Genomic DNA, 137,740 nt, shown 5'->3' on the forward strand with positions numbered 1-137,740 from the left:
TTTGTGGGTGCATTTCTGTTGTACTATGTTCCTGTTTGAGTTATTTAATTTGTGTAGTGTTCCTCTTTGTGTAATTTAAGTTGTTGTTAGTGCCCTTTGGAGTCTTTTGAATAGTTTCATGTGTTCCTCTTTTAGTCATTGAAGGAGATTTTAATTCTTCATCTTTTATTCATTTAAGTTGTTTTAATGTGTTCCTCTTTCAATCATTTAAGTTTTTTATATGTGTACTTCTTTCGATTATTTCAGTTGTTTTATCAGTTTCTCTTTCGGTAAGTTAAGTTATTTTTATGTGTTTCACTTCAGGCTATTTGAGCTGAGTTTATGCAGTCCTCTTTGAGTCATTTAAGTTGTTTATATGTATTTCTCTTTTGGTCATTTAAGTTGTTTTTATGTGTACCTCTTTGAATTATTTAGGTTGTTTAATGTGTTCTTTAAGTCATTGAAGTTGTTTTGTATATTCCTCTTTGGGTACTTTGTGTTGTTTTGTGTGTTCCTCTTTAGATAATTGAAGTTGTTTTATGTTTTCCTCATTGGGTGATTGACTATGTGATCCTCTTTAGACCATTTAAGTTGTTTTGTGTGTTTCTCTTTTGGTTATTTCAGTTGTCTTTATGTCTTCCTCATTGAGTCATTAAAGTAAGTTTGATGTGTTTCTCTTTTAGCCATTTCAGTTTGGTTTTTCTTTTTTAAATCGTTGAAGGTGTTTCTGCGTGCTTTCCTCTTTGGCATTGAATTTTTTTTTAATGTTCCTTCAGGGACTTTCTATATACTAAAGGGGCTAGTCACTTATAACGATGTCTATACAAATTATCAAACTGATCTCGGCCGTAGCTGATGGCACGTGACTTTATAGCAAATCAAGTTATGTTAATGTCTTCCTCTTAGTGATTCCTTTAAGTTGTTTTATGTGTGCCTCTTTTAGTCATGTAATATGACTTTCTGTGTTCCTCATAGAGTCCTTTAAGTTGGTTTTACGTGTTCTGTTTTCTTATTGTGGATATGGAATTAATTTATTGTGAATGATTTAATCATTTATAGACAGGTCACTTTCAAGGTACGACCGTTCATCAAACACACAGCGTTCAAAAATACCATTAAGATTATAATCTGTTTGAAGGTCAATATGTTATATTGTTCACGTGACCATTTTTTTAATGAGTTTCATTATCTATTTTAATATATGCTACAAGTGAAATCAAATTCGATAGATTTTCAGAAGACAATGTATGGTAACTGGAAATTTCAATGTCATATTGGAATGAGTGATGAAAAGTACTATCACACGCTGCAAAAACCAATGGAATATACTTGCATGTAATTGTTTAACGCATTATAAGACAAAATTTATAACATTCGATATTCTGATTTAAAAAATCCTGTAGCACAAAGTCAATGATCGGGCATATATACATTAATCTGTTTTATACACTTATATGAAATTTCTATGATAAATTCTGTCTACAGTGTAGGTGTTTATTTATTTCTTGTGTGCCCCATTCTAATATTTATTGAAGGCTAGAACTTATGTCCATAATCTTAATAATTGTAAACGAATGCATAGTTTCGTTTGCAACTTGCTTTTGGTAAACGTTTTGAAACAGACGAAGACGCATTTCAGACGAAAAAAAAAACGAAAAACGAAAAACAAATGACAGACAGCAAACCGACGACTACAACCGAGTTACAAGCTCCTGACTGGACAGGCACTTACATACATTCAGTTTTTTCGTTTCAGTAAAGTTTTACATGTCATTTCGGGGCCTAACCATGCGATATGTATGGGCTTTGCTCCGGCATTATTGAAGTCCGTACGGTGACCTCTAGTTGTTAATTTCTGTGTCATTTGGTATCTTGTGGAGAGTTTTCATATTGGCAACCATAGCACTTTTTCTTATTTTCATATAAATACAAACTGTAAAGATCACTAGGGATGTCGCGATTCATAAGAAGTAAAAAAACAAAATATACAAAAAAACATATTCCAGAGTACTCGAATTTACAGAAAGCTAGTTCATAGCCAGTCACAACTAAACACTAAATTCTCCCAAACAAAAATATCAAACAGAACGCATCCAACAGATTTAGTATAAATACTTTTATCATAGAAATGTACGACCTGTATAACAGGCCAGTTTCTTCTTCATTCACCATCATCCTATTCGTACTTTAACTGACAAAATAGTTGGCAATGATTTATTCAGGCTCATGGGAGGCATTTTGAATGTTTTAACAGTACAGATTTATATATTTTATACTCATTTAATGATGACAATTAGAATTAACTTAAGAAATTAGAAACTTTGCGTTGTATGTGATGAGCCGGAACGTTTTCTTTGATCGTCAAATACAAGAGATGTCTTTATCTGTACTTTATCACGCAAAACATGTACTGGTGGTTTATTCAAGGTTCAAGACGTATCATTTTCTTTAATTGTTAAGTTTGTTATCAAAGGTGCAATCGCACAGAAACATAGAGAACATAAAACCTAAGATTACAGCGTTCATCGTCTGACCCTTTACCAGGTATCACTTACCCTTGGGCGTACGCACCATAGATTACTAACAATACGAAACGAATCATCGTGAATGACGGCATTCTTTACAACGATAGTTTAACGGTCAGCTATTATCTTACAACTGTAATTAATCACGGCAGGTGTTTGTGTTTTCTTTAAATCTCCACTTGACCTGAAGTGTACCTACGGATTAAAGAATAACAGTTAGAACAAACTTTTACCAGGTTTTCTTATCGTTTCAATAGAACGAACAAAACATGTAGACAATCAATGTATCATCGCATTACCATGGAAGCGCCTGTAACGCTCGAGCTGTAACGAAATGTTGAAAGAGAATGAAAGGATATATGGGGTATAACCAAAGAGTTTGCAACCATGGGTATTACATCTAATGTTAAACACGACATTTAGAGATGTGCATACAGTTCCGAGTAAACATAGCGTCCGGGTCATCTACCAAAGCTCTACATCGCTCAAAGTCCCAATAAGTACATTCCATAGGAGGTATAAAAGATCTGCTATCTACACAAAATTATTGTATAAAGACCAAAAATACCAATGTTAAACTAAAACAAATAACCGAAGAGATTGTGGTACCGTATATGGTAAATATTGGTGTGTGGTAAATAAGAAATAAATGGGTAATGTGTCCATGGGACATATAAAAGTTACAAAGGTACATAACTCAAGGATGGTAATTTAAAGTTAATGCTATCCAAATGTGTATTTGATCTGAATTTTGTTGTAATAAGTATTGTGCATAAGTTTCAGGACATTTGGTTGAGGCAAATTTAATCAAGAGAACGAAACCGAAAAACTCAGCAACTTTTTTCATTTGTAAAGGGGCATAACTTTAAGACAGTAAACGTGACTGCACCACAAAAATTCAAACTTGATCTGTATTATGTTGTTATAAGAATTGTGCATAAGTTTCATAACATTTGGTTGAGTCAAACTAAAGTTAAAGAACAAAAACGAAAAATTCAGCAATTTGTTTCCATTTTAAAGGGGCATAACTCAAGAACAGTAAGTGACGCCACCAAATCTCAAACTTTATCTGTGTTTAGAGGCAATAAGCATTTTGTATAAGTTTCATAACATTTGATTTGATTGAGGCATACTAAAGTTAAAGACATAAGAAACCTCAAATAAAAAAAAAATACGCATATGTTTTTTTTATAACTCAATGGATAGTTTTCATTATAAAACTTATGTACATAGAATCATATTCAAAACAGTGTGGTCCTGGCCATTGATTGACGACCTAAATTATCCCATTGACTGGGACAGATTAGGTGAACGTTTGTCTGTAACGACCATTGCTCACTTCTTACTTATTATAGAATTTAAACTGTGGGGTCACCAAAGGTTCTTAACGCCTTTAATAATAAAATAATTCGAAAAATTATTCAGGAATAACCTTTATGTTTTGAGTTATATTATTGATATAAATCAACACATCGTATTATTCCGGATTCGTTTTTCGAATTGCTTTTTTTAGGTGTTGAGATTCTCTGGTGACCCCACAGATTCAGTGTCTTTAACAAGTACATAGTGAGAAATGATTGTTATCGACAAACGTTTACCTAATCTGTCCCAGTCAATGGGATAATTTAGGTCGCCAATCAATGGCCAGGACCACACTGTTTTGAATATGATTCTATACCTTTTTCTGCTCAGTGTGACCCATCTCGTAAAAATCCGGTGATCACAATTCGCATGGATGTCCTTAAAATAAACTATTATTTGAATTCACATGTTAAACACGTGCTCAATTTCCATGCTTTTTTGTTGATTTTTTGTCGATTGTTGACAAACAGGTGACAATCGTTAAACTTCGGCTTCGAAACACGAGCTTTAATTACCTGCCATATTTTCCACAACACCACTGACCGATTGAAAAAAATTTGACGATTATACGAAATTAACACACGAAAAAAATGACAAATTCGTGCACAGAAGACTAAGTTTATGATGTGTGTATGCATTGGTTCAAGAATTGGAAGAACATTATTTTTCACCGGTCACTCGTTTCTTATGACTTTAAAGAACGAAACCCAACTTTGGGACGTACGGACGGACGGACAAACGTCCAGACGGACAAGGGTAAAACTTGACGCCCCATCCGCTACGACTGGGGCATAAAAAGCAACATCTAAACTGTGAAGAAATCAAAATGTTGTCAAATGTTAAAATGAAGATTGTAGTGCATTTAAACCGAATAAAGATCCTGGTGCACTGCATATATAAACTGAAATGTGTAAATAAATATGCCCTGAAGAGTTAAGATCATCGCATGAAGAGTTTTCCTCAAAGAATACCTGTAGGGCAACGCTGATGTCCTAGGTAAATCTATTCACCTCTACATAAGATTAACTTCTTGGTTCCTTGAACCGACCATACATTTTTAATTATAACTTAGTTTTTATAGTATGTTCTCAGGTTGAGGTAAACTTAAAAAGCCAGTGGTATATTATCCAAACCGCCACTTTATTCCTATAAACTACAGGTATTCACACTTAAGGCTCTGAACACCAGTGGTTAATAGCATTTTTTATTATTTTCTTTCTCATTTTTTTTCTCTTAGTATACTCGTTACAAGAAAGAAGGTTGAACCGAAGTACAAAAACAACAAAAAATGGTCAAACAATTACAACCGTAATTATAAATGGTGAACTATTAAACTCAACAGTTCCTTAACTTCTACATGGATGATAAGTTTAGTATAATTTGGCCCAACTATATGACGGACGTAAGTGTAAAATGATGTCACGTGTCAAATATAACATGCTGTAATTAATATTCAAGTCATAAAACATTCTCTTTTACATATATTTGTTTTATTCTTTTGAATCATTGAACACATAATTAACATTTTGGAGATCTCATACATATATAAATCATTACCAAATAACATTTGTCAAGTCTGACATTAACTAGGTTAACAAAATTATTATTAAAATATAATAGTATTTCAAGTTATGCAAAGAATGTCTTGTTTAACCATAAGGATATTTCAGGAGTATACTGGATTTCTTTATATCCAACAGTTAATTTGCAAGACCTTACTATGAAATATTTTGTAAATCATTTGGTGCTGAATGTCATGAAACACGACTTGAAGCCACAGGTACTTGTCTCAGAAAAATAAAATCCTATATACCTTAATATAACATAATTGTTATATCAAGGTATATGGGATTTTTTTCTGAGACGAGTACCTGTGCTTCAAAGCATAAAGCAAACCATAGACTGCATAACAGACAACTATGGATTCAGGAACCAGATTATTGTGAAACACGACAGTCTGCTATCGTTACCACAACATGAACAGGGTCTGTCTACCATTTTTAGCCCCAAGATATTATTGAAGTTTGTAACATAATTGTTTAAATCATCAGACTTTTGGGTAAAGTTTATTTTTTTATTTTTTTTATTTTGTAACTTTTTGGACATTGTAATGTCTGTCAATCTATGGTTTACTCTATTAATGGCATACATGTTATTACAAAAGTTTTAAGTGATTATTTTAACTTACTCAAATGCACCAAAAGTTTTATACTTTTTAACACATTGCTTACAGCTATTTACATGTGTATGCTGAAATTGTAATGTTCGGTAATGAAAGTGAATGTGCATTTACATAAGTGCATGTTCAAATGATACATATGGGTGAACTCATTCATAATGTTCACATTCTTGCTTATTTTCTGTAAATACGATATACAGGTGAAAGAAAAAAATCACTCTCCCTCTAATGGGTCATATGAAACTTCATGGTCAATGCAACTTGTCCCTATAAGCAACGGTGCGGGTTATCTACATGATGAATGCATTGGTATGTTTTACTGCAAATTTATGTTTACCTAAAGTATAGGATGACAGGTGCCCGTGTATCATAAAACATATTTCAGTAGGTATGTGATGAAGTTAACAGGTACTAAAATTTAAGTTATAATCAGTACACCCTGTTATCTGATATTTCATTGTCCCCACCCAACAAAATGTGGACAATAAATTTATCAAAACGTGTAGAAATGAAATATATACAGTGTCAATGTGAAACATGATAACTGAGATCTTACTGTAATACAATAAACTTTGAAATAAAATAACAACTTGAAGCATATTTACAAATTCATTGCACGTTTAACAATATCACAGTTCTGTTCAAAAAGTCGACTTCAATAATTACTAGCTGACAACAGGACAATCCATTGAGCCTTCTAATACTGCTCGTTTTGATACTAAGCTCCAGTCATTGTAGTATGGAGAACATGTCATTTTGAGCTGCCCTAATCGCCATTTTCCAGTAAATAAAAATAATCCTGGTCCATGTTCGACACCACACTGTCTATGTCTTGTCATTGTTTCTGTTATATAAGGTCCATTTCTTTTCTTTGGTCCCTCTATTAAAAGTTCCCTGTTTCTGATCACTTTTGATATCTTAATGTTAATATCAGTTTGGTCCTGTATATGTTTAACGTCATCCATTGACCCTACAATCACTGTAAAAAAAAAATGTGCGAAACAGAGTTAAAAAATGTCGATTGTATTGATAAAAATATGGCTATAGTTTTTTCAAATTCAAATTCAAATATTTTATTGGACAAAGCACATATGATACAATGCGTATTCCAAGATATAAACACATTAAACATGACAATTTATGCAAATACAACATAAAGAAAACATTTGAAGTACCAATTATATATATAATATCACAGTATTACATAGTATTATACTTATGGTAGACCAACTGACATTTAGATTATTATTACGAGCTTCAAAAGCTTGACTTAAATAACTACATATTTGTCTGGTGTTAACTAGATTTACTGGATTAAGTAAATAGATCGTTGATTTAATATCATCATCATTATTAAGGTTTTTGAAAATATCAAACTTCTCTCGAAGGTCTTTATATAGAGGACAATGTAAAAGAAAATGAACTTCATCTTCCACTTTATGATCTTTACAAAGTTTGCAGTTAATTATAAAGTTTATTTATAGGAACCTTACTTGAAGTTACACTATTATTATTGAATTTTAAAGTTTTACTCATGGTGTTGATATCGCGACGAAATGGCTCAGCCCTCTATACTGACAAACAAAACAGGAGTAGAGATCATTGGAATCATACATGGTAATGGTAGATAAATGTTGTTAATACGCATAACGTTCAGCGGCAAATATCAGTCAATAGATGCTGATATTTAATCTAATTTATGACAAAAGATGATATTTAGAAATGGTAAAAGAAGTTATACTATATTGTCTTGTTTTAAATTATGCCGACTGTATACATTGGAGGCGGACATGTACCAATATTCGCCACGCTTCTGTAAACCATTGCATACGGAGTATTTTTCTATAAGCGTTCACAATTTCAAAATTTTATATAACCATTTTTCAGCCTCAGGATAAAACATATTTCGGTGTATTCACAACTTATTTATGACATAAAACATGATGTAAAATATTATTTACATTTATATTATAAAATTCGATGTTCTTTTTATTTGTTTATGCTTCAGTAAACTTAAAAAGACTGAATCTGCATAGATATTACAAAAACATACGTCTTATATAACATATACAGTGAAATGAACCCTGAGTTATGTCAGTTATGTATATATACAGACTTTATAGTCTGGTAGGTTTAAGGAAAAGATGACATTTTGTTTACACACGACATTCTACTATTAAATGAAAGATCTGATTTAAAGTCCTTTACGTAGAGGATCCCCTGATGATAAAAATCTCATTTCTTATGTTACTTCAAAGCATTATGACGATTGAGGGAAAAAAATAACCCATTAAGAGAAGCAAAATATAAAATACTCGGGTTCCCTGGAGACAGTTGTGTTTTTACTATTCTGTACTCTTACTTACCGACATCTGAGTGGGAACAGTATGCTTTTATAAGCTCTATGTCTGTACATGGTCTACATTCTGAAACAAAAAATAAAATGTATTTATATATGATATTCTGACTACGGACTTATTTGTTTTCAATTAGTTCTGAAGATTAGTATTGATATATAAAATTATTAAATTTCAACCATAACACCCACTTCTGATTCAAAATTTGTAACAGAGGCAACAATACTAACAACGCCCCCTAAACAAACTACAAAATTTGACTAAGTTTTATTGTAAGTCATGTTATACTGTATGATTGTAATGCAGTCAAGTTAAATTGTATCACGATGGCGCATAAGAAACAGGTCAATTATCCTATGACCATTTACGTGAGGCGGATGAAGCATATATTTTTAACAAGTTCAACTCCTAACGTTGCTTTGGTGGGTTCCCCTTGGGGAATTACAAATTTTAAATTTAATTGAATTCTATCAATTCCTTGTAAGAATTAGTCGTTAATCTATCTTTAGTTACATCTCTCTAAGATGACAGACTCGGGTGATGAGGTAAATAGATACCAGCTTTACCTGTATCTGGTCTTTTGTTCATTTTGTTTAATATTCGCTATCACCTAGGTCATCTTGTAACTCAAACTTAACAGAAAAGAATATCGCATGCCTGATGCATTTAAAATGGGAAAATCTTCTACTTTATTACTTTGTATCCTTTCTATACTGTTACAGTATAATAATACTGTTGACTCTCAATGTCTAGTAAACATTTTATGATGTGATATTTATGACATCAAGGACGACCATGACGAATTATTTAAATTTTTCATATTTAAATTTACATAGAAAAATAATAATGATAGAGATAAAAGTGCCCATTTCAATTCTTTCTGTATGACATAAAATTAATGTAGAGGAAAACTGAAATGGATGGCCAGTAATAATCTTCTTTTATATTTTACAAATCTTTAAAAACCAGTTATAATTCAAGTTTGACAATTTAACTGCTTAATGAGAAATCTGGGATCGAATTCAAAGTGCCAGGGTCAAACGCTAAATTACATAGCTAGCTAAAAATGCCTAATGAATTGTAAAACTGAATTATCTTTTTAAACCCTTATGAATAAATCATTTCATTTTTTTTATAGATTTGTCCTGTTTATTTTCGTTTAATAAGAATGGATTCTATTGTTTCCAATAGAAATTTCGACAAGATTGAACACAGTAAAATCTGTAGCCTCTTTCAATTTCAGACTTTGATAAATAATGCAATTTTCTAATTAAACAAGCAATACTAACTCACTAGTCAAAACGAAAGAACTGAAACCGGTAAAACTCATATGTTCATAAACATGTAACAAATCCAAGTGCAGAATATTTTCAACATGTTAATTTCTGGAATAAACACCTATTGAATCAGCAAACTTAAAGATCATCTGGAAATGATGTGGCCATATGATAAATATCACCTCCAAACGAACCCGGGCGTACATTGATATTTTGTTACGGAGGAAAAAGTATGAAGTACAGCTTTTCGAAACAGGCAAGACATTAATACAGATCTATATGCATTCTTTGACGATCGGCGTTAATTAAACGGGTATAAAATGAAAAACCTCCCTAGTTGCGGATCAAAGGGACAGGGTGGTCCAATTCCCTACAGATGGTTTAAAACAGGTTGCTTATTTAGTCTACAGAAAGCTGAAGACAGAAAGTACGAATTAGATTTAGAATATGAAGATTTATTTAATTTATTTCTTTGCATAAGCATCTAAAGATGTTGTTACTTTTTTCAATCAGATCTTCCACGGGTCATTGTACTTGTATTCATGGACTAAAACTTTATTTCTATATTCCAGCATGACATCGCAAATAACCATGCTACATTAAGTCTCAATAAAAATGCTCAAAATAAGCCAACACTATAAAAGACATTCTGACCCACAAGAAATTAATGGTTATCATAAAGAATCCATTTCAATTGCATTAAAAATTTATTTGAAATGGAAATATTCACGGAGATTGATTTTCCATAGGGGACAACGATCATCTATTTACTGTCACCTGAAAATTAAATACACTTTTTCTTATGAGGGAGATTTAAAACCAATTGGTTGTTCTTAAGTTGTTTCTTGTCAAACATAAGGTTAGAATTGTGATAGTCAAACTAACAATTGTACAGGTTAAAATCCCATTGAGCACCATCATACCATTGTTCTGTCAACATGTTTCGACACATCGTTATAGCGTCAATAGGAGATTACCACTTCTAATTTAAATAGTTTCACAATTTAATTAAAAACCTTAATGTTGACCCGAACCGATTTTATTAGCACACCTGCATCAAACACTGGACCGTTATATCAATGTTTGAGGGGTATATTGACTTAAAAGATGCATGTTCTGTCGCATACTGGAATTATATAAAAGACTCGCGAGGTATTAATGTAACTTTGTCGAATTACTTTTGTATGCATAACAAGAAATTATTGTAAGCGAAATTTAAATGACTAGCCATTAAAACTGATCAACACTAAACTTCAAATATTAAACAGAACACGTTCTCCAAAAATTGATATGACGTTTCTTTTAGAATTAGAAGTATACAGTCTTGATTTATGTAAATATGGGTTTATTTGATTAAAGTGCTATGAAGTTTTTGTAAAATGTCAAAAACTAAACTACTAACAAGAGGTAGTTCGAACGTCTTTCAGTCTTTCATACAAATCGGAACAAATTAGAAAATCTTAAATAAGTTTTTGCTTACCTTCTTTTGTGTTGTACACAAGTTCTTCGTTATTTTTTTCCATTATAAATTTCATGTCAACAAAACTAAAGCCAGTAGATTCTACAGTTCTTTCTGGTTCTAGAAACAAATGTATGTGATCACCAGACGACGTTATACATGTCTCGTTAGTCCTACCGTCTGCTGCTACAAGTTTTTTTAAGCCAGCAGGTCGTTTATAGTTCACACTGTATGTAGATTCATTTGGAAGTTCTTGTGAAATCTGAACTCTTGCATTTTCTGCATGTAACACGAAGCACAGTCTAAATTCACCACGGAATATTGGTTTAAAGTTAATTCTGAGGGCGCCGCCGTATACATTATACCATTTGAAGCTACCTTCATTACACACTGGCTGTACTTTGCGCACTGCTCGGACATCTGAATACTCCTCGCTGGAAAAAAGTTTAATAGTTATGATACTTATATTTACACCATCAACTGTTTACACTAAATACATTGCAATTTATTCAACGACATTGTTATTTTAAACCGTATTTATTATTAAAAAGTTATAACAATAAAATAGTACAATTTTTAACCTAGCAGTCAAATAGGCGATCCGGAAACAAGTTTGGAAAATCTATTATAAACCCGCCTCCCTCAATGCATTGTTAAGGGGGCAAAGCACAGTGACCTTTCATAAAAACATATTACTCCATGAAATGGCGCATCTGCTTAATTGGTGATGATATGATGTCCAGTTGCAAAGCTTCCATCAAGCCAAATTTTTGCCTTTAAACAAGGATTCTTGATAATATCATGAATTGCAAGCCTTTTGATACATATATATCAGTGGCGGATCTAGAAATTTTTATAAGTGGGGGCCCACTGACCGGCCTAAGAGGGGCCCCGCTCCAGTCACGTTTCAATGATTCCCTTTATAAGCAACCAAATTTTTTTCCCAAAAAGGGGGAGCCCGGGTCCCCTGCCCCCCCCCCCCCCTAAATCTGCCTCTGTATACAGTTAATCTCACTAAAAATAAGGGTCAAGTATGCCTCTCATGTCCCACTACAGTTATCTCATAAACCATAAATATGAGGTTTATAGCCTTTCTGTCATTCCTCAGATCGCAAAATGGGCAAGACTTACTGTTGTGTTTTGGACCCCTTCACGCATATTTATGCATATTTTGCATGTCAGACGATGGGGTTCAATTGAACGTCTTTCCAACTTTTGTTGGCTTATTACTTTTAGTATATATCTAGAGGAATTGACAATATATTGAAAGTCAGTACAAATACGTTGTATGCTTGTACAAAATAACTTACTTGTTTTCAATCTTTACTTTTTTTTTATATCAAATTAGTACAATAAACTTTGAGTGGTTAAACGTTGCTACATTTCCATAGCCTCAAAGTTTTATATAAGTGACAACTTGCAAAAATAAAGCTGTACAGATTAAATACGAGAATTTCTGGGGTAGTATTTGTTACATTATAAACTTGGATCGACTTTGCTTTTATCTACGAACAAAGTTATACGATAATACAGTTATATAGACTTTAACAAATGTGCATGCACTGTATAAACTGCAGAAAGAAAGATTAATGAAAACGGCTTAACAGTGGAATTTAAATTGTACTATTTTTTCGTCATTATACAGATACAAATGAATAAATGTCTCTGACAACCAGTTCCATCGGTAGCCGTGTATCTACGGAAATGTCAGTATACGGAGAGTGGCTACTGATAACATTGTTACTGTAAATAAAGACAAAGTTTACACCGATAACAAAATCCTGTACTCGTGCTTACATACCCTGCTGTGAAAAATAAATTAGATATAGCTTAAGTACAGAAGAACGTTTTAATTCTCTTATTCCTCCGTTGTCGAGGAGTTTTAAATAAATCTTTACAATTCACTATCTCTTTCGTTTTGCTACAAATCCTTGATAACGATGGATTTTAACAAATTGCCACAATATCCTGGGCTTTTTTCAGTCATCCCTGCTTAAAATTTATTCTTTTAACAAAATTCGGATTACATTTTAAAGACCCATAACAATTTAATAGAAGATAGCCAGGAGCATGGGGTAATCATGGCCATCGAATAGATTTACTTTGCTTGCTTATTTGGAGTGTTATAACCCTATTCAAGTATGTTTTTATCCACAAGTATACCCTGGGTGGTCAGATCTGCTCTTTAGCTTAGTCATATTTATGGCAAGAATAAATAAGAAAAGACGCGTTTCGTGTTTTCTTATTATTATGTCTTATTTGGAGACAATAAAAGAAGTGTTTGAAACTTTTCTTTAAATGTCCGGCTCAATTTCACTACAGATATCATTTACTTTTGTTTAGCTGTTTCTAAAGATTTTTCCTTTTTTTCATATTGTTTGATGTGCGTGCTTTTGTAGACGAGTGATTCACAAAAAACTTCCCTTTTAATCATTATCACTTCTCTTTACCTTGAATATCCATTTTTGTATAAAACTTATTAAGCATGTGTCAAACTTAAAATACGTCTTTATCAGTTTAATTAAGCAAAAAAGTAATTATCTTCGAAAAAGTATACAAATTGTATACCAGTCTCGACCTTCTTCGCAACTACGTTGTTTGAGGAATGTTTAAATGAATTCGAAATGAACGACTAAGTATTCCAATTTTTAAAATACTAAATATCAAGAGCAAGTTCTAAATTTCACAATAAAGCATATTAAAGACCTCCAAATTACGTTTACATAGATACATACAAAGACTTGCAGGGTCAAGATTTGGTGCCAATACTATTGACCTCGAACTCTGAACTCGTTGCACGTTTTTCTTCGTGTACCATTAATTTGAATTACTTCAGTAAGATTTAAAGGAGATGTAAGATATATGTCAATTTGACAGCACCCAACGACATAAACATGTTTTTTTTCGGGGATGTGTCTTGCGTTGTTCGGACACATTTTCAAACCAATCTGATTAAAATGCAGATCTATCGAAACTCTCTTACTTCGACTTTTAATCAGATTGGGTTGAGCAATGAAATGTATACGTCCCTGTGTTTCACAGTAACTAGCGAAAAAAATCCTAAACGTATCTTTTTAATTCGTGAAAAAATGCCTGGGTCCGATAAAAAAACATAGATTTATTTTTCATCGCTCTCCTGTCCGATAGTGTGTGTAGTCGGATTGGGTGTTTTTTTTGTCCAGCAAAAAACTACGTACACTAATAATAGAGACCTAGTAACAATGTTGTCATGTATAAGACAGTGCTATGACTCCACTGTGATTATAGAGAGCAAATAATCAGATCTTAAGGACAAAGACACCGTAAAAATATCTCATCATTAACGAAACTGTTCCTCATCTTTATCTATATTTTTGTACAAATTGCTTCATAATTTCACCTTATCGTTGACTAAGATAAACCTTATTTGCATCTTTCTTAAGCTTGTTATTACTTATCTAAAATTAATGTAGCAGAAAGAAACGTACGCTGTGATGAAAGTGTTTCTCCATTTAATTTCATGCTTTCTAAATTTTATTACAGCATTATGCAAGGTAGATTCTTAAGTGAAACTTGTGGTTACTTGTTCCGTACTCCTTTATAACAGGTGCGTTCACTAGATAAAAAGTTCGACGACATAAAACTAAACACAACACCCATACTTTACATATTTCAATCAGAACAAAACACTAAAAAGTACCGAAAAGTTGTGCTCCACGCACTTTTCTGTCACAAATATTAAGCAATCTCTAATAAAAGATGTATTCAGACTCCTTCCCCTTCCCCCGAAGCAGGGGTGAATGCATAGAAGGGAAGAGACTTCTTAGTTGAAAATCTAAAAGTACGACGGTGTCAATACCAACTATATTGATTTGAAAACAATTTGTGTAAAATTAATTTGTTATAGTAGACACATTGCACTTTTCCAACGCGATCCGATTTATATTTGCAATATTGTCCGATTTATATTCGAATATAGACTATAGACTGTTATTTATTTTTTTTTAAATTTTATACGTATAAACACATCCTTCTTCTTTAATAGAAAGTATGTTGAAAGTTAAGTGAAACGTTTTATTCACCGTGTTGGAATAAAGGGTGGTCATGTCTAGTGGCTTGGTTGATATTTCGGAGATTTGTTGGACGGGACGGTATAAAACTTGATATCAATGAAAAACGCTAATACCATAATTTGAAAGTCAGGTATAAATACTTGAATACGTGGAGATATGTTACACAGTGATATTGTTGGCTTTTTTCAAAACTACCTCTACCCTTTTTTATGGGAAAATATGGTAATTTTCATCAAATTGGGCAATTTAGAAAAAACATGAATTTGACTGAAACTTCAATTTATAGCCCCCTTTTCAGGGGTCAACCCTGCTTCTTTTTTGTCAGAAACGATACATAAATAGACCTTCAAATCTACCCCTTTAGTCATTTTAGGCATGAAAATGTGTAAATGAGTGTTTTTATACGACCGCAAATTTTGAAAAAAGGGCCCAGATAAGCATTTTCTTGGTTTTCGCACTATAACTTTAGTTTAAGTTAATAGAAATCTATGAAATTTTGACACAAGGTTTATGACCACAAAAGAAAGGTTGGGATTGATTTTGGGAGTTTTGGTTTCAACAGTTTAGGAATTAGGGGCCAAAAAAGGGCCCAAATAAGCATTATTCTTGGTTTTCGCACAATAACTTTAGTTAAAGTAAATAGAAATCAATGAAATTTAAACACAATGTTTATGACCACAAAAGGAAGGTTGGTATTGATTTTGGGAGTTTCGGTCCCATCAGTTTAGGAATTAGGGGCCAAAAAGGGACCCAAATAAGCATTTTTCTTGGTTTTCGCACCATAGCGTTAATATAAGTAAATAGACATCTATGAAATTTAAACACAAGGTTTATGACTATAAAAGGAAGGTTGATATTGATTTTGGGAGTTTTGGTCCCAACAGTTAAGGAAAAAGGGGCCCAAAGGGTCCAAAATTAAACTTTGTTTGATTTCATCAAAATTGAATAATTGGGGTTCTTAAATATGCCAAATCTAACTGTGTATGTAGATTTTTATTTTTTGGTCCCGTTTTCAAATTGGTCTACATTAAGGTCCAAAGGGTCCAAAATTAAACTTAGTTTGATTTTAACAAAAATTGAAACCTTGGGGTTCTTTGATATGCTGAATCTAAAAATGTACTTAGATTTTTTATTATTGGCCCAGTTTTCAAGTTGGCCCAAATCGAGGTCCAAAATTAAACATTTTTGATTTCATCAAAAATTGAATAATTGGGGTTCTTTGATATGCCAAATCTAACTGTGTATGTAGATTCTTAATTTTTGGTCCAGTTTTAAAATTGGTCTAAATTAAAGTGCAAAGGGTCCAAAATTAAACTAAGTTTGATTTTAACAAAAATTAAATTCTTGGGCCTCTTTGATATGCTGAATCTAAACATGTACTTAGATTTTTGATTATGGGCCCAATTTTCAAGTTGGTCCAAATCAGGATCTAAAATTATTATATTAAGTATTGTGCAATAGCAAGTCTTTTCAATTGCACAGTATTGTGCAATGGCAAGAAATATCTAATTTCACAATATTGTGAAATAGGAATTTTTTTTTTAATTAAGAGTTATCTTTCTTTGTCCAGTATAGTAAGCAAGAAATATCTGCAAGAATTTTTTTTAATTGGAGTTATCTTTCTTTGTCCAGAATCAACTTAAATCTTTGTTATATACAATATACAATGTATATTCACTTTTTACTACCAACTGATAAATTTAAATAATCTTTACCATTCAGTGATAACAAGCAGTTTTTTTACATCTTAATATTTTATGATGTATTTAAATGAGTAGTAATTGTTGCAAACTCCATTAGAATATTTTAATTGAAATTAGTTTTGGAATAAGGGAAAGGGGGATGTGAATAAAAAATTGGGTTAAATTTTTCTCATTTGAAATTTCATAAATAAAAAGAAAATTTCTTCAAACATTTTTTGGAGAGGATTAATATTCAACAGCATAGTGAATTGCTCTAAGAGAAAACAAAAAATTTAAGTTCATTTGAATACATTCATTCTGTGTCAGAAACCTATGCTGTGTCAACTATTTAATCACAATCCAAATTTAGAGCGGAATCCAGCTTGAATGTTGTGTCCATACTTGCCCCAACCGTTCAGGGTTCAACCTCTGCGGTCGTATAAAGCTACGCCCTGCGGAGCATCTGGTTCAGTTTGTATTCTTGCACAATTACTACTGAGACTGAACTGTTTAGGAAAAAAGTTGTCCTTTTGGGAATAATTTTAAGCCAATTTTTTTCAAATTGGGATTCTTCCCCAGGGGAAAACGCCTTTATTCTCCATTAATTTAAGGCAAACAATATCACTGATGTATAACATAAAGGAACATAAGAAAGAATAGCAAAATCCATCAGAGGCCATCAATAAGTTGCCTGAAGGAGTTGGATTTTTAAAATATATTTACTGGTTCGTAAATACTGACAGTTCCTACGTCAATTTGACAAAATATAATTTGTCACTCTAGTTTGTCAGTATCTCAATATGCTGAGTTTACTAACACTAGCAGCAAGTAATATCTAGTAGATGACTTCTTAAATGAATTGAGAAGGGTTCTTATTTTTCTATAAAAAAAAAAACGTAATCTCTGGTTTGTTATTTCCATTGACTGGAAATATTATCTCTTGATTCTTGTATCCTAGAAATTGATAGTGTTACTTTGTACTCGTCCTAATTATTGCCGGGTTAGCTACAGGTTTTATGTAGTCAACAAATAGACGGCCAATTTGAGGAGGTTCAAGTAGCGGGACATCTATTACTTAAATCTGTCCAACATTAAGTAAGAGTCAAAATGAGGGGGAAGGGAGTGGTATTGTTCGACTTAAGTTTTAAGCATTTGATTATTTTTTTAACTGCATATTAATACTGTTTTATTTTAAATAAAATTAGACTGTTCTCAATATTTTTTCAGATCATGAGTTGAATACAACACACAGCTTTTATTCTTATTAATAAAAACAGAAACAACTAGACTTCTATAATTTTTAGTCAAATATTTGGACACGTAAAACGACTTTGTAAAAACTCGGATGTGATTTTACACACATTAAGTTGCGATTATTGTTTTAAAACTTATTTGCAGGAATTAAAAAATATAAACAATATTTTACTCCACTTAGTTAAAATACGCAATGTAACGATAAGAAAAAGTCAGTAAAAAAGAAGTTGAGTTGCAATAAAATTAATTGATTCTGTCAAAAAATAAAAATAATTCGAGTTCTATGCACTCATACACATATAGTTTGTTTGCACTAAGTTTACAGGTCGGTTATGACTGCAGACATCTTAAGGTGAAATTTTAATATCATATATGTAGGTAGACAATATTTACTTACCTGATAGTACAATCACATTTGTAGCATATATTCTGAGCTTCAACTATAAATATAATAAGATACAGAAAAATAAATGTCCAGTAGATAGCCATGTAGGCCATCATCACTTCTAGTAATGTTTTACATAGTCCTACATTTTTTAATCCGTACTATACTAATGATATCGTAGTAGAAAGTGTTTACTCTGTTCGAGTGACAAGTGGTTGAACACCAAGCCGTGAACCAATAGTTGTTGAGAGTGACACGCGTAATCACGCAAGTGTAAACACCATGGTCCAACGACGTCTTCCACGTGACTTTTAAAATAGTCGTCTGCCAAGGAAATGTCAAGACGTTGAAAGTATTTTAATATTTATGTACAAGTTGTGGTATATTAACGAGCCCAAGGATATCACGGTGATTAGAAATCTTGTCATGACATAAATAATAAATTTTAATGGTTTTTCCAACAGATCTTTAAAAAGTGGCGATCAACAAGTGATATACGATTTGTTTAAACATTCTTCCAAGTGTAACATTATGTTCAGATCCTATCCACTTAAGTAGAAATAAACCAACTGCCTTTATGTAATCTTAGCTGATTAAATATAAAGAGAAAAACTAAAGTTCTGATTACCTTAATCTACAAGTTTCGTGTAAATGATTTGCACGTAAGAATGTCATGTACTCCTTTTATGCAAATACTCTTTTGAGATAGATAAGATATTAGCCTATATAAAAATAAGAAGATATGGTAAGATAGTGAAGTGAGACAAATCTCCAACAGAAAAAAAGACACAGAAGTTAAAACAACTTTAGGCTATCGTACGGCCTTTAACAATGAGCAAAACCATATGGATGTTTAAAATTATGAGCAAAGTTATATTTACATATAAATTAGCTATCTATGAATATGTTGAAGGGTCACAATATCTTATAGATGTTACACCAACTGAAGAATACATGGACAATGTTTAATTATATTGAGAGATACCCAAAAGTAAGCATTAACTGAAAACCCATCGGACATGATACACATTTGGCTTAAAATGACTACCTGAATCAAAACGCATATCTGTGAAATGCAAAAAAATCTATATGTTCTATTTTTGAATAACGAACTAGTATCTAAAATGTATATTCTTATACCTTCTTAAAACATTGTATGGATTAAAACTTAACCATCGACGCATAGGATCGGGTATTCCAAGTGTGCTTGGAGAACATACTACGGTAAGCTGGACTTTTCTACTGATACCCATATGTGGTGGCGTCCCATTAGCTGCGTGCAATTAAGGATGTTAAGGGCATACGATACAGTTTTGATCCTGTATTTACAAGTTCATGAAAATTTGCATATAGGCTATTTTTTACCTGATTAAATCAAATATGTCATAAAAAATATACCTTCATGTGCTACTTTTTGAGTAAAATGAGGTCGAAATTTTGTATATTTGCTCAAAATTCAAATTTGTGGCCGTAATTTCTTTTTCGAAAGAAAGACATAACTTTTTTGTTATAAAAGATAAACACAAATTGTTTTTTGTTAAATAATCGGTAATTTCTGTATTTTATAAATATCCTAAAATAATATGCAATTTTTTATTCAGAAATAACTCAAATTTATCAAATGTTCATGAATGGAACACTCAGAACGTTTACTGAAACAATCCATTTAAGCTAGGGAAAAGAAGCTAACCTTCAGCAAGGGAAAGTTGCTGCTTGTATGAAACAAAAAAGCTTATTTCCCCGTTACACTCTAGATTTACCATGGTTCATCCTAGTCGACTCACTTTGCAGAATCTACCAATTTTTCAGTTTGTTCTCGTACTGAATATGTATGGAAAATTTGTCATTACACTTAAACCAGACAGAAATCAATCAATTTGGGGTCTGTAGTTTGTTAATAAAATTAACGGTACCAATTTCTTGCACCAGATGCGCATTTCGACAATACATGTCTCTTCAGTGATGCTCGTGGCCAAAATATTTGAAATCCAAAGCTTATATAAAAGATGAAGAGCTATTATAATCCAAAAGGTCCAAAAAGTATAGCCAAATACATGAAAGGAATCAGAGCTTTGCATGAGGGAGATACATTCCTTATTTTTTTGTTAATTGATAAGCTGCTTCTCAGCGTCTAGTGGAAAATATAACATGCATAATTATGTCATTCATATATTTTTCATGACTCTGCTTTGTCCCGACTTTGTACAGAAATCAATCGCATTCGTCCCATTTTTATTTTAACCAATTTGAACTACAAAGGTAAACAGACGAAGAAAATAAGTTCATGAGTATAAGCACTTAGAACTTAGTTATGTTGGTATTAGGGGAGACCGAACGTTTTCCGACTAAAACATAAAATAGCCACAATTTATGTAGATTCGTTCAGAAAATGCACTATTTCAGAGTTACCTCTCCTGAAAACCCAAATTAAACAAAAACTATCTACAATTGTAAATATATATATATTAAATCTGACAAATTTGTTCTTTTAAATGAAAATCCACATCAGTTATCTGCATTCCTGCATCAAAGTTTGCTTACTTGATTGCAAACGAGGTTCTCTGTTATTTACAATTCAAAATTACAAAAGACACCCTAGCCGTAGCACCTTATCTGTATTTGAAATAATATTATTAAAAAACTCAAGGGATAAATTTATTTCACTTATTCCTGTAGGAGTGGCTTGACTTAAAATTAAGATAAATTAAGGAACTGGATATGACTCAGTCTATCATGGGACTTAGACTTTTTTTTTAATGTATTGAGTATAACAGTCCCATCCGGGTCCACTCAGGCACCAGAACATGTGGAACATCATCATCAGAGAAAGTTAGTTTCCTTTTTATTTAAATAAAGATTACCATGAAAAAACATGGCCTGAATGTTTTCAACTTTTGAAAAACTATTTCTTCTAACCGGCAAAATGGAGTTATCTCCAGTTATAAAGAATTATATGTCCTCAAGGATTTGTATACGGTAAGATTTGTATATGATCCTTGATGTCCTTATGGGCCCTGTAATGTGAGAAATACAAAAATTATATTGTATTCTATATACTTAGACTATCGGGTTTTACTAACGCGCTATATGTATGTTCCTAGACACCATTATACTGAATAATATACGTATTTTTGTTTTTAAAGCTATTCATTTTACGTATATCTTTCCTCGACCGTCCGAGAACGAGTAGGTTTTTATTGTGTTGCGACTGGTTCCAATAAATTGCAAGGTTTGGTAATCAAGGGCAATAAGATAAAGAACCAGATATAGAGCTGAGAAAAAAGCAAATCTAAAAATCATGCACACATTTGATATTTCTGCCACAATATGACAGTGGTGGTAAGAACTACAATGTAGCTCACTTAATTCCAATGGGTTAAGGACATTGAAGTTATTGAATTACTCAAGCTATATACATTGTTTTGTTCGAAACAGGTCACATAATTTGCATGTTACCTACAGTAGTCCGAGATAAATTATTTAGTCTGACGTCTGACGGCTTTTTTGCTAGACAAGCTGGGGCCGAAGGACGTCAGAGCTCGTCCCATATCAAAAAGTGTATATTTGCCCTCCAAAATAGATGCATATACATATCAGTCGACTGGCAAAAATCTCAAATGCTGTTTATCAGTAACTTCGACATATATTCCCAGTGAAAACAATTTAAATAAACGTTTAATGAAAAATAAATCAAAATTAAACTACATGGGGGGTCATTCGGGATACTCCCACTCAGGGGCACCCAAAGGATATCCTGTCCACAAGTACCTGTGGACTGAGGGCCTTGGAATCATATAAATCGGGCTTCAATCTCTTCATTTTTAAAGGCAGTGCTTTAAGGCCTGACTTTTAAGTCATGAGGTTCATCTTTTCATACGCAATCTTTGCAGGGGGTCTTTTGGCCAGAAATAGATCCGGAAATGTTTGAATTTCTCCTCTTCTTTTTATGGTATAATATGTTTTTTGTTTCTTTCATTTACATTGGGGACTAAAGAAACGATCAGTGTGTATTGTTCGTTTTATAGAACTTGTTATTAGTGTGTATTTTGCATTATAAGCAGTCAACCTGACTACAAACTATCATTATGTGTATTCCGTGTGGAAAGAGGTCAGGTCAATTTCGAGTGTTATCTGACATCTAAAGATTCTTTAATTAGTTCAGACATTGATATAACAATGAAAAGTCGACTGAACATGATTAATATTGCATCTTCTATAATTCAAAGCGGAATTCGGTTTATGAACGAGAAACCGTAAAGCGTTTTCAATTTCGGTTCTAGTTATGTATGTTGTCTACGTATTATCCTGGTTCCCGGTACTACGTTCCGGGTATTAGCTATTTGATATATGTGATGGGTAACATTACGATCGGGTACCAGCCAATCTACGTGTGTATGTGTACATGATTTCCCGCCAAAATGACCGATTTACAGCTATGGAAAATAGTCCATAAACGTTCCGTATAATGATATGCAAATTCATAATTAATCGTATTTTTTTTTATCTTTGTATAATAAATATAACAAAATGGATTCCACAAAATTGAAAATAGCATTATTTTACGAGGATTTCTCATATTTTTCTCACTTCCGGGCGCAGTAATACGTATGTTTTGAAGAAGCTCGAAGAATTTGACAAAGTAAATTGAGAAGGAAACGGATAGATATACGTCCTTGCTATCAGGTAAAACAATTTAAATGTACAGAACAAACACATTTACTTCACACAAATAGTACGGGCTTAAGCTTTTTTTTGTCTTACACGACTGTAGTCTAGCGTTTAAACGACGGCGGTGACCTACAAGGTACGGGTCATACTGGGTCAAGTCTAAATATGTAAACATATCCACGTGCTATTAGGTAGAAAGCATCGTAATGCAATATCTACAATTTTTCCTCCTTTATACATCATTTAACCAGATATATTTCTCTTTCAAATACACTTAAACACGGGTTGTATGTAGGTATCTTTTCTAGTGTTTTCTTGTCCTTATTAAAGTTCATTTGTTGATGTTTAAATATTTTTGAACGACTGAACACAGGAGTGAATGAATGCAACAATTATATATACTGAAGACTTGGGCTGTACAATGATAGTGTATGTATATCATACTGATAATTATTCTAGCAGTAATTATGTTAATTTAGGATGTAATGACAGGAATTCATGAGTTATGCCTCAGGCTTTTTGAAAAAATATCAATGACAATGTAAACAGGAACAAAACATTGACACGAATGATGCTCTCTTCTATGTTATAGTTATTTGGGTATGTGTGTTACACAAGTTTCAAAAAAACTTAAGTTAGAAACTTTTTTTCAGGGCACAAACCCACTTTAAAGAGACTTGTCTACTGCCATACCCATCCTATTTTCATGCACCATTTGCAAGCAAGAGACTGAATGGTTTGCAAAATTAAAAAGCAGGACTGTGTCCAATTAAAACTAAAGAACTAAACTGGATGAATATTGTAGGAGAAATCTAGAGGGAAGTTTTGATTTGTGAAATTGGTTTTCCATAAAAGTCATTCATCCTAGCCTGCAGAAAGGAACTATAACTGTCCACCACCAACTGACGAGCTAATGTTGAGCTTCCCATATGGAATTACTCAAATACCATCAATGTCTATGTTTTCAGCACAGATTTCACAAGTTATGCTACAGCTGTGCTTTTTTTTATACCTGTTAAAGAGTTGTATACTAAATTTTATTTTTTTATCAATAAATATATATTGTGTCATTTAAGAACTTGTATTTTGCCAAAAGATGCATACTAGTGAATGAAAGTGGTGCAGTTCATTTTGCTTTGGTATATAGAATTGAATTACAATTGTTCATGTTATTGGAATGCTTATAAAAATAAGGAGATGTGGTACAATGTATTTGATATTTAGTGAGTTTATCAAGCAAAAGTGAATAAGAAATAGGTATAAGCAGTTACAGGTACCACTGTACAATCTCAAACAATGAGAAAAACTCATACCGTAAAGAGAATTTCATATTTACAAGCAATTTTTGTTTTTGCATTGAATAATTTTCTTCTTTTGTTTTAATTGCAAATATGGGAAGTGGTTAAAATGCTAATGAGACAGCTGTTATGGCCACAGAGCCTTAATTGAAAACTTCTTTTTCATTCATACCGGTAGATTTTGCCTCGAGTTAGAACCATATCTGCCAATTTTTCAAAATGCACATGGGGGTTTTACATGAAAGATGGTTCATATAGTCATACAAAACCTTCAAGGGGGCCTTCAAATGGAAGCAGGACAAGTTGCCCCACTGGCTAATTGCCCCACTTTTTAAAAAAACGCCACAAACTGATTTATCAAATCGCCCCACATGTGAAATTGGTTAAATCATGTTTAATATAACTCCTGCCAACTCGGCCTACTTATAAAACAACGGTAATATTTAGATTAATATATATACAATTAAAAATAAAAACTGGCACCTCTTTAATGAAAACTAATCTACACAGAATACAAACAAACCGAAAATTAATTTAATTACTATTATTGATATATACATAATAGTACTGAGATTATAATTCTAAAAAAAAACTGATTGTTGAAGAATAACTGTAAGTTTTGAAGCTTAGTTATTTGCATAACAATTGAAAAGAAACCAGTTAAATGTATCAAAATGCAATATAAGGAATTTAACTTATATTCAATGGAATAACATCTTTTTCCATAAGTGGGGCGAGTTGGCATTACTAAATTCATCCTGGTTAATAATATATTTATCTAGATTTCACCCATTTTAATTTTGAAATTATCAATTTCCCCCACCTTAGTAGTAATATACCAACTTCACCTGCATATGGAATATACATTTCCCAACTTATTAGGTATTCAAGAGCTTGCAGCTCCTATTCAGACTTTGTAAAACGTCACCAGTGTCTGAGCAGAAAGTTGATGAACCAGGGGTATGTCAAAGAACGTCTCGTCCTTTTTCTAAAAAAGTTCATCGGAAGATACCCAGAACTTGTTGATAAATATTCCGTATCAACTTCACAAATAATACAAGATGGTCTTGAAGGATAGATTTTGCGTACTGACGTTTGTTATCATCTTAATTACGTATTATATAATTCTTTTATAAGTCTTTTTTAGATAATCATTTGAAGTGACTCAGTGGTTATGTAAAACCACATACTTTGAACGGCAAAATTATTTCATTGATTGATATTACTTTTACTTAAGGATCTTGAATACTATGAATGACAAAACTATTTTATTCAATAATACTACTTTTTCTGTTTAGTCTGTTTTTCATGATATACATTTGACGTGAAACTGTACTTATGTATCCCGTCATACTTTGAACCACACCATTATTTTATTTATTATTATTACTTTTACTGTTAAGTCTGGTTTTTGGTATATCTACTTTACGTGAGTCTGTATTTATGTATGCCGACATACGACAAAATTATTTTTTATGTCTACCTGTGCGAATTTCAAACGCGCTATTTTACACCAGTAATTAAAACCTTCTATCATTTATGGGTAGACTTTACATAGATATATTCAGCCGTATTTGACGTGAAACTGTTCTTATGTATCCCGTCATACTTTGAACCACACCATTATTTTATTTATTATTATTACTTTTACTGTTAAGTCTGTTTTTGTTATATCAACTTTACGTAAGTCTTCATTTATGTATGCCGTCATACGACAAAATTATTTTTATGTCTACCTGTGCGAATTTCAAACGCGCATTTTTAAACCAGTAATGAAACCTTCTATCATTATGGGTAGACTTTACATAGATAAATTCAGCCGTATAAGAAAAGCAAAATGAGAATGTTAAATTAATGTATGCCTTTTTGTGCTTCTTTGTTACATTTGTTGTTTATGTAGAGATATTAAGATGATAACACAATATTGACTGTTGTACCCCTATTTTTGACATTTTTACTCTTTGAGTATGTTTGTTTTGTTCATGCATCGTTGACATTTTAATGGAATTTGTTGCGACTGTCATATAAGTGAGAGGTTTAGCTAGCTATAAAACCAGGTTCAATCCACCATTTTCTACATTAGAAAATGCCTGTACCAAGTCAGGAATATGACAGTTGTTACCCATTCGTTTGATGTATTTGGACTTTTGATTTTGCCTTTTGATTTTTGATTTTCCATTTTGAATTTTCCTCGGAGTTCGGTATTTTTGTGTTTTTACTTTTTACTACAACCAAGTCGATGTCAAGTTTCTTCCTAGAAGAAACTTTACTGCTGGTGGATTTTTCCCCGAGGGCATCATTAACTTGGTAGCTTTATGCATGATGAATACAAATAATACTAAGAACAAACCGGCTGGGACGTCGCCCGGGTTACCAAGGTCCCCTTTTGCTACACGGAACACTGTAGCATTTGATTTGTGTGTTCCACGGAATATCCTCCGGGATACCCCTGATTTGACGTACGTTCAGCCAGAAGGTAATTACTACTTTAAAAATTCAGATACTTTTCATAAATTAAAGCCATGTTCCGTTAATATTTTCGACTGTTTGAAAACACCTGCTACAAGTGAATCAACACCTATCATTTCGTCTTGTAAACACAAAAAAGGAAAAAGGAGTACGTGTAAGACATGTGATATGTTAATCACGACTCCTGATTTCACCAGTAACTTAACAGGAAAAACGTATTATACAAAATCTTTCGAACCTCTGGACTGTTCCACGGACAATGTAGTGTACGGAATCGAATGTACTTTGTGTGGACTACTTTATGTTGGTGAAACTCGACAAACTTTACGTAAAAGGATGAATCAACACCGGTCTGATAATAAAGATCCGCAATTCAGGGTTCTTTATAACCACTTTAATCAATCGGACCATGACCCTTCGTTATCTATGAAAGTACGGATCATCGAGAAAATTTATCACCACACAAATAGTCCAGTACTTAGTACTCCTTTCCGAAAAGATAGAGAAAATTTCTGGATAAGGGAACTAGGTACTGCAATGCCATATGGGTGCAATGATAATGTCAAAGGAGTAGGAAATTTGTCAAGTCCAGCCTGCAGTGATGTTAATGTAATGAGTTTATTTAATACTACCTTACGAAACCAACGTAGTCATGGACAAAAACGTTACCATCGACCTAATGTAAAAAAGTCTTCCAAATCTAGATCGGCCTCTGGAAGCTTTGATGACCTTCTTTCTCATCTGCATCATCCGTTAGGGTTACATTACATTAGAACTATTCTTTTTTCACTGCCGGTTAATTTTCTAAAATGTTTGAGAGATTATGCACTTGACAAAGGAGGTACTAATACATTTTCTCCAATATACAGACTTGTCAGTATAATTTGTGATGTAGCTCTTTTCCGTCTCTTTAAACCAGTAAGATCGGAACCTTTACATGAGGAAAAGAGAAAATTCCTTCCTGTTCACTTTAACAATAGAGGAATTGATGCAATCAACATCAGCAACGTTCTACACAACAAGGAGGTAACATCTAAAATTCCTATTTATTTTCAAAATCAGTCTGTTCCTATTGTATCCTACAGTTACACCAAAACCATTGCACCCAAAATATTTAACTATAAACAAGCATTACATGACCTTGATTTAGAACAATACCTAAAAAAAACTCTGACATGTGATTGTTCCAACTCGCCTTACAATTACAGCCCCTCTGGCCATGTTATTACTGGGGATCTAAATATAATTCAACATGATAATCTCCGAAAGGTGATTTCTCGTGGTCCTAGGTTTAGAGAACCCCAACACATCAATTGGAACCATAACTTCAAAATAATTATGGATTCCATTGAGAACTACGCCAGAGCATGGGCTAAGCGAGAAGAAGTTCAACTGGACACTTTGTCAGAATGGGTCAAAACAATCAGGTCTCTGATAAAACGTCGCATTCATAAGTTGAAAAACTGTGTGAATGATCGACCTAAGTCCATTTTCAGTGACAAAGAGGCTGTGAAATGTCTATCATCTCTTCAAGATAAGTATGTTGTTGTTCCTGCGGACAAAGCTTCAAATAATATTGTCTTTGTATGTAAATCGTATTACTACGAGTGTCTTATAAAAGAATTAGGAATTAATGAACACTCAGGTAATCCCACATACAAAAACATATCATTTGACAAGGATGAGATTTTGGCGAATCATAAGTCCTTCATGGCTTCTATGAACATTGCATTGAACGACAAATCGGAGGACTTACCTTGTTTGTATTGGATACCTAAACTTCACAAAATTCCGTACAAACAACGGTACATTGCCGGCTCATCTGCTTGTTCTACTAAAGAATTGTCCATTAGACTGACTAAAATTCTGTCCGCAGTTAAAGAGGGTCTTCAGATATACTGTGAAACTGTTTACTCTCGTAGTGGTATTAACCATATGTGGATTCTGAAAAACTCTAAAGAACTTCTTGATAATTTTAAATCTCGGTCTTTTTCTGAAATTAGTTCTATTAAAACTTTTGATTTTTCAACCTTGTATACAACCATTCCCCATGTGAAATTGAAAAACCGTCTAAAAGAAATAATCCACAATGCTTTTCATCATAAAAATGGTAGCATACGCTATAAATTTATCACTTTGGGATACCATAAGGCATATTTTGTTAATAAGGAACAAAAGGGTAAAACATACTACACAGAGGAACAAGTGATCAGTATGCTGGAGTTTCTTATTGACAACATATTTGTTGAATTTGGAGGTAGACGTTTTCAACAAATTGTCGGCATTCCTATGGGAACGAACTGTGCGCCTCTCCTTGCTGACCTCTTCTTATTTTCATATGAATCGGAGTTCCTTCAGACACTTGTCAAAAACAAGAAGATCAAAGAAGCCAGGTTATTTAATTTCACTTTCAGATATATTGATGATGTTCTTTCCATTAACAATCCGAACTTTTCTGATTGGATTCCATTAATATACCCACCAGAACTAGAAATTAAAGAGACCACAGACACGGCTTCCTCCGCCTCATTTTTAGACTTATACCTCGAATTTGACATACACAGTCATCTCAGTACCAGAATCTATGACAAACGAGACGATTTTAATTTTGAAATTATCAATTTCCCCCACCTTAGTAGTAATATACCAACTTCACCTGCATATGGAATATACATTTCCCAACTTATTAGGTATTCAAGAGCTTGCAGCTCCTATTCAGACTTTGTAAAACGTCACCAGTGTCTGAGCAGAAAGTTGATGAACCAGGGGTATGTCAAAGAACGTCTCGTCCTTTTTCTAAAAAAGTTCATCGGAAGATACCCAGAACTTGTTGATAAATATTCCGTATCAACTTCACAAATAATACAAGATGGTCTTGAAGGATAGATTTTGCGTACTGACGTTTGTTATCATCTTAATTACGTATTATATAATTCTTTTATAAGTCTTTTTTAGATAATCATTTGAAGTGACTCAGTGGTTATGTAAAACCACATACTTTGAACGGCAAAATTATTTCATTGATTGATATTACTTTTACTTAAGGATCTTGAATACTATGAATGACAAAACTATTTTATTCAATAATACTACTTTTTCTGTTTAGTCTGTTTTTCATGATATACATTTGACGTGAAACTGTACTTATGTATCCCGTCATACTTTGAACCACACCATTATTTTATTTATTATTATTACTTTTACTGTTAAGTCTGGTTTTTGGTATATCTACTTTACGTGAGTCTGTATTTATGTATGCCGACATACGACAAAATTATTTTTTATGTCTACCTGTGCGAATTTCAAACGCGCTATTTTACACCAGTAATTAAAACCTTCTATCATTTATGGGTAGACTTTACATAGATATATTCAGCCGTATTTGACGTGAAACTGTTCTTATGTATCCCGTCATACTTTGAACCACACCATTATTTTATTTATTATTATTACTTTTACTGTTAAGTCTGTTTTTGTTATATCAACTTTACGTAAGTCTTCATTTATGTATGCCGTCATACGACAAAATTATTTTTATGTCTACCTGTGCGAATTTCAAACGCGCATTTTTAAACCAGTAATGAAACCTTCTATCATTATGGGTAGACTTTACATAGATAAATTCAGCCGTATAAGAAAAGCAAAATGAGAATGTTAAATTAATGTATGCCTTTTTGTGCTTCTTTGTTACATTTGTTGTTTATGTAGAGATATTAAGATGATAACACAATATTGACTGTTGTACCCCTATTTTTGACATTTTTACTCTTTGAGTATGTTTGTTTTGTTCATGCATCGTTGACATTTTAATGGAATTTGTTGCGACTGTCATATAAGTGAGAGGTTTAGCTAGCTATAAAACCAGGTTCAATCCACCATTTTCTACATTAGAAAATGCCTGTACCAAGTCAGGAATATGACAGTTGTTACCCATTCGTTTGATGTATTTGGACTTTTGATTTTGCCTTTTGATTTTTGATTTTCCATTTTGAATTTTCCTCGGAGTTCGGTATTTTTGTGTTTTTACTTTTTTTTTTCCATTAGATGGGACCAGTTAGCAGGAGTAATATTAACGGGATTTAACACAGTTCACAAGTGGGGTGATTTGGTAATCCAGGTTGGGGCAGTTTTTTGTTGAGCCTGCGACTTTTGTCGCAGAAAGCTCGACATAGGGATAGTGATACGGCGGCAGCCATGTTAGCTCAGTTCTTAAAAGCTTTATATTTTAGAAGGTGGGAGACCTGGATGCTTCATACTTTGTATATGGTTGCCTCATGTTACGAAGATTCCGTCAGTCACATGTCCAATGTCCTTGACCTCATTTTCATGGTTCAGTGACTACTTGAAAAAAAAGTTTAAATTTTTTGTAATGTTAAATTCTCTCTTATTATACATGTAAGTAATTGGATAACTATATTTGGTATGAGCGTACCTTGCAAGGTCCTCTTGCCCGTCAGACAGTTTTCACTTGACCTTGACCTCATTTCATGGATCAGCGAACAAGGTTAAGTTTTGGTGGTCAAGTCCATATCTGAGATACTATAAGAAATAGGTCTAGTATATTCGGTGTATGGAAGCACTGTAAGGTGTACATGTCCAACTGGCAGGTGTCATCTGACCTTGAACTCATTTTCATGGTTTAGTGGTTATAGTTAAGTTTCGTGTTTTGGTCCGTTTTTCTTATACTGTAAAGTGAGTGTTTGCAATAGGTCTTCTATATATTGTGTATGGCATGGTTGTAAGGTGTACAGGTCTACCTGGTAGGTGTCATATGACCTTGACCTCATTTTCATGGTTCAGTGGTTAAAGTTAAGTTTTTGAGTTTTGGCCTTTTTTTCTAATACTATATGCAATAGGTCAACTATATTTGGTGTATGGAAATATTTCATGATCTACATGTCAGTCGCACAGGTTTTAGTTGACCTTGATCTCATTTTTTCATTGCTCAGTGTTAAGCTTTTGTGTTTTGGTCTGTTTTTCTTAAACTATAAGCAATAAGTCAATTTTATTTGTTGTATGGAAGAATTGTAAGCTGTACATGCCTACCTGGCATGGTTTATCTGACCTTGACCTCATTTTCATGGTTCAAAGGTCAATGTTTAGTTTTCTTGGTTTTTGTTAAGATTATGTGACAGTTGTAATAACGCTTTATTATTAGGACTATCAACATAATATCAATGATTAGTAAAGAAGGCGAGACATTTCAGTGTGTGCACTCTTGTTTTTAAAGTGGGGCGAGTTAGTGAAAAAGTGGGGCGATTTGTCATGGATTCCCTTCAAATATATTCTAATGTGGTTTTTGGCTTCTTCGTGCATTAACAAGCTCATAGCCATTGTTGAATTAATTGTTTTCTTTAAAATAGTCGACAAAATTGCTCTTACAAAATTTCCATTTGGGAGCCTCGAGCTCGACAGGGGAAAACTCTGCAAATACTGACAGTTGACAGGTATGGTCATCAAAAAAGTTGACATGTTACTATGTACATTTACGATTATGTTACTTGATGTCCTTGCTATACACACAGTACAGAGACTAGTCAATCTTTGTGAACTATTTTTTATGAGAGTCATGTGTATACAATCAATAATTAAAAATAGTCTATTTATATTGAAAAGGAAAAGTCTTTTATGTCTAAAGAAGAGGGATGAAAGACACCAAAGGGATTGTCAAACTCATAAATTTAAAGCAAACTGACAAGGCCATGGCTAAAAATGCATTTCATGGGAGGCACAGAAAATATACTGTAAACAGTAGACTAGATATAGGTGAACTAGGTACAAAAGAACTCTAAATCTTAAATTCTACAAACCACCTCTGTTCTATGGAAGATAATGATATAACTGGACTAGAAATACACACAACCTGTAATTAACTGCCTTTACAGCGCTTTCACGCTTTGATTCATTTATCTCTTCATTTATGTAAGTTTCACCTACCTGCCAAACCTTTATTTTTCAATATTTTAAATTTTTTCACAGAAACCGATGATTTCTGCATAAGTAAAAAATGCAGAAATCATGGGTCTCTGTGAAAAATGTTAAAATATAGTAGTATTTGTAGTTTTTTCACTGACCCCACCCCCACCCCCTCTCTTAACTTAATTTGGGAAAAATTGATTTACCAATAGGAATGTATGTAAAAATTGATTTTAAATATACAAAACTTGTAGAATTTAAACCCCCCTCCAAACTATCCTACATTGATCTTTTGATGTCGTCCCTTACATGTATATAAACAAAAATTCTGAACTCTATTCGTCTGGCACAGGCACTTGTCACAGACCCCCCCCCCCCTAATACACATGTATCTTAACATCAAACAAAAGTAGAACATAACACAAAAAATACACGTAACACATAACAAGTGATTTTAATTTCATATTGACCATTTCATTATTGGGCATTTTTTCCTATCCCTTCAGAAGGTGTTGGGAAATATTTAGATGCTCTCTCTCTCTTTCTCAGAAAGCAACTGCATTGCATTGTATTGATTGGCATGGACAATGGATATTAATCTACACAATAAATCATGTACAAAATGGTGTTACCGAGTAGAGAAAATCAAATGTAATTTATGTGTTTAATTTTGCACTAGCAGCAGGAACAAGAAAAATAGCCCATTAAAATTTAAAAAAAAATGTTATCCTTCTGAACACAAACTGTATTTAATATATGAAGTTGATGCCATGCCTTAAAACTCTTCGAACTGCACAGGTAAGTCTGTAAAAGAGTAGTTTTTTTGGGTATAGATACAACCAGTTTGTCCATTTGTAAGAAGAACCATCTCCGTTTTAAGCTACATGTAATTATAGGCACCAACTAGCATACTAGATATATCAACACTCTGGATAAACAACATTTTCAAAATTTTATCCAATAGCAGGTATGGTAAATAAACCAATGAAATAAATTACTGACTTATTTGTTTTAAAAGATATGTCTTTAGCACAAATTTTAAGGTCAGAAACTGCTACTTTGGCCTAAAATTAAATCTTTTGTTTAAGACTAGACATTAAAAAAGTTTCTTGCAACAAAAAAAGAACAGATAGTTGTTTCCCTCTTCAATTTTACCAACATATCAGATTTATCATATAAGCTTACTTGTGATATACCAGTTGTTTCCCACTTCAATTTTACCAACATATCAGATTTATCATATAAGCTTACTTGTGATATACCTTTAGCATCTAGTTAATACATGTAGTATACAAATAAGATGTGGTATGATTTCCAAAGAGACAACACTCCACTTTTCTTACACAAGAGATGCAATGATATGTAATGTTTTGTTTCAGACAATAATTATTCCTGTATACAATGGTTCAAGATGGGTAGATGAATGTTTCCAGTCAATAGTTAATCAAACATACAAAACTAAATTTCAAGTCTCTGTGTACAATGATGGAAGTAAGGTGTGTACATGTAGTAGTATTCTATTATCTTATATATATCAAAAAGTAGTGCTTTAAAAAGCATGCATACATTTGATAACGGATGGAACCCAAATTTTGCCGAACCTTCACTTTCATGGATAATTGTCATTTTAATGTATTTTTCCCTGCTTACTGATGTTTGAAGAGATAAAGGACTTAACAATAAAACAAAACACAGCCTAACACCCAAACTTTAATAGTATTAAAAGGGCTCGCAGGTATAAATCAATTTTTTTTTAATATTGGATTTCGCTATATTTTTCTATAAATTAATTTTATCATATACATTTTGTAATACAAATACTAAAACAATTAGAAACTAAAGTTGATATAAGTATGAATATATTTTATTTAAAGAACATGATAAGCTCGAGAATACTTAAAAAAAAAGAATTTAATAAACTGTTTATGATTGTAAAGATTTTTTTCCCAGGACAATTCACTTGAACTAATTGAAAAATGGAGAACAGCTTTTTTAGAGAGAGACATAGATCTGTGTATCACAGGACATGATGATCAGTCACCAAGGGGAGGTAAATCTAAAAAATAATAGTTGATAATATTATCGATTATAGGTTTTAAGTTATGACATTTACAACTAAATAAGAAAATTAGTATTTAAAGCAAAGGACAGAATGTATGTTTTAGTCCATTTTCCTCTTTATTATTGTTTTTTTTCAAAAAAGGCCATGATAAAAAATATAGTACAACTAAAAGACCTGGATGGGATAATACACACACCGTTCAAACATTGTATACTAATTTGAGACTAAGAGGCTATTTCAGAACTGAACATGGTTCATCAGCTTAATATTATAAAGTTATTATAATATTATTCAACTTTTCATGAACACAAATTTTAACCAAAGTTCTGTTTCTGATTTTTTTTTCCATAGTTGGATGGTCTAAGAACAAAGCAGTTGAAAACAGTGCTGGGCAGTTCCTTTGTTTTCTGGATATTGTAAGTTAAATGTTTTTTTTTTTTTATACATCTATAGATCTGTGTCATTTGGTTGCTGTCTTATTGACACATACCTTCATCTCATTTTACATGTATTTTAGAACCATGTAAACAAACTCATACACCTTACACAATACTAAACCATGCTTATACACAAAATGTGTGTGAGCAACATGAACAGTGATAAAGAAAAGGAACTAAACACACCAGCTGTTAATGAAATGTTGGTATTAATTCAAATACTGCAAATTGCTTTTCTGAAATGTATATTGTTTTGTAGGATGATGTGATGGATAAAGACAGGTTACTAAAACAATATCAAGCAGCTAAGTCACAAGATAATGTGGTAGGTTTTTTTTCAATTCAAAGATTTTATTGTTAAATATTCAAACAAAGGAATTGGATAAAGGTTCAGCCTATATAAATCCTATCCCATACAAGATGGATAGAATAATAATTGACTTTTACATATAATGTTAATTCATACATCATATAGTCTCACAGTGAGTAAGGGGAGGGAACCCTCTCTCATCTTACAATACATAGATTATACTTCAAAAACATTTAGTTAATGTGGTATGTGTGATGAGGATCTTATAACCAGTTGAAATATTGAAATATTACACTTTTTTTCTGTCTGTTACTTTGAAAATACTTTTATTCCTGGGAAACCAAGAAATAAGTTTTTCATTATTTTCATGGTTGTCACAAAAATCATGTTTTTCTTTTTTTACCTTCATTTAACTGACTACATAAATCATTGAACTTCAAAGTTCCTGAAAGTGTAGGAATTACAGGTTGAAAAACATCCAAAAGTCAAACAATCCTAAACTACTCAAAGACTGAAAGCTAGCTCGTAATATATGCTTTTGCAATAAGTATTCTTAACTCTTCAATAAACATAATTATAAATTGAATAATATAACCAGAAAAAAACTTGGTTTGACATGCAATTTTTTCATATTTTATTTCTTGATCTTTCATGACAGCTTTAGTGGGGATATTATTTGTCAAGTCCTCATTCTCTATTACGGTTAAACGTTATATAAATATTTGAAGGACATATCTATTTCCTTCAAAAAACCTTTTCTTCAGATTGTGGGATGTAGATTCCACAGAGAACCAGTTGGGTCTACAGAAAGATACACAAGATGGGCTAATAATTTACTTCAGGGGAAATTAACAACACAGGTAATTAAATTAAATTATTATCTATGCCATTTCCAAAGGATTTTGTGTGCTTATTTCTTTAAACTTGATTGTACTTCAGACAGTATAGAATATAATTTTCAACCACATCTTATATCATTCTCTCTTATTAAAAATTTATAAAAAGAAAAATTCCTTAAGATATAGTTTATTTGATGTCTTTAGCTGGTTGAAAAATTAGAATTAAACTTTTACTTTTAAAAGTTGTTTTTTAGCTCAACTGTCCTAAAATGTGATATGAGCTTTTGCTTGGAAAATTTGGTACAAAAGATCAGCAAATCAAGGTTTTCCACCAATGAAATTTTAAGAAAATTGTATAGCAAATTTTGGAGTTATTGACTATGAAATGTCAATTTTTGGTTAAGTTTGCAGTTTTTGGTTATAATCTTGAAAACTATAACAGAGGGAAAACAGTAAGATATACAAATAATTCAACTGTTATCTTATGTACATATATCTTTATTTTTACAGATTTATACATCCCATGGCCCAACAGTAATTATGCCTACATGGTTCTGCTCTAGAAATGTGTTTGATAAAATTTGTGGATTTGATGAAGGAGGAAAGGTAAATAGATACCAAATAGATATGAGATGTAGGTATACATTGTCAATAAACCATTAAGATATGAGATGTAGGTATACGTTGTCAATAAAACATTAACCCAAATACACAAAAACAAAAGACATTTTGAGGTCAACTCATATTTATATAGTCCTCATCAATTTACAAGACTTAGTGTCTAGGTGTAATACCACCAAATCATAGTACGTCACATCCGGTTGCATATGAAAGTAGGCCTATAAAAATATTCCCTTGAATTTGACAGTTGTAGAAAATTAACCCTGCATTTCAATGCACTTAAATTTTTCTGAGTCGTAAATATGTATGTTGGATGTCTGAAAGCATCATTCTTTTTTTATTTGATGGTCTTATAAAATATTTTGGAACGTAAAGGTTACATAGTTACCAAAGCAGGTAACCAGTGAATAACAGTGTAAAAATTGGGTTGTTTACTTCCAGTGATGATTATTTTCTTATATGCAATGAAATGTCGTGTGAAATTTTCACTGTATCACTGGAAAGGATTAAACTTTACACATGCAAAGTATTTCTTTGGTTGAAATGGGCCATTCTAGTTAATTTCTGACAGGTGGGGATGGATGGGGAGGTTTTTGTTCATACCTATCAGAAAAAAACATCATGAAAAACTACCTATCAGATCTATAAATTAAGACCTATCAGATGTTGAGTTTCTGTTCAAATTGGGTGGATGGGCTTTCATGGGACAAGTTGACCTATCAGAATTATTTACTGCAAGGATTGTACCCATCAGAATTTTAAATCCAATACCCGGTAATGTATAATAGGAAACTGTCTACATTCCAAAGCACCCCTAAGATCTGGCAAAGGTATTTTTTGTAACCCCGAAGATGTAATTATTTTTAATTATTTAAAGTCGCAAGACCCCCAGAAATTGTTGCGAAAAAGTGTACCTGTCAGATGAAAAAACCCAAAATTTCACCCCTAAGATGTATAAATTTTACACCCCTCAGAAAGGACCATCCATCCCCCATTATCAGATATTAACTAGAATGGCCCAATAAAGGTAAATACTGTACAATTTTTTTTAAAGTGCCAATTTAACAAAGACTAATAGGGAAAAATCAATGGTGGTATTACACCTGTCTAGACAGTATGTGAAAGTACAAATGGCCTCTCAGTTTGTTGACTCTTTCTTGTTAAAAATCCTATGATATTGTCTTCTGAATACTATTCTGAAGAACAAACTATATGATTTTATATGCATTATTCAGTGGTGAAACAAATATCATGAATATTTTGGGCACTGACTGCATTCATAAAACTATTTTATTTGACTGTGATTTCATTTATTTTCATGGGTACCAATTTTCGTGGATTGATCAAAATTTTCATTGATATGGATATTTGATTTCGTGGTTTTGCCAAAGTTTGCATAGAAAATTTATGATTCATTGGACATTTGAATTAGTGGTCCCAGAAAACTATGAAATCCACGAAATTTGGTATCTAACGAATAAAATGAATCCACATATGAATGTTTCTTGTTGTTACACATTTATTTATTTCAGATTATTATTTCATGGTAAGCAATGGACATGTTTTGTAAGCACTATGAAATAAGATAAATGTATTTTAGGGTGTTCCAGAAGATCTGATATTTTTTTACAAGCACCTAGACCTTGGTGGAACAGTACTGAGAATAGATGAAGATCTATTAATGTATCGCTATCATCAGACATCAGCTACATTCTCTGTGAAAGAGTAAGTATTGTAAATTCTGAAATTATCACATGCATCTATAACTGTGTTTTTTAAATCCTGTATAAGGATTCTTACAATTTGTTTATAGCAGACAACAATGATTGAATTGTTTCTGCAAATTAGAGTGCAATTATGCTTTTCATGGCACACTTTTGAGATTGCAGACAACAATTGCTCTACCAAACTAACATGATATGAATAAGAAGATGTTGTATGAGTGCCATTGAAACAGATCTAAAACCTTTTCACAATGTATAAAAAGTTAATAATTATAGGTAAAAGTACGGCCTTCAACACAGAGACTTGAATCACACTGAACAGCAAGTATAAAGGGCCCCAAAATGACTAGTGGATAACATATCAAACAGGAAATCCAAAGGTCTAATCTATATATGCAAAACAAGAAACAAGCAACACCTATGAACCACACCAACAAGCAACAATCATTGAACAACAGCTTCCTGAATTAGAATAGGTGCATAAAATACAGCAGGTTTAACATTATAAGGTTTAGATCTGTATATCTGTTTAAAACAAATGGTTCGAGATGATAAACTTCATATGGCTTTAATTTGTATCTTTTTTTATTTCTTGCCCACTATTAATCAAGAATATATTTCTACTTTTTCAAGCCTTCTATTAACAAAGTATTTGTTCTATAATGTAATGTAATTTTTCACAGAGAGACGATATGGAACATTAGACTTGAACATCTACAGAAGCAAGTGCTATCTGTGTTATCCGAGTATACAATCTGGAATGCTGGAAAGCAAGGGAGAAAGTTTTTCCGTTCTCTCTCAACTGATAATCAGAACAAGGTGAGAAAACTTAACTAAAATTTGCCAATAATACTTCTTAATTGAGCATGATATATATATGAGAACCAATTTCAAGGTCAGTCACATGCCAAGGGAAAGGTCGAGAGAAAAGTGAATAATGGTAGGTCAGATGGGAGAAGGTCTTGGTGGAAGATTCTGTTCAATGCTTTTACAACTCTATAAAATTACAAAAAGAAGAATTATATTTATATGCTTCAGCTGTGAAATAAGCTTTTTATTTGATTTCCTATGCATTGTTGTGACTTTGTCGTTGGAAACATGGGAGTTATGAATATTGCATTGATTGTGGAAAGCCTTGTATTTGTTGTTTTCCAATCATTAGCATGGATTCTTATGAAACATACAACTACTGTGGTTATCATTCATTTGATATGTTGCATCTAATTTTAATTATTTACTTTCAGGTAAAATCTTTCTGTGATGTTGATGAAAAGAAAATTCAGAAAGGGTATTACACTTTTGAAGAATCAAAGGTAAGGATTCACATTTTTCTTGACTATTACTAGTGTGCTTCAAATTTATTTTCTTGTAAGTTGTATATTCTGCTATTGCAAATCAAGGAAAGCTATTTAGGATCATAGCTTGCTTACTGAAAAGTGTCCTGTGTATTAAATTGTATTTCCAAATAAAAGGTAACATATTAAAAAGAAATTATTGCTGAACAGCATGTTGATACTGTAAATTCAGAAATTATTGCATGCATTTATAATAGTGATTTATCAAGAATTAACAGAAACGTGAAATTAATTATTAAGAATTTGGAAAAATCTGCATACAAATTCATATATGAGATACTAGAATTTGAGTTCTTATTATTGCAATACTCACCCCGTCGCATTATTTGCATTATTCTCATTAATTAAAACCTTGCAATAATTTCTGATTTTACAGTACATGTATATCTATATAAGTTAAGGAGATCAAGTATGATTTCCATTGAGAAAACTATCCAACAGAGCCCAAATGATGGGGTTTTAAGCAATTATATGTTAACAAATGGGCGTCAACAATCATCAAAAACCCATTCCATGTTGACAGCCATATGACACCCTGACATAGTAAAAAAAAAATGGTATGATTTTTTACAAGGCAATAAACAAACAAATCCTGCTGAAACAGTCTCCTGACTAGGAACAAGAACAGTCAAAATATGTCAGGGTTAAACATATTTGTTAGTGCTAAACCTTCTCCCTAACCGTGGAAAATAGTGTAACAACACAATATAAGAATAAGATCAGTTGGAAATGTCTAGACTCTTTGGTCTTTAAAAAGCACAAATAATAAACAGAAGGTTAAAAGACACTAGTCTGTTTTAAAACGACATTATTATTTATTAAGATGTGTATGTTTTATTACAGATAAAACCAAAACCAAAGATTCCAATAGTTCATTATACAAAGGCCACACCTCCATTCATTATCTGTCTGAAACTGGTGAGTGTTAAAAGATTTGATTATTGTACATTGTTCAAACTCCTACAAATAACACATCAACCCTGAACACAATTTAAAGTTGGTATAAATCTCTCAAGAACTTATGTTTGTACTATTATAGGGAACCAAATCAATATAAAACTTGTATTCATATGATCATGATATAAACATATAAATCAGTTTCCCACAGATGGGGTGACTGGTTGTTTGGACTGTTATATACATATGCAGTTTATGAGTCTCAATCCCCTGAATATGCTTCACTAACATCTCTTACAATTAAAAAAACCAATTGCACAGTTTATCATTCTTTCACTTATATTTTTGAATTTACAGGATATGACAGATGGAGAATTTGAGAAGAATTTGGCATCCATGAATCTTACTGAAGGTACTGACTATTTCTTGTTCTCCTGATGAATGAACATGTCACCAGTGGATAATACTGTGAATTATTCCTCAATCACCAAGGAATCCAAGATCAATTATCAATCCTTCAAATAAGGAAGTGGAAAGGGAGATAATCCAAAGAGTATACAGGTAGCAGTTGCAGAAGCTTAGATCGTTGTTCAACTGAAAACTCATTATGGGATTAACATTGATGAAATTTTTTTGATTACAAGAAGAAATGATGGAGAGGATACTCAATAAAAAAATATCTTTTTTGATAATCTTATATTGTACATGTTCACACTTTAACAATAAGAGTGGATGAGATTTCAAATCAAGTCAAACCTTAAAAAAAAATCCACAAATATTTGTCAATTATCTGACTTTTTAACTAAATAACTAAAACCTATGATATCAGATGAATATGTAAATCTTGCACTGATTTAGTAAACCTTATATGTTTAACCTTTGATTAAAGGACTTTGAAAACTTGCTCTTCCAAGTCTTAACTATAAGTGGGTGTATTTTATGTTCTGCATAGTGGAAATGTAAAAGAAATTTTGATTTGCTTCTATAGGTGATTACCCCATTTTTAATGTGTCTTCCCTGGTAACCATGTATGTTATAATGGAATAGACCTAGAAATAAAGATAAAAAGTATCACAAACTTAAAATTTTTGAAGATTTATGACAATGGCATTATCTAGATCAATAAAAACTAGGTCACGGTCTAATTAACCAAGCCAGACAATCATGAACATCTAACAATCATTCCATGCACCAAATATAGTTGACAACTGCTTATTATAGTATACAAGAATCAAACCTTACCATAACAATGTTATACTGACCAATGAACTAGGTGAACAATTCGCCTTTTCAGAATCTAAAGGACTATGAGTATTCTCATTGTTCGTACACCAAAATAAAAATAACATTACATCATTGGTTGAATTTCCATTGTTTAGAATGTTTCAAACCAATCACAATGTTTTGATGTACGCTTTGGAAAATATTACCCAGAGTGCATTAGACTATAAAATGGCGTAATACTTATAGATTACTCATGGATTATATTGAACGATACTACAGTACTCGCTCAGGAACATATCTATACAACATGTGCACTGAAACATAAATAAAAGACGTATTTTACATTCTGTGGTTGTTCAACAGACAGAAAACCATCTTCATTAGTACTGTAAATTCAGAAATTATTGCGTGCATTTTTTATTGCGATTTTGTCATTTTACACTTGAATGCGATTTTAATTTTTACGATTTTGAGAAAAGTCATGCTTAATTCAGTTAAAATATTACAAAATGCGAGTTTTAATTATTGCGTTTACAACACAGTCGCATTATTCGCAATAATAAAAACCTCGCAATAATTTCTGAATTTACAGTATATGGAACAAGGAATTACACACCATATTCAGTATATTCAGTAGCTGATTACCTACAAGTACTGATTAAGTAAAAAAATATCAATAGTTGAATTAACATCTATTTAAAAACTATAACTAAGGAAACCATATCAAACAATAGTAGTTGGTTATTGTTAAGAAAACAAATGTAATGCTAACAAAAGATGTTAGTAAGGATAAGATGTTTTAACAATTCACTGAGGGTCACCAAAGGGTGCAACAATTTCATTTTATTTTGAAACATTTTCTTGTCAACTGTTATTGGCGACAGTCGGTTTTGAAACTTAAAAACTTAGTCTTCACTGTCTTGCAGACGAAAACATTTGCTCTAAGGGAACTGACATGAAGGAATGGCTAAGACATGTTTTAAAAGTATTCGCCTAGGTATAGCCCACATATTTTGGAGGCATTTTGAATAACAATTTAGCACAAACATTTGAAACACAAATTCTGAATCTAAACCTGTATTTAAATTTGGGATTTTTTGGGCCCAGCTTTCAAGTTGGTCCAAATATATTTTTTCGTGAATTGATGGATTTTTTTTAAATGCTGTATCAAACCATGTATTTAGTAATTTTCAATTGTTGTAACCTTTATGGAATCGGTCCACATTGAGGTCAAAAGTGTCCTAAATTAAACTTTTGATTTCATCAAAAATAGAATTATTGGGTTTCTTTGCTATATTTATTTTAACAATGTTCTTACATTTTGAAAATAGTAGCATAAAAGATAAATGTCCAATTTCAATATTTTCAGTTCACAAACCTTGTTCTTGTCAAATATTGAATCAATCCTAATTCAGAGTGGTTTTATTGAAGCTTTAATGTTGTGTCCATACTTTCTCAACTGTTCAGGTTTGACCTCTGCAGTACAGTCTGAGTCAGTATATATAAAAAAGATGTGGTTTGATTGCCAATTAAACAACTGTCCACAAGAGACCAAAATGACAAGGACAATAACATCAATAGGTCAACATAAGGCCTTCAACAAAGCCCATACCACATAGTCAGCTATAAAAGGCCATGATAAGACAATGTAAAACAATTCAAAGGAGAAAACTAACGGCCTTATTAATTTAAAAAATGAATGAAAAACAAATATATAACACATAAACAAACGACAACCACTGAATTACAGGCTCCTGACTTGGGACAGGCACATAGAAAAATAATGTTGCGGGGTTAAACATGTTAGCGGGATTCCAATCCTCCCCTAACCTGAGACAGTGGTACAAAAGTACAACCATAAAAAATCAGTAGAAAAAGGCTTATAATGGTTTACTTTTTTTTTTTAAATTGTTACTTGGATGGAGAGTTGTCTCATTGGCACTCACACCACATCTTACTATATCTATTAACTTATTATTGGACAAAATACAAGTGGACATGGCCGGGTACTTGTACATCCCAACAACAAAAAGACACTAGGTTTGCTGTCACTCTGACAGCCTCTTGCATTTACTAGTATGATTAATTATTGATGCCTATTAATTTTTTTTGAAGAGAGGTTCTCAAATACAAGTTTATATAAAGCAGGAAGCAATATTCTAACAGGAAACCTATCAGTCCAGCATGGTTTTGGTATTTGATACTCAGTATACTGGTAGTTGAATAACAGACTAACAAGCAAAAACTTAAAATTGACCGATTAACTGAAAATAAGTTCAAGGTCAGATGAAACCTGACAAACTGAATTGTCCACCTTGCAACCATTCCATACACTAAATACAGTTTACCTACTGCTTACTGTATCTGAGAAACCGACCAAATCATGCAATTCTAATCTTGATTACCAATCCATAAAATGAAGTCAAGATGAAATTTAAGCTGTCTGCAGACAAGAAGACATTGCAAGAAACCCATAAACCAAATAAAGTTAAACCCAAATACTAAATATAGTTATCATGTTACTCATATTGAATGAGAAATAGACATGACAAAAAAACTTTTCTTTAGCAGTTGCTCAATTATGAAAATGAGGTTAAGGACAAAGAACACATGACAGACAGAATTCAAAAACATCACTACTAAATATGTATACAAAAAATGATTCTTTCATGTCTTCTTTCTGAAAAATAAAAGCTTATATAAATAGTTTTTACTGCAGGATTGTAATCCCTATTTCTCCCATACTGTGACTTATGTCAAAGACAAGACAAGAGTGCACAAACTGAAATGTCTCCCCTTCTTCACTAACCCTTGATATTATGTTGTTAAGCTTACAACCATCACATAAACTTGACAAACCAAGAAAATTAGGTCAAAGGTAAGCTTGCAACCATCACAAACTTGACAAACCAAGAAAAGTAGGTCAAAGGTCAGAAAAACTAAACTGGAAAGCGGAAATACATGTACACCTTACAATCATTTCATACACCAAATATGTAGTCAACATATTGCATATCTAAGAAACAAACTAACAACGGAAACTTGACATTGATCAATGAATCATGAAAATGAGGTCAAGGTTGGATGAATCCTGCAAGAGACCAATTGCTTAAAGTATAAGAAAAATAGAAAAAAAATATAACAAAAACTCAACTTTAACCATTGAATCATTAAAATGAGGTCAAGGTCAGATTACACCTGTCAGTGTGACATGTGCACCGCACCTTACAATCATTCCATACACCAAACATAGTAGACTCATTGCATAAAGTATTAAAAAAAAACACAAAAATTTAACTATAACCACTGAACCATGAGTGAAGTCAGATGACATCTATCAGTTGGACATGTACACCTTACAATCATTCCATACACCAATTATAGAAGACCTATTGCTTAAAGTATCCAAGATATGGACTTGACCACCATGAAATCAGGTCACAGTCTAATGAAAACTGTCCGACGACATGAGAACCTTGCAAGGTACACACATACCAAATAGTTATAAAAATTAACAATACAAAAAAACTTCAATTTTTTTAATGTAGTTGCTCAACCATAAAAATGAGGTCAAGGTCAAATGATACCTACCAGAGAATAACGACTGACCAATAACTCTGGAAAATGAGGTCAAGGTCAGATAAAACCTGTCAGACTGACAATTACCCCTTACAATCATTTCATACACATGAAGTTATCTACTGTTTTTAGTATCTGAGAAACAGAACTTTTCACATAACTTGAAATGAGGTGGAGGAAAGATTAATCAAGCCAGACAGACATAAAAAAGAGAAGATAAGTAAATATTGTAAGGGACACATATACCAAATATAGTTGAGCAGTTGCTGAACCTGGAAATGAGGTCAAGGACAATGGAAATGTGACAACCAAAAACTCTGGCAATAGGTGTCTGCATAGAAGGAATGAAGCATCCAGGTCTCCTTCTAAAATACAAAGTTTTATTTGCCACTGGATAGCTATTTCTATGTCTTTATTTTTTATCTTTCAGCGTAATTTTGTTACAGTAGTATGGCTAGCATTAAACAAATCATATTTTTAGTTCTTTTTATTGTCAGAAGCAGCACTATAATACAGTATTTCATTGAAGCCAGCAAACAATTTATCAAAATTTGACACCTTAATTTCATTCAATATTTTAAATACATGTTTAAGATAAGCTTGAGGGAATCATAAGCACATTAAAAACACCTTCTCAGCAGGGTATGTTGTTGAAGAATCAAGCATTAGTACAGACATTATTTTTATGTATCTCCTATTAGGATTCTAAAAATTAAAAATTTGCAATAAAATCTTCCAGTAAGTGGGCATTGACACACCTTTAAAAATAAGATCTTTTAAGGCCTTGAGAAGTTTTCCTAATGGTTGATTTATAGTTATTATGTTTACCATAAGTTGTGTATGAACTATCTGAAGAAAAAAAATCATAACTGCACATCATTGATAAAAAAATATAGCAAATAATCAGAGAATACATGGAAAATTTGACTAAAGTTTTCTTTCTTATAAAATGGTATGGTATACTCAACCATACTACAGCTTTGAACTGTGTCAGCATGGTTGAGAATGAATACATGAACCCAAAATATTGACAACTCTAATATGATCTATTATAATGCAATATCCAAACCGGTATCTGATACAATTCACATATAAATCATAACTTAAGTTAAATATCATTTCATTTATTGAAGATATAACTGTAATATTTTTATTTATGTATATGAAGAAATAACATAAAAAATGTGGTGCACACTGAATATCTCGCAGAGTGTTATTTTAAAGTGTGCACCACATTTTTTTATTGATATTCCGAAAAGACAGAAGAAATATTAGTTATTTCTTATAATTTAATTCTTAATTCCATTTTTAACCAGAGTAAACCATGAAAAAAAGTTGAAGACATCATGGTAACGTGACTGAAGACAATGACTGAATTATGTTTGAGCTTATAAACGAATCAATGTCAGCCAATCAAAAGATGTGTTACACCCAAAATTAAATTATTAATAGATGTCCAAGGGATTCAACATCTAAAAATGTCAATGACAAAAACTTACTTAACTGTCCATGAAATTTTTATAATCTCCCTTTACATTAACAAAATGATGCAATGTAGCATTTTCATGACCACAAAATAAGCTTGATTGCCCCTTATGTAACAAAAAATATCAACAAAGACAAGGTACAGAAAATACAAATAATGGTTTGAAAAAATAATGTTTCAGTAAAGTCCTCTCCATTTGCTTAATATACAACTTTAGCTCTTTCACCTATATGTAAAGATAAGGCAATTTGTGTTTACTAAACACGTCTGCCTTGACATCTTATTCAATTGCTTCGAACAATTTTTTTCTAGAAAATAAACCCCTACTTGGACAAACCATCATGTACAACCACACTACAGTTTTGATCTGTGTCAGCATGGTTATGCATATGAACCTTCCTTCAAGACCTTACTATATCTAAATACTGAATGCAGAAAACTCTTCTAATCCTACATGTACAGATTTCAAATTACCCCCAGAATGCATTTCAACATTACAAGTGCTTATTCTTAAATCAAATTTTTCTTTCGTTGTTTTTAAGTTCTGTACATCAACTACTTCATAAATTGTAATGTAAACAAAACTAGGCTAGAAGTTATCTTTTATACAAGATATTTTTTTTTCGATTTTCAGACTTTATCTATTTTAGGCCAATACAAGACATTTATTTGATTTTCAGACATAACTTTTTATGAAAATAACATGAATAATGCTAATGGCATATATCACATAAGAATTAAAATATATCTAAATAATTATCTGTGAACATCAAGTTAATTTCTTTTAGAAAAGACAGACCATTATTCAAGTGTAACTGTTGTCAATCCATAAGCTTGAATAAGTTTCACAAATCAGTAAGGCTTCTGAACCTCCAAGTTGTAATTGGTTTCTTAAATGGTTTTTTTTTAAACTGTTGCCTAGAGTTGTTTCTACATAGTAGAAAAGATGAACAATATGTATCAATCTTTCACATGATGTAGCTGTATATACTGACATTTCCTTTGACAAATCAATTGATGCATAGTTAAAATTCCCATACATCAAAATGTACAAACTAAACATACACAATGACAATAACGAAAGACAATAAACACAAAACATACAAAGAACACTACCTTCATAAATATCACATCAACATAAAACACAATATTCTCAGAATAATATCCCATTGGTATTTCACTTTGAAGTTAGGAAAATTTCAGAAATATTTGTATGAATTTTAGTCCTTTTCCAGAAATATCTTTATGGATTTTAAGTGGTGTGCATCAAAATTTTCTTGCATAAACTTTGTCCAGAAAGGATATTTGAAAATTGACATGTTTTAAATATGATTCCAACTGAAATCCTTCTAACATGATATTAAAAGTTATAGCACATCATCTCACATTGATTGAAGTTTTCTGTGAGTTTTCTAATACATTAAACACAGAAATTTTCCAACTTTATTTAAAAGTAAAACAACCAATGGGATAATACAGTGATTTTTTTTTGTATCATAAAATATCCATAAATAATAATTGTTTAACTCTATTCAAAAATAATATGAATCTTTTTGAGTATATGAAAATAAACATTACTGGTGATAGAGTAATTCTTCCAAGTAGCAATCTATTTACCGTATCCAAGAAAGAAGTGCCATAAGTAAATGCCGTACAGCGGGTTATTTTTCGTATGTGTCAAAGTTCGCTATTTTCATTGAGTAAAGTATACAAAATATTTTGGCTGATTCAAAACTTTTACCAATACTTTTCCACGTCTACTTTTAAATTTGCTGAATTCATTTTTGCGATTCTGTTCTATCCGCGAAAATTTACACCCCTATACGATAATTGAAATGTTAGATGACAAGTCAAGCTACAGTCTGAATACTGAATGAAGGCAGTTTAAGGATAAAACTTATGTTAGTGAGAATTGCTACTTGATGAGAACTACTTTGTTACCAGTATAAGTCATACATTTACTCAATTCATTATGATAAAATATACACTACTCTTAAACATTACTTTAATGTAATAATTTCTGAACAAGCAAACTTAAATAATTAATCACTAACATCTCTTGTATTACTTTAAGAATACACTTGTATTAATGAGTGCCATCTATAGGTATATCAAATTTTGCAGCAAGTCTTGGTTTCCGTGGAGATTTCTTTGGAGAATCTTGTGAAACATCACTAAGTGTACTAGTATCAGATTTAATGGAGCTGGTTTCTATAGGAAAGTCTCTTCTAAACATAGTTTCGTATGATATAGAGTCTTTACTAACACATTCTTTCTTTGTCTGAGATTCCATGTCTATACCTGCTTGTTTTAATTTTGTTAGAGCTAACTCGTCATGTGACAGCAGTGGACTATGGACCATCATTTTCCTTCTATAGTCTAAGGACCTTGTAGCCTCTTCCTTGGCAGCATCTTTCTGAAAATCAGTTGTGCTTCTGTTGAAAATTTGTTCGAATAAACTCTTGCCAATAGAATCATTAGCTTTTATGGAGGTTTCTTGTTTTGATGTTTCAGTTTCTGAGGAAATATCTTGGGTCTCTTGTGATTTTACAATCTTCCACCATCCATTTTTGATAATATCTGTGATACTTTCAGACTTCTGAGGGTCATTTTTGACATCAGGAGGCCGACTGACTAGACATTTGGCTGCTAACTGCAACAGTTCTGACGTTGGAGTCATACAAAGTGGGGTCTTCTGTCCAGTTTTCTCCTCCTCGCTCAAACGCCATAACTGATCAGCAAGATCTACAAAAACAATAATTTTTGCTATCTGAGATAATCACATTTTGCTTAAAAATTAAAAAAGCAGAGTATAATCAACCTGTTGATAATAGCTGGGGATTAATGACATTGTTTTTTAGCTTTTGTATCTACTGGCTGGTACAGTGAAAGTGAGAAAAGCAATGGAGTTGAGATGACCAATGATAATCTGTTTATCGCTATTTTACCTATGACGATGTCAATTTCATGTCAATTTTGTTAGCAACGCCACGTGGCCTCCTTAGTTTCTAGCGATAATTTTTCCATCTAAAGCAAGAAGCATGATATGAAAATTATCACAAATAAAAGATTAAATGAAAAATGCACAAAATAGCGATAATATTATATACAATATGGTAAGACTCACTCTGACAGATGATAGTATGGAAATGGTATGTATAAATTAAGTGATCAGAGTGATTTTATCTGTCAAAGCTGACCTTAAATGAATATGGTTATCCTTTTAGTCACTTTTTGTGAAACATCTAATGTATTGGTATATCTTGGGTATCTCTGGCTTTCAAATTTCTGATTTTGAGCTTTCCTGATAAAATTTAATCAAGAAAAGAGCTTTGAATGCTCCAAATTCATAAATATTCTTTTTATTTAAAATAATAACAATTTAGGCTTGGTTTATCTATCAGAAAAAAACAAAATTCTTACCTGAATATGTACTGAGATCAAAAGAGATAAGATCCCTAGGAGATTGTTCTTTAGGATGAAGATCTGGTGATGGTACTGAAGAAGGAACTGGTTCATTTAATAAATCTCGTCTGGAAGGCAGAAGTTTCTTGATTCTTTCTGATTCTGAAAATATCAATTACATTCGATTTCATTGAGTGTGTAATATCTTTTGTTAACTTGCTTGTCAACTGAACCGTGAAGTCATTATTAGGTAAGGTAAAGTACCCTTCTTTAAGAGTAGACTAGTCCAACAGGTAACCAATTTATCTATTTGTAGGACTTGGCTACTTCGAAAGGAGGGTAGTTTACAAGCTAACAGCTAACAAGCAAGCTAACCAAAGATATTCCCTTTAGCTACACAATCATTGGCTGTAAAATAAATTATAAGACTGTTGCATTAAATTCAAAATGCCAATGATACATGGAAGATTTTGTTTCCACTAAATAGATATTTTAAAAATGGCAAGAGTTTATGAATTTTAAGTAATAAATATCAACCTTACTACATGCCTAGATTTCACAAACCTTTAGAATTGTTTTTAAAGTTCATCTTTCTATCTTTTGCTAAGAGTTCACGAAAATCCAATTCCTGAAAATGGGTTTCGTTAATATGTGGAAAGAACTTTTTCAAAATAAAAACTTTCTACCAATTGGACTTGTTGATAAACAATATACCCCATTAGCAGAAAAGAGGACAGACTAATGGAGTTTAACGATGTACCTCTTACTTTATGCAATAGGGAACACAAAGCATGTTTAAACTACTGACAAATAACTTACCACTAGTTGGACTATTGCTCAGCAGTAGGAGAGGACTGATAGCCTTTGGGTCTGGTGATGACAAAGTATTTCCTAAAAGTGACAGAAAAAGTTCAGTCTCTATAAGTTAACAAGCCATTATAAATGAATGCTTTATGGCAATTTTAAGGCAACAATTCTATAAATATACTGAGTAAGAAAAAAAGTTTAGCAACACAAATTGTGAAATATTATTTTATTACAAAATCATAATATTAAACATTTAATTTTATTAATAACAAAATGGAATTATGACATGTCAGAGGCAACATGAATGTTTATCACTCACATTCATTAGGATTTTCTTTGTATGGAGTGCAAGAGGGTCAAAATGCGAAAATGAGTATAGTTTTATTCAAAATCAATTTCTCAGCCATGACCTAAGTGCACCGATGAAGGAGTGGCAGGCACACCAGAAGCTGCCCTTAGTCAATGCACTACTCTTGTGGCCAGAAAAAAAAAAATTGTCAGGTGTTGACGTAAAGCGAAGGTCGTGTTCCTCCCTTGACGATAGTTTTTTTTGGTGTCCAAGATATCGACCTATCTTGTGCAGCTGCAATTTGTTGATGTCTGTTTGTTAGTCTCTAAACTGTTGCCTTATGCACATTAAATCAAGCCATGATGTCAGCAACACTCATTCTGGCATCATCCATTTCAAGAGCTTTCTGACGGTCATTTTCGGGAGGCCTGGTTGACACACCTTTGAAAAATTTGCTTGGGGCATGTGTTTTTCTTACCAATGATGTGTTTCTGAATGTTAGTGAAAAAGAAATTTTTAATATTGTTTTAAAATTACAGCTATAGAAGGTAAAAATTCAATTACATGTGAAAAGCTGAAATGGCGCGAAAGCAATCACCAGGAAAAAAGTATGACTGTTTTAAATTACAGGTAAAACTAAGGATTATATCAATGATGATAAAAGGGGCACTAGCTGTCAAATTCATATTCACCGATTTGACTCAAATTTTCATATTTGATTTATAACAATGTAAAACATTTATCCAAACTACCAAAAGTCTAAAATAAACAGTATACAGAGTATGGTGTAGATAATATGTAGGTTCGTTTCGTGTGTATGTTAGCCAAGACACCATCTAATTAACTATTGATTTGACCTCAGATGATCATATAAGAAGATGTAAACATAAATAATGATATGAATAGATTAAACCAACACGTGCATTGGATTTTTATAGGTCTGTTTGATTTTATCTTATAGATTAAAAATTTGTGTTTATCATTGTTTTAACTGTATAAGAATGATTTTATATAGATTGAATCAGTAATCAAATGATTTACCGTAGTTACACTTTCATTGTTGACATTCTTTTTCTTTAAATAACCTATACAAGTATAATGCATGCGTTATCAATCTCTAGCTAGAGGTTAAATTGAAGTTCACATGAATACAGATTTAATGAGGTCGACTAATTCACTTGCAAGTGAATGAGTAATTATCAATGTTTCTTTGCTTAATTTGACAAAATTGAACCATTTTGGCTGCTAAAAGCAAATTATTATTTCACTATTTCACTTTCATTATTGATTGAACAACAAATATTTTATATATCTCGTAGCTAGTGCCCCTTTAAATAATTTTTTTCCAGAAACAACAAAAAATAAAAATTAAAACAAAGTGTTGCTTAACTTTTTTGGCTCAGTATAGTATTGGCAACATTTGTTCAAATATAAAGTGAGACTGCATTTGCTTCTCAAACCTTTAATTGTAATGTCTCAAAACTAGCAATAATGAAAGTACTGCATTTTATCAATTTGCAACTGTTAATCTGTTAGAACTTCCTTTTGGTTTTTGTGTTATTAGTTTGCTGTGTTGAAGACATACAACCCACTTCTCCTTGTATTCATAGCAATTATGCAAAATGATAAATGAAATTCCACTTACCATCTAGATCATGAGACAGTTCTACATATCTTCTGGGAGTTTTACCCTGGAACTGGACCACATGTGGGATAGCTTCTAGTAGAGTCTCCACTGAGGTATAACCAAACAAGGCAGGCTTTAAGTCTACACCAAACTGATCCTTGTAGACCCTCTCGAAATCAGACACATAAACCTGTAGACCATTCTGTAGTAGAACTCTCACATCTCTAGCAAACACCTGGAGTGAAGTTAGACTGATGATACCAGACTCGTCATCACCTTTAATCTGTAATTCAATAAAGGTTTATTAAAATCATAGAAAAAGATATAAACAATGTATTTGTGCTGCATATCATAGGAAATATTATTTTCTACAGACTTTTGTAAATTCCAGTTTGACTGTACACTTCAACATTTCTTTTTCTTTCAATATATTGTTTTCAATAATTTTGGCAGACATCAATTATTGTGAAATTGAGGAAAACTTGGTTATTTGATATCTTGAATTTGCATTTATGTAAATGAAGATTGTTAAACATTTAAATTTGTGGTTAACTATTCCAGAGAAATTTTTAAAACATTTACACTAATCCTTTAAAACCTCAATCCAAACTCATTTTTGTAAAACTCAACATCACATTTGCAAAAAATACACATAATATCCCATACTTCATACCTGAACATAATCTAAAAGTTCATCTTTAAGTTGTCTGATGTCACATTCTTTACCAAAAATAGATTTATATCTACTCAAAAGTTCCATTAAGGGGAGAGAACCACTGCTTTGATCCATCAATAGCTGTAACACTTGTCTAGCCAATTCAGGTGTCCCCTGTCGATCTAACAACCTTATGTATTTACATCTATTTATCATATCAATCTATTAAAATATAAAGATTTCATACTATGTAAATCAGCTAAAGCTTTGTTTTTTAAGTCTTAATGATAGAAGTATTTTATTAAGCCGTTTTCTTGTGGTGTTTTATTGAGTAGGAGTTTGCATGTGTAGATCTAAGGTGTTACAGTTTTAGTTCATGGATATAAAAAATTATGGTGTATTTTTCTCTGTATCAATTGGTCAAAATAACAAGGCCAATACCAGGTCTGTACCTGCCTGGCTGAATGTAATTAATTGAGGTTGCAGGTATACTGAAGCATAACTAATCATCCCCTTTTAATTGAAGGCAAGAAAACTTTGAGAAAAATTTTCCTTTTGCAACGAGTGTTGTAAAATTTCAAGCTATTGGAAAAAAGGAAAGTAGCTGCACAGAAGATTTAAACCTGCTTAAAAACTTAATTATTATCAAGTTGCAGACCAAATATAACAGATTTAAAAAGATTGAAACAAAATTAAAAAATTAAATACTTACTCTTACTACATGTTTAAGCTTCTGGACAAGTTCTTCCTCAGAGTTTACATAGTAATCATGTAGTGGAATATTAAAACCGAAATGGCAAGTAAAGGCTGACATAAGATGATGTAATGCTAGACAATGATTCTTCTGGGCTCTCAATAATTCCACTATCTGATCTGCTAAGACTTTTCTCAGCTCTGATTCTGTTAAATGTATAAGTCTCTCTTCCCCATCTTCTTCAATCTGTTTCATAAAAGGAGAGAATAAAAGATCATTTTAAAACATAATTGAAACAAAGCAGATTTAATCTACTATATTCCTAAACTGATTTATAATCCTATCAGCTTGACTTTCCACAAAATGCGAACTAGTTGAGTGAAAATACCTTAAATCTGGAGCCTGTAATTCAGTGGTTGTCGTTAGTTTATGTGTTACATATTTGTTTTTCGTTCATTTTTTTACATAAATAAGGCCGTTAGTTTTCTCGTTTGAATTGTTTTTATTGTCTTATCGGGGCCTTTTATAGCTGACTATGCGGTATGGGCTTTCCTCATTGTTGAAGGCCGTATGGTGACCTATAGTTGTTAATGTTTGTGTCATTTTGGTCTTTTGTGGATAGTTGTCTCATTGGCAATCATACCACATCTTCTTTTTTATACTTCATTCCTTTATAAGAAAATCTACACATTTAAATTGAAATTTGTCATAAAAAAGTTATAAAGGCCAATAAAATTAAGAAGAAAACCCCTTAAAACCAGTAAAAAGGATGACAAACATCACAATGATGTAATTCAATCCTGAATTCGCACAAAAATCAAGGTCCAATAAAGAGCATTTCTTTAGTCTGTGAATATACTTACATCCACAATATGTGGAATGGCTTCAAACAAGTCCAGTAACTTGGTAAATCCATAATCTGAGACTCGACACTGTCGACTAAAATGGTGGTGGAATGATGGTATAAACTTATTGAAAGGCATTCTACACTGTGGATTGTGTTTCAATAAATCCACTACCTCCAAAGAAAACTCTTTAGTTCTTTCTATTTCTTCTGGTGTCTGATCTATAATAAACATAAAAATAAAGAATATAAACCAATTGGACATAAACTTGCATTCATTATAATTTTCTAGTAATTAGTGTCATGTAAGACAAAAACATGAATCAATAACTTCTTTGGCATTCCTGTTTACAGGTTCAAAAATTAAATTTCTCTGTAACTAATCAGACATTACAGACATCATGATCTTTGACAAAAGTATTTGTTATATGGTTCTCCTTTTTTTTGTTCAATGTTTAAAGGACTGAAACCTGCAACCAAGATGCCATCTTCATTACAGCTTTTACATTAATGCTAGCAAGACAAATCTTTGTTTGGCTTGCTTGCCTTGCTTGTATCAATGTTTGCTCAAGCATGACAATTAAGATAGGCAGGGCTTCAGCTTGAATATATCAATACTTAAATTTTATTGCGCCGGTTATGTTTGAGGTTAAGGACAATAAATTTTAAAACTCCACAGGATGAAGCGTAATCCTAAAAATGGAAGGCAAAAAATTGTATTTTTTTTCTTGAAGATATGCATTTTCATCATCCAACTTGAAAGACTGTCGTCAAATACTTTTAGTAAAACAAAATAGCTGTTCGAACACACTACTCTGATTTTTTTATTCATTACATAGGTATTTCATTTGACCCATATATTTCATTTTTTAGTACTGTGATTTGTATGTTATAAAGTCAACCTATAGCTTTGCTATATAAAAATTATAGAATCTGAAGCGAGATGATGTATCAAATGTTCTTGCTTTGTACGTTTTCAAGACAAAATAATCATCTCAAACACACCCTAACATAGAAGGTGCACTCGATTTTCTCTTTTTGATACAATTGTTACCAATTTTTTAAAAATTTTTTTAGTCACATAATGGAAGGGCAGACACGGGAATAACTGAACTTATAGATTGATATGTTCTCTGTACATGGTAATTAAAAAAAAAACTCGGGGGTTATGCATTTTCTTCATCCAACTTGTTATATAACCATGTCGTCGACTTGATATCTAATTGTTCTGCTTAACTATATGTAATAGATAAATTGAAAACTTATGCAAATGTTTGGGTTTTTTTTACAATAAAACACTTCGTATTTGAGAAGAAAATTTTATTTTATTTGTTTCTATTAACTGTAAAAAAAAATTGTTACTATAGTAAACATCACAGAAACACGGGCACTTGTCTCAGAAAAAAAATCCTATTTACCTTAATATAACACATATTAAGGTATATAGGAGGGAAAATTCTGAGACAAGTGCCTGTGCACAGAAAGCATTTATAGCCTTCTCTATAAACAAAGAATAATCAGTTTGAAGGTTTACGTGCAAAAATTAATCCAAAGTGTGCAATATTCAATTACAATGGACATAATAAATATAAGGATTGAATTAAGTAATTTCCCCCCTTCTTAATTTATCCCTTTTATTAGAAAATCGAGTGCACCTTCTTATGTTAGGGTGTGTTTGAGATGAATATTTTGTCTTGAAAACGTACAAAGCAAGAATATTTGATACATCATCTCGCTTCAGATTCTATCATTTTTATGTAGCAAAGCTACAGGTTGACTTTATAACAAAAAAAAAATCACAGTACGAGAAGATGAAATATATGGGTCAAACTTTGAAATACCTATGTAATGAACCACAAAATCAGAGTAGTGTGTTCGAATGGCTATTTTGATTTACTAAAAGTACTTGACGACAGTCTTTTAAGTTGGATGAAGAAAATGCATATCTTCCGAAAAAAAATTAGAATTTTTTGACTTTTATTTCTACGATTGCGCTTAATATTTGTCATCCTGTGATATTTTAAAATTTAGTGTCCTTAACTTCAAACATAACGTCCAAAAGAATTTAAGAATTATGTACAGAAGCTGAAGCTCGGCCTATCTTAATTGCCATGCTTGAGCAAACATTGATACAAGCAAAGCAAGCAAGCCAAACAAAGATTTGTCTTGCTAGCATTAATGTAAAAGCTGTAATGTAATATTGCATTCATCAAAGGCCAGACAATAAATTGACTGCAAAAGGACCAAATTTTACCTTTTCTTGGAATAGCAATGATAGTATCTGTATCCTCTTGCAAAACCTGAAACAGATAAGTCAGGGGGGTAATTTCTATAAAGAGTGTCCATTAATAAACTTAAAAGTAATACAATTAAATAACAGATTATCACCGATATTTGCTACAAAGTTGAAAGTGATATAGTGACGTTTCAACAAATCTTTATTGAAAGATAACTTCTGGGATTGAAAGTTTTTAGAGTAATACAAAATTGAATCTTATTAAATGACTTGAAAATCTTTAAGGTTACACCCATTACACACAGATACATTTGCACTTTCAGCTAGCTCTCTGTTGTCAACATAAAATTATGTGCCTCTTAAGGGAGACAATAAAAAAGGGATCTCTAATTACAGGGTCAATTGTCAAACAGACTAGTGTACTGAGTTAGTTGATAGTAAATAAAATGTCATACTATAACTGAGATTGGAGAAACATCATTCAGTAAATCTTCTACACATGCCATACCATACTCCAGGGCATCAAAATCTTTGTTCATAACCAAAGCTGAAATAAAAACATCATCATTAAATATTATAAGTTGTATTTCTACTATGGGGTAATAAATGTTATGGCCAAAAAGCTAACAATGAAGTAAAGCAAGGTATATTGCACCAGAAAGTGACCTACATAGCTGTTCAATAATAAAAACCTCACAAATATTTTGGAACATCAAAGACCAACTTACTATAGTTATCTGAAAAGGAACTGAGCTTCAACTGTTTACCATACTGAGCTTTCACTATTTTCTGTAAGTCTGCAGTAAATCTTTTAATCTGGGCACGATGACTCAATGTCAGTACTTTTCTCTCACCAGTTCCAAGAACCTGTATATATGTGTTAAAATATAATATCAAATTTGCATGAAATAAGTAAAATAGACTAACACACTCAAGTGCTGTGAACTTCCAATTAAGTTAAATCTCACTAAATACTGTGTTTTGTCTTTTTGCATATGTATTCAAGTTTAGTTATCTGGGTTCCCAGAAGGCCCTTGCTGGTAAATTTTCTTTGAGCTTTTTAGTTTTAAACATGAATTACACAATGGTTTTTCTAGTATTTTCAAATATCATATTTATAGCACTTCATTAGTAATGCTAAATTTCTAAAAATGCATTCAAAGACCTGTTTAGCTTCAGTTTCAGGCAAAAGGTTGTTTCTCTGTCAAATTTAAATGTCATTTATTGCATATTACCTGGAGAACATGAGGAACAGCATCAAACAAATCTTTAAGTCTAGTATAACCATAATCAGCCACTCTACACTGTTTGTTGAAGAAATGATGGTAGGACGGTATAAACTTGCTAAAAGGCATTCTACATTTGGGACAGGACTTTAACAGTTCTATCATCTCTTTACTAAACTGGTTCAATTGTTGGCTTAATAATGGATTACTGCCACCTGTTGGAGAATCTGAAAGGAAATGTTAAAGTAGCAATAACAAAACATCAAAGCTTTATAACAACTATACTTCTAAAGGAAGACACAAATTTAATTGAGCTGCAACTCCTCTGAAATTATACAAAGTCGAAAATATTTGTGATATGATGCATACATGTAGTGTTTTGTACTTCCTAAATTTGTCTATGAAAACGCCAATTAATGAGAAAATATCCAAATTGTGAGATCCTTATCAATCAGTGTTTTATACGCGTTCCTGCATGCTCAGTCGATATACTGCCTGTCGGGTGGTTTCCTGATTTAAATGTTTTACCTTTTATTTTTCATCCTATTAAAATTGGATTGTTCCCATTTTGATCCCTTTTTCATTTTTATTCATTTTAATAACAATAACATTTGGTATTTTCTAGTGGATACATACAGTTACTGATACACAAATACATAATTTAAAATGAAACAAAGCTATGGATATCTTACCTGGAGGAGATAAGGGTTTGTTTTCTGCCCATTGGACCTTCTTTACACCTGATAGTGATACCTGTATTTGTATACCCTGTACACAGCTAATCAAATGTTCTAATGGTATACCATTATCACCAACAATAGGCAGACATCCAAATTCAGCACTAAAGCATATTGCAAAACTAAAAGTAAAAAAAAAGAACTGACAAAAAGATGAACACATCATATATCTCTCAACCATGACTGAGGTTTCCACTGACAGATAGGAATGTAATTTGTATGTAAAAAATATTGACCTTTTATTTAAAACTATAAAGAGGAACTAATAAAATCTAAATAAATGATGCACAATATATGGGACCTTATAATCTTGCCATCAGATCCTGAGAAAAGATCTGCAGCTAAAAATTTTTGGTCCTGTATTCAACTTTCTGATAAGGAAACATTTTAAAGTTTGTGAATATCTCCAAGTTATCAACAAATTTCGACAGTTACTTCAATTAAACAAGAATATGTGCATATTGGACACTATGCCAAGTCAAAACCTTAGTTTAGCATACATTTCAGAAAGTTCACATCTTTATGAACATGTTTACTAAGTTTCAAGTTAATTTTTCATATAAATGCTGAAATATAATATTTAAATTAGTTTCTGTCCTGTATTGAAATAAAGTCCATGTAGACAATATTACAAGTTAAGTTTTTAATTCTTACCTCATTAATGGCATATTTCCATCATGTGATTGCAGTAGAGAATGGACTTGAGGACCAAACATTTTAATGGTCATCATCACATTAGGTAACATACAGTTGTTGACAGCTTCAGCATACATAATACTACCCTCAGGACAATGGATAGGACAAGCTGGCTGTTCTAATACTTCAGGAATCTGGTTAATGCTTAACTGAAATTTAACAACAATTTCAACTTCAGATATAAGCTAAAACACATAAATAATAAAAACTATAGGTTGTCAGTTTTCTCAATTGAATGATTTACATTCTCTTTTTATGACCAAGTCTTTTATAGCCGACTACTGTAAAATCAGAAATTATTGAGTGGAATTGATATTGCGATTATTTAAGAATGGACAAAAAAGTGAGTTTAACTAGATATCATTGAGATGGAAGCCATCTCTGTGGGCCCCGCTGTCAATAACGTGGGGTAATAGTGATAGTACTATTTCATAGTATAATAGTGATATGACTGCATGATGTGAACTAATTGTTGACTACTCTAAGGTGACTTCTGGATGTATGGATTGATGTTTGAACAATATGTTTAAAGGTGCTGCCCAATTGATATTTGTCACATATTTTTAGAATTATGCCTTCAATATATTATGACCCACCAAGTATAAAGTATGAAATATTAACGGTTCTCGAGAGGTAGAGCGGACACAATTTGTTAAGAACAACAAACGGATGGACAGACTGACCTTAGACCTAGGATGCATACATTATGACACATTCTCTGGTGTTGGTTTATATATATGTTAAGTTGAAAATGTTTGTCAGGTATAAAGTATGAAATAATAACAGCTGTCCTCTCAAAATATAGTGTGGATCAAATTTGTTAGCGATGGACAGACCAACAGACAGACAGACAGACCTTTGACCTAGGAAGTGGTACATACATCATGACACACCCTCTGGTGTTGGTTAAAATGGATGTCAAGTATAATATTTGAAATCATAATGGTTCTCAAGATATAGAGCAGACACAATCTTCACCACAGGACACAGGATTGTCAACTGAAACCAAAGTTTTTTTGACGTTGACCTTTGACCTAGGAAGTTGTACATACATCATGACACGCCCTCTGGTGGTGGTTAAAATGGATGTCAAGTATAAACTTTGAAATCATAACGGTTATCTAGATTTGGAGCGGACACAATCCCACAGGACACGGGGTTGTCAACTCTAAACCAAAGTTTTTTACCTTGACCTTTGACCTAGGAAGTTGAACATACATCATGACACGCCCTCTGGTGGTTGTTAAAATGGATGTCAAGTATAAACTTTGAAATCATAACCGTTATCTAGATTTGGAGCGGACACAATCCCACAAGACATGGGGTTGTCAACTCTAAACCAAAGTTTTTGACCTTGACCTTTGACCTAGGAAGTTGTACATACATCATGACACGCCCTCTGGTGGTTGTTGAAATGGATGTCAAGTATAAACTTTGAAATCATAACGGTTATCTAGATATGGAGCGGACACGATCTTCACCACAGGACAGGGGGTTGTCAACTAAAACCAAATTTTTTTACCTTGACCTTTGACCTAGAAAGTTGTACATACAACATGACACACCCTCTGGTGTTGGTTGATAATCATGTTAAGTATTAAGTATGAAATCATAATGGTTCTCTAGATATGGAGCGGACACGAAAGTGTTACGGACGGACGGACGGACGGACGGACAAACTGATCACTATAGGGCGACCCGCCTTAGTCGGCAGGGCCCTAATTATTGCAATTTTTACAATTTTGAAATGTACAGTACTTTTAAATGGTGTTAACCTAAGTGTTATGTAGTTGTTACATTGATGGGTGGATGAAGCAGGCTACCACCAAAGTGATTTTATTTTTTTCAATTTTGTTTTCATGAACTTATTGATACATGTATAATAATGCTGAAGCCCTTAAAGCACATGGTATTTTTTTTTATTATATAATATAACTTAAAAAAACCCAGCCTTATCTGCAATTTGAATCAAAGCTGATAGACCATAGTCAAACTTCTACAAGACATCTTGATCATACTGCAAATGAGCATTTAAAGTTCTAGCACTCACCATATTTTGTTGATAATACATTTCCTGTTCAGGATTAGTTATGATAGTTGGTTCAGACTGGTATGGTGAATTACATACAAGATGTCTAACACTCACCATATTTTGTTGATAATACATTTCCTGTTCAGGATTAGTTATGATAGTAGGTTCAGACTGGTATGGTGAGTTACATACAAGATGTTTAACACTCACCATATTTTGTTGATAATACATTTCCTGTTCAGGATTGGCTATGAAAGTTGGTTCAGACTGGTATGGTGAGTTACATTCAAGATGTCTAACACTCACCATATTTTGTTGATAATACATTTCCTGTTCAGGATTGGTTATGATAGTTGGTTCAGACTGGTATGGTGAGTTACATACAAGGTGTCTAACACTCACCATATTTTGTTGATAATACATTTCCTGTTCAGGATTGGTTATGATAGTTGGTTCAGACTGGTAGGGTGAATTACATACAAGATGTACCATCCTAGTTCCATTCATCTCTCTTATTTCTAGTGTATCCCTCATCTTATACAGCTCAGAAACACTTATAGTTCTGTGATACCTGCAAAATGAAAGTTCTTTCAGTTACCAATTATATTTCATTCCAAACCTTTGAAATTATATTTTATCCTGTATTTGAAAGCTTTCAGAAATGTTGGAATCATATCAGCAGATATGACTTAAAACTAACATTAAACTTTTAAAAACAGAATCATGAATTGTGTAATCAGATTATTATAGTTCTTATGTATACTGTTTCAGCCCTGTCCCATGTAAGTGGTAAGGTTTGGCACCAGAAAACTAGTTCAACCCGTCCACATTCTATATGTACCTGTCCTAAGTTAGGAGCCTGTACTTCAGTGGTTGTTGTTGGTTCATATCTGTCATATTGTTTTTTTTTATTTTGTTTCGTTCTAAATTGAGCCGTTTTCTCAATTGAACTGTTTTTCATGTCAGGGCCTTTTATAGCCTCTTTACATAATGTGTTTTTCTCATTGTTGAAGGGTGAATGAATGGTTGCCAATAATTGCTTTCATCCACTTCATTTGAACAGTGGAGGATAGTTGTTTCATTGGCAATCATTTCATATTTTTCTATATAGCTTACCTTTTATCAAACAGTTCAATGAATTTAAACAATGGAAGAACATTGTCTTTAGCCTCTGATAGCAAGGCAATTGCTTCTGCTCTGTAAAAGTAAAACATAATTACATGTAAAGTAATATTCAATGTATACTTATAATTTAATCAAATTATTTGTTGAAATCAATAGGAAGTAAGTTCATCAACACCTAATACTCTTACAGAAATATCACAGTAAAAAAATAAAGTTTTTGGCAAACTTTTCTTATTTTTATTTTAGCATCTTTTACATTGTAAAAAAATCATCTTGTGGTTTAAATTGTAACAATTTTAAACGGTTATCTGAATATATAAGTTATTTATTTATTTTCTAAATTGAAAATTTATATTAACCTTGTACTGCTGGCTGGTCTCTGAGTTTCCTCTTGTTTCAGAGTAACATGAATCCTTTTATATCCAATTTTCTTTCTGTGGAACTGTGATATAGCAAATCTAGCCTCCTCTATATTTGGTACTTTAACCATACCAATACTGGTGTTGTCTGGTTGAGTCTTTACATGTACATTTAAAACCTGAAATAAGAAAGTTTATTCTTGTAGTCAAGTATAAATGTTTTGCAAGTTTCTTTAACCTATAAGTGTGAAAGAGTTTATTCTTGTAGCCAAGTAAAAATGTTTTGCAAGTTTCTTTAACCTATAAATATAGTTTGTGTCCAATATTTTGGTTTGAAATTAGATTGTAATACATTGTTATAATTTAAAATAATTCACTGAAATTCTATTCTAGAATATTCTCTGCTTTTTAATTTTAACTTTCTTAATAATTGATAACCAACTGATTTTGCTAGTCTTTAAAAATTTTACCCAGAATGATTTTTTTTAAACTTCCATTTAAAATACACATGCAATTCAACAGAGGATTACTTCAAACTTGGGTTTCAAAATTGACAACAAATGAGATGTGGAGACCTTTATTTTTGTGGGTACACAAATGTATCAATTTAGTGGTTTGAGGAAAATTTGCATATTCATGGATATTTAAGTTCCTGGTTTTGCAAAAGTCTGCACACATTCCTTCAGGAAATTTGTAATTCATTGAATATTTGAATTCGTGGTTCTCCTGTACCCACAAATCCACAAAAATTAGTATCCAACGAATATAAATGAATTCACAGTAGGTTGAAAAAATTAAATTCAAATAATATATTGTAAATATCTCAACATGTGTAATAAGTAAATTTGAATGAGAATGTGTAAAGCTGACCCCTTAGCCATAAAAACAAGGCCATTTCCCTTTTTTTTTTTTATGAAATTGAAAGTTTAGGCTTTTGCAAGTGATAACATTACCGCAACAGCTGCCAGAAAAAAATAATACCTAACTCACATCAAGCAGAGGTACCTAAATATAGCATAAATAAAATACATACCCTCACATGAGGATGAAATGTTGTGAAGAGAATCTTTCTCCATTCCTTAGCACTGATGTTATAATCAAGATTGGAAACAAGCAATTCAACTGGACCAACAAAACCTTCCCATTCAAGGTCTTCATCTTCCATTGCTGGACTACTACAGGCACCAGGGACTGGTGATGGTGTAATGGGTCTAAACATGTTCATTGGTGACTGTCTTTGCATGGCTGGTCCTTCGTCTACCATATCATAAGGGCTACATCTATGACTATGGGACCATTTCTGTTGAACTACGGTAGAACACATTGTTTGACAGTTAGGGTTTGGTGGACTGGTACCAGGTCTCTGGTTTCTATATGGGTTACTATTATACTGGTTCCACGAATTATTACGATAACATCCGTATGGATTATTATTATAACTATTATTCTGACTATATGAAAATGGGCGATAGTCATAATTGTTTCCACCGAAATGTTGATACGTAGGATAGGAAGAATCAAATGTCATATCATGCTGAGGTTCATGATAATCATATGTACTCCAAGGTGTAGAATATGGTGGAGGACTGAATGAACGACCATGGTAGTTATATTGTTTTCTGCCGTGATAGTCCTGTTGTTGTTGATCCTCCTGATAAAGCTGTTGTTGTAACATTAAGACATGACGACTAGATCCTTTACCATCTTTGTTAAACTTATTAACTGTATCATGAAGATGAGATCTGTTATCATCATCATTTTGAGGCTGATCATTTTGATATCCTGAATTTGGTGGTATATAATTATCTTGATTCCCAAATTTATTTGGAATATTTCGACTCATGCCATTATCAACTGTTTTCCTTTCATTGTATAAATGACTGGTTGCCTGTCTGTTGTCATTAATTGTATTCTGCACTGATCCCCTCATAGCATTTGGACTAGTATTTTTCTGTAAAGTTGGACTGTTACTTCCATGAGAAGTAGGACTTGTATATTTTTTCTTGACTGTAGGACTGTTATTTTTCTGAGCTATAGGGCTTATATTTTTCTGAGCTACAGGGCTTATATTTTTCTGAGCTATAGGACTGATATATTTTTGAGCTACTGGACTAATACTTTTTTTAGCTACAGGACTGATATTTTTCTCCAACTTTGGACTGGTACCATAACTATTTTCTTTCTCACTTGTTTTCCTTTGTCTGTTATTATTAGTAAGAATCTGAATGGCTGGAGTAGTGCTTTTCTGCTGGTCTATGTTTTTATTTTCAATGTTGTTTCTATTTGATGAAAATGGTTTTGAACTAAAACTTTCCAATGTCTTGGCATACATGCTGGCAGGATTATTATAAAATGACTGGTAGTATGGGTTCCTTGAATAACTTCCAGGAGGAGTTGGGGTTCTATTACTATTTGATTTACCATTACCGGAAGTAGTTGGTGTTAAATTTCTCGTTAACAGTGATTTCTCAGGAGGACTCTTGTTTTGAGGTACGGAAGATTTTTTACTTTCTTGCTTTGAATCAATTGGTACATCTGAACCAGTTTTTGCATTATTTTGTTGGTTAGTGTCTGTCCATGTCTGTGACTGTACAGTTGTATCTTTTGGTCTTTTAAAACTTTTATTTCCTAAAGAATAATAAAATTATCAATTACCAACAGATTTTATAAAATATAAGAGTCACACAAATATTATTTCTGTTTGTATTCTATGTATATGTGACAAATGATTTAACCATATTTGACATCCAATAATAATGAGGAAGATTTGCATGTGTTATTTAGATATCAATTTCAAAATTTCCACATCAAATTTTCTCATTGAAACTAATGACTTATTTCTAAATATTTTGACTTTTTAATTACATGCAAGGCACACACACAATGAAAAGAACATTTTTTTTTTAATAACTTAACCCTTTCCCCCATAATGACGCCTGTGTAGTACCTCAGTTGAAAAGCTTTGACTACGAAATGTCTGCAATCTTAATAAAATTTGTATCCAATATGAAAAGGATATTCATAAGAATATCTGACTTACAATTTATTTGATGAAATATTTGTTTTTTGCAATGCATTAATACTTTAAAGCATATTTTCAGCATTTTATTGAAAAATCCTATGCGAATCAAGAATACAAAATAAAAATTTCCATTGAGGAAAGGGTTAAGGTCTAAAATGTCAATAATTTTCAACCCCTCATTTATTTGAAGTACTTATAAGGACTCATTTATTAACCAACTAGTAAACTATTGTTAAAAGGTAAAGTTATTAATTATTATCAAAACTAGATAAAAAAAAATAAACACAAGAATATGTTGTATGATTACCAATTACAGACCTCTGTACCAGAGACCAAATGACATACAAATTTACTATTAAAAGGTCACTGTGGGGGCTTCAGCAATGAGTAAAACCAATATGGCATAGTCAGCTATAAATGGCTCCAAAAATAACATATTCAAATGAGAAAACTAAAGGCCGTTTCTATGTTCCAAATAATGAAATAAAAATAATATGATATACAGCAACATATGACAACCACTTAATTACAGGGTCCTGACTTGGGACAGGCACATGCAGAATGTGGCATGGATGAACTAAACCATTCCCCTAACCTCAGACAGTGGTGTAAAGAACAACATAAGAACAAACTATAATATCAGTTGTACTTTTGCATCCCAACAATAAACTAGAGGCTCTAAAGAGCCTGTGTCGCTCACCTTGGTCTATGTGCATATTAAACAAAGGACACAAATGGATTCATGACAAAATTGTATTTTGGTGATGGTGATGTGTTTGAAGTTCTTCCTTTACTGAACGATTTTGCTTCTTACAATTATATCTATCATGAACTTTGCCCATTAGTAACAGAGAACTATATTTGGTAAAAATTTACATAAATTTACCAAATTAATGAAAATTGTTAAAAATTGACTACATGTATAAAGGGCAATAACTCCTTAAGGGGTCAATTGACCATTTTGGTCATGTTGACTTATTTGTAGATCTTACTTTGCTGAACATTATTGCTGTTTACAGTTTATCGCTATCTATAATAGTATTCAAGATAACCAAAATCGGCAAAATTTCTTTAAAAATTACCAATTGGAGGGCAGCAACCCAACAACCAGTTGTCCAATTTATCTGAAAAATTCAGGGCAGATAGATATTGACTTGATTAACAATTTAACTTCTTGTCAGATTTGCTCTAGATGCTTTGGTTTCATAGTTATAAGCAAAAAACTGCATTTTACCCCTATGTTCTATTTTTAGCCGTGGCGGCCATCTTGGTTGAATGGCCAGGTCATCGGACACATTTTTCAAACTAGATACCCCAAAGATGATTGTGGCCTAGTAGTTTCAGTGGAGATTTTGTAAAAGATTACTTAGATTTATGAAAAATGGTTAAAGATTGACTATAAAGGGCAATAACTCCTAAAGGGGTCAACTGACCATTTTGGTCATGTTGACTTATTTGTAGATCTTACTTTGCTGAACATTATTGCAGTTTACAATTTATCTCTATCTATAATAATATTCAAGATAATAACCAAAAACAGCAAAATTTCCTCAAAATTACCAATTCAGGGGCAGCAACCCAACAACCGATTGACCGATTCATCTGAAAATTTTAGGGCAGATAGATCTTGACCTGATAAACATTTTTATCCATGTCAGATTTCCTCAAAATGCTTTGGTTTTTGAGTTATAAGCCAAAAACTGCATTTTATCCCATGATCTATTTTTAGCCGTGGCGGCCATCTTGGTTGGTTGACCAGGTCACGCCACACATTTTTTAAACTAGATACCCCAAAGATGATTGTGGCCAAGTTTGGATTAATTTGGCCAAGTAGTTTCAGAGGAGAAGATTTTTGTAAAAGATTACTTTAATTTACGAAAAATGGTAAAAATTGACTATAAAGGGCAATAACTCCTAAACGGGTCAACTGACCATTTTGGTCATGTTGACTTATTTGTAGATCTTACTTTGCTGAACATTATTGCTGTTTACAGTTTATCTCTATCTATAATAATATTCAAGATAATAACCAAAAACAGCAAAATTTCCTCAAAATTACCAATTCAGGGGCAGCAACCCAACAATTGATTGACCGATTCATCTGAAAATTTTAGGGCAGATAGATCTTGACCTGATAAACATTTTTATCCCATGTCAGATTTCCTCAAAATGCTTTGGTTTTTGAGTTATAAGCCAAAAACTGCATTTTACCCCTATGTTCTATTTTTAGCGGTGGCGGCCATCTTGGTTGGTTGACCAGGTCACGCCACACATTTTTTAAACTAGATACCCCAAAGATGATTGTGGCCAAGTTTGGATTAATTTGGCCAAGTAGTTTCAGAGGAGAAGATTTTTGTAAAAGATTACTTTAATTTACGAAAAATGGTTAAAAATTGACTATAAAGGGCAATAACTCCTAAACGGGTCAACTGACCATTTTGGTCATGTTGACTTATTTGTAGATCTTACTTTGCTGAACATTATTGCTGTTTACAGTTTATCTCTAACTATAATAATATTCAAGATAATAACCAAAAACAGCAAAATTTCTTCAAAATTACCAATTCAGGGGCAGCAACCCAACAACCGATTGACCGATTCATCTGAAAATTTCAGGGCAGATAGATCTTGACCTGATAAACATTTTTACCCCATGTCAGATTTGCTCTAAATGCTTTGTTTTTTGAGTTATAAGCCAAAAACTGCATTTTACCCCTATGTTCTATTTTTAGCCATGGCGGCCATCTTGGTTGGTTGACCGGGTCACGCCACACATTTTTTAAACTAGATACCCCAATGATGATTGTGGCCAAGTTTGGTTTGATTTGACCCAGTAGTTTCAGAGGAGAAGATTTTTGTAAAAGTTAACGACGACGGACGACGCCGGACGCCGGACGCCAAGTGATGAGAAAAGCTCACTTGGCCCTTCGGGCCAGGTGAGCTAAAAAAAGAGAAAAACTATCAAGCTGGCATGCATTTAGCAGACATTCAACATAATAATTCCCAAATGATGTGCACAAATGGTAAGTTGCTTAAACATAGCTTAAGTGTTCAGGAAAAAATGTTTTGAACACATAGAAATTTTCTTCCATTCTTTCTTATATACACTCCTGTGTGACAGTTTTATCTTTGAAAACCAATGTTTTTTTTTCTTTGAGATGGATAACAAAGGTTATCTCCTAATTTCAGGACCACATAGTTATTATAAGTAAATTTGAGTTATCTAACCTTTAAGAGCAGTTTGTGTCATGATCTTAATAATGTGTAATCTACTTTTTTAATCTGATAAAAATTCAACAATTGAAGAAACACATACAATGTAATTGCATTTGTATTTGGTGAAAAAAAAGTTCATGTCGCCACACTGACTACAATACTGAATTGAATATAGGTGATAAGGCTATTATTAGTAAACACCATACATATAGGAAAGGATTTAATATGTTTTGGGCCACTCTCCTAAAAAGGATTGTAATATAATATTTCTAATAACGTATAGATTTTTCTTTTTTACATTAAATTTTGTGGAAAAAAATTGCCAGTGCAAATATTTGTCACAGTTATTGTGAACCTGGACTTTCCTGGAAACCTGCACACACTAATGTCTCACCTTCTTTGCTTGTCATCGATATTATGTTGATTGTCCAAATATATAGCTTTTACTACAACTATCACCCAAACATTTTTTTACATAAAAAAGGCAGTTAGTTTTCTCGTTTGAATTGTTTTACATTGTCTTATCGGGGCCTTTTTTAGCTGATTATGCAGTATGGGCTTTGCTCATTGTTGAAGGCCGTACAGTGACCTTTAGTTGTTAATGTCTGTCATTTTGGTCTTTCGTGGATAGTTGTCTAATTGGCAATCATACCACATCTTCTTTTTTTATATTAACACAATCCAAGAAAATGAAGAAAAGGTCATTTGAACCAAACAAGAAATACATGTACACACTACAATTAATCAACATGTTCAATACATTAAATAAAGTTGATCTAATGCTTTATAGTTTCTAAGAAACAGACTTAACCATGAAAACTTAACATTAGACCAATGAAACAGGAAAATCAGGTCAAGGTCAGATGAACCATGCCAGGCAGATGTGTACAGCTTACAATCCTTCTGCATACAACAAATATAGATGACCTATTGGTTATAATTAAAAAAAAAAACAACACCAAAACACGAAGCAATGTACCATGAAAATGAGGTCAAGGTAATAAAATACCTGTGAGACTGACATGTACATCATAATGTATTTCCATCCACCAAATATAGTTGACCTATTGGTGCATATAGTATTGGGAAAAAAGACCAAATTCAAAAACTTAAATTTAACCACTGAACCATGAAAATGAGGTCAAGGTCAGATGGCACCTGCTAGTTTGACATGTACACCTTACATGATCCATGAAATGAGGTAGATGTCAAGTGAAAACTGTCTGTCTGGCATGAGGACCTTGCATTACCAAAAAATCTTAGTCACTGAACCATGAAAATGAGATCAAGGATAATGAACATGTGACAGACTAAAACTTTGAAACATAAGGCATCTATATACAAAGTATGAAGCAGGTAGGTCTTCCACCTTCTAGAATATAATTTCAAGCTGTTAAGAAGCTAACTTACTCCATTGCCGCTGCCTATTCACAACCCCATACGCGGAGCTTTATGCGACAAAAGTCGCAGGCTTGACAAAAAAAGGCTTTTGGAGGGATCAATTTAGAAAATTATTAAGTTTCTTAAATCAAACAAAATTTTTTATAGGAGCTAAAGAAATCAGCTTTTGAATAATTTATATAAAATCATAAATTAATATTTTTTCAACCATAAAATTATATCCAAATAGGGATCCTGGAATGGACAAGTGGACAGATGCACCAACAGGAACATAAAATTCCCCTTTCATTATACAGGTTATCTTTTGAGCTTTCAATACATAACTCAATTGAGTTGTATCATCTAGACCGCTCTTTACAAATTATCTCCCTTAGATAGTCCTTTTTTTTTATTTTAGTTTCTTCATTTTTATTGGAAAATACAGTCTAAAACTTTACAGACATAACAAAGAAACATAATCTAATATTCAAGATTATTTTCAACTTTAATCATAATTGTTTGGCTACATTTCTTTCATAGTATCAGTAAAATTTTGTCACAAAATTAAATTTGATAGACATTCTATTATTTGGGGATCAGTCACTAAAAAAGTTATAATAGCCTGTTTGGGATATCATAGACCAGGTTGTATATAAATTTTAAATAAGCCAAAAATCTCATCTTTCATAAAGCAAAAATATTTAAAGTACATTTGTTTTGATCAATCAATATAGGCAACATTTGCACAAAATGCAACTCTTTCAATGAGATCAATGTCATTAACAATCAGGTATTCAAAAAAGTTTTCGCCTTTTATGTAAACATTTATTTTTTTCCCCTAAAATCTAAAATACTTATCTTAGCACAGTAAATATATATCAAAATTGGAAATGTTAGCACATGCCAAAAAAAAATCAGGGTGCACTTGACTAGTAATATGACTTTTTTATGTTTATAATGGTGAACAAATAACTTATTTTATAATAAAAATTCTTACCCTGTTGTCTATCTGTCTTTTGTGGAGATCTAGATGAGATTTCAACTTTTATCTTACTTCCAAAAACATTTTCACCTTCCATTCTGTTTCTTGCTCTGAAAACACATGCACACTTTTCATGATGTCAGGTAATAAAGAATAAGGTTCCACTTCATTGCCTCAGGGGCAAATCAATTTTCATTGGACAATATTTCAACACAGTGACTGGTGACAGTTGCTTATTTACATAACAATTATCATTTCATTATTTTAAAACATCTCACTATGAAATCTAATCAGTTTCATTAAATCAAAATTGATATTTTTGTGTATCTCAATAAATAACAAAAATTTACAAAAAAAACCCAGATAATTTAAAAGCTATAATTTTTAATCAATCTAAAAAAAAGAAGTTTTTCTTGATTTTTTTTTGCATCACATTTTTATCAACTTTGCCATTTCAACAATTCTACATGTAAATATTCATTGCTAATAATTTCACAAACTTTCATTCTGTACAGACTCAATTACAGGAGCTACCTATTATATCTATTGATAATTTGTTCTCGATCCTGAACATGCCTGAAATATTTGCTGCTGAATGTTTTGCAAACAACAATCAATTAATGTTATATTGAAGTGACAAAATTTTGTAAACTAGTAGCTTATATTCTAACCCATCTCAATGAGATTTTTACAGAAAAGAAACTTTTTATAAAAAGCATTTGAAATATACTGTAGGTGTGTTCAACAGCAAACCATAACAATGTAAGTTTCCTAACAAACTTAAAAATACCCTTATGATAAAAAGAATGTGCATTGTATCTAGCTTTCGTTAATAGAGTTTGAATATATAAGGTCTCTAAAAACAAAAGCCACCCTATTAAAATTTGATGTTTGATGTTGTCTACCCATACCTTTGGATGTATGTAGGTGGGGATTGTTTTGGCCAATTTTTTTTTTATAAAGAGCAGGTAATAATGTATGAAAGAAAAATTGAAACAATTTGTGTCATAGGTTTTGTTGGCAGGATTTATAGCTGCTTTTTTAAGTGGATAATTATCATGAGGAAGGCAACATTAAACAATTTAATAATTTTCATTTAAAGCCCAAGAATCATATTTTATTCTATTCTATTGCAGTATTCTTCTAAAAAGTCACAACAAAAAAAGTTCTTGATTGATTAAAAAACTTCTCTGATAACCAAAAACAAAAATGTTTTAAAGGGGAGACAATTCAGATAAGAGATACTTGTTACAAAAGAATAAAGAGTGGATGTTTAATTATCTACTTTAGCAAGTATTCAAAGTCAGAGAATTTTATTTCATTTTTATTTTCTGTACAAGAAAAAAAATCATCAGAAAACAGTGGTACTCTTTTTCATCCAAAATGCACAGATTATATATTAGATTTACTTTTTTTTTGTTCTGATCTGACTGAGTATCAGGATATCCTACCACAAAGAAGGTAACTTGTTGAAAAGATAATAATGCAGTGAAAAATTCTGTAATATGATAAGGTCTATTTGATGCATATATTATTCTATGGGAGATAACTCAAGAAAATTTTCAGAACATTTAAAGTCATAAGAAACCTCAAATTAAAAATTAATATGCATATATTTTTTATTTATATATAACTAAATGGATAGTTTTCATTATACAACTTATACTATATATATGTACATATACTTTTTTCTGAGGAAAATTCTTTAATTTGTCCACATTTAGATGAAGTTTACTTATTTTTAATTGCTTGCTTCCAGGAAGTAATTCACCGACATATTTTCCATATGCATAGTCAGTGCAGACACTGTTCTGTACACTATCCGGAAGTCGTGATTTTCGAAGCGAGAACTTTTTGGATCAAATTTTAAATTTGTTGGATATACTATATTAAACGGTAAGATGTTCATCTGTTCATTGCTTAATGATTAAGTCAGCTGACATCGATATTCACAAATGGTTAATAATTAAATTTAGCACATTCATTATTCGTATCTTTGCCTTAATCAAGAGATTTTCAAGTGCATCACTAGTGAAAATCAGTTGGTGAGCCTAAAAACAATTTTTTTGCACCCTTACTGTATAAATTAACGTAAAAACCAGACTTAATTTACTAAATAAAGTATATTTTAAGTGATGGTAAAAGTTTCAGCCAGATCTTTGAAGCCAGAAATAAGAAAATTACACTTGTTTGAATTTCTCACTGTACGATCAGTCTCGCTTGTATATTTTGAAACTGTATGATCAGTCTTTGTTTCACTGTATTCTAGTGGTGATTTCCAAGTTATTTACGAAACATTAGAAGATGGCATTTTTCTAAATAACACATATATATTTTAATAAATTCACATCCTGAAAACTTATCAAACATGTTTTAGCTTGATAGCGTGTACTCGACTTACTACATTAAGTATAAGGATGTTTAAATGTTACTGAAATAAGAGGAAGGTTTGTTTGTTTATATAAGTTTCAGAAATGTTCTCTGTTATACTTGAAATTGTACAAACACACAGATTTAATTGTTATATAAAAGTACATGTAGTTACAAACGTTCGAGGCCGTACTGTAGCCTATAAGTGATCACAGTTCCATCACTTTGTTTTGGATGTAGATCTGTCTCTTTCACACTCAATTGTACACCACTTTGTATAGCGGTGGTTTATAGTGATAAATTAATGAAGTCCGTCTTTCCGTTCGTCTGTTGGACAGGTACAACATGTTTCTCCGGTTTTGTAAGCGCATCTCCTCATAAACAACTTAATATACATTGGGATTTCCAGACATTTCTAAATGGAGAGGGGGTCCAATCCAGGAGAAAAGAGGATTCAAAATATATATTCCCATACAAATGCATTGAAAGTTAAAAAAAGAGTTTCAAACCGCTTGATCCCAAATAATCTTGAATCCGTCACGGGTATAACTATTAATTATTTTTTCTCGGATTCCGTATCATAGATGATAATATAAAAAAGAAGATGCGGTATGATTGCCAATGAGACAACTGTCCACAAGAGATCAAAATGACACAGACATTAACAAATATAGGTCACCGTATGGCCTTCAACAATGAGCAAAGCCAATACCACAAAGTCAGCTATAAAAGGCCCCGAAATGACAATGTTAAACAATTCATACGAGAAAATCAACGGCCTTATTTATATAAAAAAAAGAAATGTATTTCAAATTTTATTAAAAATCTTTTATGGGGTTTCTTTATATAAGATACGGACTTGAACATTGCATTATATGGGGGCACCCATCAGGTATTTCCAACCGTGACCTCCAAAACCAATTGTTAAACTTTTCTAAAATTGATCCATTTTTAATCAATTAATGTATTATGGACCTTCTATTTCGAATTTTTGGTAAAAATATTTTTGATGTTTCTATATATAAAATACAGACTTTGTCATAACCTTATATTGGGCATACCTATTTTATATCCACAACTTCCTTCAGACACTTGTCATAACTTTTTCCAAGTTCATGTTTTTCTCTGGCTGTTTATGACGTCCTTACACTAAATCCATTGTATGTTGGATGTGTACGGATTGATTGCTTAGTCTTAGAGGCATGATTTTTTTAATAGTTGTTAATGGCTTTGAACTAGCTGTCAGATAACTGTGAGTACTCTCAGATCTGTTCATTGTCTTTTTGTGTCGGGATGTTTAAGTACCCGGCTACGTCCACTTTTATTTTTTGCCTATCTGATGAATTAAGCCTTTTTCAACTGATTTTTATAGTTCGTTCTTATGTTATACTGTTATACCACTGTACCAGGTTAGGGGGATGGTTGGGATCCCGCTAACATGTTTAACCCCGCCACATTATTTATGTATGTGCCTGTCCCAAGTCATGAGCCTGTAATTCAGTGGTTGTCGTTTGTTTATGTGTTACATATTTGTTTTTCGTTCATTTTTTTACATAAATAAGGCCGTTAGTTTTCTCGCTTGAATTGTTTTACATTGTCTTATCGGGGCCTTTTATAGCTGACTATATGCGGTATGGGCTTTGCTCATTGTTGTAGGTCGTACGGCGACCTATAATTGTTAATGTTTGTGTCATTTTGGTCTTTTGTGGATAGTTGTGTCATTGGCAATCATACCACATCTTCTTTTTTATATTTAATGAATTAGAAAATCAATATTCCTTATCATTTAGTTCAATTGTGCACCTCTTCATCAGTTTTCTATTTCCATGATAAGGACTTTTCCACTACCTTATTGGGTGGTACCCGTTTCAAGTACTATACGTAACTTTCAAAAAAACTTATCATATATTAATAAAACTTCCTCATATTCGTTATTAAATGATGCCCCTGTGCACCTATAATTTAGTATTTCTGGTGGTTTATTTTTTTCTCCAAAACATGGACTATAGAAGTGGCGGGGTATAATTTTGTTAAATCTTTCCTCAATACCTCAAGTTTTTAAACAAAGCTTTCTCTATCTATTTTTTGTCATTTTAAAAAGACACAGGCTTGATGTATGTTATCACCAATTGGTTAACGGCAGACGGTGTAAATAGTCTTTTAACTGAATGTAATAGTTAAACAGATAACTTCAAAGACACACTGATACAAAGTCCGCAAGCAAATCATGTATTGCTTTTTAGGTATTTGACTTAAAGTAAGACTGACGGAACAAAAATATAATTATTTTGCCATCTACAAAAATCATCAGAAATATATTTGTATTGTCTGATGAAAGAAATTACACGTTATAGTTCCATGGACAAATTATAATATCACATAGACACGTATATACCTTCAAATTGCCATTGTTTTTCTTCTTCAAAATCACGACTGGTCATACAGACAAAAAATCTGAAATCACTTCTAGAATACAGTCAGTTTTAGACTGATCGTACAGTATTTTATTTTGGGAATCTCAAGGAAAGCACATTTTTTATTTGAAATACGAACATTCTACTTAAATACGATAAGAATATTGAAACAGTATATATTTAACTGTAAACTGATGCAAATATTTGCAATAAAAGATCATTTGCTTTGTAATACGTGAGCAAAATTGTCAATCGATTTAACTTTTTTCTATAAAGTTGGTGTGATGCACACGTATATTTTATATTCTACTGCATGTTTTTGTTACAGTTACTCATATTTATGATGCTATACATACATTTAAGATGTGCAAAACACTTAATAGATATAGGAGTAAACAAATGATGAGAAAAAGGACCAAAACAAAACCGTTCTGTTAGCCAGTTTGAAATCCTCGCTTCGAAAATCGCGACTTCCGGAGAGCGTACAGAATAGTATCTTCACTGTGATAGTGACCTGAGCGTAACCCTCCTCGTAAAAATTCCGTGATTGCATTAAACATGGATCTGACATTAATATAAACAATTATCTGATTGTACATGTTAAACAAGTGCTCAATACCCATGCTTTTTGCTATTTGTTTACCATAAGGTGACAATCAGTAAACTTCGGCTTCAAAACACAGCATTTAATAAGCAGCCATATTTGTTAAATCATAACAGACAGAGAGAAACATAATTGACGATTATACGTTGTAGTTGCGTAAAAAATGATAAAATCGTGCACAGAGGACTAAGTTTATGATATTTACATCAATTGGTTCAAGAATTAGATAAACATTATTTTTCACCAATCACTCGTTTCATATGACTTATTCTTAACAATGATTATACTAATATAAGTGTCGCTCACCTTGGTCTTTGTGAATATTAAACAATGGAAGCAGATGGATTCATGACAAAATTGTGTTTTGTTGATGGTGACGTGTTTTTAAATCTTACTTTACAAAACAGTCTTGCTGCTTACAATTATCTCTATCTATAATGAACTTGGCCCAGTAGTATCAGTGGAAATATTAATAAAAATTTACAAATTTTATTCAAATTGTTTAAAATTGATTATAAAGGACAATTACTCCTTAGGAAGTCAAATTAATCATTTCGGTCATGTTGACTTATTTGTAAATCTTACTTTGCTGAACATTATTGCTGTTTACAGTTTATCTTTGGAATGGAAGGCTATTAACAACAGAAGAAGAGCAAAAAGCCAGATGGGCAGAACACTTTAGGGAAGTACTTAACAGGCCACCGCCAGATGACGAAGCGATAGTAATTGAGGCAGTTCAAGACTTGGAAATTAATATCAACCTTCCAGACAAACAGGAAATAATTAAAGTAATAAAATCTTTAAAAAATGGAAAATCACCAGGTCATGACAACTTGAATGCAGAACTTTTCAAAGTTGACCCAGAACTCGCAGCTGAAATTCTCCAATCATTATTTACATCAATATGGGAAGGAAAAATAATACCAGATGATTGGACCAAAGGCATAATAATAAAGCTAGCCAAGAAAGGAGCTTTAAGCGACTGCAACAACTGGCGAGGTATAACTCTATTGTCAATTCCAAGTAAAATCATGGCCAAAATTATTATCCAAAGAATAATAGATGCAATTGATAAACAGCTAAGAGAGGAGCAAGCAGGATTTCGTAAAGGTAGAGGGTGCATCGACCAAATTTTTGCTTTACATAACATCATCGAACAATGTACAGAATGGCAAAGGCAGCTTTACATCAACTTTGTGGATTTCCAGAAGGCTTTTGACAGTATCAACAGAAAGACCTTATGGCGAATACTAAGAGCATATGGAATTCCACAGGATATAATTGAACTAATCAAAAGTTTTTACAAAAATTTCACTTGCAGTGTAGGGCATAGTAACATCTGGTTTGAGGTAAAAACAGGTGTTAGGCAAGGATGTGTGATGTCTGCTCTTCTTTTCAATGTCGTCATTGATTGGGTGATGAGAAAAACAACAGAAGATGCTCCAAGAGGAATAAGATGGAACCTTTCAGCAACATTAGAAGATCTTGATTTTGCTGATGATCTTGCTCTGTTATCACATACCCACCACCATTTACAAGAGAAAACAAACCGCCTTAATACATTTGCCAGTCAAGTTGGACTTAAAATCAGCCTAACAAAAACAGAAGTCATGACCCTAAACATCGATAACCCAGCTCCTATCCTAGTAGATGGAAAAGATCTTCCCATCACAGAAACATTTACATACCTAGGAAGTACAATAAGAAACGATGGAGGTGCAGGAAATGACATTGCGGACAGATTAAACAAAGCTAGAAATATTTTCAGATCATTAAACAATGTATGGAAATCATCACAGTATAGTAAGAAGACCAAACTTAAACTATACAGGAGTTGTGTTTTATCTACTCTGCTATACGGATCTGAATGCTGGAGGATGACAGAATTAGATCTAAACAAACTGTCAATTTTCCATACCAAAAGCTTAAGAAGAATCCTACATATTTTCTGGCCAAATAAAATATCAAATGAAGACCTTTTAAGACAGTGTCATCAAGATAGCATGGGTACAATATTAATGAGAAGGCGTTGGAAATGGATTGGGCATGTCATCAGAAGAGATAGAAATTCCATCACTAGAACAGCTCTACATTGGACTCCAGAAGGAAGACGTAAGCGAGGTAGACCAAAGAACACATGGAGACGTACTGTAGAAGGAGAACTGAAGACCATGAATAATACATGGGGAACAGTAGAAAAGATGGCCAAAGACAGACAGAAATGGAGAACCTTTGATGCTGCCCTACATGCCGATGGCATACCGGGCAGTAAGTAAGTAAGTAAGTAAGTACAGTTTATCTTTATCAATAATAATATTCAAGATAACAACCAAAAACAGCAAAATTTCCTTAAAATTAGCGATTCACAGGCAGCAACCCAACAACGGGTTGTCAGATTCATCAGAAAATTACAGGGCAGATAGATATTGATCTGATAAGCAATTTTACCCAACGTCAGATTTCCTCTAAATGCTTTGGTTTTTGAGTTATAAGCCAAAAACTGCATTTTACCCCTATGTTCTATTTTTAGCCGTGGTGGCCATCTTGGTAGGTTGACCGGGTCACGCCAAACATTTTTTACACTAGATACCCCAAAGATGATTGTTGCCAAGTTTGGATTAATTTGGCCATGTAGTTTCAGAGGAGAAGATTTTTGTAAAGATAACTAAGATTTACGAAAAATTGTTAAAAATTGACTATAAAGGGCAATAACTCCTTAAGGGGTCAACTGACCATTTCGGTCATGTTGACTTATTTGTTAATCTTACTTTGCTGAACACAAATGCTGTTTACAGTTTATCTCTATCTATAATAATATTCAAGATAATAACCAAAAACAGCAAAATTTCCTTAAAATTACCAATTCAGGGGCAGCAACCCAACAACGGGTTGTCCTATTCATCTGAAAAATTCAGGGCAGATGGATCTTGACCTGATAATCAATCATACCCCGTGTCAGATTTGCTCTAAATGCTTTGGTTTTTGAGTTATAAGCCAAAAACTGCATTTTACCCCTATGTTCTATTTTTAGCCGTGGCGGCCATCTTGATTGGAAGACCAGATTACGCCATACATTTTTTGAACTAGATACCCCAATGATGATTGTGGCAAAGTTTTGTTTCATTTGGCCCAGTAGTTTCAGAGGAGAAGATTTTTGTAAAATCTAATGACGACGGAAGACGACGACGGACGAAGGGCCAAGTGAGTTCTTCCCATCACTTGGCGTCCGGCGGCGTCCATCGTGGTCGTTATCTTTTACAAAAATCTTCTCCTCCGAAACTACAGGGCCAAATTTAACCAAACTTGGCCACAATCATCATTGGGGTATCTAGTTAAAAAATTGTGTCCAGTGACCCCCCAAAATATCCAAGATGGCCACCATGGCTAAAAATAGAACATAGGGGTAAAATGTAGATTTTGAATCAGACAATGGGTTGTTGGGTTGCTGCCCCTGAATTGGTAATTTTAAGGTAATTTTGTCCGTTTTTAGTTATTATCTTGAAAACTATTATAGATAGAGATAAACTGTAAACAGCAATTATGTTCAGCAAAGTAAGATCTACAAATAAGTCAACATGATCAAAAAGGTCAGTTGACATCTTTAGGAGTTAATGCCCTTAATAGTAATTTTTTACCAATTTTTCATAAATTTTTGTTATCTTTTATAAAAATCTTCTTCTCTGAAACTACTGGACAAAATTTAACGAAACTTAACCAAAATCATTATTAGGGTATCGTGTTTAAAAAATGAGTGCAGTGACCCGGCCAACCAACCAAGATGGCCACCATGGCTAAAAATAGAACATAGGGGTAAAATGTAGATTTTGGCTTATAACTCTGAAACCAAAGCATTTAAAGCAAATCTTACAGGGGGTTAACTTGTTTATCTAGTAAATATCTATCTGCCCTGAAATTTTCAGATGAATTGGACAACCTGTTATTGGGTTGCTGCAGATCTACAAATAAGTCAACATTACCAAAATGGTCAGTTGACGGCTTAAGGAGTTATTGCCCTTTATAGTAATTTTTTAACAATTTTCATTAATTTGGTAAATTTTGGTAAGTTTAAACAAAGTGTTTTTCTCTGTAACTAAAGGACCAAGTTCATTACAGATAGAGAAAATTGTAAGTAACAAGAATGATTAGTAAAGTATGATCTACAAACACATCACCATCACCAAAACACAAATTTTTGATGAATCCATCTGTTTCCTTGGTTTAATATGCACATAAACCAAGGTGAGCGACACAGACTCTTGAGAGCCTCTAGTTTTACCTAAATAAGGCCGTTAGTTTTCTCGTTTGAATTGTTTTACATTGTCTTATCTCTAGAATAACAAATCATAGAATTTTAAAAATCCAAATATATTTTCTTTTCATCAAATTCAACAATAATGAAAAGTTTCCGGTAAATCAGTCTAAGCATACTTAAGTTTGATGCATGTGTAAAAGTCTTGAATTTTACAGTTTGATACAACTTTAAGTTTTCAAAATCAATATTGAACTTTAGCAACTTTATAATTAAAAGCAAGAAAGTGTGTCCATAGGCATGATAGGAAACCATGCTATGCTCACACTAACGAATTTTAATTGAACTGTAAAATCTTGGTAAAAAATCTAATTTTGAATATATCTTAAATAAATCACATCATAATCAATATGTGTTTTTAAAAGTTTCAAGTTCAAGTTTATGGATAAAGCAAGTCTTGGTTGTAAAAGAAAGAATTTGGTAATTTTAAAGGGGAATGGGTAGGGGCCAGGAAAATCGACAAATACATGCAATACGGTCTTACATCAATTCATGTCTAGATTAAAAATTCCTCTAAAGAATGTATGATATGTTGTGAAAAAGGTCCTGGACACATACACTGATTTCTACAATGACTTGATCTGCCATTTGACAGAAAATAACAAATGTTAAACAATTGCATAAAACTATTACCTGTTGGCATCTGTAAAACTTTGAAATCTAACAACAGAAACATCTTCCTTCACACAAATCACTTTCCCACCACAATTAGTGGACAGCTGTTTAAACCGATTCTGCAATCTCTTCTTCTTTATCTTTGGACCATATCCTCTGATCTCTAAATCAGTAGGTTCATCTTTCTAAAAAAAATATTATAAATAAATTGTAACGTATTTTTTCATTAGTGTTTTCTGTCTATTTTAAGTATCAAATCAAGTTAAGATTGACAAAAAAAGGTGATTGATGGAGACAGAATAAGTATTCTAATGCAACAACGTTTGTAACGTTCATTTTGATTGGATAACGTCACTTTCTTACATGGCATCAATTGACAATTGCTGCTATTGGACGTAGGTGCAAGCGCAGACCGCATATGATAGATTTTAAATACATGTTTTAACGTTGTTTTCTGTCACTTTCATTAGAATGGAGATAACAATATTGTTTTTTAAGCTCCGACGGTATCAATTTGGGATTTGATGGTGGTAAATACCCATTTACTGTCTCCGCTAACGTGTCGCCAGTAAACTTAATTTGGGACCATCAAATCCCTAATTGATGCCGTCAAAGCTTAAAGTACAATACAGTTATCTCCTAAATATGTTCTTGTAGAAGTAAATTTGAGAGATTTTAAGTTTATTTTCAATGTTTGAATTATCTCCCTTATGCTTCTTCAAAAGTTTACCTTAAATACCGGTAAGTAATTTTTTATACAACTCATTTAATTCTCATCTTTTGGGAAGTGAAAACATCTCTCAAACTTTTTATCTATGGTTCGCTACTATTTTGTTATTTAATAGAGTTCAAGCAATTATCTCAAGAATTAAAACAAAGAAATCTTCTGAACAAAGATATTTAAAAGTAACTGTATAATGAGTGCATCAAATTATAGATTTTATCATTTTCTGTAACCGAACACCATCACACAATATTGAAAACAAAGGCATAATATGCTACAATATCAACACATAATAATGATATTATGATATTTTCATTTTAAAACTCCATAAAAAAAATCCAGTTCCTTTAAAGGATACCAGAACAATATTATAAGATACAAGCATTATTCTGAATCTCAGAGCACAATTTTTCTACTTAAAATGATCCAAGAAGATATAGTCAATTGAACCAATACCATGTCTAAAAACCACATCAAAATGCATTCCAGTTGGAAAATTCTTTAAAAATCAACATTCAAAATATGGACCTTTGACCAAACTTTTCTTGTTATGTATTTTATGTGTATACATACCAAGTCAACAGATTTCTCACACTGTTGCATCTCCTTGGTAAGGTCATCATATAGGACAGTTCTGTTGGCACATGCTGTCAGAGAATTGTGCACTTCTTTGTTGTGTACTAATATAACATTTAAATTCTTCCTGTGTCTTAAATCTGACAAATCTGAGGAAAAATTCACATCACCTGCACAAATAAGATACATGTATAATACTATAGTGGTCATAAGAAAACATCTGGACATTGTATAATATTTTAGAATATGTTTTTGCATTATAATGAATTCCCCCACTAATTTCTGCCATGAGTACTTTGTGGAAGGTAACAGGGAGCATCAAGAGGAGTTCAGACTCCTGAAGGAAATTGAAACAAGCCAGCAATTGAAATAAAACATTTAATTTTTTTTCTATAAAAAGCAACAACAAATTAAGATTATATAGTTGTCCTAATAAACTCAAGCCTTTATATGTATTTAATAAATTCATAGTTCATTTGTTATACCTTACACTATTTAACTTGAGCATGTTGAGGTCTTCATTTAATTCAAATAATATTTAACAGTGAATAAAAGAGTAAAAGATAAACTTAAGAAATAATTCCTTCATGTCATGCTCTATGCTCATTTTAACATGGGTAGGCATTATATTTGTTGATATTTTACACTGAGCGTTAGCTACCCATGTTAAAATGAGCATTGAGCATGACATGAAGGAATTATTTCGATTCTAACATGACAAATACAATATATTTATAGGTTGAAGCGTACGAAAATACCGTAAGACTGTTTGGCTGTTCCCATTTCCTCCCGAGGAGTTTGTATATTACATCTCATATTTGATAAGTTTAAAAACTATGACCAGGGTAAATATATGTTGTTTGATAAAAATATATAATAAAAGTTTATGCTTGCTGCTTAAATGTAAATATTTAAAAGGATAACGATGGAAATAACGTTAATATAAAAAGTCCGTGCGCATGTGTCAAACATATTTTTTGTGCTCATTAGAACTTGGCTTTGTTAACAAAGCGTAATAAGGACGTCATATTAGAATGATTTGTTTATAACAGATTTTAAGAGTTTTACCACAAGCATTAAAAAAATGTCAGTTAGGCCACACTTAAAAATATTTTGGTTTGCCCAAACCCTACCCAAAGGTTGAGACAGTGGGTAGGTAGGTAGGCATTTTCTTTTTTTTTCTTCAAGTATCAGATGTTTATTAGTCTTCATGCCTATTTGATTAAAAAAAACTTCTTCAAATCAGGTCAATAAAAGAATTTGAGTAGGCAGATTTTTTCTGGGTAGGTAGCGTTTGGGCAAACAAACCTATTATTTATTATGGCCTTATTTATCATTGGAATCCCTTATAGCAATTATCGAGTTACAATGAGCAAAAAATGACATTCAAATGATTCCACCAAATAATCATCTTTAATTGCAAGTGCAACAAATGGTAAAAAAATTACAAACAATAAGCAGATAAACATGTTGAACAGATTCAGAAATTTCTTACTTGACAGAAGTAAAACGGTTGCTGGACTGGAATAAACATCTGCGAATCTTCTCAGACTTTGTCTTAACTTGTCATCTGCAGCATTCTTGCTCGTAGCATTTACATGAACCACGGTCACCTAAAATAAATGATATTCAATCTGAAACAAACTATTCTTATACTGATCTTTGCAGATATTTTTTTTGTTCATGTGTTAGTTGGGGATGTTGTGGCTGAAATTGACATTTTGGCAGCATAACTCATGAGTATGAACTAAGAAAACAAGAAACAAAAGAGAAAACAGTGAGCAGTAAATAAACAGTGATAAGGCTTATTCATATAACAACAGCCAAAAGCTCATATATATTTATAGATTGAAAATTACCCATAAATTCCTTATAATTTTTGGTTTGATATGTTGATGGGTTTCATATTGATTTATATAAAACTTCACGTCTCATTTTATTCATAATCAAGTACTAGGTACCAAAGATAATCTTCTTTTTGTTTACCAACCTGAGCAGCATTTAATTCTTGTATGACATCTTTCCTCTCTTTAACTGTATCACACACACACACAAACTCAGCTTCTTTGTGTCCATCAAAGAATGTATGTCTAATTGTCTGGACAATACGAAAAGCAGACTTCTTCTTTGGTATACTTATATTCTCTATATCCCAGAATACTCCAATTGGTATCAATCCATCACACATAATACTCAACCAATACTCTCATCTATAAAGAATTGAATGAAGAATATTAAGAGCCATATACTATTCTTCACGGTGAATTCATTCATTTTTGTAGGTATCAATGTTTGTGGATTTAAGAAAAAAAATAATTCCATGGATAATTGATTTTGCAGTTTTGTCAAAGTCAGAATACTAGTGGAATAGCCTATAGAAAATTGCATTTCGTCAAGCATTGAAATTTGAGGTTAACCTCTTATATTAATAAAAAAAAAAGTATCATGAATCCACAGTAATTACTTATAGAACTCTTCACCTTGAATTTTGAAATTTTATAATTTCCAAAAAAATTGATAACCAACTCAAAGACTTCCAAATTGTGAATTCCTAGCACAATTCTTCCAAATTATTTAGTCTTAAAGTCAATACTTGGCTTAAATCAGTGTCAGACATAAGCTATAACTAGGAAAACAAGGTTTGTTCATATTTTGTTCAGTATATGAATTAGTATATCCAGTTTTAATAAAAACAAAAAACAACATATGGTAACATTGTCATTGTGAAAGATGTCAAAGTCTTTAATTCCTTGAAAGCTTTCTTATAGAAGTTATTTTTTCTGTGGGTTTATTGCATTTTGGGAACAAAAAATATGCAAATGCCATAATTTAAATCTGTTTCTCATCAGTATTAATGACTACATGCTCTGGGAATGTGAAAACTTCAATTCCTATATATATTCTTATGAATAGTCTTACAAAATGGGCTTAGTACTGCTTTTTCATATACTATAGCACCATGTTCTTTTTTTTTTAATCTAAGGAACATGAGTCAAAGTTATGTTTAAAATCAAAAAAGGAAATCAGTTGTCCTCTCATGCTGGCACATTTTTTCTTTGCTGTAAGGTTGTTTTTCATTTTGCTTCTCATAAAGAAGTTTGTTTCCAATTTGATTGTTTGCATGATAATCTGGGATCTCCAAAAGAGAAAATAAAAATGCCTGGTCATTATTTACAGTTGTCTACGACAACTGGCCATTATACTTATAGGAAGATGATGATGATATTAGTAAAACAATCAAGCATTCTATACATGTGTGGCAAGAAGATTGAATTCTTGACACTTATGCACCTAGTATAGTCAAATTAGCAACAGATTAATTCCACACATGAAGTTTTTTAATTCAGAACCCATTGTTTACAAGATACAAAACAGCTTTGAAAGTAAAATACTCTATTTTTTGTCTTGTTTATTATTTTCACAATATATGTTTCCAGACCATATGCGTACTTTTTCAAAATACTCATACGGTCGGACCGTACACGTACGGTCGGACCGTACACGTACGGTCTGACTAATATTAAAAAAGATGGTCAGGTTTATTAGATACAAGTGCATATAGCAGATCAACCTAACTTAACTATCAAATTAATTTAAAAAAAAAAGTTCAATTGAAATTGAAAACTTTTATATTTTAACTTTTTTTTAAATTCACGCTAATTAATTATGTTAATCTCTTGTATCTATAGCATGTTGATCAGTAATACATTAATTAAATTATGATCACTGAAATTGAAGATATCTGAAGACAATATCATGTGGGAGGTCAATTGTTTTGGAATATTTAACAACTTTACCACAAAATGCAAATGCAAGGAACATGCATGAACTGCATACATGAAAATGTAAAAAATATTACGTTACTTGAATTGTGTCACCTTGTGCGATAGTATTAAAATAGGATTCAGATATACAATTAAACAAATACTTAACGACAATTGTTCGTTTGTTCATTTTATCTAATAACATTATCAATAACAATTTGTAAAACTTAAAATCACAAGTAAAGATTGTGATAAATGCTTGTTTCAATTTAATTAATTACCAATATGATCAAATAACATGTACATGTATGGTCAGCTCGTACCGGACCATACGTGTATGGTCCAAATACTCATATAGTCTGGAACATACACAGTACACTTATAATAAATAATACTTTATATAGAAAATACATTAAACTTTGTATAAAAGTAACACCTATAAACATCCATGCATTTCAATATCCATCAGAATTCCTATAGCAAAATTGTGACATGGATGGAGATCGAGTTACATCTCATTGGCACTCATACCTCATCTTCTAATATGGGGGTCTCATTGGGGGGTTCTGATCCCTGAATCCCGCTTTCTGTTTTGTCAGATTCCCGTATCCCGCTTACACTTTGTATGTTAGCAATTCTCATTTTTTTTGTCGTTTCAGTATAATAGCCTTTCAAGACGTCATAATTATTTGGACTACGGGCCCGCTAGACCTCATTTCCCGTTTTCACAACACAATATTTTGACTTTTACGTGTCACGCTTACAAAAACGGCAATCCCGCGTCACGCTTAGACCCAATGAGACCCACTTATATCTATTATAGTATTTTATTGTAATTATTAAAAAATGATATACTGATGCTAGTACATTCAGAGACATATGTCTCTGGTACATTATATCCATTCACCAATATTCACTACCAGTTCAAGGATTGCTGTTATTTATATTCAAACTTTTAGTGTTGTGAAAAGTTTGATAAAGTGATGGAAATTTTTTAAGTCTTAAGTACTTTAATATAATACTTATAATATATATGAAATGTTGCCTCTTGAAATAACTTTTTACCGGATATTTTGCCTTTTCTTTTTCGTCTGCTTCGGACACAAACTTCCGGATCATCCACTGTTCGATGCGTGATTTAATTTTATATAGCCCACAGTATCTTTCTTTCACCTTTGAACAGTAAAAAAAATGTTATTAAAAAGATATTAACTTTAATATAACATAAAGGCATATATTTAATCTAGCATTTGTTTGTGGAACGTTTGAGCATCATTAACTTTACTAATAAAAAAAAATCGTCAACAAGTTCTCTCCCCTTAGTTTCGTTTACAGCGGCCATTTTTAACTCAGTTCAGCCATGGCAGAAGAATATGATGATTTTGAAAGACAACTAGCCGAAAACAGAGGTGTTTATTTATTTAATTAACCCTAAAAAATAAAAATTGAGCCACCGACAATGTTATATACATCCATTTTGCAAGTAAAAATTTGTGACAAGCGAGGGTTTAGGACATGACAAAAAAGAACGCGTTGGCTTTGGTGCGCGTATAGATTTTTTTTCGATAACAAAACGCGTTCTTTGATTCTTAATCGTCTTACTAACAATTTTGTCCAATCTTCCAAATGGAGCAGTAGTTTTATCTTTATTTCTAAAAAATATGTTGCTATTTTATTCGATAATAATTAAATGCTGTTCAGAGCTTGAGTAGAGAACAGTGCTGATTAAATTTATATGAGGCAGGCATTAGCCATTACCCAAGTCGAAATAATTATGACTCTTGAAATGCTATTATAATAAAAAAAAAAAAAATCATGATAGCCTTTCAAGATGTCATAATTATTTGGACTACTGTGAATGGGGACAAAGTCTGTATGATTTTTTTTAAAACTACCAAATTACAATTTGCTACAAAACTTTGAATTTGCTACTTAAATAAGTGATTTAAAAATCTGTAAAAGTTTTAATCAACTCCCGTCTGGATAATATCTGTTGAGTAGGATACATATAGAAGAAGAAGAAGTTTGATTCGGCCATGAAGTAAACTTAGTCTCGGTCATACATTTGTACATTTATCTCATATTTAAAGAGATTTTTGTTGCTCATCATGTTCACATACTTTCATTTATTAATTATTCACCCTTGTCCTTTATAATTTACACTCATGACTTTGCTTACAACTTATTAACTTTTTTTTACTTTCAGGAATTGGTATGTAATTGGTTTTCTTGTACAGAGAGATAGTGATCCTTGATTGATTATTAGCTATTTTGAAGGAATTGTTTATGCAAAATACAATTTATCCAAGAAACAGTGTCCATCTTCATAAAGTCATATCAGAATTTTATTTAGCTGTTAAAAATGTGGATAATGCTTTTTATTTTTACATTCTATCATTATCAGGGTCAATGATGTATAAAAATCAAACATGGGCTAGTGGTGCAAAAAAGTATTATTTTATGTCGTCCTGGTTTTCCTAATAAGAGGGAGAAGATAAGAAGAGATCAATAAATGAAAAAAAACCTATTTGTCTGATCAAAAACCTACAATACCATGATAAGAAAAAAAAAACTACAAAGTCAAAACACAAAAATTTACAACCCGTCACATAGTAAAATTAAAGGTGCTCTATTTTTCAGTAATTTTCTGTGCATATCAGTTAGACAGCCACCTTCATAATACAAGGCACAAAAATATATCTTGAAGTCAACATATATTTGAAGAAAAGGAATAATAACATTTCTTTAAAATTACAGCGTTAGAAAATTGCTTGTGATGGAACACTAATAAATTCTTATAGTCAAAAGTCCAAAACTCAAAAACGTTTCAGGCTTTTAAGTCACATGTTTGAATACACCAAACCATTGCAATGTCTTTTGTGTTCAAAAATTAATGTTGTATCAGTTTATTGTTTTACATGGGTCCTTAACTACCATGCATATTGAAATAATATTAGATATAAAACACATTTGACAATCAACACAGACCAATCACATGATCTCTCAAAAATATCTAAAATACTGTACTTCATGAACTAATTTATAAAAATGTAGAACCTTTATTTAATGTATTAGCAGGAGAATTTAAAGAGGAAAAAGCTCCTAATAACAGAAGAAGATCTAGATCACGATCCCCAAGAAAACCACGATCAAGAAGTAGGGAAAGAAAGAGATCAAGGTCTAGAGAAAGAAAAAGGAAATCAAAGAGGTATTCTACACGTTTATATTCATTAAAAAGTAAACATCAAGGTCTAGAGAAAGATAAAATAGATGGGTAACATTATAACTTGCTGTTAAAGGATTTAAGGCAAAGAAACTGAATTCCTAGCTCTTAATCATTTTTAAAAGCAATTATAGCAACCTTCGAGCTCCCAGATTCTTCAAAGTAATCAGGAAACTTTTTAACAGGTTTTTTAACTTGTTTATTTTAGTATGTTATTATTTGTCATAATGAAACCTCATGGTTAGAAACCTAGACCATCTAAATACTAACTACATAAATGAATAATTTGCCTAAATGCTAAAATTCTCTTGAGGTAAATATTTTGCATCACAGAAAGACTCACTTCCAGAGTTATTACATGTTTTATATCATGCAATAATTTTATTTTAGTCGCTCACCACCCAAACCAAAGCAAACTCGTAGAAAGAAGCCATACAAATACTGGGATGTTCCTCCTACAGGATTTGAACATATGTCACCTATGCAGTACAAAGCCATGCAGAGTATGTATTTTGTTTTTTAGTTGTAACAGGTTAATGGAAGATGTACAAAAAACCTTCATAAAACTGACAGAAATTCTGCCTTCATAGACCCGAATCATGAACATCCTTTGTGTAATACATTGCTTTTGAGTTACTTAAATACAACATTTTCATCTGCTGATACAAAATAAGTTAAATAATAAACAAGGAATGCATTTAAAAATACATTGAATGTGAGAGAACGTACAGATGTTGATGAAACAGATTACAAACACATACCATCATGACCATAGTAGATATATGTACTAAAGACAGAATAGGTAGACCTGTTTTATCATCTGGTCACCATATGACTTTGGTTAATGATATTTCATACTAACAATTCTAAATCGATAATAGAGTGAAAAAATCTGTATTATGCAAATACAAATGGTACCTTAATCTGTGATATTTAAAAAAAAACATTATTTTATAATAGTTTCAGGGTTTTTAATAGCTAATGTCAATGGTTCATGCATTTTGTGAGTAACCATCAGAAAATTTCCCAAAATATTTGAAATAAAACGAGGAGTTTTAAAAAAAAATGGTTGTAAAAAAACATTTAAAAAAACTACTGTGATATGTTGTAAAACCGAGCTTGCTTGATATATTATAGGTGCTGGACAGATTCCACAAACAATTACTGTACCAAATGTCAACCTGACAAACACAACTGTACCATTTGCTGGCAGTGCTATCAGTAGACAAGCTAGACGTCTCTATGTTGGTAACATGCCTTTTGGTGTTACAGAAGTAAGCTATATTCTTTTTTGTTAAAGTACATTTCTTAAAACCAGTTTGTAAACTTTGGTTTTATACATGAAAGTGTGTCTTCACTAACAAACTGTATTTTTCAAAATGCAAGGGTACTTTTTAAAGAAGAAAAATCAGAGAAACAAGGATTCTGATTTTTTATGCCAGCTGCCAATTTTGTCAAAGGAAGACTCATCATTGACGCCTGAATCAGAAAAGTTGATGAAACTTCAGGTCAAATTAAGAAGATTTTGATAGATCAATTTCTCTGCTTTTAGATACATTTAAAGTCAAGCTACAAAAATTAAAAAAACAAGAATAAAAATACAAAAATAAGTGCTACTTAGTAGTAATTGGTATGTGACTTTCTCTCTTATCTTTATACAGTAGACTCCACCTATTCAGATATTGGCTAAACGAATATATCGGCTATTGTTATATTATTTCAAAACACCAAACCATTCCCTATATGTTTAATGTTAATAGCATCGTGTAATCGAATATGGGATATAAGAATATATCGGCAAATCGGATAGAATATTCCTGTAATTTTGTTTAAAACCATGTACACTTGGATATTTTCAACGTTTTTCTGACAGGAAATGGACCCGGAAGTTACGAATTAACAATCTTGCCGACATGAAGATTTTGTTTTTAATAAATAAAAAGGATCTTTTTATTATTAAATTGTTGTCTTTATTCATTGGTTTCCTTTGTCATGTGAATTACATGACCTTTTACTTCAAATGGTTTGAATCTATTTATAAATTATACAAGACTCTGTTGACAAGGGAAGTACGTTGCTGTTGGGAGAATTTTGATTAAACTAAAAATGCTCATAGAATGTAAACTGAATGTACCTACTTCTGAATAATTTATTGCAATATAAATATAAATCCCTTTTGAAAAAAGAAATCCGACTTTTGTCAGTTCTAAATATTTTTTCACATGTTCAAGATAACCATGCATGTGTCATGGCCGCCATATTGGTTTGTTAACAAATTTGTGAAGAAGCCTCTAGAACCATGACCTAAACATGCGTATTGTTTTGCGTTTACTTTTCTACATCGGTTAGAGGTATAGGGGGAGGGTTGAGATCTCACAAACATGTTTAACCCCGTCGCACTTTTGCACCTGTCCCAAGTCAGGAGCCTCTGGCCTTTGTTAGTCTTGTATTATTTTTATTTTAGTTTCTTGTGTACAATTTGGAAATTAGTATGGCGTTCATTATCACTGAACTAGTATATATTTGTTTAGGGGCCAGCTGAAGGACGCCTCCGGGTGCGAAATTTCTCGCTACATTGAAGACCTGTTGGTGACCTTCTGCTGTTGTTTTTTTATTTGGTCGGGTTGTTGTCTCTTTGACACATTCCCCATTTCCATTCTCAAATTTATATAAATACTCTTCAGAAAACGTAAACTTTATGCAATAATATTTTATCAATCATGATTATTTTCATAAACTTAAATTTGATTATTTAAAGAAATAAAATTATAACAATTACGATTTTAGCTTAGAGATTCTACACAGACATGCTTTGATCTATTTATAGCCCAATTAGGTTACCTGTGTGAAAATGTAAATAATGGATAATAATTTGTTTACTAAACAAATAAAGACAAACTATGGATGGAAGATAATAATTCACAACAATATTTCAGGACATATTTGATTTATTTGAATAAATATAGGATTTAGAAACTGCAAATGTAAACAAGTTTAATCATTACATAATCAGCTGATATTTTTTTACGCAAACATTGTGGTGATGCAACTGATTAAAATCACCTCCAGCTTCCTCTAGTCCTTTCACATATTAAAGTATTGTCAGGGTTAGTAAGATCTCTGGATTAGATCTAATTATAATTGCAGAATATTCAATGAATTTACATTCATCGTCTAATTGAATATATCGGGTAATCGAATATTTTTAGCTGACATTTTGGGTATCCGATTGGCCGGAGTCTACTGTATAAAGATATTTATCGATGTAATTTTTGTTATATAATTATGTTTTGCTCTTATGAAAAACCTGATATCAGAAATTTAGAATTAAACCAACTTTTTATTTTCATACAGGAAGCTATGATGGATTTTTTCAATCATCAGATGAAATTATCAGGTTTAGCACAAGCTGAAGGAAACCCTATTATTGCTGTACAAATTAACTTGGATAAAAATTTTGCATTTTTAGAGGTAAGAAATAGAAGTTGACTAGATAATTTTCTATTGATTACTTATGGCTTGTTCAAATGTCTTACAGTCAAATGTAATTTACTGTTTTTTCATCTATGTCTTTTAATATCGTCCTTCAAAAAGATAACTGTCCTGATAAAATCCTGAAATAATTGTGGAATTGTTTATTCCAAAAAAGAAGGAACCCTGATTTATTTGTAAAGATTACGAAATATTTTTTTTATTTAATTTGAAAACCAGAAGTATTATTTCTATAACCACATTGACTTGGTTGTTGGTCAACAGCTGACCAATCAACCTACCAAACAAAAAAACACCAATTCAGCACTTTTATCATTTGCGTAAAAATGTACCTTGAAATTACTTTTCAGTTCCGTTCCGTAGATGAGACAACACAAGCCATGGCTTTTGATGGTATTAATTTTCAAGGTCAATCTTTGAAAATCAGAAGACCCAGGGATTATCAGCCCTTACCTGGAATGTCAGAAAATCCTACAGTGAATGTACCAGGTATATTAGTTCATAGATAAGTCATGTGATATATAAATGTCCAATGACAAAACGGTCAAGAAAAATGATTAAACAAAATTCTACAAAATGTTTCACTCGTCTCAACATCTCAAATAATGGAGTTGGTATAATCATAAAAATAATGATGATAATGTGGTATGACAGCAAATTTGATGACTATTTACCAGTTTTCAAATGATGAGTATGTTATTTGTAGGCGCTGTACAACTTTCAACAACGTACAAAACCCATACATTTTACTAAGCTGTAAAAGGTAATGTCGAGACAAAATGGGAAACATTTAATAGAAAAACAAAGTCCTAATTATACCCCCGCTGTTTTACCTCTGTCTGTCAGTCTGTCTGTCAGTCAGTCCTGATATTTATTGAAGACTCTTATACTAGTTATGAATGAAGTAATAAGAATTATTTTTGTTTACAGGTGTGGTATCAACAGTTGTACAAGATTCACCGCACAAAGTATTCATTGGTGGATTACCTAATTATCTCAATGAAGATCAGGTAGGGTTTCTCTCAGAAAGTCGCGTTTGTTTACAGGTAATGTGATTACAGGGCTCTCCATGATGGGACATCAAAAGCTGTCAGAATTTTGTTGAAATTTGTTCACAGGGTCAGCTGGCCAAGTGTTCCAGTGCCCACCAAAACAGACTTTCAATCTAAGTTTTTTTTTTGCGAACAAAAATTCATTCTATCAATATTATCTTTTGGCAGTATGTAAATCTCTTTCAGGAATTCTTTTTTTCAGCCAATTTATTAAATAGTATCAAATGTTATGTGTTAGGGTCAAAATTTTGTTATTTTTTTGCAGCAGTTCTTTTTCAGGAATTTGTCTTTTACAGGATTTTTTTTTTATCAATGTGAAAAAAAAACTGATAGTGTAAATACATAATTCTGATAATTTATTATTTTATAAAAAAAAATGGTGGCTATTAGATATGATATGTGAAGTCTAAAAGAACATTTTTCTGACAGTGAATGTATTTGTAAAATGTCATGATTTGTTAGCTTGTGTCGCTTGTTTTTAGGCTAAAATTCCTAACCACTGATTATTCAAACCCTTGCTACGCACCAGTCTAAATTTGATTTTGAATTTATTCTTTTCAAAGAATAAGTTCAAAATTTTTGTAATTTGTTGAAAAATTAGAATTAAGTGCATTTTTTGGTTGTTTCTTTTAAAAAGTTTTGATGTACCAAAAGAGATTTTGGATTTACAAAGGCTGTCCTGCTAAAAGCTGGTGACACAATGAATTAATTTGGATGCTTTGTAAACACATACTGATCTATTTTCTTGTTTCTTCCCCCTTTGTTCTTAGCATAGGGGAAGAGGTTGAGTGGTAAATATGATTATGAAACAGCCAACAAAAGGCAAGTACTTATATGTGGCAAATGTTCATAATTCCATCAGGTACTAGTTGAGGTGCAGTATACTGAATTTTGAATGGATCAGTGAACCATAAAAATTCAAGTCCAAGATTTTACAAACAAAGGATGTTGCATCTGGATTAAAGAAGGTGGAATTAAGCAAATTAATTCAAATATATATATGTATGATTTTTTCTGATCTTATTCTAAATCTCCAATGGAAGTTGTGACCCATGTTAATTTCAGTTGAGAATTAAGACCAATCCAATCCAAAAAAAATAAACTTGGAAATATGTTTAAGCTAAAAAAAATCCTAGTACATTATATATCTTTCAGTATAATTATCTCAAGTCAAAACTTCTTATATTTTATTTCTGGACTTGTACCTCAAATGGTTTGATTTTTTGGGGTCTATCTACCTTCTGTTAATTTAATGGACAACTCTTGATCCAAAATATTACCAGCTGTCATTTCTTTTCAAAATAGAAAAGAGTGTTATCAAATACCACTTTTAAATAAAAAAAAAGAATTATGAAATACTGGTGAGTATAAAACTTCAAAACAAAAATTCTATCCAACAAAAGTGTAAAGAAATTTAAGCAATTGCTTTGTCTTTTAATAAGTAATGTTAAACTTTATTCCTAATATTTTACTTGTTCTGCTTTAAATTCTTCTTCAAGAAATTAATTTAATAAATTTTCTTCAGTTCGTACATAAGTCATCAAAGTAAAGATCAATAAGAGCTGGTCTACAAAACATAGATATAACTTAGGGAGGGCACTTTAAAATTTCAATTATCAGTGAGTGTTTACATTTTCTGTTAAATAAATGGTAAGTGATATTCTGAAATTGCTTTTATAGGGCTACCCCATTTTCATAGTGCCTTCCCTGGGTGTCATGTATGTTTAAATTGAACAGCCATTAATATAATTCTGGTTTTAAGTGAAACTTTTTCTATTTTAGGTAAAGGAGCTGTTGACTTCATTTGGACCACTGAAAGCCTTTAATTTGGTAAAAGACAGTGCTACAGGACTCTCAAAAGGTTATGCATTCTGTGAATATGTTGATGTCAATATTACTGATCAGGTATGATATGTGTAGTGGTTAATAAATTCAAATAACTTCCCTGAAAAACTATTGCTATAAAGCTCTACACTTATAGTAGTTTTAGCATGTTCTTTTCAAAATTTGACTCATTTAACCAATTTTGAAATTCTTTATTTGACAATTGGTCAGTCACCCCTATAACTTTCAACATCTATCATTTTAATGAAATAGAAAATTTCATAAAATCATCATAAAAGAATACAAAAAAAACTTGTTAAAGCCAAAAGAGTATCAATTATAAAACAGTATGCATTTATGAAAGAGGGTACACAATATAATTGTTATCACTCCTTCTGTTTTCATTTATTGGGCCATTTAAATGCCCTCATATATTTGACATCCTTGTGAACCTACACTACTTTTTGTCCCACAAACAACATAGAATTACTGGGTGTCTGTCCTGTCTTGTAAGTGTTCTCACATTTATGAATTTGATGAAATTGAAAATATCTGCTGATCAAAAGTTTTGAAAAGATTATACATTTTTTGTCAGATTTATATGAAAATTTGTATTACTATATATTATTATAAGTTCTGATGTATAAAAATCAGTACCAATCAAAAAAATTGAATGAGTTATGCACATTTGAAATATATATTATATTTCAAAATTGCAGTTATCCCTCTTATCAGTTCAATTTGATGCCAGAACTTTATTAAACTAATATCATAGGTTTATACCAGCAATGTCTCTGACAATTTCTAAAATAAATTCTGATCAAATATTATTAACACATTATGTCCTTTGGAAATCAATTATAATGGAAATCCCATTGCACTTGCTCTGAAGCCTTCATTTCTTAAAGATATTTTTAAAAAGTCTTATAGAACAAAAGACAAGGTCCCTTGTACCTTGGGTAGATGAAATATGTGCAATGAGGGGACATTGGAACTCTTGAATGAAGTTGAAAAGAGATATTTTGCCTCAATATGGTGAAGTGTAATTCTACATTGTTGCTGTTTAGGGGTACACATCAAATGGATTCTTACATTTTAACAAAGAGGCAAAGATACCAGAAAAGCTATAATCAGTCACTAGATACCAAATAATCTTTATTAAAGCAATGACTAGTTCCTCTATTTTGTTTAATGATTTATAATTGTGTTTTTCAGGCATGTGCTGGATTGAATGGAATGCAGCTTGGTGATAAGAAGGTCATAGTTCAGAGAGCAAGTGTTGGTAAAATGAATGCACAAATGGTAAGATTGCATTATATTTTTTCTGGGTCACATAATTTATCTAAAGCTTAAATGACTCAAAGCAACATTATATTATCTTGTACAATATCTTTCCTATCTGCAAGTAAAGGAAGACTTGTTGTTAGAGTCAATCAGGATAACCTTCACAGGAAATTTCAGATCAAGTTTTCTCTCCAAATTTATAGTGTACTAAGTAAAAATTTGTTAAATGGAATCACCTTATTATTATTAAGGAAATCCTTCAAAAAATCTTTGGAAAAATTCAGTAATAGATTTACAATTAAGTCCTTTAATAGTTCCTTGGTTCTTTTTCAATAAATGAGTATACCTACATTCATCCAATGACAGAACTGTAGTTATCTGTATACATATAGAGTAATAATCTTGTGTTTATTATGAAAATAAGTATAAACCTGTTTCTTGGTTATTTTTGCACTGTATAATTAATATTTTGTGGATTCATTATTATTTGTGGTACATCATTTTTGCAATCTTTTTATAGCCTGTACAGTTACAAGTACCAGGTATTAACCTTTCCCAAGGAGCTGGACCTCCAACAGAGGTGTTATGCTTGATGAATATGATAACACCTGAAGAGCTGGAGGATGAAGAAGAATATGAAGGTACGATTTACTTTATCTTGGTGCAGAAGCAATACACCTTATTGCTTTTTGTTCACCATTACTTGACATTGCAAAGGTTCCTGCAAAATTCTGACATCATAAAAAACATTGATTCCACAATTGAAAAGTGATTGTTGTATTATGTCAATAGTTCAAAAGGCCCAGTTTCTTGGGTTAAGCAGCCCAGATTTCCAAATAGCCATAATGGTCTATATAGAATACAAAACTTCATAATCATAGCAACATTTTATATTATATGTTCATTCTGTTTACTGTAAGTAAACTTGAAATAAATTTCTTGTAATAATATGACAGCAAAATTTGAAGTGATCTTGTGGAAGAATGCTCTCAATGAATGCAATATGTCCTAGGTCTCAGACTACAAAGCTGGAATTATATTCATATCAAAATCCTGAAAATGCATTTAATTTGCCCTTTGATTTTAGACTGCTATCCATTATCATTATTGTCTGCCAACAAAGTTACAGTACATGCAGAATGCACATTAATATTCATACAGTTAAAAAATCTAAGGTTTTGTCTATATTATTCCCAAGTATTCGTTTGTTATATATTCACAAATACATACAAAATATCTATGGTTAATGCCTTAAAGTATTAGAATACAGAGATTTTACTAATGTAAGAAATTCTTTTTAACTAACAGATATTTTGGAGGATGTCAAAGAAGAATGTGGGAAGTATGGTGTGGTGCGGAGTTTGGAAATCCCAAGACCAATCAAAGGAGTGGATGTTCCTGGATGTGGAAAGGTAAGCTTTGTGTTGTGTTGTCATTTATTAAGCTGGTGTACACATATTTAACTGTTGATGTGTATGATAACCAGTGTTGGGTTAAGAAAAAAGGGGTATACCACTTCGATTATCAAAACAACATGAACAAAAACTTTTGCTATTCGTGACACTATAAGTACCTTAATGGACAACTTTCATTGAACCCTGGATACGCCCCTGATAATTTTTAGCTCACCTGGCCCGAAGGGCCAAGTGAGCTTTTCTCATCACTTGGCGTCCGTCGTCTGTCGTCCGTCGTGGTTAACTTTTACAAAAATCTTCTCCTCTGAAACTACTGGGCCAAATCAAACCAAACTTGGCCACAATCATCATTGGGGTATCTAGTTTAAAAAATGTGTGGCGTGACCCGGTCAACCAACCAAGATGGCCGCCACGGCTAAAAATAGAACATAGGGGTAAAATGCAGTTTTTGGCTTATAACTCAAAAACCAAAGCATTTAGAGCAAATCTGACAAGGGGGAAAAATGTTTATCAGGTCAAGATCTATCTGCCCTGAATTGGTAATTTTGAAGAAATTTTGCTGTTTTTGGTTATTATCTTGAATATTATTATAGTTAGAGATAAACTGTAAACAGCAATAATGTTCAGCAAAGTAAGATCTACAAATAAGTCAACATGACCAAAATGGTCAGTTGACCCGTTTAGGAGTTATTGCCCTTTATAGTCAATTTTTAACCATTTTTCGTTAATAAAAGTAATCTTTTACAAAAATCTTCTCCTCTGAAACTACTTGGCCAAATAAATCCAAACTTGGCCACAATCATCTTTGGGGTATCTAGTTTAAAAAATGTGTGGCGTGACCTGGTCAACCAACCAAGATGGCCGCCACGGCTAAAAATAGAACAAAGGGGTAAAATGCAGTTTTTGGCTTATAACTCAAAAACCAAAGCATTTTGAGGAAATCTGACATGGGATATAAATGTTTATCAGGTCAAGATCTATCTGCCCTAAAATTTTCAGATGAATCGGTCAATCGGTTGTTGGGTTGCTGCCCCTGAATTGGTGATTTTGAGGAAATTTTGCTGTTTTTGGTTATTATCTTGAATATTATTATAGATAGAGATAAACTGTAAACAGCAATAATGTTCAACAAAGTAAGATCTACAAATAAGTCAACATGACCAAAATGGTCAGTTGACCCGTTTAGGAGTTATTGCCCTTTATAGTCAATTTTTAACCATTTTTCGTAAATTAAAGTTATCTTTTACAAAAATCTTCTCCTCTGAAACTACTTGGCCAAATTAATCCAAACTTGGCCACAATCATCTTTGGGGTATCTAGTTTAAAAAATGTGTGGCGTGACCTGGTCAACCAACCAAGATGGCCGCCACCGCTAAAAATAGAACATAGGGGTAAAATGCAGTTTTTGGCTTATAACTCAAAAACCAAAGCATTTTGAGGAATCTGACATGGGATAAAAATGTTTATCAGGTCAAGAACTATCTGCCCTGAAATTTTCAGATGAATCGGTCAATCGGTTGTTGGGTTGCTGCCCCTGAATTGGTAATTTTGAGGAAATTTTGCTGTTTTTGGTTATTATCTTGAATATTATTATAGATAGAGATAAATTGTAAACAGCAATAATGTTCAGCAAAGTAAGATCTACAAATAAGTCAACATGACCAAAATGGTCAGTTGACCCCTTTAGGAGTTATTGCCCTTTATAGTCAATCTTTAACCATTTTTCATAAATCTAAGTAATCTTTTACAAAATCTCCACTGAAACTACTAGGCCACATCTACTACTGGGGTATCTAGTTTGAAAAATGTGTCCGATGACCTGGCCATTCAACCAAGATGGCCGCCACGGCTAAAAATAGAACATAGGGGTAAAATGCAGTTTTTTGCTTATAACTATGAAACCAAAGCATCTAGAGCAAATCTGACAAGAAGTTAAATTGTTAATCAAGTCAATATCTATCTGCCCTGAATTTTTCAGATGAATTGGACAACTGGTTGTTGGGTTGCTGCCCTCCAATTGGTAATTTTTAAAGAAATTTTGCCGTTTTTGGTTATCTTGAATACTATTATAGATAGCGATAAACTGTAAACAGCAATAAGGTTCAGCAAAGTAAGATCTACAAATAAGTCAACATGACCTAAATGGTCAATTGACCCCTTAAGGAGTTATTGCCCTTTATAGTCAATTTTTATCAATTTTCATTAATTTGGTAAATTTATGTAAATTTTTACCAAATATAGTTCTCTGTTACTAATGGGCAAAGTTCATGATAGATATAATTGTAAGAAGCAAAATCGTTCAGTAAAGTAAGAACTTCAAACACATCACCATCACCAAAATACAATTTTGTCATGAATCCATTTGTGTCCTTTGTTTAATATGCACATAGACCAAGGTGAGCGACACAGGCTCTTTAGAGCCTCTAGTTATTGTTTTCCTAATAACAGTTCAATAAATTTAGAAATTTGAGGTGTGACTAGAGCCAAAACAAAACAGTGTCTAAAAATATTAATGTTTACATAAATATATACTGCCCTTCCCCTCAAAAGAGAAAAAGAATTGTTTAAAGATTGGATAAAATATGTGTCAGTTGACAAATATTGAACATGTGTTTATTATTTTTCCTAATTTTATCTATATTTTTGTCATTGTAGATATTTGTGGAGTTTAATTCTATAATTGACTGTCAAAAGGCACAGCAAGCATTGACAGGAAGGAAGTTCTCCAACAGAGTTGTCGTCACCTCATACTATGATCCAGATAAATATCATCGAAGAGAATTTTAACATTGTTTGTCCCATAATAACTTTTAGTCATCATGTCTTAATTAAATGTACAAATTGAAATGAACTTCATGTTTTATTTGTTTATAAATATCGATTTTAATATTAAATCACCTAGCCATGGGCTATTTCAGTTTTTCTCCATTTATTATCTTTTGATTTAAAACAATTCTGATATCATAGTTTTGTCAGTTAGAAGATGCACTAACTATTTGCTAGAAACCGTGTAGTGTTGCTTATAACCTACTTAAGTTTACATAGCTGATTTGATTGACTTTTATATAGTTTTAAAAAATAAAATTGAAAATAAAACAGGAAGATAAAAGAGAAAACAACCTGACCAAAGAGCATATAACAGTCCAAGGCCTGAATGGGTGTGTTGCTAGAAAATTCTGCACCCTGAAGCAGGCTGGAGCTGGCATCTAAATAAAAATGCGTACTTGGTCAGAAGAAATGGACATCACATTAAACTCCAAAACATAAATGAACCAAAATTTCAAAAACATACAAGACTAACAAGGCCAGAGAATCCTGTCTTAGGACAGACATAAAATGCTGTTAGGTTAAATATGTGTGAGATCTCAACCCTCTTCTTGCCAATGAACACAGCAATATGCACAGGAAATCTCAGTTTAAAAGATGTCCAATGTAAGCACAATCCCTCCCGTTAGGGGATGAGTATGATTCTATCAAAAAAAATACAAGAACATAATCTGAATCAGGCCAACAATTTGTTAAAAAAAGTGTTTAGTTCTGATGCAAATTGACCCTATGAGTTAATTAAAAAAAAGTCAACTTTAATCAGTTGACAACAGTATCATAATTATTTTCCTACTATGTAAGTTTGTTTAAAGTTTGGTTAGCTTTTGAGTTGCATGACATAATTTTTGTGCTTTGCATAGAATATAACCATATTAAATTGATGTGGATACCTGAACGTATGATATGTCTGCACATTAATTTATATTTACGAATAATATCCTTATGTATTGATGATAAAATTTTGTGATATGGAAAACCCTGGTGTAATAATTTTGAGGCAGTAACACAACTATTTCTTGCATTTAAAAATCGAAAACATTGTTAGCCACATAAATTAATGAAACAAGTTGAGATATATATAAACACCATAAGAGGGTGACAACAGAACTTTACCATCTTAAAAAAGGATATTTAATAATAGTGACATTAATTTACTACACTTCATAGCATGTTTGTTTTGCATCACAGTAAGGGAGCTTTTAGTTACAGTAAATTTACACACCACCTTGAAATATAAAATCAAAGCCTGAAAGGCTGTAAAAGCAATTGCTGCCATGTTTATGTTTTGGGGCCTTTTTTTCATCCACATATATTTAAGAATTAAACATGACAGGAGTGTTGTCTAGTGAGAATGAAGAAGGTTTTAAATTTATATCAATTAAAGACTTTAGCAGAAAGTCATTTTTAATATGTTTTATATTTCACAAGGAGACAACACGTTTACCAGGCTAAAGTTGGGGTCAAATATACATGTGCTGAAACATATAACTCCAAGAGAAATTATTATGGATAATCCCCTAGTAGTGTTTGTAACTGGGCAATAATTGCCTTTATTGATTTAATTTTCATAATTAATTTAAATTTAACACTTCAGTTAAAACATTTCAACTTTCCAGACGCAAATGTTGAAAAACGGGAAAGAAACAAAATATATTACAAGACATAAACATGTAAAAAATAAATATATATTTCAGCTGACTAAAAGTATTTTCATAATGTTACTTTGTCATCATTTCTTAAAAACTAAGTCCCAAACATTATTGCTCAGTTGATATGTGTCATCCTCATGCGGTACGATATAACTATAATTTCCATGCAATCCCGAAAAGAGGGGCCATCACAGACAAACATGACATTAAATCGTCATTATACGAAGTTGCTTTGATATTTATCCAATTTTCAGGAAACATTGTGAAAATGATCTTCAATATTTCGAAAACTTGTGAAATAAAATTGCAAACACGGTGGACCGTCGAGGGTCAACAAACGTAGTAGACTCGTCCATTGGAAAGACGAGGATAATGGTTTCATCATTTGTCATTCATACCCAGTTTTGAATATGATATCCAAAAAGGATGTACTTTTTTTTATCTATGAAACTAGAAAATTCCAAATTGTAAATATCTCTTCATCTGGACTTGGCATCTATCACGTTTGGACGGGTCCATTTCATTAGTAAGGTGATCGATAAATCTTACGGAGTTATGACAAAAAAGGAAAACAAACTTATTGTTGTATGTGTTTTTAACAAGGGTTTCGTTCCTCTAAATTATTTGCGCAAACAAATCAACAAAATAGGTCAGTTAACTTTGTCTATTTTTAGATTACAGGTAATCATTTGACACTACGTATAACCTGATAACCTGTGTAGTGATTTTGATTTTACGATAAATTTATGAATGAACGACAATTTTATGAATGAACAAGAGCACTTGACCTCTTTCTTAAAAAAACACCAATTAAACATATAAAACCGTATATTATAAAAGATAATTCAGTCAAATTTTCAATACTAAATCAACAACTGAAATGATTCCATATTTTGTTGAAACATCGTACGAACGGAAAACTGAATCGCAGGTATAAAAATGCATTTTTTTCACTCGGACGTCTATGTTTTTTGATAGTCAAACGGTTGTCCCCCTAAATACAAAAATACATCTACAAGAACGTATGCTGAAACTTCTTAAATCCACTAACGTTTTTCAAAAGTTTCAAGCTATGTATTGCATTAGAAAACATACATAGGTGTTTAAGAATGACAGACCAGGAGCCTGTTTAACAAAATACTATGGCTTGATCTGGGCGGAGTCTCTGATCTAGGTCACAAAGATGGCCATACGCGACGGCATGAAAGCAATTGCTTTAAAAAATCACCTTGTGATGCAGCTGAGATACAGCAACAGCTATTGGCTTCAATGAAATAAAGACCTAGACTTTTCTTGTCTCAGGATAAGACATCAAATGCCAATATCAATTATTAGGGACCCGTCACTAGCCCTATAGTGATCAGTATGTCCATCCGTAACTAAATGTGTCCACTCTGTTTCTAGATTCTGCTATATCATGCTTTATACTTGTTATGTACCATAACTAACACCAGAGAGTGTGTCACAATGTCTGTACAACTTCCTTGGTCTAATGTCAAGGTCAAAAACTGGTTTCAGTTGACAATGTCGGTCTGTACCAAGTTGTGGCTTCTCTATATCTAGAAAACTTATTTCATAATTTATACTTGACATGTTTATCAACCAACACCAGAGAGTGTACAATTTCTTTGGTCAAAGGTGAAGGTCAAAAGTTTTGGTTTCAGCTGACAACCTATGTCCTATGGTAAAGATGGTGTTCGCTCTATATCTTGAGAACTGTTATGATTTCTTTTTTACTTGACATGTATATTAACCAACGCACAAGAGGGTGTGTCGCAATGTATGTACAACTTCCTAGGTCAAAGGTCAAGGTACAAAACTGGTTTCAGTTGACAACCACATTTTCTATGGTAAAGATTCACACATATTACCTTTAATTATGATAGAGTGAAGCAGTCCACAGCTTTTAAGAAGAATGGTGACGGCTATATATATATATATAAAAATCACTTTTAAAGTATAATGCATTGTGAAAACAAATATTTCAATCAATGAAGTTCCAGTCAAATATTCTCATGAATATCTTTTTATAGATTTTAAATTAGATACACATTTTACTAAGTTTGATACAGACTTCATATGCAAAACGTTTCAACAGAGGCATCATTATGGAGTTGGCGTCAAAAGAGACCCAAGACTGCATCATGGAATACATATACTGTGGATTCCTTATCATTTGTTGAATTCTAATTTTCATGGGTTTCGTGTGAACAGGTAAACCACGAATTGAAATGTTCACCAAATTACAAATTTTCTATATGCTTTGTATGCAGAGATTTGCAAAACCACGACCTCAAATATCCACGAAAAACAAGCTTTCCTCAACCCACGAAAATACATGAAACCATAGTAGTCCGGAAAATGTCAGAAAAACAAAATTCAAACCTCTTAGAAAAACTCTATTAAATTGATGTCAAAATTAAAATTAGAGATTAAAATGATTAATGGTGGTAGAGTGTAAAAGGCCATACATAACCCGTGACACAATGTCCATGAATATATATGTTTTGGATTTTTGTTGTTTATTTAATCAAAAAAGTTTGAAGTTATTCATTAATAACCTATCAAATAAAACCCTTTCCAAAATAAGTGTTATCAATCATGAATTCATGTGCATCAATGAAATGGGTAATTTTGAAATTCATTGTAAGGTGTAATCATGATTACTTGCCAATGTAACCATTAATTACATCAGTAACTTTAAGAAATGGTGTAATCGTTAAGTAATTTAATAAATTACGTTGAAAGTAATTAGACCCATCCATACCCGTAGCCAGGGGGGTTCGGACGAAACCCCCTCTTGAAAACAAATAAGCACTGTTAAAGTCAATGTTCTGTTCGAATTGTGACTGTTAAAGCCGAGTTTGTGGGTCCAACGACCCCCCCCCCCCCCCCACTCCCTTGTAAATTCCTGGCTACGGGCCTGCGGCATCTCTGGTGGTATGTCTCTTAATATACTCCAAATGTAATTTACAGTATCTTCCAATGTGTGGTTTGAAGCGTTTCTTAATCCATTTGCTTTAGTTCTAACTGTCTTTCTACTTTTAAATTAGTACAACTGTTATCTGTTAAATGGGTCTGGTTTGATGCATTTCTCAATCCAATCTAATTAAAATATGTAGTAGAACAAAATAAGAGATCAATCATTTTAATTCGATTGTTCTCAAATTGACAATCCAACTGCCGTGATTTGTCTCTCATTCCAAATGATTTATGTGTCCCCAATGCAACTGCTAGGGATTGCCTTTCAATCTAACTGTTTGGTGTGTCTCTTAATCCGATGGTTTACAATGCTGTGTTTCTCGATGTAAGTGTGTTTTTTTTTTAATTTTACATCTCTCAATCTATCTTGTGTGGTGCGTTTCTCAATTTAACTGTTTTTTTTTTCTTTTGTATCTAAAAAAACCATCAAAAAACTTATTTTATTGGTTTGTCTTGTAAGTCGACTGTCTGTATTATGAAAGTTGGAAGTTCAATGAGATGTGCCATGACAATGATGTTCTAAGAATGGAATTGTCATTTGTAGTGTTAAGAGTATTACGAGTTGCTCATGTAAGTATAAACCGGGTGGAAATTAAGTGAATGTATCAGTTAGCCCAGCAATTGAATATGATGCTTTTATATGGGATACAAAAGACTTTGTATACATTCTGGTTATCAGCGTGAAATTAGTTTTATTTTTCTGGAAGTTGGCTGGAAAGTATACACAAGATGCTTCAGTTGATAAATGGGAGATACGCATTGGTTGTACCCAGTGGCCATAATGGTAGTTGTCAGATTCTTGTGTAGACTCTTAATTGTCATTTTTTTGTTAAAAATACGATATACGTCATAAGTAATTAAATTGTTGCATATTTCTCTTGAAAAACTAGAAAACCAAGACTAGCAGGTTTAGGGAATCAATTTCTGTGTGATGAGTTTTCAGTCATATCCATCGCACATCAATGACTTAATTCTTTTTAGTTATAACGTGTAGCTTAACAGTTCAAATTAACATACGATATATAGATTAAGTCACATTTTTCAAATGTTTTCCAATTTTTGACAATTTTTTTCTAGATGTTTACCGCTAAGTATAAAAAGATACTGTATAAGATTTTAACCTATTTCTTATTTTTTTAGTGCCTATTGTTGCACTTGTAACTGACAATTTTTTTGTGCTCATATGGTCATTTTTGTTTATTAAGTATGTTAGCAAAAGTCCGATTATTAGACTTACTGATTTTATGTAGCTCTGTTTCAGTTTCCGAAGTTATGATTCAGTTGAAAATGCTTGTCACGGTTGTAAAGTTTTATTAAAGCCGCTGAATCAAACTAAAATGATATTATTTTGTCATATCTTATCTTTATATAATATCGAAGTTCATTTCGGTATAATTCTGTCCAAAATTAGTCAATTTCCAAAATAATAATTTTGGTATTGCGCAGTCCATTTTAGGTACGTTATTGTTCATGTCGGTATATTTTTTTGTCCTATTTGGTTATTAGACTATCACAAAAATCTTTTATGTTGGAGACGTAAATAGTACATAGTAACGGAAATAGTCTGGTTTGTTTTAATTTTTGGAGGATTTGTTAGTCTGTGCATGTAACGCAGGTGCTTGCTTAGAAAAGCAGCATTAGTTTCCTGTTGGGTAGCATTATACAGTTTAAACCACAAATGATGGGACGACTTGGAAACTTTGAAAACATCAAAAACAGACAAACAGTACACACCTCCAATTCGTATTCAGTTTTGGATATAGAAATCGACACAGATTTGCATGAAGCTTGCAGCTCTGGGCTCTGTGATGCAACCGAAAGAGAAATACCTTTGTATAAGTACAGTGAAATACCAGACTTTTTACAAGGAAATCCTTATGTTGTCAGTGGATACAGGGTTTCTCTTCCCTTTAATTTATGTTTGAAAAGGTGAGCAATTTTTTATATGTAAAACTAAAAAATCCACTTACCATTGGCATTGTCCCCAAATTCACTTTAAATAAGGGAACGAACATTTTACCTTAAGGGAATATCAGGTCCATTCGCACTTTATACATGTTTGCACCCTACACGTATGCACCTTCCACGTTTGTCCGAGATTACTCTGACATCCAACGGCTGTATTGCCAGACAAGCTGGGACCGTTCTCTGACTACTTCCATGTTTGTCTTGCTGCAGAGGTCTACTTGTTCCCTGCATGTCCACACTCATTTTATGGTATAAATGGAAATCTGTTAAAATGGTTTAGAAGCTACTTAAGTGATAGAAAACAAAGGGTGGTTATCAAGCAATCTTCTTCAAAACTTTGCAGTATTTCAGCTGGAGTTCCTCAAGGGTCAGTCCTTGGACCATTACTTTTTATAATATATATAAATGATATTGCAGAAAGACTTATTTCACTGTGCAGACTCTTCGCAGATGACACATTGTTCAGCTGTGTGGATCGTGATGCTTTTCAGAAAGAAACTGTGATAAACCATGATCTAGAACAGCTGAACGAATGGTCCAAAAAGTGGTTAATGTCTTTTAATCCAGATAAAACAGAAATTATGTTATTTTCTAATGTTGAAACCCCAGAAATGAACTTTATATTCAATGATAAAAATATACCTATTACAAATATGCATAAACATTTAGGGGTTACATTTAGCAATGATGCTAAATGGAATGCCCACGTTGATAATATTATCTTAAGCACGTCTAAACATATATAAATATGCTAAGGAAGTTGAAATATAAACTGAGCAGGAAAAATTTAGAAAAACTCTATTTAGTTTTTATAAGACCTTTATTTGAGTATGCAAGTGAGGTTTGGGATAATATTGGGGTAGGTTATGTCAATAAACTGGAGCAATTACAGCTCCAAGCTGCTAGGATAGTTACGGGCTTGCCTATATTCACAAGCTCAAGGGTTATTTATGAAGAACTTGGATGGGAAACATTAGCTGAAAGAAGAGAGAGAAGAAAAATCCAAATGTTTTATAATATTCAAAATAATAATGTTCCAAAATATTTGTCAAATTTAATTCCCCAAAAAATACAAAGTATGACGGTCTATCCTCTACGCAATGGAAATGACATCATTATTCCATTCTGCAGACTATCATTAACTAATGATTCTTTTATTCCATCAACCATACGTCTTTGGAATAATCTTGATAATTCAACTCGTGATGTGGAATCAATTAATAAATTTAAAACTGAACTAAAAAACCGTTATCCTCAGAGTAATATTTTTGTACCGAAGCAATATGAATTTGGAAATCGAAAAATTGAATATAATTCTCACCCAACTTCGATGTTTTGCATCATCCTTAAACTATGATCTATATAGGGTCAACATTATTTCTGACCCTTCCTGCCGCTGTGGTGTTAATCGTGAAGATTCATATCATTTCTTTTTTAAATGTATATTATATTCAGACATACGAAATAAAATGTTTGAAAGTCTTCGCTGGCTTCCAAATGATTGTAAAATTAACATAGAACTTCTTACCTCGGGTAGTTGTCTTCTTTCTCTAGAGCAAAACCAAAACATTTTCAAAAATGTCTTTGAGTTTATTAAAAGTTCAGAAAGATTTCAAATTGTCTAGGTAGCAAACCATGATCGCACACACATCATCATCTAAGTAAGATTTCTTCTCCCTTTTTTTTGTCCTTTTTATTTTTTTTAATTTGGGTTTTGTTTTTTTATTATTTGTTTTTTTTGTGTTTTTTTTCTGTTTTCAAAATAATTTATTCATTTATATATTTTTATTTTTATTTATTTTTTCTGTATTATTATTGTTTTCTTTTTCTTCAATCTTCAATTTTCCGTCTTTTGATCCATATTTATATATACATATTTACTAAATTAGATATACCATTCTTTACATGCATGCTCATACATATATTTTTGTATTATATTGCTATAAATGTTAAATGGAGAAGACTTCATAAGTCTGTTTGACTTGTGTCTTATCCAATTTGTACTTTAACAAATAAAATATGTTTAAACTAAACTCATTTTAAAATCAAATTCTAATTGAAAGGAATTATTATAAAATCATGATTGTTTCTTTGATGTTAATACTGCATATTCATCGAGCTTGGTTATAGTTTTATTTCTAAAAAATAATCTGGTCCAGCAGATCAATTTTTTTTTTATTATGAATGAAAATTCCCTCATAGTGTTAAATATTGAAAAAATAATATTATTGATAGCATTGAAAAACTAAACAAATGTACCAAAAAAAATCTAACCAAAAAAAAAACATAACCACACTATAAGGAGTATAAACAGCTATAGGGGACACTTGATAATTGCAAATACTGTGTGCCTAGGTATTAAGGCACAACCTGGTCTGTAGGCTGTAGCATGTGTACATGTAATGTCTTAAAATGTAAATTTCAAATGAATATAGGGTAATAAAATATGTTTTGTTTTTTGTAGCATTTTTAGATGGAATAATGAGACAGTAAATGTTTGGTCACATTTAGGTGGATTTTTCATATTTCTGTACTTATTGTTACATGATAACATAATCTACATACCAAGATTTCATGGATCTTACACAGACCATGTTATGGTGTCATTAGGACTTATATGTTATCAGGTAAGCATATTAATATATACTTTAATGTCAAATGCCCTCCACAAATACAGGTAGTTTTTATAAGAAACCATAACCTTTGAAAAAACCCAATTCAGATAACATGATATGAACATTACGTTTAAGAAATATAGCTTCACATTTCATAATGTTATAAGCCCAGGGTGGACATTGCAGCTGGTATAATCCTACGCTAATTTAAAACTCTACCAAGTGAAATTATCTGGACTACAGTTGTTTTGTACATGTACATTTTTGTATGTCTTGTGCATTGTTTGTGTTTCTTTGTATGACTATTTTTCAGAAGTGTTAGGTGTTGTTGGAGCATGCTGTAATCTGTTTTGTAGTTTATGTTATCCACTGCATGTTTTTTTCAGTTTTGTATGCTGTGTTCTGCAGGATTTCACATGTTTGCCTGTCACTCAGAAAAGGCCAGTAAGCGATGGTTAGCAGTAGATTTAGCAGGGATATCTATAGGAGTCATTGGTTGCTACCTACCAGCAGTACATTATGCTTTTTATTGTCTATCAGTGAGTTAATAAAATTCTTCCATCTTTATTTATCATGGTAGTTAAAATATGAGGTGTAATGCTTTGCCCATTAAATTTTTAATAGTACAAAAAATGTATACATAATTTTTACACTTTATAGATGGAAGGTTTTTTCATTGATAATCCTTCATGATAATTGTATTGTAGATACAACTATCAAAAGATTAACGCACTAACAAAGAGAATGCACAATAATGAGTTTCAACTCCACAACACAATCAAACAAATCATCCCTTTTAAGTCATAGTCTGTCTAGGCAAATTGATAATTTTAACTAAAACTACAAAAAAATCTACTACTGTGGATTCATTAATATTCGTTGGATACCAATTTTTCGTGGGTTTCGTGGATATCGAAGAACCATGAATTTAAATGTTCAACGAATTACAAATTTTCTTAAGGAATGTATGCAGACTTTACAAAAACCACGAATTTAAATATCCACGAATATGCAAGTTTTCCTCAAACCACGAAAATTGTTATCCACAAAAATAAATGAATCCACAGTATCAAAACCAATAATGGAAGAGACTAAACCTATATTATGAAACATTTATAAACTAATTGACAACTACTGTTCAGGTTCTTGTTTCTGGACAGACATGACAACATACTGGTATATGTTTTGCATGAATTGTCACTTCAATAAATGTTGGCCTCACTATATACTAGGGGAGATAATCATAAATAAAAAAAAACATGTAAATTTTACAAAATTTTAGACATTTCTACAATGTGACAGACAACAGGTTTATCAGTTGGTTTATGAGAAAAAATGATTAGTTATATTTTCCAGTCTAGTAAGAGGCTAAAGTTTTTGTTTGAATGACTATTTAAAAATCTTTTCAAACTTTCTTACAGATATGGAGGGATATTTATTTAATAACAATTACAATACTAACAGTAACAACGATGGTCATACAATTACATCCCCGATACTTCAGTCACCGATGGTCCAAGTGGAGGATTGCTATCTATATGGGACTGGCAGGATATGGAGTTATACCCACAATTCACTGGATTTGGTTGAATGGTGCATCAGCAGAAATTGTACAGGTAAAAACAGCTTTTAAATATGACTTGTTCTTTTTATATGATAAAATGAGAATGATATAAGGGAGTTACCATTTGATTTTAATAGGGGGGGGGGGCGGGGTCTAGGATGAAAATTTTTGTCCTGCATTTTTTAGCTCACCTGGCCCGAAGGGCCAAGTGAGCTTTTCCCATCACTTTGCGTCCGTCATCCGTCGTCCGTCGTCGTTGTTAACTTTTACAAAAATCTTCTCCTCTGAAACTACTGGGCCAAATTGAACCAAACATGGCCACAATCATCATTGGGGTATCTAGTTTAAAAAATGTGTGGCGTGACCCGGTCAACCAACCAAGATGGCCGCCACGGCTAAAAATAGAACATAGGGGTAAAATGCAGTTTTTGGCTTATAACTCAAAAACCAAAGCATTTACAGGAAATCTGACATGGGGTAAAAATGTTTATCAGGTCAAGATCTATCTGCCCTGAAATTTTCAGATGAATCGGTCAACCTGTTGTTGGGTTGCTGCCCCTGAATTGGTAATTTTGTGGAAATTTTGCTGTTTTTGGTTATTATCTTGAATATTATTATAGATAGAGATAAACTGTAAACAGCAATAATGTTTAGCAAAGTAGGATTTACAAATAAGTCAACATGACCGAAATGGTCAGTTGACCCCTTTAGGAGTTATTGCCCTTTATAGTCAATTTTTAACCATTTTTCGTAAATCTTAGTTATCTTTTACAAAAATCTTCTCCTCTGAAACTACTGGGCCAAATTAATCCAAACTTGGCAACAATCATCTTTGGGGTATCTAATTTTAAAAATGTGTCCGGTGACCCGATCATCAAATCAAGATGGCCGCCACAGCTAAAATAGAACATAGGGGTAAAAGGCAGTTTTTGGCTTATACCTCAAAAACCAAAGCATTTAGAGCAAATCTGACATGTGGTAAAATTGTATATCAGATCAAGATCTATCTGCCCTGTAATTTTCAGATGAATCGGACAACCCATTGTTGGGTCGCTGCCCCTGAATTGGTAATTTTAAGGAAATTTTGCTGTTTTTGGTTATTATCTTGAATATTATTATAGATAGAGATAAACTGTATGATGTATCCAGCAATTATGTTCAGCAAAGTAAGATTTACAAATAAGTCAACATGACCGAAATGGTCAATTGACCCCCTAAGGAGTTATTGTCCTTTATAGTCAATTTTTAGCTCACCTGGCCCGAAGGGCCAAGTGAGCTATTCCCATCACTTTGCGTCCGGCGTCCGTCGTCGTCGTCGTCGTCTGTCGTCCGTCGTCGTCCGTCGTCGTCCGTCGTCGTTAACTTTTACAAAAATCTTCTCCTCTGAAACTACTGGGCCAAATCAAACCAAACTTGGCCACAATCATCATTGGGGTATCTAGTTTAAAAAATGTGTGGCGTGACCCGGTCAACCAACCAAGATGGCCGCCACGGCTAAAAATAGAACATAGGGGTAAAATGCAGTTTTTGGCTTATAACTCAGAAACCAAAGCATTTAGAGCAAATCTGACATGGGGTAAAAATGTTTATCAGGTCAAGATCTATCTGCCCTGAAATTTTCAGATGAATCAGTCAATCGGTTGTTGGGTTGCTGCCCCTGAATTGGTAATTTTGAGGAAATTTTGCTGTTTTTGGTTATTATCTTGAATATTATTATAGATAGAGATAAACTGTAAACAGCAATAATGTTCAGCAAAGTAAGATCTACAAATAAGTCAACATGACCAAAATGGTCAGTTGACCCGTTTAGGAGTTATTGCCCTTTATAGTCAATTTTTAACCATTTTTCGTAAATTAAAGTAATCTTTTACAAAAATCTTCTCCTCTGAAACTACTGGGCCAAATTAATTCAAACTTGGCCACAATCATCTTTGGGGTATCTAGTTTAAAAAATGTGTGGCGTGACCTGGTCAACCAACCAAGATGGCCGCCACCGCTAAAAATAGAACATAGGGGTAAAATGCAGTTTTTGGCTTATAACTCAAAAACCAAAGCATTTTGAGGAAATCTGACATGGGATAAAAATGTTTATCAGGTCAAGATCTATCTGCCCTGAAATTTTCAGATGAATCGGTCAATCGGTTGTTGGGTTGCTGCCCCTGAATTGGTAATTTTGAGGAAATTTTGCTGTTTTTGGTTATTATCTTGAATATTATTATAGATAGAGATAAATTGTAAACAGCAATAATGTTCAGCAAAGTAAGATCTACAAATAAGTCAACATGACCAAAATGGTCAGTTGACCCCTTTAGGAGTTATTGCCCTTTATAGTCAATCTTTAACCATTTTTCATAAATCTAAGTAATCTTTTACAAAATCTCCACTGAAACTACTAGGCCACAATCATCTTTGGGGTATCTAGTTTGAAAAATGTGTCCGATGACCTGGCCATTCAACCAAGATGGCCGCCACGGCTAAAAATAGAACATAGGGGTAAAATGCAGTTTTTGGCTTATAACTATGAAACCAAAGCATCTAGAGCAAATCTGACAAGAAGTTAAATTGTTAATCAAGTCAATATCTATCTGCCCTGAATTTTTCAGATGAATTGGACAACTGGTTGTTGGGTTGCTGCCCTCCAATTGGTAATTTTTAAAGAAGTTTTGCCGTTTTTGGTTATCTTGAATACTATTATAGATAGCGATAAACTGTAAACAGCAATAATGTTCAGCAAAGTAAGATCTACAAATAAGTCAACATGACCTAAATGGTCAATTGACCCCTTAAGGAGTTATTGCCCTTTATAGTCAATTTTTAACAATTTTCATTAATTTGGTAAATTTATGTAAATTTTTACCAAATATAGTCTTCTGTTACTAATGGGCAAAGTTCATTATAGATATAATTGTAAGAAGCAAAATCGTTCAGTAAAGTAAGAACTTCAAACACATCACCATCACCAAAATACAATTTTGTCATGAATCCATTTGTGTCCTTTGTTTAATATGCACATAGACCAAGGTGAGCGACACAGGCTCTTTAGAGCCTCTAGTTAACAATTTTCATAAAATTTGTAAATTTTTATTAACATTTTCCACTGAAACTACTGGGCCAATTTCATTATAGATAGAGATAAATGTAAGCAGTAAGACTGTTTAGTAAAGTAAGATTTACAAACACATAACAATCACCAAAACACAATTTTGTCATGAATCCATCTGCTTCCTTTGTTTAATATTCACATAGACCAAGGTGAGCGACACATGCAGGCTCTTTGGAGCCTCTAGTTTTTAGTTGTAATCTCTGTCCTGCATTTTTATTTTTCACTCTATCCGGTCCTGCTTTTTAGCTCACCTGGCCCAAAGGGCCAAGTGAGCTTTTCCCATCACTTTGCGTCCGGCGTCCGGCGTCCGGCGTCGTTAACTTTTACAAAAATCTTCTCCTCTGAAACTACTGGGCCAAATTGAACCAAACTTGGCCACAATCATCATTGGGGTATCTAGTTTAAAAAATGTGTGGCGTGACCCGGACAACCAACCAAGATGGCTGCCACGGCTAAAAATAGAACATAGGGGTAAAATGCAGTTTTTGGCTTATAACTCAAAAACCAAAGGATTTAGAGGAAATCTGACATGGGGTAAAAATGTTTATCAGGTCAAGATCTATCTGCTCTGAAATTTTCAGATGAATCGGTCAACCTGTTGTTGGGTTGCTGCCCCTGAATTGGTAATTTTATGGAAATTTTGCAGTTTTTGGTTATTATCTTGAATATTATTATAGATAGAGATAAACTGTAAACAGCAATAATGTTCAGCAAAGTTAGATATACAAATAAGTCATCATGACCGAAATGGTCAGTTGACCCGTTAAGGAGTTATTGTCCTTTATAGTCAATTTTTAACCATTTTCTTAAATTAAAGTAATCTTTTACAAAAATCTTCTCCTCTGAAACTACTGGGCCAAATTCAATCAAACTTGGCCACAATCATCTTTGGGGTATTTAGTTTAAAAAATGTGTGGAGTGACCTGGTCAACCAACCAAGATGGCCGCCACTGCTAAAAATAGAACATAGGGGTAAAATGCAGTTTTTGGCTTATAACTCAAAAACCAAAGCATTTTGAGGAAATCTGACATTGGATAAAAATGTTTATCAGGTCAAGAACTATCTGCCTTGAAATTTTCAGATGAATCGGTCAATCGGTTGTTGGGTTGCTGCCGCTGAATTGGTAATTTTGAGGAAATTTTGCTGTTTTTGGTTATTATCTTGAATATTATTATAGATAGAGATAAATTGTAAACAGCAATAATGTTCAGCAAAGTAAGATCTACAAATAAGTCAACATGACCAAAATGGTCAGTTGACCCCTTTAGGAGTTATTGCCCTTTATAGTCAATCTTTTACCATTTTTCATAAATCTAAGTAATCTTTTACAAAATCTCCACTGAAACTACTAGGCCACAATCATCTTTGGGGTATCTAGTTTGAAAAATGTGTCCGATGACCTGGCCATTCAACCAAGATGGCCGCCACGGCTAAAAATAGAACATAGGGGTAAAATGCAGTTTTTTGCTTATAACTATGAAACCAAAGCATCTAGAGCAAATCTGACAAGAAGTTAAATTGTTAATCAAGTCAATATCTATCTGCCCTGAATTTTTCAGATGAATTGGACAACTGGTTGTTGGGTTGCTGCCCTCCAATTGGTAATTTTTAAAGAAATTTTGCCGTTTTTGGTTATCTTGAATACTATTATAGATAGCGATAAACTGTAAACAGCAATAATGTTCAGCAAAGTAAGATCTACAAATAAGTCAACATCACCTAAATGGTCAATTGACCCCTTAAGGATTTATTGCCCTTTATAGTCAATTTTAAACAATTTTCATTAATTTGGTAAATTTATGTAAATTTTTACCAAATATAGTTCTCTGTTACTAATGGGCAAAGTTCATGATAGATATAATTGTAAGAAGCAAAATCGTTCAGTAAAGTAAGAACTTCAAACACATCACCATCACCAAAATACAATTTTGTCATGAATCCATTTGTGTCCTTTGTTTAATATGCACATAGACCAAGGTGAGCGACACAGGCTCTTTAGAGCCTCTAGTTTTTTTTAGTTTATCCTGACTTTTTTTAACATAAATTGTCATCCTGACTTTTTTTTTTGCAAGTGTCTCATTCTGCCTTTTTTTTTTTACTCAAAACTCCTGTCCTGTTTATTTTAAGCTCACCTGGCCCGAAGGGGTATCTAGTTTAAAAATTGTGTGGCGTGACCCCGCCAACCAACCAAGATGGCCGCCACGGCTAAAAATAGAACATAGGGGTAAAATGCAGTTTTTGGCTTATAACTCAAAAACCAAAGCATTTAGAGCAAATCTGACGCGGGGTAAAAATGTTCATCAGGTCAAGATCTAACTGTCCTGAAATTTTCAGATGAATCGGACAACCTGTTATTGGGTTGCTGCCCCTGAATTGGTAATTTTAGAGAAATTTTGCTGTTTTTTGTTATTATCTTGAATATTATTATAGATAGAGATAAACTGTAAACAGCAATAATGTTCAGCAAAGTAAGATCTACAAATAAGTCAACATAACCAAAATGGTCAGTTGACCACTTTAGGAGTTATTGTCCTTTATAGTCAATTTTTAACCATTTTTCGTAAATCTTGGTAATCTTTTACAAAAATCTTCTCCACTGAAACTACCAGGCCAAATTTAAACAAACTTGGCCGCAATCATCATTGGGGTATCTAGTTTAAAAATTGTGTGGCGTGACCCGGCCAACCAACAAAGATGGCCGCCATGGCTAAAAATAGAACATAGGGGTAAAATGCAGTTTTTTGCTTATAACTCAAAAACCAAAGCATTTAGAGCAAATCTAACAGGGAGTAAAATTGTTAATCAGGTCAAGATCTATTTGCCATGAAATTTTCAGATGGATTGGACAAACTGCTGTTAGGTTGCTGCCCCTGAATTAGTCATTTTAAGGAAATTTTGCCGTTTTTTGTTATTATCTTGAATATTATTATCGATAGAGATAAACTGTAAAGGGAAACAATGTACAGCAAAGTAAGACCTAAAAATAAGTCAACATGACCGAAATGGTCAATTGACCCCATAAGGAGTTATTGCCCTTTATAGTCAATTTTTAACAATTTTCATAAAATTTGTAAATTTTAACTAACATTTTCCACTGAAGCTCTTAGGCCAAGTTCAATATAGATAGAATGATTGTAAGCAGCAGTAATGTTCAGTAAAGTAAGATATACAAACACATCACCATCACCAAAACACAATTTTGTCATGAATTCAAATGCGTCCTTTGTTTAATATTCACATAGACCAAGGTGAGCGACACAGGCTCTTTGGAGCCTCTAGTTTGTTATTATCTTGAATATTATTATAGATAGAGATAAACTGTAAAAGGAAACAATGTACAGCAAAGTAACACCTAAAAATAAGTCAACATGACCTAAATGGTCAATTGACCCCATAAAGAGTTATTGCCCTTTATAGTCAATTTTTAACAATTTTCATAAAATTTGTAAATTTTAACTAACATTTTCCACTGAAGCTCTTAGGCCAAGTTCAATATAGATAGAATGATTGTAAGCAGCAATAATGTTCAGTAAAGTAAGATATACAAACACATCACCATCACCAAAACACAATTTTGTCATGAATTCAAATGCGTCCTTTTTTAGCTCACCTGGCCCGAAGGGCCAAGTGAGCTTTTCCCATCACTTTGCGTCCGGCGTCCGTCGTCCGTCGTCCGTCGTCGTTAACTTTTACAAAAATCTTCTCCTCTGAAACTACTGGGCCAATTCAAACCAAACTTGGCCACAATCATCATTGGGGTATCTAGTTTAAAAAATGTGTGGCGTGACCCAGTCAACCAACCAAGATGGCCGCCAGGGCTAAAAATAGAACATAGGGGTAAAATGCAGTTTTTGGCTTATAACTCAAAAACCAAAGCATTTAGAGCAAATCTGACATGGTGTTAATATGTTTATCAGGTCAAGATCTATCTGCCCTGAAATTTTCAGATGAATCGGTCAATCGGTTGTTGGGTTGCTGCCCCTGAATTGGTAATTTTAAGGAAATTTTGCTGTTTTTGGTTTTTATCTTGAATATTATTATAGATAGAGATAAACTGTAAACAGCAATAATGTTCAGCAAAGTAAGATCTACAATTAAGTCAACATGACCAAAATGGTCAGTTGACCCGTTTAGGAGTTATTGCCCTTTATAGTAAATTTTTAACCATTTTTCGTAAATTAAAGTAATCTTTTACAAAAATCTTCTCCTCTGAAACTACTGGGCCAAGTTAATCCAAACTTGGCCACAATCATCTTTGGGGTATGTAGTTTAAAAAATGTGTGGCGTGACCTGGTCAACCAACCAAGATGGCTGCCAGGGCTAAAAATAGAACATAGGGGTAAAATGCAGTTTTTGGCATATAACTCAAAAACCAAAACCTTTTGAGGAAATTTGACAGAGATAAAAATGTTTATCAGGTCAAGATCTATCTGCCCTGAAATTTTCAGATGAATCAGTCAATTGGTTGTTGGGTTGCTGCTCCTGAATTGGTAATTTTAAGGAAATTTTGCTGTTATTGGTTTTTATCTTGAATATTATTATAGATAGAGATAAACTGTAAACAGCAATAATGTTCAACAAAGTATTATCTACAAACAAGTCAACATGACCGAAATGGTCAGTTGACCTGTTTAGGAGTTATTGCCCTTTATAGTCAATTTTTAACCATTTTTTCGTAAATCTTAGTTATCTTTACAAAAATCTTCTCCTCTGAAACTACTGGGCCAAATTAATCCAAACTTGGCAACAATCATCTTTGGGGTATCTAGTTTAAAAAAATGTGTGGCGTGACCAGGTCAACCAACCAAGATGGCCACAAAGGCTAAAAATAGAACATAGGGGTAAAATGCAGTTTTTGGCTTATAACTCAAAACCAATGCATTTAGAGCAATCTGACTTGGGGGAATTCGTTTATCAGATCAATATCTATCTGCCCTGTAATTGGAAGATGAATCTGACAACCTGTTGTTGGGTTGCTGCCCGTGAATCGGTAATTTTAAGGAAATTTTGCTGTTTTTGGTTATTATCTTGAATATTATTATAGATAAAGATAAACTGTAAACAGCAATAATGTTCAGCAAAGTAGGATCTATAAATAAGTCAACATGACCGAAATGGTCAATTGACCCCCTAAGGAGTTATTGTCCTTTATAGTCAATTTTTAACAATTTTCATAAAATTTTAAATTTTTAATTAACATTTCCACTGATACTACTGGGCCAATTTCAATATAGATAGAGATAATTGTAAGCAGCAAGACTGTTTAGTAAAGTAAGATTTAAAAACACATCACCATCAACAAAACACAATTTTGTCATGAATTCATCTGCTTCCTTTGTTTAATATTCACATATACCAAGGTGAGCGACACAGGCTCTTTAGAGCCTCTAGTTTAATATTCACATAGACCAAGGTGAGCGACACAGGCTCTTTGGAGCCTCTAGTTTTTCAAATTTCATAACAAATCTTGTAAAGACTTGTCAATTGTTGTAGAGACATGTTGACCTCTAAAAGTCTTTTGTGACTGTTTTTTTTTTTTTATCTAATTGTTGCATCTCATTAGTCTTTTTCTACTCATATTATAAACTTAGATAAGTGACCTTATGCTTCTGTGTTTATCTATTTCTAATGTGTATACATTTGCTTTTATTTGCAGTTATTTGTGCCAAAGGTGACAACTATATATATTCTTGGAATGATAGCTTTAATATTGTATCTTAGTAAATTTCCTGAAAGATTTTATCCAGGTAAGTTTTATTCTGAGAACCATTTGTAAATTGAACTCATGATATCTAAATAAACGTCAAAATATTATTTTTTTAAATTAATTTGCATGCTTTTCAATCATTTATACATTGAGGACACTTAAACAGTAAATCAGATCATTTTTGAGAGAAATGGTAAGCAATGAGAAGGGTCAATAGATCTTTGGGCTATATATAAATCTGTGACACTTGGACTATTGATTTATTGTCCAGATATGAGAAATTAGCATGGCGTTTATTATCACTGAACTAGTATATATTTGTTTAGGGGCCAGCTGAAGGACGCCTCTGGGTGCGGGAATTTCTCGCTACATTGAAGACCTGTTGGTGACCTTCTGTTGTTGTCTTTTTCTACAGTCGGGTTGTTGTCTCTTTGACACATTCCCGATTTTTATTCTCAATTTTATGAAAGAACTGACATATTATTAATAGTAAAAGTAAAAAGATATTTTTATTGTAAGAAAATTGATAATGTTAACACAAATTATATTTGACAAAGTACACATATCTTTTAACTATGCATATACTATATTTTCAGGAGTTTTTGACTTTGTAGGATCAAGCCATCAATTGTGGCATATAATTGTTGTTTGTGCATTTGTATTTTGGCATTATGCAGGACAGGAAATTCTCAGGTACAGAGTGGCACATCCATGTGTATGATGATGGAGCCACTTAAGAACATTAATATTTATATTTAATTTATTGTTAACAAAAATATCTTTTTATGTTACATTGCTCTAAAATGGCAATCGCAGGGTAATAATATACACAATTTTGCATTTTAAATTGACAATCATTTAGTCTTTTAGTAGATACACATGACAAAGTATAAAGACAGTATAATTGAACCATTTGTAAGGATATAGAATATTTGAATTTTAAATTTTAGACTGACAGGAATTGATCTCTAAATGGTCGGATTGTCGTCTCTTTGACACATTCCCTATTTCCATTCTCAATTTTATATAATAAATCTCATGGTTTCTATCATCAGTCTTATTTCAAACTATATTTAACATGTTTAATCTTATATTGATATGATTCAGGACCAATAACAGATACATAACTGTGCTGATTGGTACACAATTATTTTACCATGTTTTCCAATACATCAAATATTATGTGTTCAAAGTAGAATCAAATTGTAGTAGCATAATCAAATGTTATATTTTAAGAAGGGACCAATATTTTGTTTTTTAAAGATAAATATACTAAAGGTCAATATTTGGCCCCCAATTTTATATTTTTTTTAAGCAATCACGAATGACTATCAATAATTCAATACTTTTTTAAGCAAATGTATATGACTCTCAGTTGTAAAATAATTTGAACCAATTTTATATGACTATCAAAAGTATAATAATTTTATGAAGCAGTTATATATATGAGTATCAGTACTTGATTTCAACTCCACTTGATTATGCCTCTTACAATACAGTATCTTTTTTTCATCTCCAGTTAGAATTTCATAAAAATAAAGTGCCCATAGTTAGTAAAAAAGTTTTTTTCATAAAATAAATGCCATAGATCAGTTGCAAAATTATTACACTTATAGATATAATAATATGAGGTATGAGTGCCAATGAGACAACTCCCCGTCCAAGTCACAATTTATAAAAGTGAACCATTCTAGGATAAAGGATGTTCTTCAACATGGAGCCTTGTCACACACCCTACAGCAAGCTATAAAGGCCCTCAAAAATTACTAGTGTGAAACCATGCAAACAGGAAACCCAACAGTCTAATCTGTATAAAAAAAACTAGAATTGCTTATGAACCACATCAACTGCTGAACATAAGATTCCTGACTTGGGACAGGTGCAAACAAATGCAGCAGGTTTAAACATTTTAATGTAAATGAAAGAAATTGGCAGCATGTTATACAAATCTGTTTTTATCCTTAAAAACTTTTTTTCAATTGGGACTATAAGTCTGAAAAGGTTTACTCATTTAGATATAAATGGTTTCAATGTTGCTCCTGGTATGATGATTTAATGAGGACTTTTTTTTTGTATGTGCCTCATTTGTTTTACTTCTTGTTATGTTTTTATATTATAAGATTATACAATAATCTGTATTTATTGTGTATTTGTCAGATATATGATTTTTCATTTCCTAGATTTAGTGATAATCAGGAAGTAATTTTGTTGATGAGTCAATACTTTATTCACTAAAATTCAATCAGGAAGTATAACATTTTATTACTGTGAATTCATTATTATTCATTGGATACCAATTTTTGTGGGAACTAGTTAACCACAATTTCAAATGTTCAATGAATTCGAATGTTCAAATAGGCTATGTATACAGAAATTGACAAAGCCATGAAATCAAATATCCACAAATATGCAAGTTTTCAGGAGTCCATGAAAATTGATACCCACAAAAATAAATGGATCCACAGTAACTGAAAATATACTCATATGATATTGTTTATTAGAAAAAAAAGAATTATGTTATCAGTGCTCATGATATATAACATACATTTACCTGAATTTATGAGGTCAGACACTTGTAGCTTTACTTAGACTGTTTAATGGTTATCCAAAATAATAAGATATTCACATTGTATAACATGTGTAACCTCTCAATTGTTATTTTAACTGTTTAGAATGAAAATGTTATTTGGTATGTTGAAATCATCAAGTAAAGATCAGAATTATAGTTTAATGGTATTAAGTCATAATTTTAGCATTATAATGTTTTTTTTTATAGTTTTATATCTTTGCACCATTTAGCTTTTTGGTGTATACTTGACTGTGATAAAACAATTTTGATATTCCAAAATAAACCTTGAATTATTAACTGTGTCATTTTAACTGGCTTGTCAAATTCTAGGTAATAAGATTTCATATTACCTGGAGCTCTTATTTATGAACAAACAACTCTGTATAGCTTATGAACAGTCAAATCAGTATAACTTATGAGTACACCTGAGAAATCTTATTAACAGAAAAATTGGTATAACTTATGAATGTCGAGTACAACTCAGTATTCAGTATAATTTATGAAAAGACAAATCAGTATAAGTTATGAACAAAATAATTGGCATAACTGAAGATGAGTACAACCGAGTAAAATATAGACTAATAAATAAGTATAACTTATGAATAATGGGTATAACTCAGTACAATGTATGCACATACAAAGTATAACTTATGATGAATACAACTCAATATGACTTATGAACAGACAAATTAGTATAACTTATGATGAGAATCTGAGTAAAACCAATAGAAATACAAATCAGTAGACTAGTATTACGTATGAACAGACAAAGCAGAATAACTTATGAACAGACAAAACAGTATAACTTATGAACAGACAAAGCAATTTAACTTATGAACAGACAAATTAGTATAACTTATGAACAGAAAAATTAGTATAACTTATGAACAGACAAAACAGCATAACTTACGATGAATGCAAGTCAGTATAATTCATGAGGACAAAGCAGCATAATATTTCATATTACCTGGAGCTCTAATTTATGAACAAACAACTCAGCATGACTTATGAACAGACAACTCATTATAACTTATGAACAGACAAAAGCAGTACAATTTACGATGAGTATAACTCAGTAAAACTTGAGAAGAGACAATTAAGTTTAACATATGATGAGGGCAACTCAGTATAACTTATAGACAAAGAAGTATAACTTACAATGAGTACAACTCGGTGGAACTTTTGAACAGACGAATCAGTATAACTGAAGATGATTACAAACTGAAATGGACAAATCAGTATTACTTATAAGCAGTACAAGTTGTACAACTTATTTAAACTTAATAACGGACAAATCAGTATAACTTATGAATGATGAGTACAACTTGGTATATCTTATGAACAGGTAAAACTTATCACGAGTTCAACTTGGTATTTTATGAACAAACAGTTCAGTTAAACAAATGAACAGACAATTCAGTTAAACAAATGAACAGACAATTCAGTTAAACAAATGAACAGACAATTCAGTTAAACAAATGAACAGACAATTCAGATTAAATTACGATGAGTTCAGCTCAGTATTACTTATGAACAGACAAATCAGTATAACTTACTATGAGTAGAACTCACTAAATTTTTTAAACAGACAAATAAATATAACTTATGATCAGTACAAGTGAGTTAATCTTTCAAACGGACAAATCGGTATCACTTATGAATGATGAGTACAACTTGGTATTATGTAAAAACAAAACAGTAAAACTTATGACGAGTACAACTCAGTATTACTTATGGACAGGAAACTCAGCATAACTAATAAACAGACAATTCAGATTAAATCATAACCAACTCCAACTCAGTATGATTTATGAAGTTCAACTCAGTATCATTTATGAAGTCCCAAGTTGGCAACTCAGTATAACTTATGAAGTCCAACTCAGTATAGCTTATAAAGTTCAACTCAGTATAACTTATGAAGTCCAACTCAGTATAACTTATGAAGTCCAACTCGGTATCACTTATAAAGTTCAACTCAGTATACAGTATAACTTATAAAGTCCAACTCAGTATAACTTATGAAGTCCAACTCGGTATCACTTTTGAAGTTCAACTCAGTATAACTTATGAAGTTCAACTCAGAATCACTTATGAAGTCCAACTCGGTATCACTTATGAAGTACAACTCAGTATAACTTAAGAAGTCCAACTCAGTATCACTTATGAAGTTCAACTCAGTATCACTTATGAAGTTCAACTCAGTATCACTTATGAAGTTCAATTCAGTATCACTTATGAAGTTCAACTCAGTATCACTTATGAAGACCAACTCAGTATAACTGATGAACAGACAAAATTAATCAGTATAACTTATATCGAGTTCAACTGAGTAAAACTTATAGAAGGCCAAATCCTTTATACTTATGAATGCTGATTACAATTCAGTATAACGTATGAACAGAAAAATCAGTATAACTAACGATTGGTACAACTCGTATACCTTATGAATGATAGAGTACAGCGCAGTCTAAATTATGAACTGACACATAAGTAACTTTATAATGAGAACAACTTAGAAAACTTATCAACGGACAAATACGTGTAACTAATTAATGATAAGTACTCCTCAATATAATGTATGAACAGAAAACTCAGTATAACTTATGAAAAGACAAATCATTAAAATTATATATACGGACAAATCAGTATAACTAACGATAAGTACAAATGAGTATTGATAATGAACAGAACAAATGAGTATAACTTAATTATATACAGATAATTCAGTATTAACAAGTGAAACTGCGAGCTACTGCTCACTGATGATACCCCCCGCCGCAAGTGGATAATATATCATAAATGTGGAGCCGTGGTGTAGTGGTTAGTGCATCGGACTACTAACACAAAGGTTCCTGGTTCGATTCCCGTCTGGGATGAAAATTTCAGGAACTCAATTTTCGGCTCTCCCTCGACACCATTTGCTAGTATGGTCTTGAGGAAACGATGATAGTCCGTCGGAAGGGGACGATAAATGGCTGACCCGTGTTAAGAGAGAGTCATATCTCTTGCACGTAAAAGACACCCTTGTAGATTTCGAAAAAGAGTAGGCTAATGCCGCTACAAGGCAGAACTTGCACCCGCAAAGTGGAAAGGGATTAATATAAGTTGCAAAACTTGTTTCCCAATCCACTATAAATAAATATGTTTAAACTAAGTGGATAATATTAATAGTGTAAAAATATGCAAGTATTCGGTAAACAGGAAGTTGTCGAGTGATGAATCTGAAAACGCATCACACGGTATAGCTGACTTATATAAATCCTGAAACCAAATTTCAGAAATCCTCGTATTGTAGTTCCTGAGAAAAATGTGACGAAAATTTTCAACTTGGCTATCATGTGTAAAATCATACAAGTGTTCGGTAAACAGGAAGTTGTCAAGTGATCAATCTGAAAACGCATCACACGGTATAGCTGACTTAGATAAACCCTGAAACCAAATTTCAGAAATCCTTGTACTGTAGTTCCTGAGAAAAATGTGACGAAAGTTTCATGGGACGGACTGACTGACGGCCTGACGGACGGACGGACGGACGGACGGACGGACGAACGGACTGACTGACAGACAGAGGTAAAACAGTATACCCCCTTTTTTTAAAGCGGGGGTATAAATATCATGATTCCAAACTCAGTATAACTTATGATCAGTACAACGAATGAAAACTAATAGAGGGATAAATCAGTATAACTTATGAATGATGAGAAAAACTCATAGTTTTAACGCATGAACAGACAAAGTAATATAACTTATGATAAGTATAACTTATGAAGTCCAACTCAGTATCACTCATTAAGTCCAGCTCTGTATTACTTATGAAGTAACAGACAAATCAGTATAACTTATGAACAGACAAATCAGTATAACTTATATCGAGTTCAACTTTGGATGAGTCGATCCGAGAACAATGAACAGATAAAGTAATATTACTTATGATGAGTATAACTTATGAACAGACCGTTCAGTTCAACTTTGGATAAGTCGATCCGAGAACATTCATTCCATACACAACATAAAGTTATGATATCCTACTGTGATAGTGTTTGAGATCCGGACCTAATCACTAAACTTTAAAGTCATAAGAAACCTCAAATTAAAAAAAATATTGCATATGTTTATTTATAACTCAATGGATAGTTTTTTTTATAAAACTTATGTACATATACATTTTTCTGAAGCTTTTTAAAAAAAAATTATTCATATTTAGAAGAAGTTTACTTAATTTAATTGCTTCCCTCCAGGACGCAATCCCCCCGACATATTTTCCGTATGCAAAGTGACCTCAGTGTGACCCATTTCGTAAAAATCCGATAATCACAATACGCATGGATGTCCTTTAAATTAACTATTATCTGAATTTACATGTTAAACACGTGCTTTTGTCCATGCTTTTTTGTTGATTGTTGACAAACAGGTGACAATCGTTAAACTTCGGCTTCAAAACACGAACTTTCCATATTTTTACAACAACACTGTCCGATTGAAATAATAAATTGAGGATTAAACGAAATTTACACGAAAAAAATGATAAATTCGTGCACAGAAGACAAATCAGTATAACTTATATCGAGTTCAACTTTGGATGAGTCGATCCGAGTTCATGATGTGTGTATGCATTGGTTCAAGGAAGAACATTATTTTTCACCGGTCACTCGTTTCTTATGACTTTAACCTTAATTGATCACTGATCCATGAAAAGAGCTCAAGGATGGGTGAATCCTGCCTGATAAACATGTAGACATTGCAAGGAACCAAAATATATGTAGTTGTAATATCCCATTTCTCATAATTTGTGGGAAATTCACATCACCAAATCATCTTTTTTCGAAGCAGACTCGCTGAACCATGAAAATGAGGCCAAGGAATCTGTATACAAGATATGAAGCATTCGGGTCTTCTGTCTTATGAAATATAAAGCTTTATATTAATACAAATAGTTACACCGGATAGACTAGTAATACCTATATCTCACATAATGCGACTTTTGTAGCAGGCGAGACATAAACCAGAATAACTTATAACCGAGCTTATAACCAGTGAGTCATTCCATTCGATTATACATCTTAATCGTAACTAATTTCTAACCGTAATCTCTAGATTCAGCACGTTAACTTCCTATTATTGGGTATACGGGGATGTGCCAAAATATGGGTCATAATTTTGCGAGATTTTATATAAAAATTACCCTCCTTTTTAATGACATCCTATATTAAAATGCATTTACGTTTGATAACTGTATATTGATTTGGGGTATGTCATCTACATATCATATATAACGATAACATATATGTCCACCAAACGATGTCAATTCATATATAAAAACTTAAGGGTACCTAGCTGGTATATTTATGAATTATGAGTGATGATGAGTTAGTGCTTATATAAGCATGCGTCATATTTTGAATATTGTATATAAGTATCGGTCATTCTTTCTTAAATATTTATATATAACTATAGGTACTGAATTTCAGTGAATGTTATATTAAAATGGGTACGTTTTTTAAGGCAAAAATGACACACCCTACCAAAAAAATATCGAAGTTACCACCCCCCCCCCCCCCCCCGTGAGATTCAGTAATTTTTTTTTATCTCTATTATGACATTAGTTCATCTCAGAACAACATTTTCAAATTTGGCGGTGTTTAATTATTATACATTATTTATTAAACAGAGTTATAGTTCTTTTCTTTTGTAATCCTATATTGGAAGTGCACCACACTTTAAATTTGTAAGTTCGTAGTACGGTAGATGTTAATTATTGATCATCGATATCGAACCATGTTTTTCCTTTCTTTCGGCTGCCTGTATTTCAAAGACTATCTCCTAGCACGAAATACCACGTGTCAGGACGGCTTGAACGCGTTAAGCCGTTTCCAGCACTCGCGATGTTTGCGTATTTTTGTCAGGTATTCTGAATCCTCTGTTTTTATCCATCATGTGTTGCCATAAGCAAATTCTGCCCGCTGCCCCTACCTTTCTTTTCATAATTTTAATATAGTTACATACAGTTTAAAAACAAATTTTCAGATATCATAAAATCCTCCGGAGCTTTTTAAGTGTTTGAAAGGGAAAAACGTACAAAGGATATGTGTATTTGAAAAACGTACAAAGGATATGTGTATTGGAAAAACCCAGAGAGAATAATTTCCCGCCAAATTTTCTACGGATTATCTCACTAAAGCTAGGACACGAAACCTTTCATTTCTACCCTTTTAGCTCTGTTTAAGAGCTTTTATACATAAACATTTGGTAATACTTTTTATAATATAACATATAAATATATATTATTTGTTAGCACTTTTTTTTTACTTAGATCAGTAGTTTTTCCTGTAACGTTTGCATGGTCCTATAGCTGTTAATACCATAATTAAAAAAAAGAAGAATTTGCGGCTTGTAAGAAAATGTATGAAATTAATTTAAAGGTTGTTTATCTTGAACAACAAAGTGATTTTCAAAAACCTTCTCCATATTTTCGTCCTGCCTAGAAGTTGTCAATTTTAAAGTTATGTCTTAGCTGGATCCGACTATATGATGTCATTGCCATTTGGCAACACGACCTATGATGATTGGGTCGGCACCGTGAAACACAAATTGAAGAGTTGCCGGTTCAGCTCAAATTTGTATTGTCTTTTGTGTTGCATTTGAATAGTTTTTCAAGAGTGATGTTATTATACTTTTCCTTCACAATATGTTTAAAAGTTTTTTCGAGTGAAGTTTAAAAGGTTTATCAAAATCAACATATTCTTCTTCATCAATATTAAATTCTTCAGTTAAAAATATGCTTGGCAAAAGTGTACCAAGTATATATTCCATCTTCAGACATAGACTTATTTACTGCAAAAGCTTCTTTAACAAGAGGGTTTATTTCATGGCAGTTTATTCTACAAAAATATAATAAAGAGTTTTAATAAAGGAGTCAAGTGGCCGATGAAATCGTCTTACTAGTAAATCAGACTTTGCAGCTATATTACATGAGTTTTTTTTAATTCCAAGAACAGTTTTACAAAATTTATGATGCACTTTTTCAAAAATTTTGTATACAGCCCATATTTCTTTTCTTCGTATTTTTGTGTCTATACTTATTAGTAAATATTATTCTTACATGGCGTGTTAGTGACCTAATACGATACATATGGCCACATGTAAGATAAATACCTTTATATCTAATTTTAGGACTGGGTTTGTTTCCAGCACATAATGCAAGCTGTAGTAGTCACAAAAGATTCGGGAAGTCCTGAATTGAAATCTGGTATCGCTATACCAGTACCTGGTCCCGGAGAGGCACTTGTAAAGGTTATACGGGCTGGGATATGTGCCACAGACCTTGAAATAATAAAAGGCTATGCAGGCTTCGAAGGAATTGTTGGGCATGAATTTATAGGAAAGGTCGAAAAAGTTAATCCAGAATCTGAAACAGGTGCTTGGATTGGTAAAAGAGTTGCGGGTGAAATAAATGTGTTTTGTAATGTCTGTGACATTTGTAAAGGTGATGATTATATTAGGAAACGAAATCATTGTCCAGATAGAACAGTCATGGGCATTGTTAACAAGAATGGTACTTATGCCGAGTATCTTACATTGCCACTACAAAATCTTTTAGAGATACCAGAAAATGTAACTGACCTACAGGCTTGCTTTGTTGAACCACTTGCTGCAGCATGTCGAATTGTGGAACAGGGTTTGGTGTCCACCGGATATAAAGTTGCAATTGTTGGAGACGGAAAGCTTGGTCTATTAATTGCTGAAGTTATGGCACAACAAGATTGTCATGTCACTATATTCGGTAGACACTGGGAAAAAATGAATCTTTGTACGGGAAAGATTACTAAAGTTTTAAGTGATGGTTCAGAAGAATTAATCAACAAATATCGAGATTGCTTTGATGTGGTTGTCGAAGTGACAGGAAATATGGGAGGTCTTATGCTTACTTCCGAAATAACTCGCCCGCTTGGAACAGTTGTTTTGAAAACCACGTGTGCCTCTGGAGGTACTGAATTTAATACCTCGCCGTTTGTTGTTAAAGAAATAAAGTTGATTGGGTCCAGATGTGGACCATTTGCTAATGCAATCCAATATTTAAAGGATGGGAAGATAAATGTTGACAAGCTTATTACTAAAGTATACCCATTTAAGGAGGCAATCACTGCCATAGAGCATGCAGGGAAGAAAGGAACTCTCAAAATACAGCTTAAAATGGAATAATAAACAACTTTAGTTTAGAATACTCATTACTGCATATTCTGCAGTTCTTTTTTACTTTTCTATAAATACTTACATTTTATTCTCATTAAAAGTCATGTTTACCTCATTCGTATGAGGTGGTGATTTCGTCAAAATTATTACCAGGACCTCTATACTAGTGATTGGCATTAAGAATATTCATCGATTATGGAGGAGCTTCTGGATTATTTTAAGATAGTTAGATGTCAAAATACCCTGAAATATATCAGGACCTCCATAATTTGATTTCAGGTTATTCTAAAATATTATTGGATCTAAACAATTCGACTAAAGAAAATTTTGAAATCATTCAGGACCTCGAACACAAAACTAAAATTCGCCTCGCACATCATTAAGATAATATAATCAATGAATTAAACTTATAGAAACTTATAGATATATATATTTTTTTTTTTTTTTTTTTTTTTTTTTTTTTAGATATATTAATAATTAAAATATTACATTATTAAGGTTTTATAATAATTTATAATAATACCACAGTTTTTCTCCATGGATTTCCACATTTATATATATGTTCATCGTCTTTTTTGTTATGAGAACACATTGGTTCTATTTTTGCTTCGAAAATGCGAAACATGTGGATCCTTATCCGGCTGAGGCAATGGCAGTGTTAGCTTTGTGCATAAATCTATACGTATTTTAGTAGGTAGAGTAGACAATCTGGATGCTTCCTTACTTTTGCACATATGCATTCTGTTATGAAGTTTCATTCTGTCATATATCCAATGCCCATAGCCTCATCTTTATTGTTCAGTGACCGCTTAAAAGTAGTTTTGTGTCATGTAATTTATAAATGAACCATTGACTATTAAAAGTTAGTTTCCCGGTCAAATTCATATCTTACAAACTGAACAAGAATTCAAATATAATCGACGGTGCTTAATTATGATTGTCTGGCAAGTATCAAGTATCAGGTTATAAATTATAATCCTGGTACCTTTGATAACTACTGACCATGAATTCATGTTCATGGTTCGTTGGTTAGTGTAGTTTTTGAAGATTGGTATCTCCGATACTATACGATGTAGACAAACTATATTTGGTTTACGATTAATTGTAAGGTATACATTTCAATCTTGCAGTTTTTACCTGACCATGACCTCATTTTCATGGTTCATTGGTCAATGTTAACTTAGAATCATATTCAAAACAGTGTGGTCCTGGCCATTGATTGGCGACCTAAATTATCCCATTGACTGGGACAGATTAGGTGAACGTTTGTCGGTAACAATCACTTCTCACTATGTACTTGTTAAAGACACTGAATCTGTGGGGTCACCAGAGAATCTCAACACCTAAAAAAAGCAATTAAAAACAAGAATCCGGAATAATACGATGTGTTGATTTATATCAATAATATAACTCAAAACATAAAGGTTATTCCTGAATAATTTTTCGAATTATTTTATTATTAAAGGCGTTAAGAACCTTTGGTGACCCCACAGTTTAAATTCTATAATAAGTAAGAAGTGAGCAATGGTCGTTACAGACAAACGTTCACCTAATCTGTCCCAGTCAATGGGATAATTTAGGTCGTCAATCAATGGCCAGGACCACACTGTTTTGAATATGATTCTATTGTGGTATTGCCTCTTTCACAGATATTACACAGGCACTTGTTTCTGTCAATGTGGGGTTTTACTATCCACAGTCGTACGATGTAAACAATTATATGTCCCTGTACAGCCTTCAACAACCAGCAAAACATGTACGATTAAGTATCTAAAACAGGTTTAAAAGCATGACAAAAGTGAATTAATTCAGAAGAGAAAATAAACAGCCTGTCATTAGCAGTCACACCACATCTTCTTATATCTATTGATCTAAGCTAAAAACAATAAAGGAAGATAAATATTGCAGCCACTGAATAACAGACTAATAACTTGGGACAGGTACATACAGAATGTGTTGATAATAAACATTCAAACGGTCTCATCCTTATATGTATGTAATATTTGCCACTGGATATTAGCTCAAACTCACTGGATATTAGCTCAAATCCATATATCTAGTGAATATTACATAGGCAGTGATTGAATATATTTAAATGACTTTTTTGATTTTTGAAATCGAGAGGCCAATAAAAGTGTTCTTATCATACACTCTCCTTAACTGTGGTCTTTGTGTGCATGATTATTTTTTTCTTAGAGTATTCATTTTTGCAATGAATACATGTGTATTAGGCTAGAACTGTTTAAATTGAAGCTATAAATTTGTAGTATGTTGTACAACTTGTACTTATTTATTTGAAAGCTTTTTGTTTACCAATTTTTATTGTGGTTTTTCTATGTACTGAATCTTTTATAACACTTATTAAACTAATGGGGAGATGAGTGATTTGTCACAAAATGAACTCTGCTACAATTGTATGTTCCTCTTCCAATTTAGCAAACGTTGTCTGTTATCTATTTAAAAAAAAAACATTGTAGCAATAATATAGTGTGTACTCAAAGATAATTTCTTTTTAACTTAACAAAGTCTGAGGGCAATTCAGAGCATGACATGTAGTACTCAGTCTTGATAGAGGCAATTTAAACATGCCATATGGTACGGACAGTTGATTAGGTAATTTAGAGCATGCCATATGGTACTGACAGTAGTTGATTTGGCAATTTAGTGCACGACATACAGTACTGACAGTTGATTTGGTAAATTAGAGCATGTCATATGGTACTGTCACTTGATTGGGCAATTAAGAGCATGACATATAGTACTGACAGTTGATTTGGCAATTTAGAGCATGACCTATAGTACTGACAGTTGATTGGGCAATTTAAAGCATGAAATGTAGTACTCACACTTGAGTCGGCAATTTAGAGCATGTCATTTGGTACGAACAGTTGATTTGGCAATTAAGAGCATGATATATAGTACTGACAGTTGATTGGGCAATTAAGAGAATGACATATGATACTGACAGTTGATTGGACAATTTAGAGCATGCCATATGGTACTGTCAGTTGATTGGGCAATTTAGAGCATGTCATATGGTACCGACAGTTGATTGGACAATTTAGAGCATGTCATATGGTACTCACAGCTGATTGGACAATTTCGCGCATTCCATTTGGTACTGTCAGTTGATTGAGCAATTTAGAGCATGTCATTTGGTACTGACAGTTGATTGGACAATTTCGAGCATGCCATATGGTACTGACAGTTGATTGGGCAATTTAGAGCATGCCATATGGTACTGTCAGTTGATTGGGCAATTTAGAGCATGTCATATGGTACTGACAGTTGATTGGGCAATTAAGAGCATGCCATATGGTACTGACAGTTGATTGAGCAATTTAGAGCATGACATATTGCACTGACAGTTGATTGGGCAATTTAGAGCATGATTTATAGTACTGACAGTTGCTTGGGCAATTAAGAGAATGACATATGATACTGACAGTTGATTCGACGATTTAGAGCATGCCATATAGTACTGTCAGTTGATTGGAAAATTAAGAGCATGTCATATGGTACTGGCAGTTGATTGGACAATTTAGAGCATGCCATATGGTACTGACAGTTGATTGGACAATTTAGAGCATGCCATATGGTAGTCAGTTGATTGGACAATTCAGAGCATGCCATATGGTAGTCAGTTGATTGGACAATTAAGAGTATGACCTATAGTACTGACAGTCTCATCAGAATCTGAGGTGAATTTTGAGCATGACATATAGCACTGACACTTGCTGATCAAATGTCTTTTGGCAATTAAGAGCATGACTAAAGGTACTGACACTTGGTCTTTATCATAAATCCGGTGGCAATTTCAAGCAGGTCATATTGTCATGACAGTTGATTGGACAATTTAGAGCATGCCATATGGTACTGACAGTTGATTGTACAATTAAGATCATGCCATATGGTACTGTCAGTTGATTGGGCAATTTAGAGCATGTCATATGGTACTGACAGTTGATTGGGCAATTAAGAGCATGCCATATGGTACTGACAGTTGATTGAGCAATTTAGAGCATGACATATTGAACTGACAGTTGATTTGGCAATTAAGAGCATGATATATAGTACTGACAGTTGATTGGGCAATTAAGAGAATGACATATGATACTGACAGTTGATTGGACAATTTAGAGCATGCCATTTGGTACTGTCAGTTGATTGGG

At 32.3% G+C, this 137,740-nt stretch overlaps 6 protein-coding genes across 7 annotated transcripts; 4 read left to right on the plus strand and 2 right to left on the minus strand.

The window, feature by feature from the left end:
• Window positions 1-5,898: 5,898 nt before the first annotated feature.
• On the minus strand, window positions 5,899-18,973 carry LOC134725249 (meteorin-like protein). The gene is made up of 4 exons (XM_063588910.1): window positions 18,524-18,973; window positions 11,160-11,572; window positions 8,412-8,471; window positions 5,899-7,024 (listed from the first exon to the last, which is right to left on the minus strand). The coding sequence occupies exons 1-4, from the start codon at window positions 18,625-18,627 to the stop codon at window positions 6,711-6,713; spliced, it is 891 nt and encodes a 296-aa protein (XP_063444980.1). The 5' UTR covers window positions 18,628-18,973; the 3' UTR covers window positions 5,899-6,710.
• A 2,757-nt stretch (window positions 18,974-21,730) lies between these two features.
• LOC134725250 (UDP-GlcNAc:betaGal beta-1,3-N-acetylglucosaminyltransferase-like protein 1) lies at window positions 21,731-42,143 on the plus strand. Of its 2 annotated transcripts, XM_063588912.1 has the most exons (13): window positions 21,763-21,850; window positions 33,545-33,660; window positions 34,242-34,358; window positions 34,813-34,912; window positions 35,276-35,340; window positions 35,621-35,686; window positions 36,436-36,531; window positions 37,021-37,116; window positions 38,732-38,856; window positions 39,539-39,674; window positions 40,100-40,168; window positions 41,054-41,128; window positions 41,465-42,143. In XM_063588912.1, exons 2-13 carry the CDS (start codon window positions 33,619-33,621, stop codon window positions 41,543-41,545), a joined length of 1,068 nt encoding a protein of 355 aa, XP_063444982.1. In that variant the 5' UTR covers window positions 21,763-21,850; window positions 33,545-33,618; the 3' UTR covers window positions 41,546-42,143. The 2 variants fall into 2 exon arrangements, with proteins under 2 accessions (XP_063444983.1, XP_063444982.1); XM_063588913.1 differs by lacking the exon at window positions 33,545-33,660 and having other exon boundaries at window positions 21,731-21,850; window positions 41,465-42,142.
• A 4,239-nt stretch (window positions 42,144-46,382) lies between these two features.
• Window positions 46,383-89,233, minus strand: LOC134725251 (meiosis regulator and mRNA stability factor 1-like). The gene is made up of 23 exons (XM_063588914.1): window positions 89,170-89,233; window positions 86,331-86,550; window positions 85,836-85,953; window positions 84,338-84,510; window positions 83,059-83,225; window positions 72,744-72,838; window positions 65,162-66,756; window positions 64,129-64,307; window positions 63,761-63,841; window positions 62,951-63,215; window positions 60,571-60,761; window positions 59,872-60,038; window positions 59,189-59,406; window positions 58,682-58,820; window positions 58,409-58,500; window positions 57,972-58,017; window positions 55,737-55,939; window positions 54,892-55,119; window positions 54,198-54,401; window positions 53,543-53,807; window positions 51,621-51,692; window positions 50,820-50,963; window positions 46,383-50,141 (listed from the first exon to the last, which is right to left on the minus strand). The coding sequence occupies exons 2-23, from the start codon at window positions 86,526-86,528 to the stop codon at window positions 49,483-49,485; spliced, it is 5,499 nt and encodes a 1,832-aa protein (XP_063444984.1). The 5' UTR covers window positions 86,529-86,550; window positions 89,170-89,233; the 3' UTR covers window positions 46,383-49,482.
• A 1,888-nt stretch (window positions 89,234-91,121) lies between these two features.
• LOC134726508 (splicing factor U2AF 50 kDa subunit-like) lies at window positions 91,122-103,314 on the plus strand (the record flags this gene model as incomplete). Its single annotated transcript, XM_063590913.1, has 11 exons — window positions 91,122-91,312; window positions 91,718-91,830; window positions 92,465-92,601; window positions 94,682-94,798; window positions 95,170-95,308; window positions 95,750-95,829; window positions 97,654-97,776; window positions 98,911-98,997; window positions 99,500-99,620; window positions 100,288-100,391; window positions 103,050-103,314. Coding segments are annotated over 11 exons (1,344 nt in total), but the record flags the coding sequence as incomplete, so codon positions are not given.
• A 6,054-nt stretch (window positions 103,315-109,368) lies between these two features.
• Window positions 109,369-125,675, plus strand: LOC134725252 (progestin and adipoQ receptor family member 3-like). The gene is made up of 6 exons (XM_063588915.1): window positions 109,369-109,780; window positions 112,284-112,446; window positions 112,821-112,973; window positions 113,856-114,050; window positions 122,759-122,849; window positions 123,406-125,675. Exons 1-6 carry the CDS (start codon window positions 109,530-109,532, stop codon window positions 123,528-123,530), a joined length of 978 nt encoding a protein of 325 aa, XP_063444985.1. The 5' UTR covers window positions 109,369-109,529; the 3' UTR covers window positions 123,531-125,675.
• A 5,378-nt stretch (window positions 125,676-131,053) lies between these two features.
• LOC134725253 (2-deoxy-scyllo-inosamine dehydrogenase-like) lies at window positions 131,054-133,678 on the plus strand. The gene is made up of 2 exons (XM_063588916.1): window positions 131,054-131,103; window positions 132,549-133,678. Exon 2 carries the CDS (start codon window positions 132,573-132,575, stop codon window positions 133,575-133,577), a length of 1,005 nt encoding a protein of 334 aa, XP_063444986.1. The 5' UTR covers window positions 131,054-131,103; window positions 132,549-132,572; the 3' UTR covers window positions 133,578-133,678.
• The last annotated feature ends 4,062 nt before the right edge of the window (window positions 133,679-137,740 follow it).

This window comes from Mytilus trossulus, chromosome 7, assembly GCF_036588685.1.
Source record: "Mytilus trossulus isolate FHL-02 chromosome 7, PNRI_Mtr1.1.1.hap1, whole genome shotgun sequence".
NCBI lineage: Eukaryota > Metazoa > Mollusca > Bivalvia > Mytilida > Mytilidae > Mytilus > Mytilus trossulus.

Excerpts from the sequence above, each read along its gene's own strand:
- LOC134725249 (XM_063588910.1), bottom strand. The coding sequence starts at position 18,627 with ATGATGGCCTACATGGCTATCTACTGGACATTTATTTTTCTGTATCTT. Across the intron at positions 11,573-18,523 it reads AAATGTGATTGTACTATCAG|CGAGGAGTATTCAGATGTCC; the intron begins GTAAGTAAATAT and ends ACTTTTTTCCAG. Across the intron at positions 7,025-8,411 it reads CTGTTCCCACTCAGATGTCG|TGATTGTAGGGTCAATGGAT; the intron begins GTAAGTAAGAGT and ends TTTTTTTTACAG.
- LOC134725250 (XM_063588912.1), top strand. The coding sequence starts at position 33,619 with ATGAAGTTGATGCCATGCCTTAAAACTCTTCGAACTGCACAG. Across the intron at positions 38,857-39,538 it reads GCTACATTCTCTGTGAAAGA|AGAGACGATATGGAACATTA; the intron begins GTAAGTATTGTA and ends AATTTTTCACAG. Across the intron at positions 39,675-40,099 it reads CAACTGATAATCAGAACAAG|GTAAAATCTTTCTGTGATGT; the intron begins GTGAGAAAACTT and ends ATTTACTTTCAG.
- LOC134725251 (XM_063588914.1), bottom strand. The coding sequence starts at position 86,528 with ATGTGTGATGGATTGATACCAATTGGAGTATTCTGGGATATAGAGAAT. Across the intron at positions 58,501-58,681 it reads TTCCTTTTCAGATAACTATA|CTTTGGTTATGAACAAAGAT; the intron begins GTAAGTTGGTCT and ends TTTTTATTTCAG. Across the intron at positions 54,402-54,891 it reads AGCTTAAACATGTAGTAAGA|ATTGATATGATAAATAGATG; the intron begins GTAAGTATTTAA and ends ATATTTTAATAG.
- LOC134725252 (XM_063588915.1), top strand. The coding sequence starts at position 109,530 with ATGATGGGACGACTTGGAAACTTTGAAAACATCAAAAACAGACAAACA. Across the intron at positions 109,781-112,283 it reads TTTAATTTATGTTTGAAAAG|CATTTTTAGATGGAATAATG; the intron begins GTGAGCAATTTT and ends TGTTTTTTGTAG. Across the intron at positions 112,447-112,820 it reads TAGGACTTATATGTTATCAG|TTTTGTATGCTGTGTTCTGC; the intron begins GTAAGCATATTA and ends TGTTTTTTTCAG.
- LOC134725253 (XM_063588916.1), top strand. The coding sequence starts at position 132,573 with ATGCAAGCTGTAGTAGTCACAAAAGATTCGGGAAGTCCTGAATTGAAA.